This window comes from Oncorhynchus mykiss, chromosome 3 (genome assembly GCF_057628025.1).
Source record: "Oncorhynchus mykiss isolate SJ-2025 chromosome 3, ASM5762802v1, whole genome shotgun sequence".
Taxonomy (NCBI): Eukaryota; Metazoa; Chordata; class Actinopteri; order Salmoniformes; family Salmonidae; genus Oncorhynchus; species Oncorhynchus mykiss.
Genome location: NC_143024.1, coordinates 77,228,969 through 77,354,341, shown reverse-complemented (window position 1 = coordinate 77,354,341; position 125,373 = coordinate 77,228,969). Strand labels below are relative to the sequence as shown.

General features: G+C 44.4%; 8 protein-coding genes and 1 pseudogene across 12 annotated transcripts; 6 read left to right on the top strand and 3 right to left on the bottom strand.

The window, feature by feature from the left end:
• The first annotated feature begins 974 nt into the window (after positions 1–974).
• Positions 975–2,981, top strand: hsd3b1 (hydroxy-delta-5-steroid dehydrogenase, 3 beta- and steroid delta-isomerase 1). Its single transcript, XM_021597717.3, has 3 exons — positions 975–1,629; positions 1,744–1,908; positions 2,058–2,981. The coding sequence occupies exons 1-3, from the start codon at positions 1,479–1,481 to the stop codon at positions 2,864–2,866; spliced, it is 1,125 nt and encodes a 374-aa protein (XP_021453392.1). The 5' UTR covers positions 975–1,478; the 3' UTR covers positions 2,867–2,981.
• Positions 2,982–5,069: 2,088 nt separating this feature from the next.
• On the top strand, positions 5,070–9,978 carry pla1a (phospholipase A1 member A). Of its 2 annotated transcripts, none has more exons than XM_021597713.3 (11): positions 5,070–5,478; positions 5,686–5,896; positions 6,036–6,213; positions 6,305–6,413; positions 6,871–6,972; positions 7,150–7,242; positions 7,479–7,634; positions 8,075–8,164; positions 8,337–8,445; positions 8,730–8,885; positions 8,997–9,978. In XM_021597713.3, the coding sequence occupies exons 1-11, from the start codon at positions 5,409–5,411 to the stop codon at positions 9,085–9,087; spliced, it is 1,365 nt and encodes a 454-aa protein (XP_021453388.2). In that variant the 5' UTR covers positions 5,070–5,408; the 3' UTR covers positions 9,088–9,978. The 2 variants fall into 2 exon arrangements, 1 of the variants encoding a protein (XP_021453388.2); XR_002472975.3 differs by having other exon boundaries at positions 5,159–5,478; positions 8,734–8,885.
• popdc2 (popeye domain cAMP effector 2) lies at positions 9,761–22,689 on the bottom strand. The gene is made up of 4 exons (XM_021597715.3): positions 20,525–22,689; positions 19,264–19,372; positions 18,547–19,155; positions 9,761–10,643 (listed from the first exon to the last, which is right to left on the bottom strand). The coding sequence occupies exons 1-3, from the start codon at positions 21,019–21,021 to the stop codon at positions 18,595–18,597; spliced, it is 1,167 nt and encodes a 388-aa protein (XP_021453390.1). The 5' UTR covers positions 21,022–22,689; the 3' UTR covers positions 9,761–10,643; positions 18,547–18,594.
• Positions 22,477–23,710, bottom strand: LOC110520411 (cytochrome c oxidase copper chaperone). The gene is made up of 3 exons (XM_021597716.3): positions 23,590–23,710; positions 23,368–23,477; positions 22,477–22,689 (listed from the first exon to the last, which is right to left on the bottom strand). Exons 1-2 carry the CDS (start codon positions 23,700–23,702, stop codon positions 23,393–23,395), a joined length of 198 nt encoding a protein of 65 aa, XP_021453391.1. The 5' UTR covers positions 23,703–23,710; the 3' UTR covers positions 22,477–22,689; positions 23,368–23,392.
• Positions 23,711–28,731: 5,021 nt separating this feature from the next.
• On the top strand, positions 28,732–33,404 carry hcn5 (hyperpolarization activated cyclic nucleotide-gated potassium channel 5). 2 transcript variants are annotated; one of them, XM_021597709.3, is made up of 10 exons: positions 28,732–29,134; positions 29,389–29,575; positions 30,286–30,390; positions 30,505–30,648; positions 30,862–31,023; positions 31,112–31,205; positions 31,376–31,503; positions 31,656–31,802; positions 32,095–32,332; positions 32,655–33,404. In XM_021597709.3, the coding sequence occupies exons 1-10, from the start codon at positions 28,950–28,952 to the stop codon at positions 32,828–32,830; spliced, it is 1,566 nt and encodes a 521-aa protein (XP_021453384.1). In that variant the 5' UTR covers positions 28,732–28,949; the 3' UTR covers positions 32,831–33,404. The 2 variants fall into 2 exon arrangements, with proteins under 2 accessions (XP_021453384.1, XP_090086313.1); XM_090230187.1 differs by lacking the exon at positions 29,389–29,575 and having other exon boundaries at positions 28,843–29,134.
• Positions 33,405–33,487: 83 nt separating this feature from the next.
• Positions 33,488–35,605, bottom strand: LOC149984683 (uncharacterized; annotated as a pseudogene).
• Positions 35,606–37,044: 1,439 nt separating this feature from the next.
• Positions 37,045–41,263, top strand: ska3 (spindle and kinetochore associated complex subunit 3). The gene is made up of 10 exons (XM_021597708.3): positions 37,045–37,301; positions 37,415–37,479; positions 37,595–37,766; positions 38,391–38,835; positions 39,009–39,300; positions 39,423–39,605; positions 39,729–39,914; positions 40,105–40,196; positions 40,341–40,471; positions 40,677–41,263. The coding sequence occupies exons 1-10, from the start codon at positions 37,196–37,198 to the stop codon at positions 40,847–40,849; spliced, it is 1,845 nt and encodes a 614-aa protein (XP_021453383.3). The 5' UTR covers positions 37,045–37,195; the 3' UTR covers positions 40,850–41,263.
• A 13,375-nt stretch (positions 41,264–54,638) lies between these two features.
• Positions 54,639–78,474, top strand: LOC110520406 (serine/threonine-protein kinase LATS2). Of its 2 annotated transcripts, XM_021597706.3 has the most exons (10): positions 54,648–54,886; positions 59,267–59,425; positions 59,536–59,909; positions 69,180–69,312; positions 69,935–71,457; positions 71,838–72,080; positions 72,212–72,551; positions 72,664–72,846; positions 72,952–73,058; positions 73,183–78,474. In XM_021597706.3, the coding sequence occupies exons 3-10, from the start codon at positions 59,553–59,555 to the stop codon at positions 73,702–73,704; spliced, it is 3,408 nt and encodes a 1,135-aa protein (XP_021453381.2). In that variant the 5' UTR covers positions 54,648–54,886; positions 59,267–59,425; positions 59,536–59,552; the 3' UTR covers positions 73,705–78,474. The 2 variants fall into 2 exon arrangements, with proteins under 2 accessions (XP_021453380.2, XP_021453381.2); XM_021597705.3 differs by having other exon boundaries at positions 54,639–54,886; positions 59,267–59,909.
• Positions 78,475–81,438: 2,964 nt separating this feature from the next.
• On the top strand, positions 81,439–125,032 carry xpo4 (exportin 4). Of its 2 annotated transcripts, XM_036974950.2 has the most exons (22): positions 81,439–81,542; positions 83,130–83,235; positions 83,761–83,902; positions 84,023–84,161; positions 102,071–102,187; positions 102,336–102,489; positions 105,435–105,547; positions 108,687–108,844; positions 109,617–109,791; positions 109,917–110,093; positions 110,846–110,988; positions 111,070–111,215; positions 111,856–112,033; positions 117,451–117,610; positions 118,166–118,335; positions 119,741–119,915; positions 120,545–120,838; positions 121,240–121,420; positions 121,537–121,658; positions 121,781–122,029; positions 122,141–122,233; positions 122,335–125,032. In XM_036974950.2, the coding sequence occupies exons 1-22, from the start codon at positions 81,477–81,479 to the stop codon at positions 122,530–122,532; spliced, it is 3,456 nt and encodes a 1,151-aa protein (XP_036830845.1). In that variant the 5' UTR covers positions 81,439–81,476; the 3' UTR covers positions 122,533–125,032. The 2 variants fall into 2 exon arrangements, with proteins under 2 accessions (XP_036830845.1, XP_090086305.1); XM_090230179.1 differs by lacking the exons at positions 81,439–81,542; positions 83,130–83,235; positions 83,761–83,902; ... (2 more) ...; positions 102,336–102,489; positions 105,435–105,547 and adding an exon at positions 107,139–108,268.
• Positions 125,033–125,373: the final 341 nt, after the last annotated feature.

The following is a 125,373-nucleotide window of genomic DNA, read 5'->3' as shown; positions in this document are numbered from 1 at the left end:
AAGAGGCCCATGATCACTCTGGATGAACTGCAGAGATCTACAGCTGAGGTGGGAGACTCTGTCCATAGGACAACAATCAGTCGTATATTGCACAAATCTGGCCTTTATGGAAGAGTGGCAAGAAGAAAGCCATTTCTTAAAGATATCCATAAAAAGTGTTGTTTAAAGTTTGCCACAAGCCACCTGGGAGACACACCAAACATGTGGAAGAAGGTGCTCTGGTCAGATGAAACCAAAATTGAACTTTTTGGCAACAATGCAAAACGTTATGTTTGGCGTAAAAGCAACACAGCCGAACACACCATCCCCACTGTCAAACATGGTGGTGGCAGCATCATGGTTTGGGCCTGCTTTTCTTCAGCAGGGACAGGGAAGATGGTTAAAATTGATGGGAAGATGGATGGAGCCAAATACAGGACCATTCTGGAAGAAAACCTGATGGAGTCTGCAAAAGACCTGAGACTGGGACGGAGATTTGTCTTCCAACAAGACAATGATCCAAAACATAAAGCAAAATCTACAATGGAATGGTTCAAAAATAAACATATCCAGGTGTTAGAATGGCCAAGTCAAAGTCCAGACCTGAATCCAATCGAGAATCTGTGGAAAGAACTGAAAACTGCTGTTCACAAATGCTCTCCATCCAACCTCACTGAGCTCGAGCTGTTTTGCAAGGAGGAATGGGAAAACATTTCAGTCTCTCGATGTGCAAAACTGATAGAGACATACCCCAAGCGACTTACAGCTGTAATCGCAGCAAAAGGTGGCGCTACAAAGTATTAACTTAAGGGGGCTGAATAATTTTGAACGCCCAATTTTTCAGTTTTTGATTTGTTAAAAAGGTTTGAAATATCCAATAACTGTCGTTCCACTTCATGATTGTGTCCCACTTGTTGTTGATTCTTTACAAAAAATACAGTTTTATATCTTTATGTTTGAAGCCTGAAATGTGGCAAAAGGTCGCAAAGTTCAAGGGGGCCGAATACTTTCGCAAGGCACTGTATATAGATGTTTTATAGAGCATGTAGAGAATCAGTGGCCAAGCCTGTCAAAATAAACCAGCCAGAGCCACTAAATCTGATGACAAAAACAAATTGTTAGTCAGACGTCGCCTTGACATTCAAGTCTTCTGTTTTCCATGGCTGGTCTGTGACCTGTAGCCTTGGCAGCCGTCCTTGGCAGATACTGGGAAATAAAACATCCCTGTCCTCCCTCCCTCTCTTGCGTATGCCTGCCTGTAGACCTTGCCTCACTTCTCACCCCAGAGTGGCAGTTACCGGCACTTCTAGCACATTCCCTCAGGCTAGAAAAAGGGAGTTTTCAGAGAGGGGAGAGGGGTGTTAAGTTAGTGTCTGCCATGCCCTCGGGATAGCAGAGGAGTTTTAGGACGGGACAAAGTCCGGAGCATTGATCATTCCCAGTGCTTAGGAAAGGGAGTTTTCTGAAAGTGGTAGTAGTTTCAGATTTTGGACTGGGCCATGTCTCTGCAAGGTGATGTGTGTGTGGTGACAGGAGCCTGTGGGTTCCTGGGAGAGAGGCTGGTACGGCTGCTGCTGGAGGAAGACAAGCTCACAGAGATTCGTATGCTGGACATAAATGTCCGACCACAACTCATACAGTGTCTGGAAGGTAAATACTATACCAGCTCTCCTTTTTTTCTCTCTCACTACTAGGGTTAGTGTAAATATTGATATTTTACAACTTTTCTTCGGTTTGTTTCTTCTCTGATTGGTTTGTTGTCAGAGATCAGAGGGGACACGCTGGTAAGTGTATTTGAGGGGGACATTAGTGATAGTGAGCTGCTGAGGAGAGCGTGCAAGGGAGCATCGCTGGTCTTCCACACTGCGTCCCTCATTGACGTCACCGGGAAGGTGTTATACAGTGAGCTTCACAGGGTCAACGTCAAAGGTATGATCAGATTTTTACTGAAGCTTTGGGTTGGGATTGGCAGCAGACCTGAGTGAAATACACATGTCCAATACTTTCAAATACTTGACCTGCTCTTGAAAACAGAATTGACCCTGCTGATGTACTCATTCATCTGACATCTTTCTCAGGAACCCAGCTCCTTCTGGAGACGTGCGTCCAGGAGAATGTGGTGTCCTTCATCTACACCAGCAGCATCGAGGTCGCCGGCCCCAACGCCAACGGAGACCCCATCATCAACGGTGATGAGAACACACCCTACACATGCTCCCTAAAGTTCCCCTACAGCAAGACCAAGAAGGAGGCCGAGCAGGTCACCCTGCAAGCCCAGGGTGAGGTGCTCCAGAATGGGGGCCGGCTGGCCACCTGCGCCCTCCGACCCATGTACATCTATGGAGAGGGCTGCCGTTTCCTGCTGGGCCATATGGGAGACGGGATTCGGAACGGGGATATGTTGTACCGGACCTCCCGCCCGGAGGCCCAGGTGAACCCTGTATACGTGGGGAATGCGGCCCTGGCCCACCTCCAGGCCGCCCGTGCCCTGCGAGACCCCCAGCGGAGAGCCGCCATCGGAGGGAACTTCTACTACATCTCAGATGACACGCCGCCTGTCAGCTACTCTGACTTCAACCATGCTGTGTTGTCGCCGCTGGGCTTCAGCATCCAGGAGAAGCCTATCCTGCCCATCCCAGTCCTCTACCTCCTCTGTTTCCTCATGGAGATGCTGCAGATACTGCTCTGCCCCTTCAAGCGCTTCACACCGCCCATAAACCGGCAGCTCCTCACCATGCTGAACACACCCTTCAGCTTTTCCTATCGGAGGGCTCAGAGGGACATGGGGTACGCTCCACGGTACAGCTGGGAGGAGGCACGCAAGCGGACCATGGATTGGGTGGCTTCCCAGTTACCCAAGGAGAGAGAGAGAATAAAGGTTAAATAATTGCCCCACGATCTGCTAATAACACATAACATATAGCTCACCATCCCCAGTCCAAGTGTCTAATCCTCATTACTGCACTCTGTAAAAGTTGATATTAAAGTTGTGTGAAAAACAATCTCTGAACATGTTCTTTCCCGGTCTGTTCTCACTTATGACCACTCAGCCTGACCCATTTGATTTCATCAGAAAGATATGGAGACTGACACTGTATTCTCAATCCCAGACACAATAGGCCTACATGTCCTTGACCTTGTTCTCCAGAGAGGAGGATTATTTTCTTAAATAAAAGCTGAACTACTACAGTCTGATTAAAGTTGCAGGTCCATCTATATAGTCACATGGATGAGTATAAGGGTAGACTAGTCTGAATCCAAAACTGAAATGAACTCACCATGCGACACAGTGAGAATGTCACCCTCAGACAGCCAGAGTTTAGTATTAAAACAAACAGGTATTGATCACCAGTGAGGTCATGGATTCACAACCCCCCATATAGACTAAGCACTGGGTCCTAAACAACACACTGGCGAACGACTGGAGCAGGAGAGGTACAGTGCCTTGCGAAAGTATTCGGCCCCCTTGAACTTTGCAACCTTTTGCCACATTTCAGGCTTCAAACATAAAGATATAAAACTGTATTTTTTTGTGAAGAATCAACAACAAGTAGGACAAAATCATGAAGTGGAACGACATTTATTGGATATTTCAAACTTTTTTAACAAATCAAAAACTGAAAAATTGGGCGTGCAAAATTATTCAGCCCCCTTAAGTTAATACTTTGTAGCGCCACCTTTTGCTGCGATTACAGCTGTAAGTCGCTTGGGGTATGTCTCTATCAGTTTTGCACATCGAGAGACTGAATTTTTTTCCCATTCCTCCTTGCAAAACAGCTCGAGCTCAGTGAGGTTGGATGGAGAGCATTTGTGAACAGCAGTTTTCAGTTCTTTCCACAGATTCTCGATTGGATTCAGTTCTGGACTTTGACTTGGCCATTCTAACACCTGGATATGTTTATTTTTGAACCATTTCATTGTGGATTTTGCTTTATGTTTTGGATCATTGTCTTGTTGGAAGACAAATCTCCGTCCCAGTCTCAGGTCTTTTGCAGACTCCATCAGGTTTTCTTCCAGAATGGTCCTGTATTTGGCTCCATCCATCTTCCCATCAATTTTAACCATCTTCCCTGTCCCTGCTGAAGAAAAGCAGGCCCAAACCATGATGCTGCCACCACCATGTTTGACAGTGGGGATGGTGTGTTCAGCTGTGTTGCTTTTACGCCAAACAATGTTTTGCATTGTTGCCAAAAAGTTCAATTTTGGTTTCATCTGACCAGAGCACCTTCTTCCACATGTTTGGTGTGTCTCTCAGGTGGCTTGTGGCAAACTTTAAACGACACTTTTTATGGATATCTTTAAGAAATGGCTTTCTTCTTGCCACTCTTCCATAAAAGCCAGATTTGTGCAATATATGACTGATTGTTGTCCTATGGACAGAGTCTCCCACCTCAGCTGTAGATCTCTGCAGTTCATCCAGAGTGATCATGGGCCTCTTGACTGCATCTCTGATCAGTCTTCTCCTTGTATGAGCTGAAAGTTTAGAGGGACGGCCAGGTCTTGGTAGATTTGCAGTGGTCTGATACTCCTTCCATTTCAATATTATCGCTTGCACAGTGCTCCTTGGGATGTTTAAAGCTTGGGAAATCTTTTTGTATCCAAATCCGGCTTTAAACTTCTTCACAACAGTATCTCGGACCTGCCTGGTGTGTTCCTTGTTCTTCATGATGCTCTCTGCGCTTTTAACGGACCTCTGAGACTATCACAGTGCAGGTGCATTTATACGGAGACTTGATTACACACAGGTGGATTGTATTTATCATCATTAGTCATTTAGGTCAACATTGGATCATTCAGAGATCCTCACTGAACTTCTGGAGAGTTTGCTGCACTGAAAGTAAAGGGGCTGAATAATTTTGCACGCCCAATTTTTAAGTTTTTGATTTGTTAAAAAAGTTTGAAATATCCAATAAATGTCGTTCCACTTCATGATTGTGTCCCACTTGTTGTTGATTCTTCACAAAAAAATACAGTTTTATATCTTTGTGTTTGAAGCCTGAAATGTGGCAAAAGGTCGCAAAGTTCAAGGGGGCCGAATACTTTCGCAAGGCACTGTATGTGGGTACGTTTTCATAAGGCTAGTTTACTGTACCAGCTGAGCTTTGCGAGAAAGCAGGGAAGGAAATTCTCCCAACCCCCCATCTCTGTTACTGTGTAACTAACTATTTCAATGCCAGACATTGTGAAATAACGTTGTGTTCAACTTCATTCTCTTAAGTAGATTCCTGCCCTTTTGTGGCCACTGTTGACCAGTAGAGGGTTGAATGACATTTCTAGAACCAAAGTGAATTATTGCATAGCTACAAGGACTGCTGAGAGGGAAAAGAAAGTTTCCAAAGCTAAGGATCCGAGGCACAGTTCACCAACACATTTCACCAACCTATCTGGTAAAGCCAAGTTACCATTCTTGATACTCTTCTTTCAAGACAATGGGCTGGAAACTGAAAACAGTGCAAACTATTCTCAGTATTCTAGCCTTCTACATTACATTTGCAGTCGGTAAGTACAACTCATCTCTATTGCAGAAGCTTCTTCCTAATACTATTCAATTAATACACTAACCTTCCTCTAAGCACATTTATTATAGCATATGCCATGTCACTGTAGATGTAAAGAAGATTTTATTTTGTGCAAATGGTGCATTTGTTGTTGTTGTTGGTGTTGTTCTCCAGGTTCTTTATGGACATTTCTCCTCTGAACCTGCAGGGGAAGATGAGGAGCCCAGATCAGAATGTGCTGACTTCAACAACACGACCTGGCTGGAGTACCATCAGCAGGGCAGCAAGCTACAGGTGCAGTACCTGCTCTTGACACGCAAGAATACAGACTGTGCCAGCCTCTTCGGTCAGGACTTCCTCAGCAACAACACCTACTTCAACTCCTCCCAACCCACCAAGATAATTGTCCATGGATACAGGTAAGGAATAAGGGAGGGAGGTCAAAAACTTGGCAAGGTATATCTATATTCTACACATAAAACGTATAAGTTATCTCGCCCTCCCTCCCTCCCTCCCTCCCTCCCAACCTCCACCTCCCCTTTCCTCCCTCCCTCCCAGAGCTCTGGGCAGTAAGCCATCCTGGGTGAAGCAGCTGGCCCAGGCTCTGCTGCGGGTGCAGGATGCCAACGTGGTGGTGGTGGACTGGATCTATGGGGCCTCACTCGCCTACAACATGGTGGTGGAGAACTACAAGGAGGTGGCCATCCAGATCTCTGTCCTCATCAACCAGCTCCAGGTCAGGGCCTCCTCATTTGTTTATGTTTACACTGACAGCAAATTAAGTTAAAAGTAATGAAAATAAAGGAGGTCTGATGTCTGTCCCACAGAACCATGGATGCAAACTGGAGTCATTTCACTTCATTGGGGTTAGTCTTGGGGCACATGTGTCTGGATTCGTGGGGACCCTGTTCAAGGGCAAGATAGGAAGAATTACAGGTGAGCTCCATCTGTGTCTGACCCATTAACAGTTCCACAGGGCACCTTCTGTCTGCAGAACAGGGCTCAACCGGGCCAGACAGAGACTGGTCACCACAAAGCAGGCCAGTCAATCACATACCCTCTCATCTCTGCCAATCTGACTGAATTAAGCTTTCAAAGAGAGAGAGATAGCTCTGGAAAACAACAACAGCTGATATTGAAAGGCAGTTAGCTGAATTTGTTACCCTTCTGAAGTCACACAACGACACAATAATACATATGATTGTCTGTCTGTACACTATCGCTGATGTTTTTGTCTCAGTAGAGGCCTTCAGCGCTGTGATATGAAGTAGCCTGAATGCTTTAGAGCAGTAGTTCACAGGCGCTCTGTGTGTGTATATTTGTGTTTGTCATCACTGTCGCTGATGCAGTGCTCTATCTATCCCCCACTGACCTCTGTATCTCCCTGCTGTAGGTCTGGACCCGGCTGGACCCATGTTTAAAAGAGCCGACACGTTTGACCGTCTTGACCCCTCAGATGCACTGTTTGTGGAGGCCATCCACACTGACTCCGACTGTGAGAGAATAGGCTACACACAAATATTCATTGTTATTGCAAAGAGATTTCTGCTACCATTCCATCTTTTCCTCGTAGGCCTACTCTATTTCAAAAGTCTCACTGTTCACTGGAATGACAATATGACAATGTCCTGGTGTCAGCCATTCGACATCAATTATCATCCTTTTCTCTCAGATTTCGGCATCTCCATCTCTGTCGGCCATGCAGACTTCTTCCTAAACGGCGGGATGGACCAAGCAGGTTGCTCGCGCTCCAGGTTTACGTCAAGTAAGTACGTGTTTTTGCCGCCAAAATGCTTCATTGGCAAAGAGGCCTAACCTAAGTGTGTATGAATTTCAATATAAACTTCAGACATGTCTTTCAACTTAAACAGCTGTAGATGTTTTTGATTATTCCCTAACTAAACAGTAAGCACTATGTTTACTAGCCTATAGGCTATTTAGTGGTAAGCTTCTGGCTACCTGAGAATCTTCGTTTGTGATCAGTTCTTGTCTACTTTCCAGTGTATAGCTATGTGATATGTGACCACATGAGGGCGCTCCACATCTACATAAGCGCACTGAACGGGACCTGCCCACTGACTGGCATCCCTTGTTCCAGCTATGAGGACTTCCTCAAGGGGCGCTGTTTAGGCTGCCCAGGCAGATGTCCACGAATAGGTAAGGACATCATGAACATTAAACTATTTCCCCAGATATTATACCAACCTGCTGTCTGTGAGTAGGTTGGTCATACGAATGTAAATATTAGAAATAGCCACCTTTTACATGTAGCCTAGAGTAGACTATGCACAAACGATTTTGATCACGTGAAACATGTTTACATGGGGTATTTTGGTAATATTCAAACTTCCCAGCACACTTTCCATGTTTACTTTAGTCAGGTTTCACTCAGTGAGAGATAGGGCAACTGTCTGACCTAGCTAGTGTCATGTCTGGTCTGGGCACACTGGCGCTGCTGATGCAGTGACAGACTGATACAGATAAAGCAGTAAATGTACTCTGGAGGCCTTTCATCTGTCATAACTGTGATAGGAATGGCTATTTTACATCTTACTCTCTCTGTCTTTTGTATGTGCATGTGTCCTTGTGTGTTTCAGGGTTATTGGAGAACAGTGGTTTAACAGTCTTTCCTCTTCCTCAACCAAAGAAGCTTTTCCTCCTGACAACCTCTGCACCTCCCTTCTGTGGTGAGTAGCCAACATTTACCTCTATGTAAAAACACAGACTGGCTGTCCATCAGACAATTGTTGGATGTTCATTATGCCCACTACTTTGACCCCACAGTTGAATGGTTAAATACAGCAATATCTCATGTGATGATGATCAAGTTACATCCTGTCCCCTCCTCCTCTTCCCCAGCCCATCACATCCTGGTGCAGCTGGAGGTGTTCCTCCTGGACAAGAGCGCCGAGGTGCAGGTGATCCTGAGGACTGGGGGACATCCTGAAACAGAGCAGAGACTCAGGCTGTAGGTACAACCACTAACCCTCACTGTTAAGAGACAAAAACATGTATACACAGCATGATTCACAGCTGTTCACAGTATGATACGTAAACATGGATTATATTCTCAATAACAGGCATGCTGTGTGTGTGTGTGTGTGTGTGTGTGTGTGTGTGTGTGTGTGTGTGTGTGTGTGTGTGTGTGTGTGTGTGTGTGTGTGTGTGTGTGTGTGTGTGTGTGTGTGTGTGTGTGTGTGTGTGTGTGTGTGTGTGTGTGTGTGTGTGTGTGTGTGTGTGTGTTTGTTTCAGACAGACAGACGGCACCATGTACAGGAGGGTGATAGCCCACCCAGTGCCACTGTGTGAGATAGACTCCATCCAGCTGAAGAACACTGGAGCGCACTTCTACAGGCAGGGAGACATCCACGTTGTGTCTGTCTGCATATCAGAATTCCCCTCTGTCGGGTATAAGTCCTTTCATCTATTTAAGACACATACTTTCACACACTTACCTACACCACACACAACATTCCTGTGCATGCATATGACACTGTAACTCATGTGTTTCTCTTTCAGAGAAGTGGAGCCATTGTGCGTGAAGAAGATAAACGTAAGGCGAGGATCTCCATGGAACCATGATTTCGTACAGCTGTGTGAGAATTACTGATGTAGTAAACACACACATATCCTATAAACCAGCATGTTTCTTTCTCTCTAGCAACCTCCCAATAGTCTGAAACGGTCCTTTCCTCATCTCCTTTCCTTCATCATCAATGATGTGGAATGCTTTGATGGGTCTAAGCAGTAAGGAGGAAGCCTATCCTTATAGTTATCATTGGGAATGAAGGAAAGGAAATTAGAAGAGTTTTACTGGGACTAGCTCACGCAGAAACACACACATGCAGCTAATAGCTCCCATTGCAAACAGCTACACACAAACTTTGCCATCCTATAACCCTAGTCATATGTTACTGATGGACCACCTACAGCCAAACAGATTCCAGAACAGTTCCAAACTACTTCTTTACATTTCTTTAGTATATTCTAACAGCATTAGTATTGATGTACATAATCATTCCAACGCAGCTGAATGTTACTTTATTCAGAGCTTCTGTTGAAGCAAAACAATAAAAGGGTAACTCTGGAATGTGCGAATTTTGTCTGTACTCAAGGGCTTAACTCTCTGAGTTCTGATAAGCAGGGGTGAGCAACATATTCAGCAACAAATGTGCAACTGATAACTGATTTTGAGTGCCTCGTGATGATAAACTTGGAGACAATATTATTTCTGACAGAGGATGAAGGAGAGAGGAGACAGACAAAAAAATGACAGGAATGCATTTTCACCAAGAGCTTTATCAAGAAACATTGGCCCCATGAAAATATATGTATATGTAGTCCCATTTTTATTTACAAAAACATAACACTCTTGTTCTATGTTAATGACTAAATAAATGTACAATGTGTGAGACATCTCACATTCACATAAACAAATGCCTGTTAAATTTGGAATCGTGTTTTGGAAAATGTGAGTATGAAGATAAATCCCTTTCTAGCATGCTGTCTGTCAAACTTTATTCTCTCAGATTATGTCTGCACAAACAAACACGATTAACGTGCCCCTAGCCTAGCCAACCCAACCACGGTTGTTAAAAAATAAAATACACATGATTGCTTTAATGTTGAATCATAATCCTATCTAACACAATATCCACATCAAAAGGCTTTCCATCCAGATGAATGGGAGACATGTGAGTGAAATAATAAAAAGAGGTCTGTGACCTTAACTAATAAATTCAGATTTATAACATAATTCTGTCCAGTGTCCAGGGGTTCACTCCTTCCTATATTGTCACGCACAGATGACACCAGAGGAAGTGAGGTAAGGTGAGAGAGTGGGATTTGGTGTTGGGGAGGTCTGATTCCACCCAGGGCAGTGATGGTTGTGTTCCAGGGCATCTTTTTTGCAGTCGCACTGCTCATCTCAGAAGAATGCTAAATTATATTAATGTGGTTCCTGAGATGTTAAACACTTTGCCAGGTGTTGTGACATCTGATAATCTGCATAGCCTGACTGTAAAAAAAAATCCTGGAACGTGTCCACTGTTTCCAATCCGGTTGAAACCATCACAGCATAGAGGTGTCCGGTAGGGGCCAAGGGAGCTCTCCCTCTCTGGTATCGCAATGGTAGACTCCCAGTGGTTTCCTCTCCTGTGGAATCAACTGAGAACACCGGTCATTGACAACTGGTCAGTCTATCATGAACTGTCAAGAAACACAAGCTGAACTGTTACTACGGCAACATACCTAATGGCAGGTAGTTCATATTCACCTTGTCCAAGTATAGAGAGTGTTTAATCTTCACCTAAATGTTATGTACACGCCTTACAGCTCAAATACAGTATAGTGTCGGGTTGCAAGATGATCTCACAACGAAAGCTCCCATTGGTCGAATTACATTGGCATAGTCTTCACATTCCTGACACCCGAACTGGTTAACAGTGAGAGATGAGGGATATATTGACCTGTGATGTGACACTTACCTGGTTTCCATCCAACCATTTAATGCGAATGAATTACTTGACGCATGAAAAAAGTCACAACCGGGCTGATGGAAATAGGAAATGCCGATACAATTTTATAAATGTCGACAGAATTTGTTCGTTTGACATGGTGGGATCTTTTTGTGTAAGTAAAATTAATTATGCGAGAAATGGCTACAGATTAAATCAGTTATGTATTTCACAGCCAACTGGGCACAGACATCAGTTCAAAGTCTAGTTATGATTTACATTTGGTTGAGTTGTCAACTAACGTGAATTCAACATGAAATCAACAAAAAATATCACCATGTCATTGGATTAAGGTTAAAAATTGGGTGAAAAAAAATATGAAATGTCCTCGTGTTGATGACTTTTTGCAAATCAGATCAGTTTTCCATGTTGATTTAACCTTTTTTTTATTTAAATCACTTGGAAACAATGTTGATTCAACCATTTTTTGCCCAGTGGGAGGATGGTTAAAGTGCACGGTGATGAGCTTGCTGCTCCTTTCCAATAAATATCGAGGGTCTTATTCTGGTGACATAATGATCATGCTTGGCTGTCATTTGACAAAAAAAAATGATCTCGCTATTATCCATAATAATCTCATCATGTAAGTAGCCTGACCGCACTTCATCTGCGAGCTGCTGGATAGAGCACATGTGTCAAGATCAGAGTGGGCATATTTGCTATATAACACAACAGTTTTTGTGACAAAACCATCAGCAGAGATAAAAATACAATAGAAACCCATTTAACTTGCATTTTTATTTATTTAATACGCACAGCCTTTTATCCACAATAAGTTTGTTTGATGGAAACATCTCTGGTGGGAGAATCTTTTATGCAGATTTTAGGATATTCGCATGAAAATCTGTCGCCAATTGGATGGAAACCTAGCTAATGATAGTGGAGTGATGGGCTGTTCTCTAAGCGTGTCTGGTCTCTGCTTTCACATGATCCACATCCCTCTCCCCTCTTTCATACCTCACCCCTCTCGGAACCTCACCCCTCTGCTTGCCGTAGCCACTGGCTAACTGACCATAGACTGTACATGAAGGTCAGCAGCTATTACAATGACAGCAGAGCCAGAGCCCTCCACCCTCTACCCAGCAACTATCCTGGAATCCAACCCCCCTCTCCGCCCGAAACACGATCTGACCCGCGATTGGGTCAGGGAGGATTTTGGGATAGCTAGGGAGGGGGCAGTGGGTAGGCACGTGGATTAAGTGCATGGCACTGGATCTCTGGCTGCCAGGATATCCCAAAAGTTTCCAGCAGGCTCTAATCCTTGTCAGACAAAAACACACAGCTGACTGCCAGCATCACACCCCCACCCTGCTGTCTCCCCTTCCTGTTCCAAACTACAAACCTCCAACATACATACAGATGGTACCCCATCTGTTTGAACCAACATAAGCTATCAGAGTCACTGTGAGGTAAACGGCTTTGTAAACGGTTTCATAAACTGTAGCACAAAAGTATCTTTCCTCTGGCCTGAATCCAGGCAGAAAAGGGCAGTCTAACCTAGGTAAACGAACACAATCCAAACACACACACTCTCCACCCATCCTCAGCAGGACGTTAGCTACTAAGAGGGCAGGCCACACACTGGGAGAGGAGTGAGGGAGAAGCTGCAATATACACTCCCCTACATATTTATTTGGACAGTGAAGCTCAAACTTTAAATTTGGCTCTATATTCCAGCATTTTGGATTTGAGATCAAATGTTTTCTACAGTGCATTCAGAAAGTATTCAGATCCCTTGATGTTTTCCACATTTTGTAACGTTACAGCCTTATTCTAAAATGAATTACATTGTTTTTTCCCCCTCATCAATCTACACACAATACCCCATTATGACGACAAAAAAAAAAGATTGTTTGATTTTTTTTGGCAAATGTATTAATAATAAAAACTGAAATAATACATTTACATAAGTATTCAGACCCTTTACTCAGTACTTTGTTGAAACACCTTTGGCAGCAACTACCACCTCGAGTCTTCTTGGGTATGATGCTACAAGCTTGGCACACCTGTATTTGGAGAGTTTCTCACATTCTTCTCTGCAGATCCTCTCAAGCTCTGTCAGGTTGGATGGGGAGCGTCGCTGCACAGCTATTTTCAGGTCTCTCCAGAGATGTTCGATCGGGTTCAACTCGGGGCTCTGGCAGGGCCACTCAAGGACATTCAGAGACTCGTCCCAAATCCACTCCTGTGTTGTCTTGGTTGTGTGCTTAGTGTTGTTGTCCTATTAAGAGGTGAGCCTTCGCCACAGTCTGAGGTCCTGAGAGCTCTGGAGAAGGTTTTCATTAAGGATCTCTCTCTACTTTGCTCAGTTCATCTTTCCCTCAATCCTGACTGGTCTCCCAGTCCTTGCCGGTGAAAAACATCCCCAGAGGATGATGCTGCCACCACTATGCTTCACTGCAGGGACGGTGCCAGGTTTCCTCCAGACGTAACGCTTGGCATTCAGGCCAAAAATAGTTCAATCTTGGTTTCATCAGACCAGAGAATCATATTTCTCATGGTCTGAGAGTCCTTTAGGTGCCTTTTGGCAAACTCCAAGTGGGCTGTTATGTGCCTTTTACTGAGAATTGGCTTCCGCCTGGCCACTCTACCATAAAGGCCGATTGATGGAGTGCTACAGAGATGGTTGTCCTTCTGGAAGGTTCTCCCATCTCCACAGAGGAGCTCTGTCAGAGTGACCATCGGGTTCTTGATCACCTCCCTGACCAAGATCCTTCTCCCCCGATTGCTCAGTTTGGCCGGGCGGCCAGCTCTAGGAAGATTCTTTGTGGTTGCAAACTTCTTGGGGACCTTCAATGCTGCAGAAATTTTTTTGTGCCCTTCCCCAAATCTGTTCCTCGACACAATCCTGTCTCAGGGCTCCATGGACAATTCCTTCGACCTAATGGGTTGAGTTTTGCTCTGACAACTGTGGGAATTATATAGACAGGTGTGTGGCTTTCCAAATCATGTTCAATCCATTTAATTTACCTCAGGTGAACTCCAAGTAGAAACATAAAGGATGATCAATGGTGGCCTGCCAAGTGGCGCAACAGTCTAAGGCGTTATTACAGACCCGGGTTCGATACCGACCTGTGACGCAACCGGGAGAATGGAAACCGGCTCTAACCAGAATGGAAAGAGGAGTGGGAGGCCCCGGTGCACAACTGAGCAAGAGGACAAGTACATTAGAGTGTCTAGTTTGCTGCCTAGAAGGCCAGCATCCCGGAGTCGCCTCTTCACCGTTGACATTGAGACTGGTGTTTTGCGGGTACTATTTAATGAAGCTACCAGTTGAGGACTTGTGAGGTGTCTGTTTCTCAAACTAGACACTCTAATGTACTTGTCCACTTGCTCAGTTGTGCACCTGAGCCTCCCACTCCTCTTTCTATTCTGGTTAGGGCCAGTTTGCGCTGTTCCGTGAAGGGAGGAGTACATAGCGTTGTATGAGATATTCAGTTTCTTAGCAACTTCTCGCATAGAATAGCTTTAATTTTGAGCCTGTAATCAAATCCACAAATGCTGACCAGCCCGGACACGTCGCGTGAGCGAGCGTCGCAAAATAAATTTAGAAATCCATGTTATTCAATTATTGCACCCACACTGCTCGCGGACGAAAGTCTGCATTGCCAAGGGCTAAAATAGAGCTCATTCCTATTTCTGACGCAGATCGCGCTGCAAGTCCTGCCTCTCCCATCTCCTCATTGGTTTATAGAAGCAGGTACCTGCGTGCCATCTCCTCATTGGTTATACCCACGTGGGTGACTGAAAGACTAACTGTTTTGCCGGTAGTCGTGGTAATACAATGAAAGTTTAGATGCGATCACTATATAAATTAAACAATGAAAAAGCCTGGAAGGACGAGAGATGACTAGAAACGATTCGGCTGGCCGTTTTATGTGTGGATTAATTGTCGGAGTAGAGGTCCTTGTGCATTTCAGGTAAAATAACAACTCAATGTTTATATCCCAGGACAAATTAGCTACCAACAGCAAGTTAGCTAAATAGGACAAATTAACGTTAGCTAGCAAGTGCAAGCTAACTAGCTAAATTGCCATAGATGTTTAATGCTTTTCGACTTGTCCCCAAATTAATGTCATTGGTTCAGAGTTTGTTTTGATATTTGAACCTGCGTTTCATGATCGCGTTTGGTGTGGGGGGGGGGGAAATAAATGTATGCACAATGGCGCACGCACGCAGCCGGTTTGGGTTCCGTGTGATGCTCCAGATACTCAACTAGTCTATAGAAGGCCAGTTTTATTGCTTCTTTAATCAGAACAACAGTTTTCAGCTGTGCTAACATATTTGCAAAAGGGCTTTCTAATGATCAATTAGCCATTTAAAATGATAAACTTGGATTAGCTAACACAACGTGCCATTGGAACACAGGAGTGATGGTTGCTGATAATGGACCTCTGTGTGCCTATGTAGATATTCCATTCAAAATCAGCCATTTCCAGCTACAATAGTCATTTACAACATTACCAATGTCTACACTGTATTTCTGATCAATTTGATGTTATTTTAAATGGACAAAAAAATTGCTTTTCTTTCAAAAACAATGACATTTCTAAGTGAACGGTAGTGTATGTAAATAAGGTATTTCTGTTTTTGTTTTTTTATATAAATTTGCAGACATTTCTAAAAACCTGTTTTCACTTTGTCATTATGGGGTATTGTGTGTAGATTGATGAGGAAAAACAATTATTTTATACATTTTATAATAAGCCTGTAATGTAATAAAATGTGGAAAAAGTCAATTGGTATGAATAGTTTCATAATGCACTGTATGAGGAGACAGTACAGAATGTCACCATTTATTGGAGGGTATTTTCATATGTATCTGTTTTACCGTTTAGAAATTACAGCACTTTATGAATCTGTCCCCCCCATTTGAAGGTGTCATAAGTATTTGGACACATTCACTTATAGTGTATTAAATTTAGTCAAAAGTTTGGTATTTGGTTCATATTCTGAGCACACAATGAATACATCAAGCTTGTGTCTCTACAAACTTGGATGCATTTGCAGTTTGTTTTGGTTGTGTTCGGATTATGTTGTGCCTAATAGTAATGAATGGTAATAATGTATTTTTTCACTTTTATTGAAGCAAAACATGCTAACCTCTCATGGTTACCAATAACAGGGTCAGTTAGCATTTTGGGGGATTATATAGATTGTTTTCAGCCATCTACACACAATAGCCCATAATAACAAAGTGAAAACAGGTTTTTAGAAATGTTTGAAGAAAATGTATTGAAAATGAAATACAGAAATATCTTATTTACATACGTATGCACACCCCTTTGCTATAACGCTCCAAATTGAGCTCAGGTGCATCAAATTTCTTTTGATCATCCTTGAGATGTCGCTACAACTTGATTGGAGTCCACCTGTGGCCAATTCAATTGTTTGGACAAGATTTAGAAAGAAACACACCTGTCTATATAAGGTCCCACAGTTGATAGTGCATGTCAGAACAGAAACTATACCATGAAGTACAATGTCTGTACCTCTCCGAGATAGAATTGTGATGAGGCATAAATCTGGGGAAGAATATAAAACCATTTCTAGAGTCCTGAAAGGTTCCAAGAGCCCAGTGGTCTCCTTCATTGGGAAATTTAACAACATAAAAATGGAACTATCCAGACTCTGGTTTGAGTTGGCCGTACGACCAAACTGAGCATCTGGGCAAGAAGTACCTTGCTCCTTGGATGAGATGGGAGAATCTGCCAGAAGGACAACAGTCTCTACAGTAATCTGGGCTTTACAGGAGTGGACAGATGGAAGCCACTCCTTAGAAAAAGGCATGTGAAAGCCTCGGAGCATAAGGCAAAAGTTTCTGTGGTCTGATGAGACAACTGAACTATTTGGCCTGAATGCAAAGCGCTATGTTTGGAGAAAACCAAGCACAGTTCATCACCCGTCTAACACCATCCCTACCGTGAAGCATAGTGGTGGCAGCATCATGCGATGGGGATGATTTTCAGCAGCAGGAACTGGGACACTGGTAAGGATAGAGCAATGAATGGAGGGAAATATAGGCAAATCCTTGATGAGAACCTGCTTCAGAATGCAAATAACAGACTGGGGCAAGGATTTACCTTCCAACAGGACAAGGACCCCAAGTTTACAGCCCAAGCAATGCTGGAATGGCTTCAGAACAAGAATGTGAAAGTCCTTGAGTGGCCCAGCCAAAGCTCAGACTTAAATCCCATTGAAAATCTATGGAAAGACTAAGATTGCTGTTCAGCGCCACTCCCCAACTATTTTAAGAGCTTGAGAAAATCTGCAAGGAAGAATGGGAGAAAATCTCAAAATCAAGATGTGGAAAGCTGATAGACACCAAAGACAACTCAAAACTGTAATCGCCGCCAAAGGTGCTTCTACAAAGTATTGACTCAGGGGTGTGAATGCATATGTAAATAAGATATTTCTGTCATTCATTTTCAATATATTTGTAAACATTTCTTAAAACATGTTTTCACTTTGTCATTATGAGGCATTGTGTATAGATGGGTAAGGGGAAAAAATCTAACCCATTTTGAATTCAGGCTGTAACAAAATGTGGAACAAATCAAGGGGTATGAATACTTTCTGAATGCAATCCACTAACTTTCTCACAATTCATTTATGATTATCCGTAATCATGGTAGCATCCACATTAATGTAGAGGTGTTCAGAAACATATTCTATTCTTATTTACACTAAAAGTGACTCAAATTACAACATTATTTACCATTAATTTCTATTGGGCACAACATAATCCAAAAACACAACCAAAACAAATTGCAAATGCAGCCAACAAGTTTGTAGGGTCATGAGCTGATGTAGTCATTGTGTGCTAGGAATATGGGACCAAATGTAATACACTATAAGTGGATTTGTCCAAATACGTATGACACCTTCGAATGGGGGGACTAGAAACACAAAGTACTTTCATTTCTAAACGGTAAAACAGATATGTATGAAAATAGCCTCAAATAAAAGGTGACATTCTGTACTGTCACCTCATAAAACATTTGATCTCAAATCCAAAATGCTGGAGTATAGAGCCAAATTAAAAGTTTGCGCTTCACTGTCCAAATAAATACGTAGGGGAGTGTACATGTAAAGAATTAGAACAGCTAAAGTTTTGGGGGTGGAGAGTTTGAGGCTTCAGATCTACATTGAGATGGAGTGAAGGTAAACTTTAGAAACAAGAGACAGAGGCCTTTGGGGTTGGGTGGGTACTCAAGAGGCAAGGTGTCCCAGTTCTGCCAACTCTTTGATCAATCCAATGTTCTTCCTCTCAGGCTCATTAATTTTTACCAAAAAATGTATCGATTTTACTAACTCACTCTCTAAACTTTCATATAATTTTAGAAGGCGAAAGAGCAAGCAGTGCATAGCCTCTGTATAAGATAGATTGAATATGTAAGATAAAAAACAGAAAATCATTGCAAAGTTGAAATGAGGTTCTTTACCAAATGGCATGGCCAGTTCAAAGCTGGATTAGTGAGTGGACACAGCAAGTAAAACACACACGCAACCCCTGCCCAGCCCACCCTCTCACTGCACACAGGTGTACTTACATGTATCTTAAGTAGTGGCCCAGTGTGTTAGCTCCAGCAACCTGCCATCTACCTCAAATAATCCCTCTCACTCCCATAATCCATTAAGGACCCGGTCATATCCGCAAAGTCTTCCAGGACCAGGCTGGTAGAGTCCTCACCAGATGGCATCTCCATGTCTGAGGGCTGGCGCTGGGATGGTTGGCAGGGGGTTGGCCGAGATGGGGTGGGGGTCTTCTCTCGGATCTGCAGCCGGGGGGTGGGGGGTGTTGGAGGCTCTGACCTCTGGTAGGCTGGAACCGGGTCCACATCTACCACTGCTGCTTCCTGCTGCTCCACTGGGGCTACCTGGTCCCTGGCACTCCCACTACCACTGCCGCTATAGACCTCACCCTCGCTGCCCAGGGAGGAGGGGGCCAGGACGTGGTAGAGGCTGGGCAAGCGGATGTCGAGGCGCACACCGCTCTTTGCGAAGAGCTTGTCGTTGAGTGAGTAGAGCTTGTCGGCGATGTCGCTGCCCAGCATGATGGAGAAGAGGCGGGCAATGTAGCGCTCCTTGGACAGAAGCATGTAAAGGCGGCACCGACGCCATGAGATGTAGCGGCAGTCCGTCTCCGCTGTCAGGGTCACCTGAGGTTCAGGGTGATAGATGGTCAGGGGTGAGAGTGAAGGGAAAGGCTGAATGTTCATAAATCAATTAATGACTGGATGAATGAATAGCGAGCATTTGTCCAGTACCTGAAAGTTCCCCTCTTCGTTGGGTCGGAGAGACTCCCACTCAGGAGAGTCCAGGAACTTGTGGGGGAAGATGTAATGGAGGAATTGTCCATCCAGAGACACACGGATCCTACCAAGGAGAGCAGGAATGGACAAGGTTAGTAAGAGAGAAGGAGAAGGGAGAAAGCATGGATAGGTGATGATGAGAGAAGTGAGAGAGGGAGAAGATACACATAACTAGACTTGATCCAAAACCTTGAAACAAGTTAACATGAATATCTCTGTCCTTAACCTCAAAACTCAAGGAAAGTGATCCAAGAGAGAAAAACATCTATTCTTGGTTTACAAGTCACAGACATTCCCTCAGTGCTCTTTCAGGTATGACTTCATGTTTATGGCATTCATTTGAAGTCAGTGAAACCTGGAATTATTAGTCATAAAAATGGCATAAACAGACGTCATCTTATAACAACAAATGTTATTTGCGAACAACAGTTAGCTATCCCGGTGTATGAACATTTAATTTTAGAGGTCGTATAGGAGTTCAACCTCAGGAGAGCACCAAATATAAAGCTATCACAACAACTTAGCAGCAGCCACCAGACCTGGGTGAAATACATTATATTGTTTAAATGACTTGAACAGCGCTTCATTTAATTTGCCTGGTACAATGGAACCAATGGTTTAGTCCCAAATGAGCTAAATCAGGTACACCTCAAATACTTGAAAGTAAAGTATTTGACCCAGCTCTGGCACCATGCCACTAAGGGGAGCAAGTACACTACAGTGAGTCAGTGACACAAATACTCTGTATTTTACAAACGTCTGGGGCTGGGATAATATAACCACACCTTCCCAAACCCAACATACCCACATTAAATTCAATCTTAGCCAACAAGCAACGGAGTCACTCCTTAGGACACATGACCTCTTGAAAGTGTTCCATGTTTAATTATATCGTTGGTAAGTAATATCCCTCTCTCAGGTTTCCATGAGCCCTAGTTTGGGTCATTGTTGTTGTTTGACAGACAGATCAAGAGATAAAGCACTATGCGGGGAATAGAACACTAACCACACTCAGAACATTAACTAGGAACACTCACAACAACATGACAATTGCAATCTGACATCAGCAATTTAACTCCAACTACAATTTACTGTTACTCCAGCAACTTAACTAAAACAAGACTCCAGTCTTTCCCATATCTACAGTAGCATACTACCAAGAATGAACACTGGAATTGGGACTTGACACTGGAATGTACACCTTTCCCTCACTCACCTCCCAGACAGCAGAAAGGAGAGCTGGTCGATGGGCGTCTTGCCCTCCACCGCATACGTCTCCTCTACCCCTAGTGCTAGCACTTTGTTCTCACAGGCCCCCACAATATCTTTGAACACCTGTACGGGAACGTCCAGGGGCTGGTAGACGGCTGAGTAGAGGGCCAACAGCTCCTCGCTGGCCAGGCCATCCTGTTGCAGCCTGTATACGAGGTGGCAGATCTGGAGCACACAGGCCACCAGCAGTAGCAAGTTCCAGGTGAACACATCCACCCCACACATGGTCATCCAGCCCCACAGGGCCAGGCAGGTGAAGGCAATCGTCAGGAAACCAAATATGAACAGGCAGCCATAGGCGCCGCTGCCTCCCATGTACCCAAGAAACAAGACGGTGTTGCCCAGGTGGTAGAAGGCCCCCTCAGTGTTGTTGGTCCAGCCATCGCATGGTGGATGGCCGTAGAGAACCGCCTCCAACAGGGTAGAGTTGTCTGCACACATGGTAAGGGAGGCGGTTATTCCAAACCAAACATCTAGTTGTTCAATAAGTTAAAAAAATGTGTTATATTCCAAAGTTTACAAAAGATACCAGAGGTCAAAGCTGGTAGAAAAAGGTTGTCCTCCACTAAATCTTGAAGTTTTTGTTGCTTTATCAGTGAGACTGAACAATTGTCACTGGAGTTGGTCTATTTTGCAAAAGTTCAGTCAAAACTGAGAAAACGTTGAAAAAAATTGTTCCCTTTTCCCTTACATACAGCTGGAGTACACAGTGTCTTTATTCGGTTATTACACCATAAACACAATTGGAATGGATTTCTCACATTGTGTGTCTCTCCCTCCCTCTCGTCCCTTCAATGATTTGTCTGTCTATAGATTTTCTATTTCTCCTCACCCATTTGTTTGCTCTGGAGTGCTCACAGTTGGCAGCAGAGAGAGAGAGAGAGAGAGGAGAAAGACCCCTAGAAAGATAACCATGTTTGGAATTGAAACCCAAGGAGTACAGCCACAGACAGAAAGCAGACCAGCTACTTAACATAACACTGCTGGAGAGAGGGAGGAGTGAGAAGTGACAGAGTTTATTAGTCACATGTGCAGAGCAGCAGATGTAATTGCAGGGTACAGTGAACACTTTATGCTCCGGAATCTCCTGGGTGCATATAGAGCGGCTCTGGTCATGCCTCCAGGTAAGTCACACCAAGAAGAACTCTCCCTTCGGCCAGACCTAAACAATGTTTTTACCAGAATCACGATTTGCCCCTAAACCTCACTGGGCTAGAGGGGCTCTGTTGGGTACATATTTAGAGATTCTGAAATAGGTAGAATTACAGAGTAGATCAGGTTTACATAATGAACCCCCTTCCCCCATAGTTGACAACCATGCCCAGTCAGAGGACTAGTCCAAGTGTCACTGGAATAGGGGTCGGGTGAAGTGAGTGTCTTTGATCATACCCCTTGGGATATCGAGACACAAAAAGTTGTCAGACTAGAACATGCCTTCACACCACATAAGAAGCATCCATTTGCTCTGACCTCTGCTGTTAAAAAAATAATACATTCAAAGGTAAAGAATATTCCAGAGTGGACCTTTCCTTTATTTAAATATATGGCTTTTGGAATCCAGCACCCCAATACTTTCTACCACAAACATTTGAGCAATCCAATTCCTTTTAAGAATTCAGATGTGCCAAGTTTTGGCTGGAGCAGAAGTTATTATAAGCCAAAGTGCATACCAGAGCAGTTGTCACCAGTCAGCAGAACAGCAAAGGACCGTCATACCAGGACGTTTTTGCAGGGTGACAGGAAGTATAGCCGGCCTTTTTGTAGTTATGTATAATCATGTATAGTTATGTCTATGGTTTAGCATAAAATTAGGATAATATTGCACCCCTAACACTTCTTACCTGTACAATTAATTCAATTGCGTTTCATCCTGCCATATAAAATCAAGTACTCGAGTCAAATTGCATAGGATATTTATGTCACTCAAATCAGCAGAACAACATTCACATAATTCTGAAATTCAGAGCATTAAAAAACATCACTCAGTGGAACATATCTTCCATCATGACCATCTGTGCAGCGATCACATCTTCCTTTCATGTTGAGGTATAAATAAAAACACGAGGAATATCCCAGGTCCCTTTATAAGACAGCCAGCCAGCAACAACACTGCAAGAGGAGAACATTAGTGTCAACTTTAACAGAAATAAAAATGAATACTGATCAGAATATTGAAAAACAATGGTAATATACACACGCCTGTCCCCAATCCTGATGCAAGCATCATTTATATAATTTACATTTAAGTCATTTAGCAGACGCTAAGAGCGTCATACAGTAGTGAGTGCATACATTCACACTTTTTCCCCCTTCCATATTGGTCCCTGTGGGAATCGAACCCACAACCCTGGTGTTGCAAGCACCATGCTCCAACAACAGCTTCACGGGACCTCCTTCAAGTCAATCCCAGAGAAACAAGTACTGCACCAACACCAAAAGTTCTTTGCTGCCATCCATAAATAATAAACACAACAGCAGTTGTTCACATCAGCAGTTTGATCAACTTTAGCAGAAAAGACAAAGGGTAACATACACCCTACAGAGGACAGTGAAAAACATGCAAAAGACAGGTCTGTGGTCGTTGAGTCACTGCAAAGCTGAACTGCAGCATACAAGTAAAACCACTGGAGGATCCATGATAAACCAGACAAGCAAATTCAATACATACCTCCCTCTAGTGCCACACCCACTCCTATTGCAATGAGCTGCATCTAGGACATAATGTTCTTATCACAACACAAGAGGCTAAATTAATATGAGAGTTCTGCTCCAGGGCATGACACTTACCAATGACTCATTATATAAAGTTATATTAAATCTTGAATCCAAGCGCCCTCATACAATCCTTATGTGCCTCGATGAGATCTGTGCAACTTTCTTCGCCCTTCTCAATGATGCTGAAACATAGGAAATGGTCATCAGCAACTGCATACTCCAAAAACAAAGAGTCCACGAAATACGTTCACTTTACAAGAATGCAATTCAAGTTCAAAGAAATTGTAAACATACCACGCATCCCTAACTTTCTTCGTCTCTGGGCACGCACAACAGGGTTTCATTGGTTTCTTCTCCGTGCCCTCAATTGCAACGGGCTCGACGCTGGCAGCAGATACGGTGGACATTTTTCTGGCTGTAACAAAGTGAAAATTGGGGACAATAAACGGGGAAACAACGTAGCGTGTCTCTTTGCACGAGGGGATACTGATACATGCATTATTAACATTCCTAAATATATTATAGTAGCTCCGAATTTGATGGCAACATTGTAGCTAGCTATTAACTCAATACTAACACTTTCCTATAGTAGCTGTCAGTTTGTGTTAGATTAACTAGCTAACTAGAATATCACGTTGAAGTTAAAATGCCAAAATCATAGCCAACTAAGTTAGCTCTTTGCTAGGAAACCCCAAACCATCCAACCTGTGAAAGAATGGGCTCTGGCTTATAAAACACACGTCCGGGATGCTAGCTATAGCCGACCAGCTAACAACTACTGTTAGCTAGATGTTGGAAAAATATCACTCATACTGAAAACTCTTACAGTTCTCCCACTACGTTTATTAACGAACAGCACACTAGTGGAAATAATACTTTATGTAACATACTTAACTAGCTGGTAAGCCCTCTTGCACAGCGACTCCGATTCACGTATGTCCTACTCTGTCCTTCCTTATACAACATGGTTGAACCAGGCATGTCTTTAAATGGCTGCGCTACGTTTCTGGGACATGTAGTTTTAATTTCCAAGCTGCAACAAATTGAATTGACAAGTGTAGGCCATTCTACACATTCCCTGTATAAATATCCCAAATGGAATTCCATTATGTGGTGTTGACGTTTTCTCATGCACAAATATTGTGGAAAGGTTTAGACTTGATTTTCCAATGAGGAAATGTCATTTAATTTAGGCCTATGTAACAGTGTAGACTTTGCGTCCGTACCCTCGCCCCGACCTGGGCGCGAACCAAGGACGAACCTCTGCACACGTCAACAGTCACCCTCGAAGCATCGTTACCCATCGCTACTTCAAGGTCTCAGAACAAGTGACGTCACCGATTGAAACGCCACTAGCTCGCCACACCGCTAACTAGCTAGCAATTTCACATCGGCTACACATACATGCTTTACCTGGATCGCGTTCAGCAGGACGCAACATTTTGTTAAATTCAGATATAAATATGCTATGTAGAGTAAGGAATCACGTCCATAGCATTTATATCTGCAATGGCTGTGTTGGAAAGCGTCAAAACTGTATAGAGCAGCACAGTGGAGGGGTCTTAATACCCATAAAACCTAGCGGTCAAACAGGGAAATGGTTCCAATCGTTTATACACCATTAATTTTTCCCATTGGCGTTTTTAGTAGTACTTAAAATAAGGTCTGTGTTTTGTGTAGGCTTACCATGGCGTGACGTTCTGATAACCATGTAAATCTCTCCCAGACAAGGTAACTTTTATCAATATATTCAGCTTCTATTTACTCTCATATTTGAAAATGATACTTGGCATTGAAGTAGAAATGCAAGACTACAAATCCCTGCAAGCTCCTGCATGTCATCTCTTGCTGAGACCTTTGCTAAACAGGTATTGTGTCAATTTAAAACTGGCATAAGACAGTTAACAGAATTGTCAAAGACATTTTGTCAATTTATTAATTATTACTTTTAGCTAGCATTAGATTGTTAATCCAGAGATTCTAACCTTTGCGTCGCTTCAGCAGTCTCGTCCAGATCACCATGGTATTTGGAGTTCTTTATGATAGCCACATTACCAGCTAAATAGCATAATTATTGGGGGGGTAAATACAGCCGAATATATTGATAAAAGTCACCTCGCCCTAGAGAGATTTACACGATTATCAAAACGTCACGGCAGGGTAAGCCTACACAAAACACAGCCCTTATTTGAAGTGTTTCTAAAATCCCCTTTGGGAAAAATGAAAGCTGGAAAAACTATTCGAACCATTTCCCTGTTTGACTGGTAGGTATTATGACCCTATTATAAACTGGGTGGTTCGAGCCCTGAGTCTTGATTGGCTGACAGACGTGTTATATCAGACGGGTATGACAAAACATGACAAAACATATCATACCACAGGTATGACAAATAATATGATCTACAAATAAAAATGAGGAGTTATTTACGGTGCATGGTGATTTGTAGCTCAGTCAGTTGGCAGTTGCCTGCACTATCGGCTGCAATGTCGAACAAGCCGTGTGTGAACTTTTCAAAGTTCTTGACCTTCATGTCTTAAAGTAATGATGGACTGTTGTTTCTCTTTGCTTATTTGAACTGTTCTTGCCATAATATGGACTTGGTCTTTTACCAACTAGGGATATCTTCTGTTACCCACCCCTACCTTATCAGCTTCATGAGGTAGTAAACTGGAATGGATTTCAATTAACAGGTGTGCCTTGTTAAAAGTTAATTTGTGGACAATCAGTTGTGTTGTGATTGTTCACAAATTAACTTTTAACAAGGCACACCTGTTAATTGAAATGCATTCCAGTTTACTACCTCATGAAGCTGGTTGAGAGAATGCCAAGAGTGTGCAAAGCTGTCATCAAGGCAAACGCGGCTACTTTGAAGAATCTCAAATATAAAATATATTTTGATTTGTTGAACACTTTTTTGGTTACTATATGATTCCATATGTGTTATTTCATAGTTTTGATGTCTTCACTATTATTCTACAATGTAAAAAATAGTACAAATAAAGAACAACCCTGGAATGAGTAGGTGTGTCCAAACTTTTGTCTGGTACTGTATATAAGTATAAAATCATTTCTGGGTAATAATTAAGTATCTTACTGTAATAGTTTCCCATTAAAATTGACATAAATAGTTTTATCAATAAAGAATTTTGCTAGGACTGACTGGGAGTGTTCTCAGTGGGGAGAGAAAACGGAAAACTAGCTGTTATTGCCAGATAGTTTTGGAACACTCTTTGTTATTGGTCTATTAACCAATTTACCACCTGGTGCCAAAACTCCTGCCCATGCAAACATGCTGATTAGAAGGTCCTGTGTAGATTGTATTTTCAACCAGCAGATATCAGGGAATAACACTGATTTAAAAAAAAAAATAATCAGCTGTTGTACAATATAATATTTAAATAATGATGGAAAGTCATTGTGACGTTGTAAAGCTAATTGGCTTTTCTTGTTGTTTTGTGTTATCCAGGAGATCCTGACAGTGATGTGTGCAGCCTTGATGAAAACACGCTCATGTTGAAGAACCGAGACGTCAACTTCCTGAACACCGTTCTCACCCAGCTGCAATTCGTGGTCTTCCAGGAGGCTGACATCATCATCAGGCAGAACACGTCCAGAGACCGCATGTTCTTCATCGAGCACCGCCAGTTCCTGGTGAAGACCGACTTTTTCCAGAAGGAGCTTATTGACAGAGACTACTTTGGAGGTGGGCTGAGAAAAAGATCCCTGGACATGTGTGTCTGTCTCTAGAGTTCAATTTTCTTCATAGAGGAAGACCATGATTAGCTGAACCAGGGCTGGAACAAAAGCCTGCACACTGTAGCTCTCCAGGTCTAAAGTTGGTACAGCTGCTTTGAAATGTAAGTCTGGTCTGACTGCAGCGACTCACTGCTTTGTCTGTCTCTGTCCCACAAAGATCTGCCTCCTGACCAAAGGAAGCGTTTGGCAACAGTGTGAGCTATGACCATTTGCCAGCTCTTATCCCTGCACGCAGACAGCTTCCAGCAGGTCCTACAGGCCTTCCCTAACGTCAGGAAAGATCTGGAGATGACTGCCCAATAGCGCCAAGAGGACCTAAAGAGTGAGAACCTTTTATCTTCATTAAAGCCCCTCTTCTACTGCTTTATGTCTCAACAAATGTAACACTCACTCTTCATTCAAAGAATATATACCTTTCTTCTTTTCAGAGGCACAACAACAGAGTGAATCCAAACCTAAAGATATGCAGAGGGAAAACTGAGGAGATAACTGAGTGAAGGGGCCTCGCACAACACCATTCACTAACACTTAGTTTAAAAAACAATGTAGAACCAAACAATGTTACACATTTTTTGTAAATAAAATGAACAGATACTGGTATGCTGTATATTGTAAACTGTGGATTCATTTCTTACATTTAGAATTTTTTTGACAATATAATAAAAACAATATTAAGAAGAAAATGCTATATCCATTCATATTGTTATGGAAGATTAAAACAAGACTGCATGTGAAAAAAAAATCCAACATTCTTCTTGTATACTAAAATAACTTTTTCATAAAGGCAAACCAACACGAGAAAATTCAGTGTAACTTTGGATGTGGCATGTCTTGAAATACATTTTTGATGTACTCAGCAGTGGAGGCTGCTGAGGGGAGGACGGCTCATAGTAATGTCTGGAACGGAGTAAGGGAATGGCATCAAACACATGGAAACCATGTGTTTGATGTATTTGATACCATTCCACCAATTACGCACCAGCCATTACCACGAGCCAGTCCTCCCCTATTAAGGTGCCACCAACCTCCTGTGGTACTCAGGTTGCATCAAAAATAGAATGCATAAAAATACATTAGGCCAGTCGATTGATATCGACCATGTTATTTGGAATGAGTGTAATTTTGTCTTGTGTGACCTTTACTTAAATCGGATTGGCAGGAGTTCATTCCTTTTACCGGTTACACTAGTAAGCTTTCATTTCTGACAACACTGTGACCTCATCTGACCCTCATCAAGCATTTACTGGGAGCTTAGCCAGAAGAAATAGCATTGTAATGTAATATACAGACATACACAGATCCCATGAGATAGCATCCCAGATAAGTATGTGTGCACAAAATATGTTAAAATACCAAAACCAATAAAAAACAAGAAAGTTGTTAGCCTATAATTTATAACAAATTTGCTGTTATAGTTTTAACATGTAACTATTGTCCTGGTTAAATTACTATTTTAATTATTCAATAGTCTACTGTTACCATTACTAAACCTCACCCTGTGCCCTGCTAGTTGTGTAGTTCAGATGACAATAATTGTGATATTCAAAACCACCCATTGTATTCAGTATTAATGTGATCCAGCCTTGTCTTTTAACTGGGCTTGATTCATGCTTGCATGAAGCGGAGATACTGAATAGTTGATGAGCCGGGAGGGAGAAAGAGAGAAAGGATGAGGGAGCGAGACAGAGAGAGAGAGGGGGAGAGGAAAGTCTGGCAGCCGCTCTCCTCCCACCACACCGCCTCAATAAGCCCCGTCCACAGGAGCTGTGATGGAAAATTACCCTGTGACCAAAAAGACAGGTCAGTTTAGAGCAAAGTTAGACTCGACTCTTCAGCAGCCCAGAGAAGGATGGCCAGCGCAGTCAGCTGAACAGAATAACCGTGTGCTCCTTCTGGCATGGAAAACTCCCAAGCCCCTGTCGGCAGGCGCACAGCCAGCACCTGTGGTTGGAAAGCTGTATTTCTGCCTCAGCTGAACAGGCAGTCTCTATCTGTGTACGGCAGCGAGATAGCTGTGGAGAAGGAATGTATACGCCAGCTGCAGAGTGGAGTCTGGGTCATCCACCCATTCAGCCCCATAAGGTATTCTTCTCCAGCTACTGTTTTTGCTGCCTTGGCATTTTGTCTGTCCTAGAACAACACAACAAAGTTAGACCTAAGGGAGGTCTTGGCATTTTTGTCTATCAAAGAACAACACAGCAAAGTTAGCAAAAACGGCAAAGACCTTAGGTATATGCCAAAGAAAACACTAAAGGGTGTTTCTAACAGTGATTCTAAGAAATGCGTGTGTGCATGACTTTAATCATGTACATACCCTTTGTTATTGTGTCTTGTAGGAGTTACTACATCATGTGTATGGTTGCCATCACATTCCTGAATTTGATTGGGATCCCCATGGAGATAGCTTTCTTAGACGGGTACAGTGGAGTGGGCTGGGAAGGTTTCAATGTCTTCTCAGACACTCTGTTTCTGATGGATGTGGCTCTGAATTTTCGCATGGGTATCATCTCTGAGGACAGTGAGGTAATGAGGCGCTGACTTTACTCTATTTTCAGACCAGACCCAATCTGCGATAGTTGTATAATCCCTTTCCACAAGCATGCAAACCCAATCTGCCCTTTCTGTATTCGTTTCAGTGCATGTGAAGGGACAGCTTAATTGAAACCCTGGCCCGTGTGCTAAACCTGCAGCTGTTATTTGCAGGAGCGAATATCATTTTTTTAAAGATAACGATTCAGAGATAACTATTTATACAGATTAGGGTTGCTTTTGTGTTATATTCTCACATGAAAATAACAGGCGCAAACTTTACTGGGGAGCAAGATGCTTAGTAAATATGTTCTGAAGTGCACTGTGCACAGATGATGAAACGTGATGAAACATGACTGTGGACACTTTTTATTTCATAAGAAGAAAATACGCATGTAAAGAGTCTGATCAAGCACCAGGTTGTGTCTTATTCTGTTTCAATTTCATGCCAAACTGGTGTAAAATATTAATCTGAAAGTTTGGCCAATTGACGACCCTGTCAAATTTATAGTAATGCACTTCTCTATTAGTAGCTTCTGACGTACATTCTGGATGGCATCACTGTCTCGTTTCATTTTGGCCAGAATCCCCAAACATTTAGCTTCAGTTGCATTGTTGAAGTATTCATTCATTTGTCTGAGGAATGCTGCCAAGCACTAATAACAATCAACTGAAAATCTACTGTCTGTTTTTCAATTCCGTAGGTGGCTATACTGGATATCAAAAAGATCCGTGTGATTTACCTAAAGAGTTGGTTCATACCAGATGTGATTGCAGCATTCCCAATTGGCTACATACTATTAATTGCGGTAATGATAAATTATGATAAATCCATCATCACGCTGTTATACATTAGTTCCAGTCTATTGTAAGATCAATACATTTTTTTAATATTTTTTTATTTCTGTATTTTATTGTGACAGGAGTTACAATCCCACAGTGACACCTCCACCTCAGGTTCCAAAGCCAGTAGAATGGTGCGGATCCTCATGTTTGTCCGAATCATCAGCCTCGTCAGGCTCCTCAGAGTCTCCAGGCTTGTCCGCTTCTTCAATGAAGTTGAAAAGGTAAGTTCTGGTATGCTACCATCTCCCAATGCTGAAAATACCACAAAGTCAAACCTTGTACTACAAATACATTTGGCTAAAAATGAATACAAACAAGGACAGGAGAATAACTTTTGATTGGTGTACACATTACTTATAGATTATCTTTGCAGTCCAATTAGTTCATTTTTATTTCCATATTTTAATTGAGTGCCTTTGTTTCTTTCTCCATAGGTTTCAAATGCCAACTTGGAGTATGTTCAGCTGTTCTTCCGCATACTGTCTTTGTTTATGATGATGTTTCTGCTGTGCCACTGGAACGGCTGTATCCAGTACTTTGTCCCGATGCTGGAGGAGTTCCCATCTGACTGCTGGGTCAGACAAGAGAAGCTGATGGTAAGCCCCACACCTACTGAGACGTGTAAGGTTTTGGCTGCATTTAAAGGGTTAGTTCACCCTATATAAACAATGTGATATTTTCCAGAATGCCACGGTCGGTGAGAAGTATTCCTTTGGAGTGTTTCGTGCTCTCTCTCATATGATCCAAATTTCCTATGGCTCCAACGAGTCACCAACAAGTAAGGACTGCTGATAACCTGTTGATATTCTGTTGACACAATAAAGCATGTCTTTCATATATACTTATACAGTATATTAGACCCGTGCTATTCCAAGACTGTAGTGCCCGGAGTTCAATAGCCAAGTTTTACACTGTATTTATGTGTGTACCGGGTGTTTTGCTCCCTAGATGAGGTGGAGCTGTGGGTGGTCATGACCAGTATGCTGTCTGGGGCTCTAATGTACACTGTACTGGTGGCCAACGCTGCTGCCATCATAACCAACGTAGACCAAGCAGCAAAGGCCTACAAAGACAAGGTATACTACGTATAATAGAAATGTAAAGCCTTGGCTTTAACACCGACGACTCGGCTTCAAACTCGATAACATAAGCAAGGAACTCTATTAATATGTCACTTTTGATTGTAATGGCATATCATTCAAAGTCCACCACGTCTGATAATCCACAGATGAATCATCTAGACGACTACATGACCTTCTTGAAGCTTCCTAACGACCTTCGACTTCGAATCCAGAAGTACTACGGGGCCCGATATGGGGGGAGATGGTTTGACGAAAAGAACTTTCTAATTTCAGTCTCCTCAGCTTTGAGAGAGGTACTTGAGTCGATCATATTCTATTCTATTTTATTCTATACAATTTAGGTCCTACTGTACATTACACAGACCTTATACAATAGTTACATAATTGTACCACTATAAGTATAAGTACGTAACTACATGAAGTACGTAACTACATTCTACTTACCTATGGTTTCCTTTGGTTATCACACCTTTGTTTAGTAGTGGGACCTGCCCGTCTATTTGTGGAACTTCTGTTTGTCAATGTTCTATTTGTGGAACTTTATTATGAAACGATCTGAAAAAAAGCTCTGTGTGTGTGATACAGGAGATTCTGACAGTGATGTGTTTGAGCCTGCTGAACAACGTACCCATGTTCCAGAACCGAGACGTCAACTTCCTGAACACCGTTCTCCTCCAGTTTCAGCATGAAGTCTTCCAAGAGGATGATGTCATCTTCCAACAGAATGCACCCGGAGACCGCATGTTCTTCATCGAGCACGGCCAGGTCCTGGTGGAGACAGACTCCTTCTCGCAGGAACTGGCTGATGGAGACTACTTTGGAGGTCAGACTCAGATCCGAGTAGCTCAATCCAGCATCATTCATTTATTCCTTCATTCATTTGTTCAGACTATCATTCTATTCATCACACAAGAGATTGGGTAATCTAGAAATTCTGATTGTCAAACCTCATCCCCCATCCGTTTTCTTACATAATTGAAAAATACCCAACCCCCCACAGTTGTTATTCTTATTCTCCTGTTCTACATTGTTTTGCTGATTTCATCTCTTGGGACTATGCAGGATATGACAAGGAACAGTGGGCTTAGTTGATATGCTGTGTAATAAATTTATATTGTGTTGTTCTATGCCGTACTGGTTTACAGAGACCTGCCTCATGACCAAAGGAAAGCGTTTGGCCACGGTTCAAGCTCTGACCACCTGCCAGCTCTTCTCCCTGTCCTCAGAACGCTTCCAGATGGTTCTACAGGGCTTCCCTGATATCAGGAGAGACATGGAAAAGTTTTCACAGCAGGACAAGGAATATGTGCGACATCTCTAGTACAGTGCGGCCATTTATCAACAGTAGTGGTCACTAAGCCTGGTTCTGCAGAGGTACAGGATGTGCAGGCTTATGTTCCAGCCCAGCACTAACACATCTTATTCTGTTCGTAGAATTAGGTGTTTTAGTCCTGTGCAGCCTGGAGCTCTCCATGACCAGGATTTGTGACCACTTATGTATTGTGTAGCTCAGACTTGGTATTGTGTAGACTGGTCTAAAATTGTATTATACTTTATATATATAAAGATTTCCTTGTTATTTATTTGTTAAACTGTGCATCATACAACCCTTAGTCTGGATTACTAATAGTTATACTCTAGATCCTCTCTGGGTGGATCCAAAACAGTATATGATATTGTTGCTTTAAGGAAGAGTGTATTTCGGGACATGTAATGCTAAAAAAAAAAAGGGTTTTGAAAATGTATTTATTGTGAAGAAATAGTATTAGAACTGTTTTTTGTTTTTCAAATTTCCTTTATTGTGAAGAAATGTCAATGACATAATACAAGGGCAATTTGGTTATGAAACTACCAGTATGAAACAGCAGAAATAAAGAGGAAAACATGGTTTCAGTTGACTGTGAACATCTGGAGTTTTTTAAAGTAGTGCATTCATGTGTGTCCAGCCTCAGCAGATGTAGCACTGCAGCAGCTGAGCCTCAGCCCGCAGGCCTAGCCAGACCCCCTTTCTCTTATCCAAACACACACACGGTGCCCGAGGCCAGCCTGTGTTTGTGCCCGTACAGGTAGTAGGATGCTTGGGGGAAGTTACACTTCATCTCCATATTGTCTGGCACCACAGGGATGTCCACCGCGGAGCACAGACCCTCCTGCAGCTTCTTCAGCATGCGAGAGGCCATGTACCATCGGGCCTTCCCCGGGTCCTCCTCGATAGAGGCGTACACATCTGGAGGCGGGTTGGGGATTTTTCACTCCAGGTCCATGATCAGCTGGTGGATGCGGCTCTTATCCAGCGAGCTGGGCATGTCACGGTAGCAGGCCACCACATGAGGGCAGGGTGCCTCAGACAACAAGGACAGGAAGTGATTGGGCTGTAGAGTGGTCCCCCGGACCTACCCCTGTCCTCATCCAAGGGCCCCACGGCAGAGTGCACCATGACAGCCCAGCGCAGCCAGTCGTAGTTGTTCTCCAGGATCTTAAAGATGCCAGCTGCTGCCTCCTCGAGGGCTGAACGCCTCTGCATGACCTCCTGCAGCTGCTGACGCACATCTTTCTCCGCCTGCTGCAGGAAGTAGCCTGAACAGCGCCCCCTATCAGTCTTCATCTTCCCGTAGAGGGCGCCAATGTGATCAGACCAGGTCTTCATCAGCAGGGCCTGGTCTCAGCCTGTCAGCAAGGCCTGGGTGAAGAGGCACAGCAGACCCGTGCCCAGGACAAAGTTCACCTGCAAGGAAAGGGAAGAGAGGCTGATAGAACAAAACCCAAGTTCTATGCTGTGACTATATGACTCATGTTCAGTAGATTCAAAAAATGGTAGAGTGTTGGCCCACTTGGATGATTGGTGCGCTACTATACTGAACAGACGGCATTTTGTAGAATCAGCATTTGGAGAAGCATAGCACAAAGCTATTTATGATTTGAAAAATCTGCTGCAACAGCAGTGGCTGGGATGATTCTTCAAGATCATAGAGTGCCTAAAATAGCAGGTATTTAATCAGTATCAAGCATCATACATTTTGCTGCTATGTTTGTGCCAGATAAGTTATCCAAGGTTAACATAACAGATGCGGTTGTATTTTTACCAAGGTGAAATAAGGTTTTCTCTCTACACACATTTTCTGCTCGCTTAGGAGAGGAATGCAAACAGACATCTGACCTAATTTTGCGGTGTGATGTACCAAGTGTTGGACTAGATAGGGGTGAGCTTTGGATATGCAACTGCATTACAATTATCGCAAAATATTTTGAATAACAACACAACCTGTAACTATTTTAGGGTAAAACATTTAGGGTTAAAATCATTAGCCTGAGTACCAGTCTGTTTGTGCTATCATGCCAAAAATGTTTGGCTTGACAATGACAGCAATGGAGTTGGCAAGAGCACAAACATATTTGGGACCAGGCTAGAAAATCATTAACTTCATGTCTATTTTACAAACTATTTTAGTCTGACAGTTGGACAAAGCATGGCTCCCAGGCAAACAATTTTGTTCTTTGAACTTCATGTCTAATTTTGTTAAACTCCATACACTGTGTGCAAATGATTTACACATTCAATGGTTAGAGATATTGAGAGTTGAACATAATGATAACTGTTGCCTGTTGGGCATTGTGTGCTGATGGCTGACCACGCCCTGACCCCCACTGACCTGGACACAGAACTCCCTCATCTCCCAGCGGTTGGACTTGTGGCTCTGGACCAGCTCCTCCAGCAGGATTGGCTGGTCCGTCAGTGCCGACACCCCCATCAGCCTGCTGTGGAGCATTGTCAACTGCCTCGCCAGCCGGTGCTCCAGGACGTACTGGAGGACACCTCTGTCTCCCGCTTGGTGAACTCCGACTGTGCCCTGACGGCCACGCCCAGCTGGTAGTAGACCGCGGCCAGGTCGTCCTCCAGGAGATGGACCTCTTGGCCAGTCAGAAGACCCTGCCCTACAGCACCCAGCTCCTGGTCTATGTAGTCCAGATTATTCATGGCCAGGTCTGTCTCGTCAGCTAAGGCACTGCCACCCAGGTAGGTACAGATGCCCTCCACAAGGGTCCTCATGGTCTGCATGTAGCCCGCCGGCTCCAGCACCTTGCCAAACATTGCCATGGCTAGAACTAGATGGATTTACTTAATAAATATATGTTCATTGTGAAACAGCCAACTGATTCTGGTGCTGAGGAAAGAAGAGGCATACAAATTATAGGCCAATACTCCACTGTAGTTGATACAGTAGGCCAATATCTACTAACTAACCATAATATCAGCTTACCATATCCACTGTACATACCTTTGATATTCAGAATAACTTGTAAACTTGCTGTGCTCCATTACTGTGCTCCATTACTCATCTGTCAGAAGGTCCCTCCACCTCCCAGCTCTAACCTTCCTCTGCACTCATCCCCATATTGTTTTTATTTACTGTTATGCTCTTTTGCACACCAGTATTTCTACTTGCACATCATCATCTGAACATCTATCACTCCAGTGTTAATTTGCTAAATTGTAATTACTTGCTACTATGGCCTATTTATTGCCTTACCTCCTCACGCCATTTGCACACACTGTATATAGACTTTCTTTTTTTCTATTGTGTTATTGACTGTACACTTGTTAAATTCCATGTGTAACTCTGTGTTGTTGTTTGTGTCACACTGCTTTGCTTTATCTTGGCCAGGTCACAGTTGTAAATCAGAACTTGTTCTCAACTAGCCTACCTGGTTAAACAAAGGGGAAATAAAACATAACAAAATAAGCAAAGGAAGTGAGTCTAAAGTAAATTTAAAGAGGTATAGAAAAAATGTTACTCATGGATGTTACAAATGTAACCTAAAATATGTGGACATCTATAAGTACCTAGGTGTCTGGCTAGACTGTAAACTCTCCTTCCAGACTCATATCAAACATCTCCAATCTAAAATCAAATCTAGAGTCGGCTTTCTATTTCTATCTGAGCAGCTAACCGAATGCTGCAGCTGAACATAGTCTATCGGTAAATAGCCCACCCAATTTTACCTACCTCATCCCCATACTGTTTGTATTTATTTACTTCTCTGCTCTTTTGCACACCAATACCTGTACATGACCATCTGATCATTTATCACTCCAGCGTTAATCTGCAAAATTGAAATTATTCGCCTACCTCCTCATGCCTTTTGCACACAATGTATACAGACTCTCTTTTTTTTCTACTGTGTTATTGACTTGTTAATTGTTTACTCCATGTGTAACTCTGTGTTGTCTGTTCACACTGCTATGCTTTATCTTGGCCAGGTCGCAGTTGCAAATGAGAACTGGTTCTCAACTAGCCTACCTGGTTAAATAAAGGTGAAATAAAAAATTAAAATAAATTAATGTTCCTTTGGAAGTGTATTACAAACTCTTGGCTTTGAAGTTTGCTTATTGATTATTTTGTGAGTCCACCACACAATTATTCTAAAATGATCTCTTGACCATATCGTTAACAAAAGATACTGTATATATCGAAGTCGTCAAGGACGGCAGGTGGCAGAATTGCATTTAGCTCGAGATGCTTTCTCTTCTTCGGTCTTGAGAGTCCTGAATAAACCTACTTCCGTTAGGTTCCGGATGTGGCGCCAAATTTGAAAAATATTCCTGTTTCAATTTATATGAACGTAAACAGACAGCGAAAATTGACGTTGAAGATAATACTACTTTTAGAAACATATCTGCAAACAAATGGACTCGTCGGCACGTTTTTTCACTAAGTTGCGAAACCTAGCCGTGAATTTGGAGACCGAAACTGCCAGTCTTCAACAGGCACACCAGAACTACGACGATGAAGGTAACGTTATGAAACAGACTTCCACGCAAATTTTATTTCGGCTAATGTGTCTAGTCAGTCAATGCACCACCAGTGACTAGTGTATTCTTGTATACTGTAAAATCGTGTTTCAGATCATAGCACTGAGGGTGCAGTGGGAGTTCTGCAAGAGCTGCACTCCGAGGTCAGGGGACTCAAGGTAACTGTCAATTTAGCACCTGCTGAGCTGTTTGAACAGCTCTGTGTAGCTTATATAGCTATGTGATTCATTAGTATACAGATATTTACATAACTGGCTTGTTTTGCATGCCCAGGGCCAGGTGAAGGAGCAGCTGGTGCGCCAGCAGGCAGGGGAGAATGATTTGAGGAGCTTTATAAAGATGTGTATGGTGCTGAAGCAGAGGACCACAGAGGACATCCAGAGACTGATGAGACACTATGAAAAATATGGCTACAGAGCGCCTAAGAGCACACAGAAACAGTCAGGTAGGAAAGTATCTCTATTTAACACTTCACGTAGTATGTCAATCATTCAGTGTTTGGTTTGGTTTACTTGATATGCACTCAGTGTACAAAACATTATGGACACCTGCTCTTTCTATGACATAGCTTCAACCTGGTTAGTCTATGATCCCTTATTGATGTCACCTGTTAAAGCCACTTCAATCAGTGTAGATGAAGGGGAAGAGAGGTTAAATAAGGATTTTTAAGCCTTGAGATTGTGTATGTGTGCCATTCAGAGGGTGGATGGGCAAGTCAACATGGGCCAGCATTCCAATGGAACGCTTTCGACACGTTGTAGTCTATGCCTGACTAATTGAGGCTGTTCAATGCAAAAGGACTTGTAACAATTTCAACAGAAGATTTGACAAAAACAAATTTACTTGAACAGTGCAGATGCAAAGTTTGGTAACAGAATGACGGCACAAATTAGTCCTTATGCGTAGTTGTATGATTTTTAACTTTGCAATCATTGGTTTTTGTTTGACATTTTAATGTGTAAAATCTGAGTTTCAGCATCAATCTGTTACTGTGGAATTGCCCATTTCTATCTGAATGTTCTCCTCCTGACCTGTTGGTTTATCTAGATATCTTGTCTCTCTCCCACAGAGTCGAGCGGCCAGGAGGCAGAAGCTTCAGAGAAAGAGGACGAGGGTGAGACCGAGGGAGGAGAGGAGGACCAGGAGAAAGGAGAGGGATACCTCACCTCAGTGACCCCTCTGAAGATGCCCCCTCCGCCCTTCATTGACCCCTTGCGCACCCCCCAGCTCTCTGACTTCGGCCTGTCGGAGATCCACCTGAAGAGGGTGTTGGGTGGCACAGTGTTTTCCAGCGCTGAGGCCCCCATGCCCATGATGACCCTCCCTCTGCCGTCTCTAGTCCTAGCCATGCAGCCACCCATGCCCAAAACGCCCAAGTGCACCTTGCGTATGGACGAAGATGACGACCTCCTGACCCCCCGCATGGTCGACTTTGGCCTCACGGAACACACTGTGTGTCTCAACAATGACTTCACCATGGACCTGCAGCGCAAGAAGCCCACAAAGCCTCTCAGGTGTGTAGTATAATACTGTTCTGTCTGTCTCTGATTGACTTTCAAATCCACTACTTGGCTGGTTAACAGCTTCCAAAGTTTCACCCAAGTTCCTACAAAAATTAATAAGTCAGCCTTCTTAAGTAGAATGTCCTGTGCTCTTAGTCTTATGAATCGTGCTGTTTTGTTAACAGCTCAGCAGTGTCCTTGGGCTTGGGAGTAATGTCACAGAGACCGGCACATGTCCTCTCCACTCCACCATCAAACTCCATGATGTACAGCCTGGCTACCATGGAGTCCCCCGAGCCGCCTGTATTTTGCACCCCAGGTCTGAAGATAACAAAGTCTCAGCGACACGCTCTGTCCCCTCCTCTGCAGGGAGAGATTGACCCAGAGTCCCCCTGTCGCCTTGGCAACCACCAAGCCACCCCTGAGGTCCCAGCATTTGAGACACCATACATCAACAGACTCCTTAGCACCAGAAAGGTGTGTGTTACTGTCAGTTGGTCAACGTGTCTTTGTTTATGCATTTATCTATTTATGGAGACCATAGACCATAAACTACAAATTTCACTCAAATATAGTGAGTAACTGTCATGTTGTTACAGGGTGAGAGAAACACACAGGCAGATGAAGACCAAGATCACTCAGAACTTCCAACCTCCAATAGAGGCTCCAGTCAAGCCTGGTCATATAATGTGTCAGAGATATCAATCATTGGATGTACAGAGGAAAAACTTACACCAGAGATGCCAAGCCTAGAGTCTTTTCTGGGCAGCTCTCTACCCTATGTAAGCTGAAACTGCTATAAAGGCCCTTGAGTGCTTACTTTTCCCCTGTTGCTGATGATGTTGGTATAGTTAAGTTTGAGTGTATATATTTTGCCTCACTGTCTCTCATCTCTCTGACTGTAGAGGGGTGGCGGTGGAACCAGTGGAGAGCAGACTATGGGGTCAGGAGAGCCCCCTCTCTCTTTCCTGGATCAGGATGGTCCCACCCAGACATTCAACCTGGGGACCCCACGGGTCAGAGGGGACTACCCCGAGCCATCCACCCCTGAGATGCCGGACCTAAGCTCTGTCACACAGGACATCTTTAAGGTGAGTGGACTGGAGACTTGTGGGATTCAGAGTATGGAGTAGATATGGGAACTGTGCCTTCCCTGTCCAGACAGTGGAGAAAAATGCTTTGTCTGTATTACTAAGTGTGAATGTTTGAAACTTTTAGATAGCGTTGTAATTATAACTACTGTGCTGACTGGTTCTGATGGGTTTTTCTTTCATCTTGCAGCTTATTTCCCAGAGCAAGAAGCTCCCCACAGCAGTAGTTCAGCCACACCTCAAGCCTTCAACCCTCCACACTGCAACAGGGAAAGAGAACAGGTAAAATCTTACGGTGTCAACAAAGAATGTAGAATATGGTTATTATTAGCTTATCTTCAAAAGCTAAACTGTCCCCAATATCAATAGATTACTTGACTTAAAATTACTAGTCATACCTCTGCTCTCTCTGTGTTGTTCCTCCAGGGCTCAGAGTCTGGCTGTGGTGTCCGAGAGGGAGTTCCTCAGTCTTCCAAGCTATCTGAGACAGATTCCACTGTCCAGCCTCAACCAGGCCATTCAGAAGATCAACGGTGCCAAAGAGGAGCGAGGCCACAGTTAGTCACGGCTTACTGCTTTTGTAAACTATTAAAACTTAACTCACTGAAATTATGTTTTCATATCTCAGGTGGAGACACACAACTATGCCCACTCGGGGTGCCGTTTACATTTTTTTTCATTGCATTCCATGCCACTCTCAGGAACTTAAGTGACTGTCCTTCTGAAATTCATCTTATTGTGACGCTGTTGCTCCTCCTTCAGGTGGTGATGCGGGCCCTGCATGGTTTCTGATGGAGGAGCTGAAGAGGATCACTGGGGTGGGCACCAAGGCCCCCATGTACTTCCTGTGTCTGACTGAGTTAAAGAGGCTGGAGCATGTGCAGGGAGTAGGAACCAGCGCCATGTACAAGGTCCTGTCAAAGACACGTACCTGATCTGAAGTACAATGACATTCCCTGCCTTCTTAAACCTCCCAAAGGGCTCAACACTACTGAGTGAGGTCCTATGTATTGACTCCCCTCCTGAATAGGCCTGGGTGCCAGTCTGTTTAGCTATCATTCACTCCTTGCCACTGCTGTCATGCTAAACATTGGCATATGACAGAGTACAAGGAGTGAAATGTTAGCGAAACAGCCCGGCACTCAGGCTAGAATAGGCCCAAAATTGATTCATTATTTTATTTTCACCTTTGAGAACTGTACATATGTTTTGTCTTGGTCTTTTTAATTGTGTAGGTCCTTCTGTTCAAAATGCATGAATACTCAGTCGATTTAGCATTTTCGTAGTTTTCTATGTGTATAATTGGTCTGTGTGTAATCTCACTAATAAATACATAATTATGAACATGATGGCTTAGTTCAGGATTGAGTGATCTTTTTAACAATATAGCAATCAATTATAACAAGTGAGACAATTGAGCATTATAAAATGCATACACAAACTACAAAAAATCCCAAAGGAAGACATGGTAGTATGGTTAATTTCTACATAACAATTTGATGATTAAAAAAACGTCAGTAAAAAAATAACACTGATCTCCTACTTCTATGCAATTGGGGGACATGTTGAACCCCAGGCAGGCCTTCTGGTATCAATAGGGTCTCGTGCCCCAGGAGAAGGGGTTGCTCTGTTAGGAGGGGTGACGGTGATGTCCAGGTAGTCTCCAATCTGAAATCGCTGGGACTGTAAGGTCATGGCATCATCTGGACCCTTCCATCCGGGCAGTGCGTTGCCTATATCCTTCAACCTGAAACAAATCAATAGTAACAATATTTACAGTGTTGTCTGTGGCTGTTCATTGATATTACAGGGCAGCTCTGAATGTCAATCATCAGTTACCTGTAACCTTGTCGTTTTAGGTTCTGTGTAGACTATAGCAAAGGCTAAATATGCTCTGGGTTTTTTTGCATCAGGGTTAGACCTTTCACAAGACTTTCAGTGTGGCGTCCAACCTGAATTAAATGAAATAGTTTCATAAGCATACAAGGGAGGGACAGATTCTGAATGTAATTTAAGGTATTCTGACTGACCTTTTCTAGTGTCTATTCCATACAGCTGGGGTGTATTCATTCTGCCAGTTGCAACTAAAATGTGTTTCTATTGGACATTCAGGTAGGTCCCTCTGTTTCATTCTGCTTGCTTAAGAAATGTTTTGCAACAGAATTGGCTGAATGAATACAGCCCTGGCGATAGTTATACTTACCAGGTGTAAATCTGGAGCTCACTCGAAGGAATGTTCCCATATGGCGGATGGCGTTGAAGAGGTTGTCCAGGGAGAAATGTTTGGAGAACGGGAGCGATTTGGAGAAGATGGAGGATAAGGAAAAAAGTGGGGCATATTATGAGTAAACATGGAGTTTGGGATTACACAGGCCTTCTGAAAGATCTGGTGAAGGAGAAGATAATGGACAAGGGAAAAAAGGACACTGGAAATGGTTGAGGGAATATGGAATGAGGGATTTTACAGAACTTGTGGTAGAACTTGAGGAAATGGAGAGTGAGGATGAATTAGTGGCAGGTGCAGTGATAACTGTTGAGTTTAGAGGGAAGCAGTGTGTAGAGGAAGGTTGGCGTCAAGTGCAAAAAGAGGGATACGTGTTCCTGTAGCTCAGTGATGAAACCTGACAAGAGAGTGGATGAAGTTCCTGCAGTGAGAACCACTGAGGTCGGGCCTTGGTCCGAGGATGTAAAGGATGATTCTGGCCTTGTGGGAGTACAATTTGTGGAGAGAATGGATCCTTGCATTTTGGCTGATCCATATGTGGTGGTTGGGTGGAGAAGAGGTTGGGAACTGTTGAGTTGGTGAAGGTAACTAGGAGTGGACTAGTGATGATTTGTCTTTCTTCAGCCCAGAGGGAGCGGCGCTCCAGATCACGTAATTAGGGACAAGAAATGTGACTTATTTTGCTCTCCAGAGCTGGACACCGTTGAAAGGAGTGATAACGTAGGTGCCATTAAATGTTGAGGAAGATCAGTTGAAAGTGAAGATTCCCGGTGTCTGTGACGATTCCCAGTGTACTGAGCGTAGGTGTTGGCAATGTTCTCTAGTTGTGCTGTGATTGGCTCAGTGTTCTGTCCAGTGGCAATTTAAGAATGCTAATCTTGGTGGGGCAAACAAAACAAAAATGTGGGATGCATGTCAGCAAAGCCACTACACAACACTAAACAATACATTAATTGCACTATAATGGTGACAAACGGTGCCCACAAACTGTTTGGGCCTTCAGTCCCAACAGCAGTCCCAACACCTTACCACTGCTACACCTGGCTATCAGCAGAGCCTTGTCTGGCAGCGAAACAGTTCATTCAGCCTCATTTACTGCCTTTAAAAAAAACATAGCTGATATGGCTGACTTGCAAATGTGGTTTCTACTGACAATTGAGATGTACAAACTATGGCATAAGGGAACGACACGTGGATAAGAGGCAATCCGTAATTTCGATTAAGACATTAATGAGCGAGCTAGGATGGACATATTCATTACAACTATTTGTTCAGAACTTTTGAAATGTACAGCGACAGAATTCAGAACATGGGCCGTTCTTACAGTGTTCTCCCTGTACACCAGGTCAGAACCGTAGGATAATTAAAGGGGGCATTTAAGCAGACAATGAAAGCTCTTACAATATTCACTGATTACATTTCTCAAAAACAGGTTATAGGCTACATGTGCACCACCAAGTCAGAACAGTAGGTGAAATTAAGAGGTGAAAATAGACCAAATTATTAGGGTGAGGCACATTAACAGCTTACTACGCTATTAACAGCCTACTACACAACATACACTTAGTATTACTTTCTTAGCTACAGTACACATATCTCCCTGGCATATTACGTAATTTATGCAGCAGCATACAATACATTTTTGGACTCACCTTGTTGTGCTGTGCTCACAGCTGGCGTGGCGGTACTTCGTGGGCAAATTTTGTCATCAAAATCTGCCGTTCTCTGGATTTATGGTGCTTTCAAGACAGCAGGGAACTCTAAAAAAAAAAATCACGTTATGTTGTAGCTCTAGAATGAGGCCAATTGTGCACCGCCCCATGGGTCTCCCGGTCGTGGCCTCCAGAAACAGATCCTGGACTCAAACCAAGATCTCTAGTAGCACAGCTAGCACTGCAATGCAGTGCCTTAGACCACTGCGCCACTCGGGAGGTCCCTGTCATTATTTAAGCCCAGCAACAATTGCTTTTTGCGGGACAATAAAGATGATTGAATTGACTTGAACCAGCAAGGGGTGTCGGTGGGGAGCAACACTCTGAAGTACTTGATAGGCAGGGTTGGGGAGTAACAAGTTACATGTAATCCGTTACATGTAAGGGATTACAGAACTGTTTTGCAACTGTTTTTACCAACACAAATATTTTAATCAGATTACAGATACTTTTGAAAAACTAGATAATTACTTTGAGGATTACTTTTAAATTCAGAGAGGACATTTTCGAAAAAATTATTTGACACTTTTTGTGCATCCCGGAGTTGCCAGCATACCGGAGTTGCCTCTTCACTGTTGATGTTGAGCTTGGTGTTTTGCGTGTACTATTTAATTAAGCTGCCAGTTGAGGACTTGTGGGGTGTCTGTTAATCCAACTAGACACTCTAATGTACTTGTCCTCTTGCACAGTTGTGCACCGGCCCTCCCACTTCCCTTCCTATTCTGATAAGAGCCAGATTGCGCTGTTCTGTGAAGGGAGTAGTACACAGCGTTGTACGAGATCTTCAGTTTCTTGCAATTTCTCGCATCGCCTTCATTTCTCAGAACGAGAATACTGAGAAGTTTCAGGAGAAAGTTATTTGCTTCTGGCCATTTTGAGCCTGTAATCGAACCCACAAATGCTGATGCTCCAGATACTCAAAGGAAAAAAGGCAAGTTTTATTGCTTCTTTAATCAGAACAACAGTTTCCAGCTGTGCTAACATATTTGCAAAGGGGTTTTCTAATGATCAATTATCCTTTTAAAATGATCAACTTGGATTAGCTAACACAGGAGTGATGGTTGCAGATAATGGGCCTCTGTATGCCTATGTAGATATTCCATTCAAAATTATTTTTTTATTTTTTTATTTCACCTTTATTTAACCAGGTAAGCTAGTTGAGAACAAGTTCTCATTTGCAACTGCGACCTGGCCAAGATAAAGCATAGCAGTGTGAACAGACAACACAGAGTTACACATGGAGTAAACAATTAACAAGTCAATAACACAGTAGAAAAAAAAGAGTCTATATCAGCCGTTTCCAACTACAATGGTCATTTACAACATTTTACAATGTCTACACTGTATTTCTGATCAATTTGATGTTATTTTAATGGACAAAAAAATTGCCTCCCTGGTGGCGCAGTGGTGTAGGGCACTGCATCGCAGCGCTAGCTTGTCCACCAGAGACTCTGGGTTCGCGCTCTGTCGCAGAGCCCAGGCTCTGTCGCAGACGGCCGCGACCGGGAGGTCCGTGGGGCGACGCACAATTGGCCTAGCGTCGTCCGGGTTAGGGATGGCTTGGCCAGTAGGGATATCCTTGTCTCATCGCGCACCAGCGACTCCTGTGGCGGGCCGGGTGCAGTGCGCGCTAACCAAGGTCACCAGGTGCTTCCCCCGACACATTGGTGTGGCTGGCCTCCGGGTTGGATGCACGCTGTGTTAAGAAGCAGTGCGGCTTGGTTGGGTTGTGTTTCGGAAGACACATGGCTTTCGACCTTCGTCTCTCCCGAGCCCGTACGGAGTTGTAGAGATGAGACAAGATAGTAATTACTAACAATTGGACACCACGAAATTGGGGAGAAAAGGGGGTAAAAAAATGTATATAAAATAAACATGTTTTATATTTGAGAGTAGCGATGATGGCAGCTTTGCACACTCAACCAGCTTCACCTGGAATGCTTTTCCAACAGTCTTGAAGGAGTTCCCACATATGCTGAGCACTTTTTGGCTGCTTTTCCACTCTGTGGTCCAACTCATCCCATGGGTTGATTGTGAAAGCCAGATCATCTGATGCAACACTCCATCACTCTCCTTCTTGGTCAAATAGCCCTTACACAGCCTGGAGGTGTGTTGGATCATTGTCCTGTTGAAAAACAAATGATAGTCCTACTAAGCGCAAACCAGGTGGGATGTCGTATCGCTGCAGAATGCTGTGGAAGCCTTGCTGCTTAAGTGTGCCTTGAATTCTAAATAAGTCACTGACAGTGCCACCAGCAAAGCACAAACACACCATCACAGCTCCTCCTCCATGCTTCACAGTGGGAATCACACATGCGGAGATCATCCGTTCACCTACTCTGCATCTCACAAAGACATGGCGGTTGGAACCAAAAATCTTAAGATTTCCACCAGTCTAATGTCTATTGCTCGTGTTTCTTGGCCCAAGCAAGTCTCTTTTCTTATTGGTGTTCTTTTCTTAATAGTGGTTTGTTTGCAGCAATTCGACCATGAAGGCCTGATTCACGCAGTCTCCTCTGAACAGTTGATGTTGATCTTGATCTTGAATGAGTAGGCGTGTCCAAACTTTTGACTGGTACTTTATATATATATATATACACAGTGTATTCGGAAAGTATTCAGACTCCTTTACTTTTCCATATTTTGTTACATTATAGCCTCATTCTGAAATTGATTAATTTCCATTTTTATTTACATAAGTATTCAGACCCTTTGAGATTTGACTCGAAATTGAGCTCAGGTTTCTACAAGTTGATTTGCGTCCATCTGTGGTAAATTCAATTGATTGGACATGATTTGGAAAGACACACACCTGTCTATATAAGGTCCCACAGTTGACAGTGCATATCAGAGCAACAACCAAGCGATGAGGTTGAAGGAATTGTCCGTAGAGCTCCGAGACAGGATTGTGTCGAGGTACAGATCTGAGGAAGGGTACCAAAACATTTCTGCAGCATTGAAGGTCCCCAAGAACACAGTGGCCTCCATCGATCTTAAATGGAAGAAGTTTGGAACCACCAAGACTCTTCCTGGAGCTGGCTGCCCGGCCAAACTAAACAATCGGGGGTGAAGGAGACAATACCTCTCTCATCGTCGCTCAATGCCTAGGTTTACCTCCACTGTTTTCACATCCTACCATACCTTTGTCTGTACATTATGCATTGAATCTATTCTACCGCGTCCAGAAACCTGCTCCTTTTACTCCTTTTACTCTATATGCCTAGGTGTCTGGTTAGACTGTAAACTCTCCTTCCAGACTCATATTAAGCATCTCCAATCCAAAATTAAATCTAGAATCGACTTCGTATTTCGCAACAAAGCATCCTTCACTCATGTTGTCAAACATACCCTTGTAAAACTAACTATCCTACCGATCATTGACTTCGGCGATGTCATTTACAAAATATCCTCGAACACTCTACTCAGCAAATTGGATGCAGTCTATCACAGTGCCATCCGTTTTGTCACCAAAGCCCCACATACTACCCACCACTGCGACCTGTATGCTCTCGTTGGCTGGCCCTCGCTTCATACTCGTCCAAACCCCACTGGCTCCAGGTCATCTATAAGTCTTTGCTAGGTAAAGCCCCGCCTTATCTCAGCTCACTGGTCACCATAGCAGCACCCACCCGTTGCACGCGCTCCAGCAGGTATATTTCACTGGTCACCCCCAAAGCCAATTACTCCTTTGGCCGCCTTTCCTTCCAGTTCTCTGCTGCCAGTGACTGGAACGAATTGCAAAACTGAAGCTGGAGACTCATATCTCCCTCACTAACTTAAGCAGCAGCTGTCAGAGCAGCTCACAGATCACTGCACCTGTACATAGCCCATCTGTAAATAGCCCATCCAACTACCTCATCCCCATACTGTTATTTTGTTTTTGCTCCTTTGCACCCCAGTATCTCTACTTCCACATTCATATTCTGCACATCTATCAATCCAGTGTTTAATTGCTAAATTGTAATTATTTCTCCACTATGGCCTATTTATTGCCTTACCTCCCTTATCTTACCTCATTTGCACACACTGCATATATACTTTTTCTATTGTGTTATTGACTGTATGTTTGTTTATTCCATGTGTAGCTCTGTGTTGTTGTTTGTGTCACACTGCTTTGCTTTATCTTGGCCAGGTCGCAGTTGTAAAGGAGAACTTGACCTCAACTAGCCTACCTGGTTAAATAAAGGTGAAATAAATAAAACATGTAAATTAAAAAAGGGCCTCTGTGGAGATGGGAGAACCTTCCAGAAGGACAACCATCTCTGCAGCACTCCACTAGTCAGGACTTTATGGTGGAGTGGCGAGACGGAAGCCACTCCTCAGTAAAAGGCACATGACTGTTTGGAGTTTGCCAAAAGGCACCTAAAGGACTCTCAGACCATGAGAAACATGATTCTCTGGTCTGATGAAACCAAGATTGAACTATTTGGCCTGAATGCCAAGCATCACGTCTGGAAGAAACTTAGCACCATCCCTACGGTGAAGAATGGTGGTGGCAGCCTCATGCTTTTTTCAGCGGCACGGACTGGGAGAGGATAGAGGGAAAATTAACGGAACAAAGTACAGAGAGATCCTTGATAAAAACATGTTCCTATCAGGTATGAAGTTAAGACCCAGATGCAGACGTCGTCTGCCTGGGCTCATACCTGTTTTAAAAAATATATATATTTAACCTTTAGTTAACTAGGCAAGTCAGTTAAGAACAAATTCTTATTTTCAATGACGGCCTAGGAACAGTGGGTTAACTGCCTGTTCAGGGGCAGAATGACAGATTTGTACCTTGTCAGCTCGGGGATTTGAACTTGCAACCTTTTGGTTACTAGTCCAACACTCTAACCACTAGGCTACCCACCCGGGGTGCCGGCGGTGGAAGTTGGCAATGAGGGCTGGGTCCAGTATGTCTCTAGCGGGGACCCAGCACATCCCCACCAGGCCATAACCCTTCCAGCCAACCAGGTACTAGAAACCCCTCGTGATCCAACACTCAGGAGGCATTTCACCGTGTATGCTGGATAGCCATCGATGACACGTGGAGGAGGGGTGGGCCTGCAAACAGAAAACGAAGGGCTGTGAGACACGGACTTAATCCTAGACACATGGAAAGTAGGGTGAATACGGAGGGTATGGGGTAACAAAAGATAAACAGCAGTGGGGCTAATGACTCTAGAGATGGGGAATGGGCTGATGAAACAGTGGGAAACTTTACGGGACTCCACCCGGAGGGGCAAGTCCCAGGTAGCGAGCCATACCCTCTGCCCGAACCGATAGCATGGAGCAGGGTGTCCGGTGACGATCCGCTTGTTGCCTATACCTGGAAGTAGTCTTCAACAGAGAGCCCTGGGCTCTCTGCCAGGTACGGCGACAGCGGGGGATGAAAATCTGGGCAGAGGGATCGCTGACTTCCTCCTCTTGCTCGAGGAAGAGCGGAGGCTGATATCCCAAGGAACACTCAAAGGGCGAGAGACCTGTGGCAGAGCACGGAAGGGTGGTGCGAGCGTACTCAACCCATACCAGTTGCTGACTCCAGGTGGTAATGTAGCGAAGAGTCGTCTCTAAGTCCTGGTTGGCTCGCTCCGACTGGCTGTTGGACTGCGGGTGGAATCCAGGGGGACAGGCTAGTCGACGACCCAATGAGCGTGCAGGACGCCTTCCAGAACCGGGACGAGAACTGTTGACCCCGGTTGGAGACCATATCCACCGGGAGTCCGTGGATCTGGAAGATGTGCTGCACCATAAGCTGGGCCGTCTCCTTGGCCGAGGGTAGTTTGGGGAGAGGAATGAAGTTGGCGGCTTTGGAAAATCAGTCGACCACAGTCAGGATGGCAGTGTTGCCCGCAGACGGGGGAAGACCCGTGGGCGAAATCCAGGGATATATGGGACGGTGGATATGAGGACGGTGAGGGACAGGCAGTGGTTGGAGAAGACCAGCCCGAGACTGCCAAGGAGTCTTGTTCTGTGCGCAGACCGTGCAGGTGGTGACAAACACGGCAACATCCGGAAGCATAGTAGGCCACCAAAACAGTTGTCGCACGAAGGCCAGGGTCCGACGAGAGCCCGGGTGACAGGCAAGCCTGGAGGAATGAGCCCACTCCAGGACCGCAGAGCGGACAGTGTAAGGCACAAACATCCAGTTATCTGGGCCCCCCCCTGGGTTCGGCTGGGACCGCTGCGCCTCCCGGACCAATTTCCCTTTTCCCCAGCAGAGTGCTGTTGCCAGGCACGAGGTGGGAAGGATGGTCTCAGAAGGATGGTCTCACATCCGAAGCATCGGCCTCCACCACAAACTGACGGGAAGGGGTGCGAGTAAGGGAAGCAGAAAAGTTCTCCATATGGCCCACCAGAGTACTTGCTCCTACCGGTGAGCCTGGTCTTTTACCGGGAAAGAGGACACAAAATGACCAAAAGCCCCCAATACAGACAGCTCCTTGTGTTGATCCTGTGTTACCGTTCCGCTGGCGACAGGCCAACTCTGCATAGTTGTATAGACTAGGGAAACAGTGCCTCTGCCGTCTTCGGTGACTCTCGATGAAGGTCGGGAAACCTTGGGTGCTCTTGGCAACAGGACTGTCTGGGACTTCCGAGATGACTCAGAGGCGAGGTGGAATCCCTGGACGTGCAAACAAAATTTAAATTCCTCTCCATCCATCATTCCCACAATCGCCCATCGATGCAGATGGTCAAAGCGATGAGGGAGTCAAGATCCGTGGGTAACTCCTGAGCTGCAAGTTCGTCCTTAACCTTCTCCGAGACGCTGTGCAGGAAGATGTCGAATAGTGTTTCCTGGTTCCACGCACTCTCCGCTCCCAACGTGTGGTAAACCACAACATAGTCGGCCACTCTGCGGGCGTCCTGCCGGAGCTGGATTAGCTTCCTGGCAGCTTCTTTCCTGGAGAACGGGGCATCAAAAACCTTCCTCAACTCTCCCACAAACCCCTCCAGACTCACTCACATGGCCGGCTGTTGTTCCCATACGGCGGAAGCCCAGGTGAGAGGACTCCCAGACATCAGCATGATGAGGTAGGCTATCTTGGAGCGATCCGAGGGGAAAGAGGAGGGCTGAAGCTCGAAATTGAGGGCACACTGAGCTAAAAATGCCTGACAGGTGCTCGGCTCTCCATTAAAGCGTTTCCGGGGGAGGTAACCAGGGCTCACGGGAAAGTGGAGTGGCCAGTGGAGCGGCACTGCTAACTGCCGAGTTATTGAGGGGAGGTGGGGTTACCACCGTGGCAGGCTGCCCCACAGAAAACCCACGAAATTGCTCCAGCAGCATGTCCAACACCCAGTCATTGCGTTCAGCCATGTTTGGACCCCCTCCATAAGACCACGAAGCAATTCCTCGTGCCTACCAATTGAGGCTCCTTGGGAGGAAATGGCGTTACGCAGCTGGCCCGGGTCTGCTTGGTCAGTCATGGCCAGTTCGTACTATCAGGTATGAAGGTCAGACCCAGATGCAGACAACGTCGAATTAACAATGGTTTAATCATCTAATAGGGCCAGGCAATAGACAGGTCAAGGCAGGCAGGGGTCAGTAAACCAGAGGTGGAGCAAAGGTACCAGACAGCAGGCAGAGTGGTCAGGCATGCAGGCTCAGAGTCAGGACAGGCAAGGGTCAAAACCCTTGGGCGAGAAAAAGAGAGACTGGAAAAAGCAGGAGCTGAGACACAAAACGCTGGTTGACTTGACAAACAAGATGAACTGGCAACAGACAAACAGAGAACACCAGTATAAATACACAGGAGATAATGTGGAAGATGCGTGACAACTGGAGGGGGGTGGAGACAATCACAAAGACAGGTGAAACAGATCAGGATGTGACAGCTCCAGAGCGCTCAGAACCTCAGACTGGGGCGAATGTTCACCTTCCAACAAGACAACGACCCTAAGCACACAGTCAAGACAACGCAGGAGTGGCTTTGGAACAAGTCTCTGAATGTCATTTAGTGGCCCAGCCAAAGCCCGGACTTGAACACGATCAAACATCTCTGGAGAGGCCTGAAAACAGCTGTGCAGCGATGCTCCCCATCCAACCTGACAGAGCTTGAGAGTATCTGCAGAGAAGAATGGGAGAAACTCCTCAGATGCAAGTGTGCCAAGCTTGTAGCGTCATACCCAAGAAGACTCGAGGATGTAATCACTGCCAAAAGCTCTTCAACAAAGTACTGAGTAAAGGGTCTGAATGGTTACGTAAATGTGATTAAAAAAAGGTTTAATGACTCCAACCTAAGTGTATGTAACCTTCCGACTTCAACTGTATATATATATATATATATATATATATATATATATATATATATATATATATACAGTATATACAGTGGGGAGAATAAGTATTTGATACACTGCCGATTTTGCAGGTGTTCCTACTTACAAAGCATGTAGAGGTCTGTACTTTTTATCATAGGTACACTTCAACTGTGAGAGACGGAATCTAAAACAAAAATCCAGAAAATCACATTGTATGATTTTTAAGTAATTAATTTGCATTTTATTGCGTGACATAAGTATTTGATACATCAGAAAAGCAGAACTTAATATTCGGTACAGAAACCTTTGTTTGCAATTACAGAGATCATACGTTTCCTGTAGTTCTTGACCAGGTTTGCACACACTGCAGCACGGATTTTGGCCCACTCCTCCATACAGACCTTCTCCAGATCCTTCAGGTTTCGGAGCTGTTGCTGGGCAATACGGACTTTCAGCTCCCTCCAAAGATGTTCTATTGGGTTCAGGTCTGGAGACTGGCTAGGCCACTCCAGGACCTTGAGATGCTACTTACGGAGCCACTCCTTAGTTGCCCTGGCTGTGTGTTTCGGGTCGTTGTCATGGTGGAAGACCCAGCCACGACCCATCTTCAATGCTCTTACTGAGGGAAGGAGGTTGTTGGCCAAGATCTCACGATACATGGCCCCATCCATCCTCCCCTTAATACGGTGCAGTCGTCCTGTCCCCTTTGCAGAAAAGCATTCCCAAAGAATTATGTTTCCACCTCCATGCTTCACGGTTGGGATGGTGTTCTTGGGGTTGTACTCATTCTTCTTCTTCCTCCAAACACGGCGAGTGGAGTTTAGACCAAAAAGCTATATTTTTGTCTCATCAGACCACATTCTCCCATTCCTTCTCTGGATCATCCAGATGGTCATTGGCAAACTTCAGACGGGCCTGGACATGCGCTGGCTTGAGCAGGGGGACCTTGCGGGCACTGCAGGATTTTATTCCATGATGGCGTAGTATGTTACTAATGGTTTTCTTTGGTACTGTGGTCCCAGCTCTCTTCAGGTCATTGACCAGGTCCTGCCGTGTAGTTCTGGGCTGATCCCTCACCTTCCTCATGATCATTGATGCCCCACGAGGTGAGATCTTGTACGGAGCCCCAGACCGAGGGTGATTGACCGTCATCTTGAACTTCTTCTATTTTCTAATAATTGCGCCAACAGTTGTTGCCTTCTTACCAAGCTGCTTGCCTATTGTCCTGTAGCCCATCCCAGCCTTGTGCAGGTCTACAATTTTACCCCTGATGTCCTTACACAGCTCTCTGGTCTTGGCCATTGTGGAGAGGTTGGAGTCTGTTTGATTGAGTGTGTGGACAGGTGTCTTTTATACAGGTAAACGAGTTCAAACAGGTGCAGTTAATACAGGTAATGAGTGGAGAACAGGAGGGCTTCTTAAAGAAAAACTAACAGGTCTGTGAGAGACCGAATTCTTACTGATTGGTAGGTGATCAAATACTTATGTCATGCAATAAAATGCAAATTAATTACTTAAAAATCATACAATGTGATTTTCTGGATTTTTGTCTTTTTTCCGTCTCTCACAGTTGAAGTGTACCTATGATAAAAATTACAGACCTCTACATGCTTTGTAAGTCGGAAAACCTGCGAAACCGGCAGTGTATCAAATACTTGTTCTCCCCACTGTATATATATATATATATATATATATATATATATATATATATATATATATATACATTTTTGTTGTTTGACATAAGACTATAAAATTACCAGGTACTTAGTGATTTTAATTGAGGAAATCTGTTCCCAAGAGGGATATGTGAACGTGTCCCAATTTAATAACGTTTTTTTCAACTACTATATCTGTTTTTTGGGCTTCTTGCGGTCAATTTGCAGTGTAGGCCTACAAATGATTTATAATTATGTTCCGGCCTGACCATCCTCTCAAGAAAAAATTATGGACACTTGCCCTAGAGGCACAAATTCCTCCAATTTTAAAGTGCATTGGACATTCCATACATAACCTGCAAAAAAAACAAAAAGCAGATCTACCCAACTCCGATTGAAGGGATCTCTAGAGTTAGCCATTTCTGAGACCAGGTCTGGTACATCTAAATTGAAACTCTGAAACAGCCTGGTCGACTTTGGGGGCAATAGCACACACAATGTTTTGTAGATAGACCAACATTGTTTATATACACAGTAAAATGTACAGGACCTAAAAGCGACCCCTGTGGGACACCTTTCACCTCGTCCATATCGATTGCAGACAATCTTTGAATCAATAAAAAGTGATTAACAGTATCGACAGGCAAACTGTCAGCATCCTGGCCTTTGATGTCAAGGGTTATTGGTTGTGTTTATTTGCCTATGAAAATAAAATATATACATTGAATAGTTTTGAATGTTCGGATTCTGCTTAAAAATGTACACATTTTGTTTTACAGTGGTTTTGCCATAGACATCAAAACCAGGGTTTTTGCTGGATGCAAGAATCAATGCCAAGTTTTATTAGGAAGCCCCGCCTAGAATATGTGCGGTGCTGACGTGCATTGGTCCCTCACGTGACTCCAGGAATGTTAACAATGCAGTAAGTGTCCAACTTTGTACTGCATTCTAATTCTGCCTGTAGTTGGGGGAAAATGGAGTCTCTTCTCAGGATATTTACCCGGGCCTACCGTTGAGAAAGTTCGATACATTATCGTATGGATTGTGCAACAAAGGATTGGATATAAAGTTTTCCCGAAAAGCGTATTTGGTTGGATTCTTTCTCGGATTAAAGCCGAATGATACTTCTATCACATGGTAAGTTCAAGTCTTCATCATATTTTGGGAAAGCCTAACTATTTTGATGAAAACACAAAGATAAATGTTCTTTTCAGTACTGACATTTATGTAAATTGAAGATAAAGCCTCGGATTTCTTCCAACGCGACTAGCTTTTGGCCAGAGGAAGAGACTGCTGGGACTGAAATTCTCCCTACATTGGAATGTCGGGCTGCTCCAGGCTGCAGAGTTGCGCTCTGATCCACCGATAGATCATACAACTTCCAGCGCAAAGTTGAGAAGGCCCCACAATATTTTTCAGTCTCGAAATGTTCTAATTAATCACAACCTCGACAAGAAAACCCATAACGTGATCAATATGTTTAGGATATTGAAACAAATGTCATTTTACAATGGTTTTGTTTTCACTAAAGCCTAGGATGGGAGGGGGTCTTAAGCGTGGCAAAATAATATTTAAATGACGTGTTAAAAGTGTTATAATGTACCTTTGAAACACGAATGTGTCTTTAAAATGTTTATTTGAGATGAATATGGATTCTTAGGATGTTTCTGGTTGCATTAAATGTTTGGTGAATTATTTAATTCCATAATGGTCTCTCATTCTGTAAACGGGCTGCAAATAGTCAACTGTCTTTTTGTGGGATGTGCACCATTGTTCTTAATGTCCAGATTTTTTTATGATGCTGTTTGATAAACTTTTGAATAACAGAAACTTCTCACTGATTGTTTATTAAGTTTGGACATTTTATTTCTGTAACTTAAAATAACTGCCACAATTTAACTGTTTAAGAGTAGTTTGCGTAGTGTATGCCAAATTATCAGTCTAGTATAGCAGGCTAATAGATTGACACTGATGCAACCATGCGTTTCATTCAGGTGTGCAATAACACACGAGGTTCAAGGTATGAACCTTGTTCTAGCTCTACCTTTAAACAACATAACAGGCGCACAATGTTACAAAAATGTTAATATAGGCTAGATAATAAAAAATTACTATTATGCAGGTATTACAATGAATAGCCCATTCGTTTAATTGTGACTGTAGCATACATTTTAAAAGTCATATTCTAACCGGATCAGATGTTCTCTATTGATATAAGCCTGTGAGTATTGATTGAATTGATAATACTGGTATGTGTCACTGTCTGGGAATCTGACTTCAATAGAATTAATGTGTAACATTCATTGCAAACCTACATCTCGCATCAGGAGATCAGATATTAGCCGACTGTATTTGTTTACATGATTGACTTCTTGATTTAAAATAACTTGAATCAAAGTAATCTAGTCAAAATAAATATACTTTCATTCCAACCTAAATCTAGGTTGGATCTACAGCAACAGCTTCTAAGTGATGAATGGTAGCATTCAAGTTAACGTGTTTATATTTTACATGTTTGAAAGGATCTCTGTACTTTTCTGTTACCGTTGTGTGACTTGTGTCTCCACATGTAATCAAATATTGGATCCCAACCACAACCACTCAGACATTATTATCAGGCATTGCAGACCGAGGACCTCATTGGTAAAGACAGGCCAGGGCATTTCTATCTAAAAGGACCTGTGAGCACCAACGTGACGTTCATAGGAGCATGTCCAATTGGGTGTCAAATGAAAGCTAAGAGTATATTTTTGATTAATTAAATTATATTTACATTTTTCAACCATGTTCCATCCCAAACATTAGGAAAAGGCAAAGGCTTTGATTTCTGGTAAAACAGGTGTAAAGGGGGTCTTAGACAACATCTACCAGAAATAGTCTTAAAAGGTATCATACATACATCAACACACAATAATGTTGAAGTAAAAGACCCCTGTCAACGAATATCAACTCTTATATTTAGTTTTGGAGAAATTATTTGCCTCCTGTAAGTTTAAGAAACATTGCTTTGTGCCTTGTAATTTTGTCACAAAACCCCGCATCTTTAAGATAGTTTCTAATTTCTCTCCCTCATGAGAGGGAGGATAATGACATTTTACGGAAGTAACAATTAAAGGTAGGCCTACCAATTTGTTAGTGTTTTATTTACAGTACTAGTCAAAAGTTTGTACACACCCTACTCATTCAAAGGTTTTTCTTTATTTTTTTTAACTATTTTCTACATTGTAGAATAATAGTGAAGACATCAAAACTATGAAATAACACATATGGAATCATGTAGTAACCAATTAAAAAAAAAAAAAAAAAATCAAAATATATTTTATATTTGAGATTCTTCAAAGTAGCCACCCTTTGCCTTGATGACAGCTTTGCACGCGCTTGGCATTCTCTCAACCAGCTTCATGAGGAATGCTTTTGCAACAGTCTTGAAGGAGTTCCCACATATGCTGAGCACATGTTGGCTGCTTTTCCTTCAATCTAAGGTCGAACTCATCCCAAACCATCTCAATTGGGTTGAGGTCCGGTGATTGTGGAGGCCAGGTCATCTGATTGATGCAGCACTCCATCACTCTCCTTCTTGGTCAAATAGCCCTTACACAGCCTGGAGGTGTGTTGGGTCATTGTCCTGTTGAAAAACAAATGATAGTCCCACTAAGCGCAAACCAGATGGGATGGCTTATCGCTACAGAATGCTGTGGTAGCCATGCTGGTTAAGTGTGCCTTGAATTCTAAATAAATCACTGACAGTGTCACCAACAAAGCACCATCACACACCTCCTTGTCCATGTTTTACGGTGGGAACTACACATACAGAGATCACCCGTTCATCTACTCCGCATCTCACAAAGACATGGCGGTTGGAACCAAGAATATCAAATTTGGACTCATTAGACCAAAGGAGAGATTTCCACTGGTCTAATGTCCATTGCTCGTGTTTCTTGGGCCAATCAAGTCTCTTCTTCTTATTGGTGTCCCTTAGTAGTGGTTTCTTTCCAGAAATTTGACCATGAAGGCCTGATTCACACCATCTCCTCTGAACAGTTGAAGTTGAGATGTGTCTTTTTCTACAAATGGACTGTCCGGACTATCCAAATAAAGTGTTACTGAGTACTGTATAATGTACTGTACTGATCATATCTACTTTCTGCAAATATATTTGAATCCTAGTCAGTGGTCAGAGTCAGTCTCTGTCCAGACGGTTCAGAAACAGAACCCAAACCTTAAGAAATTGGTGGTCCTAAAAACATATTTTCCAAGTTAATGGTGTTAATAATTTCTGCTAGCCATCTACTGAAGCAAGGGGAGGTGGGTGACTTCCATTCTGTGAGGATCATGCTTTTTTGCAGCCACTATTCCAAACATCAGAGCCAGCTGTTTCTCATAGGAGATCCTGTGTGATTAACAGTACAGGTGTCTCTAATCAGTCAGATAAAATAAGAAATTCATTTTATTATCCTTGCAAGCAAATTTAGTTTGTGGCACTGTAAAAACACATAATCAAGCATAGAGGATGACATATATAGGTAGAGAAGTGCAGTTCATAAGTGATCAATGATTCAGCTGTACACAATATACACTGTACACATCAGTACTATGTCAACTACCATTCCAACTGCTGGCCAGAAGCTGCTCCTACTAGTGTTTTTTAAACATTCAGGAGACAGTGTCTCTACCCTCCTCTGTCTGTTGTTCTTTAGGGGAAATCCATGTTTCTGTTGTTTATTTTGGTCCTCTCTGCCCCGTGATGGAATGATATGAGCTTTCTTGTCGTTACTTGTGGAATGGAATGCTCTATGGGTGGACGTGGCCCTCAAAGCATCACAAGAATGGGAACTGAGGCTAAAGATTCTGGAGATTGGGCAACTTGTTGTGGAGCTTGGCACTACCGTCCCAAATATGTGTTTGTTTTTCAGATAACTAGACTCACAGTGAGTGCTGTGATTGTATCAGAAAACGCCTCAAACATCCAAACCCCAAAAATGCCTTTTTCAACCCATGATGAGAGAGGGAGAGAGAGAGTGTGTGTGAGAGTAGTGTCCTGATTTAGATGGACCAAGAGGATGCCACTGTTCAATGCTATCCCAGGCCTCAAGGCCTACCAAGCATACTGGTCTGGTGGTCTCTCAGTCCAAGCTAAACAACTGTATTTTAGTCACTGTCATAATTGAAAATGTGTAATACGGTGTTTTACACCACAAAAGCTGTTACACGATTACACAGTGATAATACATTGTTGTTGCCGCTTATTCTACATGAGTGTGCACAGAGACATACTTCATTCATACCTCCTATATTCTGCCACGGACAGTAGCACTGCCACGATAGAATGTAGAAAATGTTTTGAAGATAAAACCGTAAAGGGGTGTTAATATTGGATCACACAGCATTTCACACACAGTGGATGAGACATTTGTAACTAATATGACCCTATGCCACCATGACCACAACCCGACCACACACACCGTACCCTTACAGTGACCGTTCAGTAACATTTTCTGTTCTGATCTTGTTCCACAGGCGCAGATGGGAGCCAGAACGGTTTGGGGCAAGGGTACCCTTGTCACCCCTCACAAGACTTGGAATAAGGAGGAGTGTGACCCCTAAAACACAAACACCATGGCACGCCAGTGGGATTTCTATCAGTAGGAGCCAGCCACACAGAGACAAACAAAAACAGTAATACAGAGCGAGAAAGAGAAATCTCAATCTCACATATTTTTGCACAGCTTAGGAGTGTGTGTGTGTGTGTCAGATTTTGGGTTAGAATTTGAGTGTGTGTTCCTTAGACTTAAACGGGAGTGTCATGAGGCCCAAGACGTTCCCCGCTGCTCCGTACATGGGCAACACGCGCCAGCGCCTCCAGGAGATCAAGGAGGGGCTAAAGCAGCCGGCCAAGCTGATGAGCCAGGCCCTCCACGGGGGCAGCTCCCGGGGTGAGGGGGGCCGCGGGGCCGAAAGCAAGAGCAAAGACCCCGGCAGTCGCCAGCAGCAGCACCGGCCCCCTCAGAAGTTCAACAATTACCAGAATGCTCTGAGGGAGATCCGCAAGTCCCTCAGGCCGTTTGAATACAATACTGGACCCTCTTCTGGCTCTGCCCACCCTGCTGGAGGTGTCAACCGACAGATGCTGCAGGAGCTGGTCAATACTGGCTGTGACCAGGTGAGGACTGGGGAGTGTGTGTGTGTGGGCTTGCTCTCAAGTGGAAGAAACTGCTCTGGTCTGTATTAATGTCTCTGCTTGATTGCTGGCTCTATAGTCACGTATGTTAGTGGTTAACATACTAATGTGGCGGTAGAAAGCCCCATTCACTGTCATAATAATTCAATGATACACTACAACCTTTCTCTGCCAAGAGTACAGTACAGTGGTTACATAATAGAGGTCTACCGATTAATCGGAATGGCTGATTAATTAGGGCCGATTTCGAGTTTTCATAACAATCGGTAATCTGCATTTTTGGACACCGATCATGGCCGACGATCGCTAATAGCGTTTCAAACGTCACTCGCTCTGAGACTTGGAGTAGTTGTTCCGTAGTTGTTCCCCTTGCTCTGCAAGGGCCACGGCTTTCGTGGTGCGATGGGGAACGATGCTTCGAGGGTGGCTGTTGTCGATGTGTTCCTGGTTCGAGCCCAGGTAGGGGCGAGGAGAGGGACGGAAGCTATACTGTTACGCTGGCAATACTAAAGTGCCTATAAGAACATTCAATAGTCAAAGGTATATGAAATACAAATGGTATAGAGAGAAATATTCCTATAATTCTTATAATAACCTCAACCTAAAACTTCTTACCTGGGAATATTGAAGACCCATGTTAAAAGGAACCACCAGCTTTCATTTGTTCTCAGGTTCTGAGCAAGGAGCTTAAACGTTATCTTTTTTACATGGCACATATTGCACTTTTACTTTCTTCTCCAACAGTTTGTTTTTGCATTATTTAAACCAAATTGAACATGTTTCATTATTTATTTGAGGCTAAATTTATTTGATTGATGTATTATATTAAGTTAAAATAAAATTGTTAATTTAGTATTGTTGTAATTGTCATTATTACAAATAAATAAATAAAATAATTTTCAAAAAAATCGGCAGATTAATCGGTATCTGCTTTTTTTGGTCCTGCAATAATCGGTATCGCCGTTGAAAAAATCATAGTCGGTCGACCTCTATTACATAATTCGGAGAGCAGATATACAGTCGGGCAAAAAAGTATTTAGTCAGCCAACAATTGTGCAAGTTCTCCCACTTGAAAAGATGAGAGAGGCCTGTAATTTTCATCATAGGTACACTTCAACTATGACCGACAAAATGAGAAAAAAAATCCAGTAAATCACATTCTAGGATTTTTAATGAATGTATGTGCAAATTATTGTGGAAAATAAGTATTTGGTCAATAACAAAAGTTTATCTCAATACTTTGTTATATACAAATCAAATGTATTTATATAGCCCTTTGTACATCAGCTGATATCTCAAAGTGCTGTACAGAAACCCAGCCTAAAACCGCAAACAGCAAGCAATGCAGGTGTAGAAGCACGGTGGCTAGGAAAAACTCCCTAGAAAGGCCAGGTGGACTGGGGACAGCAAGGAGTCATCATGTCAGGTAGTCATGAGGCATGGTCCTAGGGCTCAGGTCCTCCGAGAGAGAGAGAGAAAGAGAGAATTAGAGAGGGCATACTTAAATTCACACAGGACACCGGATAGGACAGGATAAGTACTCCAGATATAACAAACTGACCCTAGCCACCCGACACAAACTACTGCAGCATAAATACTGGAGGCTGAGACAGGAGGGGTCAGGAGACACTGTGGCCCCATCCGATGACACCCCCGGACAGTGCCAAACAGGAAGGATATAACCCCTTGTTGGCTATGACAGAGGTCAAACGTTTTCTGTAAGTCTTCACAAGGTTTTCACACACTGTTGCTGGTATTTTGGCCCATTCCTCCATGCAGATCTCCTCTAGAGCAGTGATGTTTTGGGGCTGTTGCTGGGCAACACAGACTTTCAACTCCCTCCAAAGATTTTCTATGGGGTTGAGATCTGGAGACTGGCTAGGCCACTCTAGGACCTTGAAATTCTTCTTACGAAGCCACTCCTTCGTTGCCCGGGCGGTGTGTTTGGGATCATTGTCATGCTGAAAGACCCAGCCACTTTTCATCTTCAATGTCCTTGCTGATGGAAGGAGGTTTTCACTCAAAATCTCACGATACATGGCCCCATTCATTCTTTCCTTTACACGGATCAGTCGTCCTGGTCCCTTTGCAGAAAAACAGCCCCAAAGCATGATGTTTTCACCCCCATGCCTCACAGTAGGTATGGTGTTCTTTGGATGCAACTCAGCATTCTTTGTCCTCCAAACACGACGAGTTGAGTTTTTACCAAAAAGTTATATTTTGGTTTCATCTGACCATATGACATTCTCCCAATCTTCTTCTGGATCATCCAAATGCTCTCTAGCAAACTTCAGACGGGCCTGGACATGTACTGGCTTAAGCAGGGGGACACGTCTGGCACTGCAGGATTTGAGTCCCTGGCGGCGTAGTGTGTTACTGATGGTAGGCTTTGTTACTTTGGTCCCAGCTCTCTGCAGGTTATTCGCTAGGTCCCCCCGTGTGGTTCTGGGATTTTTGCTCACCGTTCTTGTGATCATTTTGACCCCACGGGGTGAGATCTTGCGTGGAGCCCCAGATCGAGGGAGATTATCAGTGGTCTTGTATGTCTTCCATTTCCTAATAATTGCTCCCACAGTTGATTTCTTCAAACCAAGCTGCTTACCTATTGCAGATTCAGTCTTCCCAGCCTGGTGCAGGTCTACAATTTAGTTTCTGGTGTCCTTTGACAGCTCTTTGGTCTTGGCCATAGTGGAGTTTGGAGTGTGACTGTTTGAGGTTGTGGACAGGTGTCTTTTATACTGATAACAAGTTCAAACAGGTGCCATTAATACAGGTAACGAGTGGAGGACAGAGGAGCCTCTTAAAGAAGAAGTTACAGGTCTGTGAGAGCCAGAAATCTTGCTTGTTTGTAGTTGACCAAATACTTATTTTCCACCATAATTTGCAAATAAATTCATAAAAAATCCTACAATGTGATTTTCTGGATTTTTTAATTATAATTTTGTCTATCATAGTTGAAGTGTACCTATGATGAAAATTACAGGCCTCTCTCATCTTTTTAAGTGGGAGAACTTGCACAATTGGTGGCTGACTAAATACTTTTTTGCCCCACTATCAGGTCGAATTCAACAATCTGCTTGGCGCTGGTTTCTTTATCCTCTTTCGGAACGAGCGAGTGAACATCTTCACACCTGAGAGAGAATAGGAGAGGAAAAAAGAGAGAGGGAGAGGTTAGGAAATGGAAGAAGAGGACAGGTAGTGTTTCCGCAGGAAATTATGTCAGCTCATACATGCTCACCTTTCACCTAAAGAAATCAAGCCTTTGCTATACTACTATAGTTCAGATATGGAAAGCCTTACTACAGGAAAATAAGCATATTCTATCATTGATATAAATCAGAGTATTTCTGAATAATACGGATCAGACTGTGCAACATAGTTCAATCGCTCTTTAAACACTCATAACTGGCCGAAGATGAGGTCATTTTTAAAGGGCTCAGCTTTGACTCTGTGTTTTAAAGCTCTTGGATTGGCCAGAGACAGGTCACTATAACCAGACTCAGTACTATGTCTTTGTGGTTGCTGGCTTTAGGACAGGCCTGAGTACAGGCCCTGGGATTGCAGCACTCGGCATCTAAAGAATGCTTATCTCAAGCGCGTGCACCAAACTACTGAGAAACCCTCCTCAGACACCAGCACAGTGGAATTATGAGCTGTTACTTCAGAGAGAGAGGGAGAGCGAGAGCGATGCAAGTCACATCAATAAACATATTGATTTGAGTTATTAGAAAGCTGTTGTGTGCTTGCAGGTGTCCTTTGCTACGGCTTGATCTTGATCTTGTTCTTGTTATTACACACACAGATTTTTACTGCTCCTGTAGAACTAGGAATGTGTAGTTAGTTTGTGTATAGTTAGTGTGTAGTTAGCATGTAGTAATAGCGTAGTTAGTGTGTAGTTACAGTGGAGTAAGTGTGGTTTGGCCTCTAGTTCCTCTGAATGGCTCAGACCGGAGAGAGATTGGGAGCACTGTCAATACAAACAGGAAGTGGCGATTCAATGGTAGCAGGGTGGAACAGTTCCATCTGCTCCCATCGTGTCGCCACAGACAATCTGGCCACGTTCTCTCGCTGTCTCTCTCTCTGTCGGTGTGTCTCTGTCTCTCACTTTTTCTTTCGCTACCCCTCTTATCTCTGTCTGTTTCTCTTTCTGTATTCTATATTCCGTTTTTTCTCCTCTCATTAGCTTTACATATTTATTTGTGTTTATAGACACAAGCAGAAGGATAAACTGACAATTAAAATAATTGTACACGTTTATATTTTACAGGCAAAACATTTCTCTCTTTTCCTGCCTACTGATTTTGAAACTGATGGATTATAGGTAATGGTGTCTCAATGAGTGATGTGACAATCACCTGTCACTGTGAGTATGTGTTTGTCCTAGGGCTGTGTCCACTGAGCGGACCACTGAGCGTGGGCCCTTGTTTCCCCAACATTCCACAGCCGTAATGGCCGCCGTAGTGAGTGGCCCATTTGGTCTCAACCCACCTCCACTCCCACGGCCCTCTGGCCTGATTCTTACCAGACGCGCCACCTCCTCTCCTCCTCCAGCATGTTTTGGTGGGGAAGCGAGGGGGGACGACCGGAGTGTGGAGGAGCTCTTTCCTCTCCTCTGCCACTTTCCTTCCTTCATGTGTACAGCGGCTCCAGTATTACTGTATTATGGGCCGGACCGACCCGCGCGAAATGGAATGGAGACGGGAATCTTATGCACGCTAAGCGTATTAAACCACCAACGTATAAAACGACGTGGCTGCTGTGTTTATTTAACAATGAGGTTAACAGTGTGTGTGTGTGTGTGTGTGTGTGGCGCGAGATTAATAGAAGGAGAAGATGGCGGAGCGCTATCTGTTGTTCCACAGGCCTATTGATGTCACTCTCTCTCGGCCTGTCCATCCAGACTCCGCTCTCTAAAGGTCTCCCATATGGGTTTAATTTCCCATAGTGGAATGTGTTGCAGAATTAGGTCAAAGTGAAAACGAATATAAAAAAAACAGCTTTGAGTGTGTTGAGTGTGTGTGAGAGTTGAGTGTGTGTGCATACTGTCAGTGCCGTCTGAGATGTTTTGGCATGTGATTGTGTTTGGGATAACTCCTTGGCTTGTGGCTGTAACCATTATGACGGGTGCAAATGTGACGGAGGACATTGTAAGCTGGAAGCCACATAAGAGTCAAGAAGAGCCTCTTCTGATGCTTAGAATTCCATTTGGCCTAAATGGCACCAAAAAATGTATCCCTTTTTATTTTACCACTACAATCTGTTCTTAGGATGAAACTGAAAAATAACACCTTGTGTAGAAAGTAAACATCTGCACCTCGATGGTGCACCTCGATGGTGCCGAGTGTGCTTATGTCTGCATAATGAAACAATGTCTGGTCTAGCGATCAATGACAATGGAGTACGCTGCCGAGCCTTCCATAATTAGAAAGAGGAGATTCTCACGATTAAAATGGTGTCCAATTTGAAAAAAATCTAAATATACACATTGCTAGATATAAAGTGGGGCAAAGAAGTATTTAGTCAGCCACCAATTGTGCAAGTTCTCCTACTTAAAAAGATGAGGCCTGTAATTTTCATCATAGGCACACTTCAACTATGACAGACAAAATGAGAGAGAAAAAATCCAGAAAATCACATTGTAGGATTTTTTATGAATTTATTTGCAAATTATGGTGGAAAATAAGTATTTGGTCACCTACAAACAAGCAAGATTTCTGGCTCTCACAGACCTGTAACTTCTTCTTTAAGAGGCTCCTCTGTCCTCCACTCGTTACCTGTATTAATGGCACCTGTTTGAACTTGTTATCAGTATAAAAGACACCTGTCCACAACCTCAAACAGTCACACTCCAAACTCCACTATGGCCAAGACCAAAGAGCTGTCAAAGGACACCAGAAACTAAATTGTAGACCTGCACCAGGCTGGGAAGACTGAATCTGCAATAGGTAAGCAGCTTGGTTTGAAGAAATCAACTGTGGGAGCAATTATTAGGAAATGGAAGACATACAAGACCACTGATAATCTCCCTCGATCTGGGGCTCCACGCAAGATCTCACCCCGTGGGGTCAAAATGATCACAAGAACGGTGAGCAAAAATCCCAGAACCACACGGGGGGACCTAGCGAATAACCTGCAGAGAGCTGGGACCAAAGTAACAAAGCCTACCATCAGTAACACACTACGCTGCCAAGGACTCAAATCCTGCAGTGCCAGACGTGTCCCCCTGCTTAAGCCAGTACATGTCCAGGCCCGTCTGAAGTTTGCTAGAGAGCATTTGGATGATCCAGAAGAAGATTGGGAGAATGTCATATGGTCAGATGAAACCAAAATATAACTTTTTGGTAAAAACTCAACTCGTCGTGTTTGGAGGACAAAGAATGCTGAGTTGCATCCAAAGAACACCATACCTACTGTGAGGCATGGGGGTGAAAACATCATGCTTTGGGGCTGTTTTTCTGCATAGGGACCAGGACGACTGATCCGTGTAAAGGAAAGAATGAATGGGGCCATGTATCGTGAGATTTTGAGTGAAAACCTCCTTCCATCAGCAAGGGCATTGAAGATGAAAAGTGGCTGGGTCTTTCAGCATGACAATGATTCCAAACACACACCCGGGCAACGAAGGAGTGGCTTCGTAAAAAGCATTTCAAGGTCCTGGAGTGGCCTAGCCAGTCTCCAGATCTCAACCCCATAGAAAATCTTTGGAGGGAGCTGAAAGTCCGTGTTGCCCAGCAACAGCCCCAAAACATCACTGCTCTAGAGGAGATCTGCATGGAGGAATGGGCCAAAATACCAGCAACAGTGAGTGAAAACCTTGTGAAGACTTACAGAAAACATTTGACCTCTGTCATTGCCAACAAAGGGTATATAACAAAGTATTGAGAGAAACTTTTGTTATTGACCAAATACTTATTTTCCGTCATAATTTGCAAATAAATTCATAAAAAATCCTACAATGTGATTTTCTGGATTTTTTTTCTTTCTTCTCATTTTGTCTGTCATTGTTGAAGTGTACTATGCTGGAAATTACAGGCCTCATCTTTTTTTTAAACTTTTTTAGTTGGTGGCTGACTAAATACTTTTTTGCCCCACTGTACCTATATTTCCCTATAGGAAACAATGGGAAGATCTCAGTTCCAGGAGTCATTTTTTGTTGTTGTTTACATTTGAACTACCAGCAACTTGGGCAGGTCTCATTGCCAACAATAACAAGCAGGCATTGCGACGTAGAACAATAAGCTGGGAATAGAACGTTTGGAAGGTGAGTTGGTGCCACGGTGCTCAATAGAACTAATAGTAGCTGGCAGGGTGAAAAATGCCCTAAAATGAGGCCTGTTTTTCATGATTACTTCAAAACTACGGCAAGCAGCTGGGACATATGGTAATATTATATTACTCATTTTTATCCAAAAAAAGCATTGTTGAAAATGTAATGTGTCCAGCCTAGAAATGGAAAGTCAGACACCGAAAAATACATATTTCCAAATATCTGGGGTTCTTTGCTTCCTGGCTTGTGGAATGTTGGTAACATCTGTCACCATGACATTGGAGGTCAGAGTTGGAACGCAACGCACCACCAGCAGCCAGCCTCCACCCAGTTTCAGTCTCGGCACAGAGCAGAGGGAGAGGGGGGGGGGGCGAGAAAAGCAATAGACAGAGAGGAATGGCGAGAAAGTGAGCAAGAGAGAAATTAACTTAGGAAAGGATAAGGGGGAGCGAAAAGAGTGATTGAGGTTTCTGAGGGACTGAAGTCTCCACATTAGCATGGAAACCAGGCAGCTAGTCAGCACTCTCCTTTAGCTATGGTGGAATCCAACACACAGGCCCAGGCCAGTCACCATAGAGTGACCATAAACATACATGAGTGTGTGTGTGTGTGTGTGTGCAGCGCTAATAGGGGTGTGCAAATGTGTGTGTCTTATGAGGGAGGGAGGGAAAGAGTGTATTTTGGTTCAGTCGTATGGGCAGGCCCACTCTCAGATGGACACACATACTCACTCACTCACACACACACACAAACACACAGAATGTGTAGAATATCTGTGGCTCCGGCGTTTCCTGGCTCTGAGAGCTGAATGTGCCCACTGTTGCTATGCAGCCCTGTTTTTAAACACATTTATGTTTGACTAAGTTTCCTCCCTGCAAATGAAAGCACCCGGTCGGCCTCAAAATCTGTGGACACGGAATGGCTGCATTACACCGTTTAAACTAGTATAAAGTCCACTTCAGTCCACTTTTGAAAATGGCCTTAGTTTATTTCCTTGATTAATGTAAATGTTTTAAACAACAACCTTAAGGAGCCATTTCAGATGAGCAGAAGTATTTGGTTGGAGTTCTCTAACTGACCAGTGGAGGCGGTGTGGGCTGAATGCCTGTCTTGACTGAGGGTCATTTCCAGTGACGTCTTATGCTATTCAGGGATATTTCCTCATGTAGGTGTCTGTCGCCTAGTTAAAGAACGGTCACAGCTTGTGTCATGTTTATTTTCACATCTCACTCACTGATGTTGAATGGCTGTTGTTGTTTGTACTCTGCCTATCAGCCAGTGTGAAAATATCAGGATAACCTGCTTGACCGTTATAGAAAAACTAAAATAACTACTGGAGTATGGTGCTGAACTATCACTGTAGAGGTCCTTGTCATAAAAATAGCCTACTATTGGAATGTTGAAAGAATGTTAAAGGTTGTATGTTCTCAGCTCTCTGTGTTCTTTGTTGTTGTGTGTGTGTGTGTGTGTGTGAGGCAGGCTCAGGAAGTGGCTGGTGCATGACCCCAGGAGAAGAGGATGCAGGTGCAAGGCCTGCTGGGGGGCTGTTTTTATCGTCACCTGATGTGTGCGTGGGTTACAGTAGAAGAGACAATGACAATAGAAGACACTAAACACTGTTTAGCTCTAAAATAATAGAGACAATGCACTCTGTTCCCCAAAATGAGATGGACTAGCTTCATCAGTCACATTGATTTACTTAATTAAGCAATAAGGCCCGAGGGGGTGTGGTATATGGCCAATATACCATGGCTAAGGGCTGTTCTTCAGATACAGCCCTTAGTCGTGGTATATTGGCCATATACCACAAATCCCTGAGGTGCCTTATTGCTATTATAAACTGGTAATTAGTAAAAATAAATATTTTGTCATAACCGTGGTATACCCGTGATATACCACGTCTGTCAGCCAATCAGCATTCAGGGCTCGAACCACCTAGTTTATAATGTCCGTTAGACACCATTTATTTGTTGTTTTGACACCAGGAAATGGCGGTGCGGGCTCTGAAGCAGACGGGTAGCAGAAACATTGAGGCTGCTCTGGAGTACATCAGTAAGATGGGATACCTGGACCCACGCAATGAACTCATCGTCCGGATTATCAAGCAGACCTCGCCAGGTAACATAACCCATGCACACATATTCTAAATATATGCACAGATAGTTTAAATTGCAATAAGCATATGAACTCAAATCAAATTGTATTGGTCACATACACATGGTTAGCAGATGTTATTGTGAGTGTAGCGAAATGCTTCTGCTTCTAGATCCGACAGTGCAGCAGTATCTAACAGGTAATGTCTAACAATTCCACAACAAAACCTAATACACACAATCTAGTAAAGGAATGGGATGAGAATATATAAGTATAACATATATAGATGCGCAGTGACAGAGCGGCTAAGATGCAATAGATAGTAAAGAATAGATAGTTCCATTTATTAAAGTGGCCAACGATTTCAAGTCTGTAGGTAGGCAGCTGTTTAACAATCTGATGGCCGCATTGGGAAAGTGGTATTCCTGGTCGTAGTGCTGGTTAGTTGACGTCTCTCTGATATCTAATAGTTCTTCCTGGCTGTATGTAATAACAAGGAGTACCCACCAAGGTTTATCTGGGCTAACAATGTAAGAAATAATACATAAAAAAACAACAGTTTCATAAGGACTTCAAGCGAAGTTGCCATCTCTATCGGCGCCATCTTGCCAGACAACTCACTCACCACTATAATTTCTGTCCACAGGCAAAGGGGGCATGCCAAACTCAATTGACCACAGACCACCATTGGAGGGAACAAGTGAGGGTGCCATGCCTCCCTACCACCAGATGGGGGCATCGATGTATGAGGGTGCTGGCTATGGGCCAGAGGGGCCCTACATGGGTGCCCCTCCTGTCATGAACTACATGATCCCCCCCTCGGGCACAGCACAGGGCCCTGCCATGGTTAACCCCATGGGACGCCCGCCCAGTATTGGAGCCTACCCTCCATCCATGGCCGCCCAGAACAATCCAGGGAACCCCATGTACCCCCCAGGTGCCCCGCAAAAGGCCTACCCAGGCAGCATGGAACAGGCCATGATTGGCTACAGTGTCCCTGGCCAGCCCCTGCAGCCCCAGGCACCAGGAGGCCCCATCCCCGTACCCCACTACGACTACGGCCACGGCCGGCCTCACATGATGGAGCCCTCGGGCTACGGCATCAAGAGGAGCGCATCCTTCCAGAACAAGATGCCACCGCTGGCGCCCGACAACTACGTCAACATGCAGGTTAAAGGGGCCATGGGCCAGAACGGGGGAGGGTACCCCCCTAACCTGTACCTACCGCCCCATTCACACCCTCGGCAGTCCAGCCCCACCTCACACCAGGTCCACATGATGTCCCGCTCGCCCGGTGGAGCTGCCGCCGCCATGGGGCCAGATTTCTCTGACCTCCCCCAGGGCCTGCTCACGCCTTCCAGAGCCAGTCTCAACCTGGACCTGTATGAGCAGCACCAACACCACTGGGCCGGGCCCCAGGGGCCTGAGGGGGCCCCTCCAGCCAGGCAACCCCAGCCTCAGGGTCCCTTCCGGGGAGAGGTGCGAGTCCCCAGCAGGACCAACTCCTTTAACAACCGCTCAGCGCCCCCCAACAACGTCCGGCCCACTTTGGTACCTCCAGCTCCCGGCAAGCAGGACCCGTCCCTGGGTCCACCCAACACCATCACGGCGGTGACGTCGCCCCCCATCCAGCAGCCGGTGAAGAGCATCCGGGTGATGAGGCCCGAGCCGAAGACTGCTGTGGGGCCGTGTCACCCTGGCTGGTTGGCCGCTCAGGAAGCATCTGAGCCCCTCGCCTACATGCCTGAAGAGGCCTACGCTCTGGAGCCTGCCCAGGAGCCCCGCTGTCCACCACCTCCCTACCCCAAAACCCTGCTCATATCTGGGGCTTCTTCAGAGGCAGGGCCCCTGGAGGCCTCAGACCTCAACACCCCTGCTAGGCCACACGGTAGCAGTGGAGGAGGAGGGGGAAAGGCAGAAGAGAGCCAGGTGAAAGAAAAGACCAAGTCTGGAAAAGGAGAGAAGGCAGTGAAGGACAAGAAGCAGATCCAGACATCGCCGGTGCCGGTGAGGAAGAACGGGCGTGATCAGGAGAAGAGGGAATCACGCATTAAAAGTTACTCACCCTTCGCCTTCAAGTTCTACATGGAGCAGCATGTGGAGAATGTGATGAAGACCCACCAGGAAAAACTGAACCGCAGGCTCCAGCTGGAGCAGGAGATGTCCAAGGTGAGACAGGGAGAGACCTAAAGATTATGAATCTAAAGGATTATCCCTGAGGACCTGTGTTGTAGACAACAGCTAGTTTGTCCTAAATACCTAGAACAGTCCAAAACATTGTCCAAAACATTTAGAAAAACATTTACTCAGGGTTCAGTCCTTTTGACCCCCTTTTGAGACTGTTATGAAATACACAAAAAATAAAGCATTTTATTAGTGAGGTAATATATTAATGAGTTGTTATCTTATATTAACAGTTAATGGAGACATTCAAAACATAAAACACTTCAAGATATATAAAATATAATATCATTGTAATAAGGCACATATACAGGATATTACCAGGGTGACGTATCCTCTTTATTTCTACATTCTTCCCCTTCCTCCAGGCTGGCCTATCAGAGGCCGAGCAGGAGCAGATGAGGAAGATGCTGAACCAGAAGGAGTCCAACTACAACCGTCTGCGCCGTGCCAAAATGGACAAGGCCATGTTTGTCAAGATCAAGACACTGGGCATCGGGGCCTTCGGCGAGGTGTGCCTGACACGCAAGGTGGACACGGGAGCCCTGTACGCCATGAAGACGCTGCGCAAGAAGGACGTGCTCAATCGCAACCAGGTGGCCCATGTCAAGGTAAAGATGAATGATCATGCTGAGGAGATGCTACTAATGATGTTTCCATGTTATTTCAATGTTATTGTTACACCAAAGGCACATTTCTACATGTTGTGTAGACTGGACAGTGAAGTGTTTCTATCCCTAAGGCTGAGCGTGACATCCTGGCGGAGGCAGACAACGAGTGGGTGGTGCGTCTGTACTACTCGTTCCAGGACCGAGACAGCCTCTACTTCGTCATGGACTACATCCCCGGAGGAGACATGATGAGCCTGCTGATCCGCATGGGCGTCTTCCCTGAGCCGCTGGCATGCTTCTACGTGGCTGAGCTGACGCTGGCCATCGAGAGTGTCCACAAGATGGGCTTCATCCACCGCGACATCAAGCCGGACAACATCCTCATCGACCTGGACGGACACATCAAGTTGACCGACTTTGGCCTCTGCACTGGCTTCCGCTGGACGCACAACTCCAAGTACTATCAGAAAGGTGAGCAGGGGAAAGACAAAGGACACGTTTTTGCACTGTGTATATGCTGTTTTATAGACAGCTTTTACTTGATATGATTCGATCGATATGTAATGTCCTCTCTTTTCTCCAGGGAGCCACATCAGGCAGGACAGCATGGAGCCCAGTGACTTTTGGGATGACGTGTCCAACTGTCGTTGTGGCGACCGGCTGCAGACCCTGGAGCAGCGGGCAACAAGGCAACACCAGCGCTGCCTGGCACACTCCCTGGTGGGCACTCCCAACTACATCGCCCCTGAGGTGCTGCTGCGCAAAGGTGAGGGCAATACTGGACATGAAGGAATGGAGTGGTCATATATTTGATAAATAAAGAAGCACATTGTGGTCTTGTTAGTGAGCGGCTGTGGTCTTGTCCCTGCAGGGTACACCCAGCTGTGTGACTGGTGGAGTGTGGGAGTGATCCTCTTTGAGATGCTGGTGGGTCATCCACCCTTCCTGGCCCCGACACCCACCGAGACACAGATAAAGGTTAGTAGTCTGTCGACTCACGGCTCAGCTGAACTACAGAATGTGGAAATGTGATATAACTAATCAATTGTAGCTCTGAAACATACTGTTTCCTCACAGTCTCCCCCTTCCCTTTCTTCTTCAGGTGATAAACTGGGAGAGCACACTGCAGGTGCCCCCGCAGGTTAAGCTCAGCCCAGAGGCTGTCGACATCATCGGCCGTCTCTGCTGCTCCCCTGAGGAGCGTCTTGGGAGCAATGGCGCCGGCGAGATCAAGACTCACCCCTTCTTCGACCAGATGGACTTCTCCAGCAATCTGCGCACCCAGCCCGCCCCCTACCGGCCCAAGATAGCCCACCCCATGGACACATCCAACTTCGACCCGGTGGAGGAGGAGGGGGGTCCCGGGGCATGGAGTGACAGCGGGGACAGCACACGGGCCTGGGAGACCCTCTGCACACCACACGGGAAACACCCGGAGCACGCTTTCTACGAGTTCACCTTTCGCAGGTTTTTTGACGACAACGGCTGCCCCTTCCGCTACCCCAAGCCCCCTGAGATCAGCCACAGCCAGGGGCCTCCCACCAGTAGCAGAGCCAGCAGCATGGGCCCTGAGGAGGAAGAGGAAGAGGTGGAGGAAGAGCAGGGGGAGCCTGTGTATGTGTAGAAGAGCCCAGACTGTTGGCTTTCTGAACTATGACCCCCCCCCCCCCCCCCTCTTCTCTCTCTCTCTCTCCAACAATCAACACTTAGCACCTGGGGCCCCGGCTGCCAACTTTCTATCTACCGCTGTTCTTCTCAGAGGGTGTGTGCGTGTGCGTGCGTGCGTCTATATTTGTGTGTGTTTGAGAGACTGAATAGGACGACCTGACATCTGTTTAACAATTCAGACACTACTGTGTGGAATCTTCAGCGTGAGCAAAGACTACAATAAGAATCCCTGATCTGGGACCAAGAACAACTAACTGTACAAGGGCTAGGGATTGGATAATGAAGCCAGAGGACTGTTCGGAAAGCAAATGAATCAGAACAGGAACAGATAGGTCTTCTATAGAAATGAAAGTATCCGCTGCGCTGTGGAAGTTTACAAAAGTGTTCAGATAAGAGTTTGACACTAGGACCGTTACTATGGGTGATCCTAGTGCTCTATCCCATTCCTTCGCCTTGGGTCTTAGAGATCTCTTCTTCCAGGTTCGCCTTACCCCAGGAAGTTAACACAAACACTTCCTGGACGTCAAGTTGGTCTGGACTGAATTAGCTGGTGGTAGAGGGGAAGAATGCAACACTTCTCACACAGCTGTGACAAAATAAGTTACCAAAATACAAATTCACATGCGCACATGAACACTTTAAAGGATGGTTGAACTACACAATTTAGCAGGAAGCAATGGGGTTGTCCTCTGCAGCTAACCCACCTAAAGCCTTGAGCATACCGATTGTGTAAAACTGTATGCGTTCCGACAGAAGTCCATTAATTTCAGTGGAAGGCAATTTTCACCTCTGGGACTCATCTGCCAGACTCGGTTGCGATGCTTGTCGCTGCGTGTAGTGTGTTGCATGCATGTGTTGGATTTTTCCAACTTGTGCTGTTGCTTTGCCATACGGTATCGGGAACGAAAGTAGATAGTCAACCGAAGAAGTAGCTAATGTGTAGCATGATTATTTTTGTTATGATGCGGTGCATGGATTGCGAAGACTACGTCAAATTTACCGTACGGCAATGTAATAATGCAACCTGTGTGCACACGGTGTAAGTCGCGGCATTTTTCAAAGTTAGTCTGACATGTAAGTCTAGGCATTCCCCAGCTGTGACTCCTACCTTTAGCTTCACACTAACTTTTTTTCCAAATAGGAGATGTGGGATAAAGCCCACTTGTGTTGTTCCCACTCACCCCTAAACATCTTCAGGATTCTGTTTTGAGTATCAGACCTAGGGGAATGGTTGTGACGGGTAAGTACTCGTAGCAACAACAACAAATTCCTTTGTTTTATTGAGCTCATTTTGCAGAGTTCTGAGGAAGGTGGACTGCAAGTGTGTAATCATTGCTTTGTTACAGATATGAATCTCATGATTACATACATATTTGCTAAGCAGTCACGGCTGTCCATATCTCCACACAACACATACATTACACCTGCTCTAAGACTGTCATGAACAGTGACATTACTGGCGCCAAGAGCAGTGCATTTTAGCCTCCTTGACAAAAGCCCTACCTGCTAATCCACCACTTACAAACACACGCTCAGTATTATACAGTTAACACATTGGAGTGTCCACACAGTCTCCTCGGTCCATATGGAGACAGATGTGAAAACTCAATGTCAGAAACACATGTAATAGTATGACTATGTGCAATACAGAAAATACGATATATAGTTTTCTAAACACTTACAATTACCATTTTGACCTTGTAATACTGAAACACGCTATGTACAAATATACATTATATTGGTTTATATATTTTCCTTATAGTTACATGACCCAATGCTGCTTATTATTGTGATTTAATATTATTATTATTTACATTATTTCATTTATACGTACTTCTTTCCTTTTATGCAAGTGTGGGTTTGATTGCCAGTGTGTTTGGTTTGGAAAGTGACGAACTGTGTGCCTTCTAGAGGAATGTTGGTACATATCTATCCACCGCAAGATGATGATGATGAGGATGATGATGATCAGTGTTTGTGCAGAATAACGACAGCAGCTTTCCTACTCTGCAACCAGGCTGGTCCTGTGTGTAGGAGAGTAGTGCGGAAGAGACAGACATAGTGATAGAGAAAGAAAGATGCGTTTCAGAGACAAAACAAAAGCAAGGCAGGATTGGCTATAAAATGAAAAATAAATGAATGAATAGCTTTCTCTATGTTACAAGAACAGGTGGCAAATGACCAAAACGTACACTATCAGTCAAAAGTTTGGACACACCTACTCTTCTTTATTTGGCTATTTTCTATATTGTAGAATAATAGTGAAGATATCAAAACTATTAAATAACTACTTTGAAGAGCCATCTAGTAACCAAAAAAGTGTTAAAAAAATCTAAATATATTTCAGATTTTCAAAGTAGCCACCTTTTGCCTTGATGACAGCTTTGCACATGCTTGGCATTCTCTCAACCAGCTTCACCTGGAATGCTTTTCCAACAGTCATGAAGGAGTGCCCTCATATGCTGAGCACTTGTTGGCTGCTTATCCTTCACTCTGCGGTCCAACTCATCTCAAACCATGTCAATTGGGTTGAGGTCGGGGGATTGTGGAGGCCAGGTCATGTGATGCAGCACTCCATCACTCTCCTTATTGGTCAAATAGCCCTTACACAGCCTGGAGGTGTGTCCCACTAAGCGCAAACCAGATGGGATGGCGTATCGCTGCAGAATGCTTAAGTGAATTCTAAACACATCACTGACAGTGTCAACAGCAAGCACCATCACACCTCCTCCTCCATACTTCAGGGTGGGAACCACATATTCAGAGATCATCCGTTCACCTACTCTGCATCTCACAAGACATTGCGGTTAGAACCAAATTTGAACTCATCAGACCAAAGGACAGATTTCCACCGGTCTAATGTCCATTGCTCGTGTTTCTTGGCCTAAGCAAGTCTCTTCTTATTATTTGTGTCCTTTAGTAGTGGTTTCTTTGCAGTAATTCGACCATGCCTAGTTAAATAAAGGTTCAATAAAATTAAATAAATGAAGGCCTGATTCACGAAGTCTCCGCTGAACAGTTGATGTGTCTGTTACTTGAACTCTCTGAAGAATTTATTTGGGCTGCAATTCCTGAGGATGTTAACTTAAATTAACTCATCCTCTGCAGCAGAGATAACTCTGGGTCTTCCTTTCCTGTGGCGGTCCTCTTGAGAGCCAGTTTCATCATAGCGCTTGATGGTTTTTGCGACTGCACTTGAAGAAACTTTATAAGTTCTTGAAATGTTCCGTATTGACTGACCTTCGTGTCTTAAAGTAATAATGAACTGTCATTTCACTTTGCTTGTTTGAGCTGTTCTTGCCGTAATATGGACTTGGTCTTTTACCAAATAGGGCTATCTTCTGTATACCACCCCTACCTTGTCACAACCTAACTGATTGGCTCAAATGCATTAAGAAGGAAAGAAATTCCACAAATTAACTTTTAACAAGGCACACCTGTTAATTGAAATACATTCCAGGTGACTACCTCATGAAGCTGGTTGAGAGAATGCCAAGAGTGTGCAAAGCTGTCATCAAGGCAAGGGTGGCTACTTTGAAGAATCTCAAATATAAAATATATTTACATTTGTTTAACACTTTTTGGTTACTACATGATTCCCATATGTGTCATTTCATAGTTTTGATGTCTGCACTATTATTATAAATGTAGAAAATAGTACAAATAAAGAAAAACCCTTGATTGAAATGTGTGTCCAAACTTTTGACTGGTACTGTATGTATTATTGGTACATTTTAATGCCTCCTAATGACCATGTGTTCATTTGACCATTTGATATTATGCTTGTGTTACTTAATTGTGTTGTGTTATGCAGTGGAGCACTGCTCAATGCAGGAAATGCTTTATTTTCTCCAATATCTCTAAACTATATGCTTTTTGACAATCAGCTATTGATGCAGTCTTGTGTGTCCAACTGAATAACTGTACAACAGTATTCCATATTTGATTGTTGTACTGACTAGGAAGGATTAGGAAGTTGCAAGTTCTGCCTAATGTCAATTCCTATACATGGAGTGCACTCATATCTCAAAGATCAAATTTGTGACAAAATGTAAGAGGGGAATATTTTAAACAATTACAATTGTTGTTTAAATGTGTCAATAGTTTTTTTGCTCACCTGCATGACAAAATTAATTGAAATTGACATTTTTAGAACGTGCCTCATGTCTTTAGGATTGGGCTGCAAATTCACTTCATTTGATCATCGTTGTCAGCGCAAGTAGGATTGTCAATCCACGTTCACCGGGATGGACTACTCAGTGAAATAGCTTTATAGAGACTGTGCTCACCAAGTCAGTTTTCTAGTGTTTGAGTGTTTGTGTGTGAGTGTGTTTTCCCTGTAACTAAGTTTTGAAAGTGATGACTGACAATCTTTGACTGATTTGAGATCTAATGTGGTGACTCATGATGTAACTTACTTGTACCTTTTTGTATTTTTACCCTTGGGAGTTTCTCATGTCTTCGATTCTCCTTAATGTATAATACAATTCTGTTACTCTTGAATATATATATATTTATACAGATATACATACTTTAAAAAAATCTTTATTCTTTTGAATTTCCTCTGAGCTAATGTTCAAACATCCTTGTCTGCAGTATTATAGACAGTATAATTTGGACAACATATATATCTCCTTTTTTACATATGTATGAATTGAGAATTTGTAAAAATGCTTTCACTGTCCTCACCTGTAAAATATATGTATAAATTAAATTAACCAGTTTCTATTTGTGTTGTAATTTCTAAGCCAACAATGTTATGTCTAAATGTATAATACGATTGATTCTTGTTGGCTTTGAATATTAGGCTTAAACCATTTTTGCAGAAAATGTAGATGTGGTTATTACACTGTACAGAACATTAGGAACACCTGCTCTTTTCATGACATAGACTGACCAGGTGAATCCAGGTGAAAGCAATGATTTCTTATTGATGTCACCTGTTAAATCCACTTCAATCAGAGTAGATGAATGGGAGGAGACAGGTTAAAGGTTAAAGACAGGTTATTTTTAAGCCTTGAGACAATTGAGACATGGATTGTGCATGTGTGCCACTCAAAAGGGTGAATGGGCAAGAAAAAAGGACATCCAGCCAACTTGACAAACTGTGGGACGCATTGGAGTCAAAATGGTCCAGCATCCATGTGGAATGCTTTCGACACCTTTTAGAGTCCATGCCCCGACAAATTGAAGCTCTTCTGAGGGTGTTCCTAATGTTTTGTACACTCAGTGTATGTGTTGATTTGAGAAAAGTGAAACACTGATCAGTTCATTTATTTTTTTACTTTTACAGGAATTTGTCTTTTATTCAAGAGCACTGAGATTAAACAACAGAGCTATATACACAAACAAGCTGTGGGTTTACAGTAGTTATAGCACATACAGTACATGATAAATTCTGTGCAAAGTCACAATGTCCACATTACTCTTCTTTCAGTCCCAGGCTACTTTAAAGTGCCGATTGCATATTGTGCAGTTTACTGCTCCTAGGGATAAAAGGGCTCAGAGTCGTTTGTCCTAGCCATGGGGATACGGACACTAGGACTAGTTCTTCATTGGCTTTGCAGTTCTGCATTGGGGTCTACGTGAGCGGGGTGTGTGTGTGGAGTGTGACAGGGTAGAGTTCAGAAAATAGAACAATATTCAGGGTAGAGTTTAGTGTTGTTTTGGGTAGTTTGGGGTTCTTTTGGGTTTTGTAGAAGCTTGGTTGCTTGAAAAAGCACAGCCCCCTTCAATATCGACCCTTTGTGCCTACAACATCAAGGAGCCTTTCCAGACTCTGAAGTCAGGAAAACTGAGTTTGGTGTCAGCCAGACTAGTTCCGTAGGGTTGTTTGATGTAGCTGTTTTGGGTAGTTGTGCATTTTGGGGTATTTGGGTGGTAATTATGTGTTGTTTTGGGTAGTTGTTGTTGTTTTGGGTGGTAATTTTGTTTTTTGGAGGAGCATTGTGGGTAGTTGTGGGTTGTTTTGGGTAGTTTGTGTTGTTTTGGATCATTAGAATGACCCCTGAGAGTTTGAATTGGGACAGGAACATGTATACAGGGAGCTATACAAATACTGTATCAATATTCTCTCTGTCCAATATTATTTATTATTATTTTTCATACGTTGAATGTGTTGGAATTGGAATTGGTGCCAAACATTAATATCCACAGAGAACAATGAGTTGATAGGATGTATTTTTCAACTACTGATCATACTGTTCATTTCCAGCAGATAGAGACATAGACTGTGACATGCATTTTTTTCTCACCATAATATTTATTTAGAAAATACAAATGATACATTGACGAGAGTGTTCAAATATAGACCTGAGCATTATTTTATTCAGTATCAAATTATAATGAAATGCAACAAGATATTTTCACACAGAGAACACATCGAAAGTGGTATGGTATCAGTTGTAATTTTGTAATTCCATTGTGTGGGCTACCTCTCTGAAGGTGTTATAAAGGTTGAGCAATATTTTTTGATGAAACATGGTTTCCATTTAATCAATGGTAAGATGAGCAATACAGTCAAATATTCAAATGGGTGTTGATTACAATTTAAATCTATGCAGATTATTCATCTTGGTTGAAAAAGGTTTATGTGTGGTAGTATGATAAAAATTCAGATAAATGTAATTGCAACTTTTTACCAGCAGAGGAAGTCCAGCACACAGCCTGTTCTACGCCACACAGGCATTATATTCAGGGAGAACTAGTTATCACCAACAATAATTATGTAAGAATTGATGACAATGTCAAAAATAAATATATTTAGCCTACTATGAGGTATCAAATACTTATTTTACAGAAGGAAACAATGAGATAGAACAATCAGAAGTCATACAACAGATAACAGGCTGAAATCAAATGGCAACAGATGATGTTGTGTGCTCAGATTAGGACATGCACACTCCATTTTGGACATGGGTTTATAACTGTCACACAGTTAAATAAATATGTGGTATTTGAACATAAGCCTATTGCTGTCACATGGTTGTAAAAAACGTGGCCACATATTTTCTAATAACTTACATATCTCATTGAAATAATTTACATCATAATTTGAAGCTATAAAATCACATGTAACACAATAGATTTTCTATGATAGGCTAGTGGGGCAAGGAATGACATTTCCATAAGGGCAACATGACTTTTTTTCCATAAGCATATCGTTTGTCTCCTATGCTATGACAAACATAACATAAACAACAGATCAGGTCCTCTGGGTTTATGATCAAACATCCAATAATTGATCATAGACCCAGAGGACCTATAATTTATGATAAGGTGAATGTATTAACATAGATCTCTGGTAAGTAATTTATACATTCTTAATAAATAGACATAATGGGATATAGTTTAGTAGTTAAAGTTACCACCTTTATCAATATTGTACAAATAATTTTCAAGTCAAAAGTTAAGTAAAAAGCTTTCAATCAGACATTTTGAGATGAGGATTCAGATGATTTGTGTTACGTTTTTTGGTGAGATCTATGGTGGTAGGAATAGTCACTAAAAATGTAGGTATCACATCATATCACGTTTGCAAGCGTTGGCTTGTAAAAACGAAGACCCTTACGCTCAATTTTTATGGCTATCTATTTCGATTACATAACCTCCAAATAGGCACGCACCATCCTAAAACACCCTGACAAGAGAGTCTGTCCATGAACTCATTGGCTCCGAGTACCGCTTAATCCCACAATGCAGCGCATGGCGCGTCATTGAAGAGGGACCATGATGGCGGCGGTCGGTTCACCAGAAGTGATTTCACAGCTGGAAAGCGCTGCCAAAGTTTTAATGGTGAGAAATATAATCTCATTTTTCTGTGTTTTTTGGTATATGCTTTGTTCAGGGGTTTACTGAGAGTTATGAGACGGCGAGAGATTTAGCGGGCACAGTTATTTATCTGAGAAAGGATCGCGATGCGTGGCGCAGTGATGTCTCCATCCCGCAAAAAATATAGGATAGCCATCATCCCCCAAAAGCCACAAGCGATGTGTGACAGTGTCTTGTGACGATTTTTTTCCTAAAAACTTAACTAGTAGAACACACATGTTTACAGGGACCCACACACTTGTTTAGTTAGTTTGATACAATATGTAGTTGTATTTCTTCCACAATTGACAGTTCGGTGAGCATTCCCATTGCACGGCGTCGACACTTGATTCACCATGTTCCATAGCTAGTAGTTACTGACTTTACCCTCGATTTGTGGCCAACGTGATGCATCAGTCAATTAGGGCGCTGTTTCAACTCCCTGAATAAATCATAAAGCCCAGTTTTAGTCAAATATAAGTCATATATTGGAAACAATTAGCTAACCATGTGTTGGCTAAAAGTTATTGGATCACACACTTGGTCAAGTACCATGCTTGGGGGTGGGTATAATTCCAACAGGAACGTTCCAACCGAAATCTGTTCTAAAAACGTAAATAACAAGGGTGCCAACAAACAACGCATACAACGTTGTATAGCGGCCGAATAAGATACTGGGTAGGGAGTGGGCTGTTTCATTAAGTTTTCACTTCACCACGTTTATTCGGGAAAAAATCTCTGGTAGCCTATGGACAAACATTTAAGAATAAGCAACGTGGTGAGTTGATGCCTATTCGGCAGCTAGTTAGGTGAATTGATCTTGCTACTTTGTATGCGTTGTTTGTTGGCAACATTGTACTTTACGAAGTTTTTGGAACAGATTCCTGATGGAACGTTCCACAAATAATACCCACCCCCAAGCTTGGTGACGGAAGTGCTCTGGGGAGCTCGTGCCGGTTACCTTGATTCCCTCTCATTCGAAGAAATCATAACTATTTGCCCAAGTTAATTATATTCGATACGTATTTATTTATTACTACTATTATAATCAGGTCTCACTAATAGTGTTTTGTTATGTTTCTGCTCTCCGGAAATAGGCTGATGTTTATTAGACATGAGTTAATGACAAAGTGCATTGAACTCCAGTCTTTTACCCGTATGCACCTTTAAGGTGCGCTCAACTATTCCCTTATTACACCTTCCAGGTTATAATGGGTTAAAATTGAGTTTCTAAACAAATGTCAGCTCTAGTGTGTGTGTGTGTGGTAGGGGGAAGGGTTGGGCATGGGAAGGAGGGTTGGGGGAAGGAAGGCCCTGTCGTGCTTGTGGTCAGGACAGATAAAGGGTCTTTTTCTCCTGCTGGCTGCTGAGTCCGAGCTGCTTTTACTGCAATTAGGCTTTACCTGGAATGTGAATTTCCTGCAGAGCTGAATTTTAGCCACACTCCTTGCTGACTGCTTGTGTATGCTTAGCAGTCCATCTGTGGAAATAATTTTAATGTGGTGTGTGTGAGACTTACTGTACGTGGTGTAATAATTGACTGTACACTAATGGTGTGTGTGTGTGTTTTAGGCACCGCCGTCCATGGTCAATGCAGAGCAGAGGCAGCATGCAGAGCACATATTCCTCTCCTTCAGGAAGTCTAAATCACCCTTCGCTGTCTGCAAGCACATCTTAGGTAAGAATCACTATACAAATGCTTCAAAACACTCAATGTTTGTTTGTGTGTTACTTAATGTTTGTGTTATCTGCTGTATCTCCTGAGATTAGTTAGTAGTTTCTGTTTTTTGTTTTGTGAACTCAGTAACTTATGTTTGAGTGTGCTGTGTTTTCCCACAGATACATGTGACACTGTGTGTGTGCTATGTGCATGTGTGTCCAGAGACCTGTAATTCTGTCTCTGTGATTAATTTCTCTCCCTCCACAGAGACCTGTAATTCTGTCTCTGTGATTCATTTATCTTCCTCCACAGAGACCTGTAATTCTGTCTCTGTGATTCATTTCTCTCCCTCCACAGAGACCTGTAATTCTGTCTCTGTGATTCATTTCTCTCCCTCCACAGAGACCTGTAATTCTGTCTCTGTGATTCATTTCTCTCCCTCCACAGATACCTGTAATTCTGTCTCTCTCTCTGTGATTAATCTTTCCCTTCACAGAGATCAGTCATTCTGTCTGTCTCTGATTCATTTCTCTCCCTCCACAGAGACCAGTAAGGTAGACTATGTGCTGTTCCAGGCAGCCACAGCCGTCATGGAGGCGGTGGTACGGGAGTGGATCCTGCTGGAGAAGGCCAGCATCGAGTCGCTCCGAACATTCCTCCTCACCTACGTCTTACAGAGACCCAAGTAGGCCTGTGTGTGTGTGTGTAAGGGGGGTGTATGAGTCAGTGTAGCGGCAGCATTAATTTGATTCTCAAGTATGACGCAATCTCACCTCATGCAGTCTCTCCTCTCTCCCTCCCCCAGTCTGCAGAAGTATGTCCGGGAGCAGATCCTGCTGGCTGTAGCTGTCATAGTAAAGAGAGGTTCTCTGGACAAGTCGATCAACTGTAAAGGCATCTTCCACGAAGTCAGCCAACTCATCAGCAGCGGCAACCCCACAGTGGTAAGAAACACAGGCCTGATTCGTAAACTCATACCCGACGCAAGCGAGACATGTATTCTTGACTCCACTATGATTATCGAAGTCCTATCACGTAATATGTCAAACATAGAAAATATAATATCCGGTATTGTGATAAGTTAGTCAGTTGAAGGTGAGCCGTTTGGCATTCCATTTCTTTAATAAAATATGCCTCTTAAATAGGAAAGAACTCAACTCTAAAGTCAAGAAATAACTGAAACGTTATATTGGTAACTGCATGTTATGGAAAATACTATATAGAGACAAACAGCGAAACAACGCAACCATGGACCAAGTAGCTGACAACTCGACTAAAGTGAGTTTAGAGGCAATACTAACAGACATTTGCACTGCCAAAGACCAACTGTCTAAGCAGATTAAGAAAATATCCGATGTAAAAAAAATCTAAACTGTTATGACTGGGCAAACACGGAGGAGACGGGATTTTAATTATTTATTTCACCTTTATTTAACCAGGTAGGCAAAATAAATAAATATAAATCAGTTTAACCCAGGAGAAAATCGCACAAGAAAAGCTCCAGAAAACCGTGGATGAACAAAAATATATTATTACGAGGCTTACTGAAAGATTAAACGGGATGGAGGACTTCAGTCGCAGTTCAAATCTTAGTTTTGTAAATTTCCCAGAAAGCTGTGGAACAACCGGAATGGAAAAATTCCCGGAAAAGGTAAAACCACAGCTACTGGGCAAGGAGAACTTCACATGGGCTCCCACAATCAAACAGGAGAACTTCACATGGGCTCCCACAATCAAACAAGAGAACTTCACATGGGCTCCCACAATCAAACAAGAGAACTTCACATGGGCTCCCACAATCAAACAAGAGAACTTCACATGGGCTCCCACAATCAAACAAGAGAACTTCACATGGGCTCCCACAATCAAACAAGATAACTTCACATGGGCTCCCACAATCAAACAAGAGAACTTCACATGGGCTCCCACAATCAAACAAGAGAACTTCACATGGGCTCCCACAATCAAACAAGAGAACTTCACATGGGCTCCCACAATCAAACAAGCACATCGAACAGGCGGGCCGAGAGGGGACATGAGCAGCAAACAAAGGGCCATCATTGCAAAGTTCCTTAAATATAGGAACAAAGAAAGTTCTGACTGTCAGGAGTCGGACCTTTGATGAATGAGGGCTATCGGATCAACGTCGACATGAGCGGAGACCTCTACATGAAATGCAGAAAATTCAACCTTTTAAAGAAAAAGCCATGAGAAAAACTAATCACTTTCTTTCTGGTGTACCCCACTCATCTATGGGTCAAATGGAAGAAAATAAACATCACATGGAAATTAGTGAAAGAAGCTACCCGATTCCTGGATAACCTGGACAAGGAGAACGGTGGAAATGTCAATGAATGAACTCAAATTGTATTTTTCACATGCGCCGAGTACAACCGTACCGTGAAATGCTTACTTACAAGCCCTTAACCAACAATGCAGTTGAAGAAATAGTACAACAAAAAAACTAAAGTGAATCATTCAAAAAGTAACACGAAAATTACATAACAGAAACGTGACTATATACAGGGGATACCGAGTCAATGTGCGAGGGTACAGGTTAGTCGAGGAAATGTATAAAGTGACTATGCATAGATAATAAACAGCGAATGGCAGCGATGTAAATAGTCCGGATGGCCATTTGATTAGTTGTTCAGCAGTCTTATGGCTTGGGGGTAGAAGCTGTTAAGGAACCTTTTTGTCCTAAACTTGGCACTCCGGTACCGCTTGCCGTGTAGTAGTAGAGAGAACAGTCTATGACTTGGGTGACTGGAGTCTTTGGCAATCTTCCTCTGCCACCGCCTACTATATAGGTCCTGGATGTCAGGAAGTTTGGCCCCAGTGATGTGCTGGGCCGTACACATTACCTTCTGCAGCGCCTTGCGGTCAGATGCTGAGCAGTTGCCATACCAGGCGGTGATGCAACCGGTCAGGATGCTCTCAATGGTGCAGCTGTAGAACTTTCTGGGGACCCATGCCAAATCTTAAAATCTAATTTTATTGGTCACATACACATGGTTAACAGATGTTAATGCGAGTGTAGCGAAATACCTGTGAGTGTAGAGAAATCTTTTCAGTCTCCTGAGGAGGAAAGGGTGTTGTCGTGCCCTCTTTACAACTGTCTTGATGTGTTTGGACCATGGTAGTTCATTAGTGATGTGGACACCAAGGAACTTGAAACTCTCGACCCGCTCTACTTCAACCCCGTTGATGTTAATGGGAGCCTGTTCGGCCCGCCTTTGCCTATAGTCCACGATCTCCTCCTTTGTCTTGCCAACATTGAGGGAGAGGTTGTTGTCCTGGCACCATACTGCCAGTCTCTGACCTGCTCCCTATATGCTGTCTCATCGTTGTCGGTGGTCAGGCCTAAGATCAGTTGTCGTCAGCAAACATGATGATGGTGTTGGAGTCGTGCTTGGCCACAGCAGTCGTGGGCGAACAGGGAGTTACGGAGGGGACTAAGCACGCAACCCTGAGAGGCCCCAGTGTTGAGGATCAGTGTGGCAGATGTGTTGTTGCCTACCCATACCACTGTATAGACTAAAGGACAGCTTCCCAACAGACAATGTATGACAGATAGGGCACTGGACTATTGCCTAATGCCTTCACTCACACCTATTGAAAAGACAATCACAGCACCAGTCAAGCGATCTGTCTAAATGAATAACACTTTAATGACGGTTGGCTATTGAGTCTAAATGACAACCCATTCATTGGTAGGCTATAGCCACAATCTATTTGTTTATTAATTATTGTTATTAATGTGGGCAACATGATATCTTGTTGATTATATTTTTATTCTCCCATAGAAAGTACAATGAATAATGGTCATGAATTAGTTCAAGTGAACTGACAGCGTTTTAACTACTTTGCAGATATGAAACAGACAATTATAATATCAGTAAAAAAATAAATAAAATCCTTTGATGTTTTAAAAATAGGTTCAATGTGACTCAACATTCCATGACGTACACTAAGGCATTGTTGGCAGAATAGATGGATGCAGTTCAATGCATGACTAATACAATTCACCATTACATTTCTTAGCAGTCCAAAATAATATTGATTTCAGGTTGTAAACCACACCTGGTCGTTTACATTGTTAACTGCCTCCACCCATTCGAGATGCAATGTTTCAGTTACAATGAACAAATATTTTGAACAAAAACGGACAACTGTAACTAAGGCTGGGAATGTAAATACAATCAAACTAGCAAGGGCAAGCATCACAAGTCAGTCATAACGAGGCTAATAGGCTAGCGCACATGTGTCAAGGCCCGTGGGCCGAATAGGACACACAAGCGAGTATAAATGAGTCAACAGTTGATCCTTTATGAAATTACAGTCTGTGCTCGCATCGGTGAATTCAACTTCAATTACGTTACTTTTGTGTGTCCTGTTTACAGCGAGCAGGCGAGCAGCGGAGGGAACGTGTACAGACACATTCCACATTCCTAGCCAGGCTACTAAAATGTTGCAGTCTAGCTTCGGTTTGCAAAGCTTGACAATTACTAACAGCATATTATGCACATATGCAAGCATAGCAGCAAAGACCGGACAAGTATTATTTATGTTTTAATATGTTAAAATGTTATACAGCATTTACTAGTGGACATTTATAAAGGGACATATTTTTTTCTAAAAAACAATGGCCAGTTTGGGTCCCAGTTATGCTTTTTTTAATGTATAAACAAATAGGCTATGTCTGGCCTATAAGACAGATGGTTACCTAACGCGAACGTTTAGCAACCAAAGGTTGCGAGTTTGAATCTCATCACAGACTTGAGCATTTTAGCTAATTAGCAACTTTTAAATTGACTTCTTTTTAGCTAGTTTGCAACTACTTAGAATGTTAGCTAAATCTTCCCCTAACCTTAACCCAAACTGCTAACTCATGCTAAGGTTAGCAAATTCGTGACATTGAACGCTTTGCGAATTCCAAACAAATAATACGAATTGTAATTCGTAACATCATACGAAATGGGTGATGGACATCCACAACATAATGTAACGACCCTGGGTTTATTGTTTCATTACAATAACATATCATACTAAATGTAGTGTCCTGGATTTATGTACAGAATAATACAAAAGGCTGAGAGGCGGTTGGAGTGAATTTGAATGACTGTTATCAACAATTATCGTATTTTTTGTAGTTGTCAATCCAATGTATTTGGCATCGATCAAATGGGCGGGCAGGCAAGTTTCCATTCAGTTGTCAAAACTTGGGTTGGGACAAGCATGCATTGGCAAACTGCATAAGGATGAGCAGGTTACTATTCCCCATTGTTTATCAGTACAATTTTGAAGGCCAACTAGCTGAAAAAGTTTGAGAGTGTTTATCTAACGTTCCCTCATTAGATTTTTAGCTCATCTTGCTCTGCCTAATATAGGTTGTTGATCTTGTTGATGTGCATAATAGGCAGCTGTGCAAGTACTGGGCAAGACAGATGGTTTTATTTACTGCAGTGTCTTAATTGTCCAAACGCAAGGCTGGTTTCCCACTCTATATTATTATAGAATTTTCACAAATGCCTTACTATACGTAATTCCCAAACATTCTATGAATTTATGAAAATGTGAAAATAACCATACCTAAGTGTTCGCCTTTCAGATTTTTTTATTTTTATAAGTGTCCTTCTTCCTGGGGGTGTATATGAACAGATTTTAATACGATTTAATGTTGCTAAATCGCTGTCAGTTCCACTTTAAAGGAATGTTGAAGAAACATGGGCAATTGCCGAGTTTATAAACGAGACAGTTTATATGCGCGAAGCCCACAATTATACACCTTATTATTTCCAGCTCTTTGTTGAACAATTACAGTATGCATACCCATTAACTTATTCATATTTTGTTGTTATAGCCGGAATGCAAATGGATTAAATGAAAAATAATTCTCACTCATACAGTGGGGCAAAAAATTATTTAGTCAGCCACCAATTGTGCAAGTTCTCCCACTTAAAAAGATGAGGCCTGTAATTTTCATCATAGGTACACTTCAACTATGACAGACAAAATGAGGAAAAGGATTTGCAAATTATGGTGGAAAATTTGTATTTGGTCAATAACAAAAGTTTTTCTCAATACTTTGTTATATACCCCAGAGGTCAAACGTTTTCTGTAAGTCTTCAAGGTTTTCACACACTGTTGCTGGTATTTTGGCCCATTCCTCCATGCAGATCTCCTCTAGAGCAGTGATGTTTTGGGGCTGTTGCTGGGCAACACAGACTTTCAACTCCCTCCAAAGATTTTCTATGGGGTTGAGATCTGGAGACTGGCTAGGCCACTCCAGGACCTTGAAATGCTTCTTACGAAGCCACTCCTTCGTTGCCCGGGCGGTGTGTTTGGAATCATTGTCATGCTGAAAGACCCTGCCATGTTTCATCTTCAATGCCCTTGCTGGTGGAAGGAGGTTTTCACTCAAAATCTCACGATACATGGCCCCATTCATTCTTTCCTTTACGCGAATCAGTCGTCCTGGTCCCTTTGCAGAAAAACAGCCCCAAAGCATGATGTTTCCACCCCCATGCTTCACAGTAGGTATGGTGTTCTTTGGATGCAACTCAGCATTCTTTGTCCTCCAAACACGACAAGTTGAGTTTTTACCAAAAAGTTATATTTTGGTTTCATCTGACCATATGACATTCTCCCAATCTTCTTCTGGATCATCCAAATGCTCTCTAGCAAACTTCAGACGGGCCTGGACATGTACTGGCACTGCAGGATTTGAGTCCCTGGCGGCGTAGTGTGTTACTGATGGTAGGCTTTGTTACTTTGGTCCCAGCTCTCTGCAGGTCATTCACTAGGTCCCCCTGTGTGGTTCTGGGATTTTTGCTCACAGTTCTTGTGATCATTTTGACCCCACGGGGTGAGATCTTGCGTGGAGCCACAAATCGCGGGAGATTATCAGTGGTCTTGTATGTCTTCCATTTCCTAATAATTGCTCCCGCAGTTGATTTCTTCAAACCAAGCTGCTTACCTATTGCAGATTCAGTCTTCCCAGCCTGGTGCAGGTCTACAATTTAGTTTCTGGTGTCCTTTGACAGCTCTTTGGTCTTGGCCATAGTGGAGTTTGGAGTGTGACTGTTTGAGGTTGTGGACAGGTGTCTTTTATACTGATAACAAGTTCAAACAGGTGCCATTAATACAGGTAACGAGTGGAGGACAGAGGAGCCTCTTAAAGAAGAAGTTACAGGTCTGTGAGAGCCAGAAATCTTGCTTGTTTGTAGGTGACCAAATACTTATTTTCCACCATAATTTGCAAATAAATTCATAAAAAATCCTACAATGTGATTTTCTGGATTTTTTTTCTCTCATTTTGTCTGTCATAGTTGAAGTGTACCTATGATGAAAATTACAGGCCTCATCTTTTTAAGTGGGGGAACTTGCACAATTGGTGGCTGACTAAATACTTTTTTGCCCCACTGTATACACACAATACCTTATAATTGTCAATTCACAAAGTGAAAACATGTTTTTAGAAATGTTGGCTAATTTATTGAAAATTTAAATGCAGAAATATCTATTTTAAAGAAGTATTCACACCCCTGAGCTGTGAGTGTTTCTGGTTAAGTCTAAGTGCTTTCCACACTTGGATTGTACAATATTTGCCCATAATTATTTTCAAAATTCTTCAAGCTCTGTGAAATTGGTTGTTGATAATTTCTCGACAAGCATTTTCAGGTCTTTCCATAGCTTTTCAAGTAGATTTAAGTAAACATTTTAACTTGGCCACTCAGGAACGTTCACTCTCTTCTTGGTAGCAATTCCAGTGTATATTTGGCCTTGTGTTTTAGGATATTGTCCTGCTAAAAGGTGACTTTGTCCCCCTGTGCCTATTGGAAAGCAGACTGAACCAGGTTTTGCTCAAGGATTTTGCCTGTACTTATCTCTATTCTGCATATTATTATTATCCTAAAAAACGAAAATAAGAAGAGTGATACTCAGTGATGTGTTGTGTTGGATTTGCCCCAAACATTACACTTTGTATTCAGGACATGATGTTAATTTCTTTGCCACACTTTTTTTGTTGAAGTTTTACTTTAGTACCTTATTGCAAACAGGATGTTGTGGAACATTTTTATTCTGTACATACTTCCTTTTTTTCACTCTGTCATTTAGGTTAGTATTGTGGAGTAAGTACAATGTTGATCCATCCTCAGTTTTCTCCTATCACAGCAAATTAAACTCTTAACTGTTTAAAAGTCACAATTGGCCTTGTGAAATCCCTGAGTGGTTTCCTTCCTCTCCGGCAACTGAGTTAAGGAAGATGCCTTTTTTTGTAGTGATAGGAATATTCAATGCCTCCTTTTTGTATTTTTACCCATCTACCAATAGCTGCCCTTTGCGGTTGAATCTGTGTTTGAAATTCACTGCTCGATTGAGGGACCTTACAATTATATGTATGTGTGGGGTACAGAGATGAGGTAGTCATTCAAAAATCATGTTAAACACTATTACTGCACACGGAGTGAGTCCATGCAACTTATTATGTGACTTGTTAAGCACATTTTTACTCCTGAACTTAATTAGATTTCCCATAACAATAGGTTTGAATACTTACTGACTCAATACATTTCAGCTTTTCATTTGTAATTGATTTGTAAACTTTTTGAAAAACATAATTCTACTTTGACATTATGGGATCTGTATGTGTGGGGTACAGAGAAGGGGTAGTCATAAAAACATGTTAAACACTTATTGCACACAGTGAGTCCATGCAACTTATTTTTTACTTGTTAAGCACATTTTTACACCTGAATGTATTTATTCTTGCCATAAGAAAGGGGTTGACTACTTATTGACTCAAGACAGTTCAGCTTTACATTTTTTATTAATTTGTAAAATTTTGAAATACATCATTCTACTTTGACATTTATGGGGTGGTGTGTGTGTGTGTGTGTAGGCCAGTGATAAAACATCTAAATGTAATTCGTTTTAAATTCCGGTTGAATACTTATGTAAATGTGATCAGTTTTAATAAAATGTGCAAAAAACAAAGTTGCAACTATTTTTGATTTGTCATAATGGGTTTGAGTGTAGATTGATGAAGGGGGAAAAATACATTTTAAAATACAGCTGTAATGTAACAAAATGTGGAAAAAGTCAAGGGGTGTGAATACTTTTTGAAGGCACTGTACTATACAGCCCAACACACATAACATGCACACATATGCATACTGATGCCACACACACCACATATGCTGCTACTGGTCACTTTACCCCTACCTATACAGTGTGTTTGGAAAGTATTCAGATCCCTTGACTTTTCCACATTTTGTTACATGACAGCCTTATTCTAAAATTGATTCAATTGTTTTCCCCCCTCAATCTACACTCAACCCTATTATGACATATCAAACTGTTTTATTAAAACTGATCACATTTACATAAGTATTCAGATCCTTTCCTCAATACTTTGTTGAAGCACCTTTGGCAGCGATTACAGCCTTGGGTCTTCTTGGGTATGACACTACAAGCTTGGCACACCTGTATTTGGGGAGTTTCTCCCATTCTGCTCTGCAGATCCTCTCAACCTCTGTCAGGTTGGATGGGGAGCGTCACTGCACAGCTATTTTCAGGTCTCTTCAAGGATGTTCAGTTGGGTTCAATACTGGGCTCTGGCTGGGCCACTCAAGGACGTTCAGAGACTTCTCTCGAAGCCACTCCTGCGTTGTCTTGGCTGTGTGCTTAGGGTTGTTGTCCTGTTGGAAGTTTAACCTTTGTCCCAGGCTGAGGCCCTGAGCGCTCTGGAGCAGATTTTTATCAAGGATCTCTCTGTACTTTGCTCTGTTCATCTTTCCCTCGATATTTACTAGTCTCTGCCACTGAAAAACAACCCCGCAGCATGGTGCCGCCACCACCATGCTTCACCATCGGGATGGTGCCAGGTTTCCTCCATACGTGACGCTTGGAATTCAGGCCAAAGAGTTCTATCTTGGTTTCATCAGACCAGATAATCATGTTTCTCATGGTCTTTAGGTGCCTTTTGGCAAACTCAGTGGGCTGTCATGTGCTTTTTACTGAGGGGTGGCTTCTGTCTCACCACTGTACCATAAAGGCCTGATTGGTGGAGTGCTGCAGAGATGGTTGTCCTTCTGTAAGGTTCTCCCATCTCCACAGAGGAACTCTGGAGCCCTGTCAGAGTGACCATCAGGTTCTTGGTCACCTCCCTGACCAAGGCGCTTCTCCCCCGATTGCTCAGTTTGGCCGGGCGTCCAGCTCTAGGAAGAGTCTTGGTGGTTCCAAACCTTTTCCATTTAAGAATGTAGGCTACTGTGTTCTTGGGGACCTTGAATGCTGTAGACATTTTTTTTGGTACCCTTCCCCAGATCTGTGCCTCGACACAATCCTGTCTCGGCGCTCTACGGACAATTCCTTCGGTCTCATGGCTTGTTTTTTTTCTCTGACATGCACTGTCAACTGTGGGACCTTATAGATGTGTGCCTTTCCAAATCATGTCCAATCAATTGAATTTACCACAAGTGATCTCCAAGTTGTAGAAACATCTCAAGGATGATCAATGAAAATAGGATGCACCTGAGCTCAATTTTGAGTCTCTTAGCAAAGGGTCTGAGTACTTATATTTCACATTTTTTTTCTTCAATAAATTTGTAAAAATGTCTAAACCTATTTTTGTATCATTATGTGGTGTGAATACTTTCTGAATGCACTACATGTACAGTACATAGTGACCTCAATTACCTCATACCCCTGCACATCGACTCTGTACTGGTCTGCCTGTATATGGCCATATTATTTTTACTCCCTAAATAGCCATGTTTTATTTACCTGTTATTTCTATTTGTTATTCACTGTGCCAATATTTCTATATTTCGCTGTTGTCTACGAAGCATGTGACAAATAAAATTTGATGGCAAGTGTTTTTTTTTTTTTCTCTCCCCAATTTCCTGATTACAATCTTGTCTCATCGCTGCAACTCCCCAATGGGCTCAGGAGAGGCGAAGGCCGAGTAATGTGTCCTCCGAAACATGACTCGCCAAGCTGTGCTTCTTAACACCCGCTCGCTTAACCCGGAAGCCAGTTGCATCAATATGTTGGAGGAAACACTATTCAAGACACGCCCGAAGTCCGCCTCCAGGCGCCCGGCCCGCCACAAGTAATCACTAGGATTAGGTCAATCCCTAACCCGCACAATGCTGGCCCAATTGTACTCCGTCCTATGGGACGGCTGGTTGTGTAACAGTCTGGAATCGAACCCCTGGCTGTAGTGACGCCGCAACACTGCGATGCAGTGCCTTTGACCGCTGGGCCACTCGGGGGGGCCGGCAAGTGCTTTTTTATATTGTTTTTCTCTCGTTGTTGACCCTGAGGGGATGACCTATCACGCTGGCCAGGACTAATTATCAATATATACTTTAGAAGTGTCTCATCTATCTCAAAAGGCAGAACCAGCCCAAGCCAGGGCACCTTAATAATAATCACTATATTTACTTTACAAACAGTAATTATCCTAGTTGACTGCACATAGCATGGACACATAGTACGAGTAAAATCTAACTGAAGTATATTCCCAATATGAGCAAAACTGGCAGTGAATAAAAAAAAAAAAATTATCCTCTTGGTCTTTTCATTCAAAATATTCACAAAAATCAAACCTTTTAATTAAAGTAAAATAGTTGAAAGAAAAAATACATTCTCATCATAAAACAAATATTTTTCTCATGTGTGCCACAGTTATTGGCACCCCTTCATTCAATACTTTGTGCAACCTCCCTTTGCCAAGATAACAGCTATGAGTCTTCTCTTATAATGCATAATGAGGTTGGCGAACACATGGCAAGGGATCTGAGACCATTCCTCCATACAAAATCTCTCTAGATCCTTCAGATTCCGAGGTCCACACTTGTGGGATGAGCTGAAGATGAGAATCCACATGTTTTCTATGGGGTTTAGGTCAGGGGACTTTGACGGCCATGGCAAAACCATGATTCTGTAGTCAGTGAACCATTTTTGTGTTGATTTTGAGGTGTGCTTTAGAGCATTGTCCTGCTGGAAGATCCAACCATGGCCCAGTTTAAGCTTCCTAGCAGAGGCAGTCAGGTTTTGATTTAATATCTGCTGGTGGAGCCCATGATGGAGCCAATGATGCCACATGTCCTAACAGCCCCACAACATCAAAGATCCACCACCATACTTCACAGTGGGGGATGAGGTACTTTTCTTTATGGCTATCTTTCGGTTTATGCCAAACCCACCTCTGGTGTGTTTTTCTCTCCAAAAAGCTCTATTTTGGTCTCATCTGACCATAGAACCCGGTCCTATTGAAAGTTCCAGTAACGTTTGGCAAACTGTAGGTGCTTGAGTTTGTCTTTTGATGACAGCAAAGGCTTTTTTATGGCAACCCTCCCACACAACTTGGGGTTATGTAGGTGGCATCTGATCAGAGTTTTGGAGACGTTCTGACCCCAAGACCCAACAAACGTCTGCAATTCTCCAGCTGTGATCCTTGGAGATTTTTTTGCCACTCTAACCATCTTCCTCACGGTGCGTGGGGTCAAAATAGACAGACGTCCTCTTTTTGTCGCACATCACCACTGTGTTCTTGGGTCATCCATGACATCCTGTGTGTCACCTCATACCCCAGTGAAACAGGAAGCCATGGCTTAACACTCAAGTGTTCCTAATCACTCAGGTGACCTTAACTTAAAATATGAATGGGAATATACTTCAGTTAGATTTTACTCAATAATTTATATGGGTGCCAATAATTGTGGCACATGTTTCGGAGAAAAATATTTATTTCAGTAATTTTACTTCAAATAAAGGTTTGATTTTCGGTGAATATTTTGAATGAAAGACCTAGAGAATAAACAGCAAATCTTTTTTTTTCACAGCCTGTTTTGCTCATATTTACCAAAGGTGCCAATATTAGAGGGCACTAAACAATTTATTTTAAAGATCCATCTCAATTTCACGTGTTGTGGGTAATACTTAAGAAATGAATACATTAAATGGATACTTAGGGATTTTGGCAATGCTAGCAGATACCCATAGATTTCCAGTCATTGCGTTAACGCTAGTTAGCATTGGCTCTCTAAAATTCATATGTGACACAGAGACATAAAAGTGGTATCTCATTTTCAAGAATTTACTTTTACTTTTGTATCGTAACATTTTATTTTAATTGACCGTGTTTCTGCATGTAAATACCTATCTAGAATAATTACGGACGACAGCCTATTTAAGCTTTAAGCTCAAACTTCCTTTGACAAAGACATGGCGATTCAACACAATGTTACTTGGGACCCTGGAACTGTAAGCTAAGAACACTGACTGAACACCTCCCTCTGCAGCTGATTCCTGGACTGGCTGCCCCCAAGTGGTGAGTGTAGGCAACACGGGGGCCCCTCGGGGGTGCGTGCTTAGTCCCCTCCTGTACTCCCTGTTCACCCATGACTGTGTGGTAGTACACAACTCCATCACCATTTTTTACATGTTTTTATAAACCTTTATTTAACTAGGCAAGTCAGTTAAGAACAAATTCTTATTTTCAATGACTGCCTAGGAACAGTGGGTTTAACTGCCTCATCCCCCTCAGGAGGCTGAAAAGATTTGGTATGGGCCCACAGATCCTCAAAGTGATACAGCTACATCATTGAGAGCATCTTGACTGGCTGCATCACCGCATGCTATGGTAACTGCTTGGAATCCGACCGGAAGGCATTACAGAAGGTAGTGCATACAGGTCGAGCTCCCTGCCGTCCAGGACCTCTATACCAGGCGACGTCAGCGGAAGGCCCTAAAGATTGTCAAAGACTCCAGCCATCAAAATCTCAGGCTGTTTCTCTACCACACGGCAAGCAGTACCGGAGCGCGAAGTCTGGGGACCAAATGGCTCCTGAACAGCTTCCACACCCAAGCCATAAGACTGCTGAACAGTTAATCAATTGGCAGCCCTGACTATTTGCATTGACACACTTTTTATTTGCAATGGCTCTATGCACACTCACTGGACTCTACCTACAGTTGAAGTCGGAAGTTTACATACATCTTAGCCAAATACATTTTAAACTCAGTTTTCACTATTCCTGACATTTAATCCTAGTAAAAATTCCCTGTCTTAGGTCAGTTAGGATCACCACTTTATTTTAAGAATGTGAAATGTCAGAATAATAGTGGAGAGATTTATTTCAGCTTACATTTTTTTCATCACATTCCCAGTGGGTAAGAAGTTTACATAAACACTCAATGAGTATTTGGTAGCTTTGCCTTTAAATTGTTTAACTAGGGTCAAATGTTTCTGGTAGCCTTCCACAAGCTTCCCACAATAAGTTGGGTGAATGTTGGCCCATTCCTCCTGACAGAGCTGGTGTAACTGAGTCAGGTTTGTAGGCCTCCTTGCTCGCACACACTTTTTTAGTTCTGCCCACAATTAGTTTCTATAGGATTGAGGTCAGGGCTTTGTGATGACCACTCCAATAGCTTGACTTTGTTGTCCTTAAGCCATTTTGCCACAACTTTGGAAGTATGTTTGGGGTCATTGTCCATTTGGAAGACCCATTTGCGTCCAAGCTTTAACTTCTTGACTGATGTTTTGAGATGTTGCTTCAATATATCCATATAATTTTCCTCCTCATGATGCCATCTATTTTGTGAAGTGCACCAGTCCCTCCTGCAGCAAAGCACCCCCACCACATGATGCTGCCACCCCCATGCTTCACGGTTGGGATGGTGTTCTTCGGCTTGCAAGCATCCCCCTTTTTCTTCCAAACATAACGATGGTCATTATGGCCAAAGAGTTCTATTTTTGTTTCATCAGACCAAAGGACATTTCTCCAAAAAGTACGATCTTTGTCCCCATGTGCAGTTGCAAACCGTAGTCTGGCTTTTTTTATGGCGGTTTTGGAGCAGTGGCTTCTTTCTTGCTGAGCGGCCTTTCAGGTTTTGTCGATATAGGACTCGATTTACTGTGGATATAGATACTTTTGTACCGGTTTCCTCCAGCATCTTCACAATGTCCTTTACTGTTGTTCTGGGATTGATTTGCACTTTTCACACCAAAGAACGCGTCTCATTCCTGAGTGGTATGACAGCTGCGTGGTCCCAAGATGTTTATATTTGCGCACTATTGTTTGTACAGATGAACGTGGTACCTTCATGCGTTTGGAAATTGTTCCCAGACTTCTGGAGGTCTACAATTTTTTTCCGATTTTCCCATGATGTCAAGCAAAGAGGCACTGAGTTTAAAGGTAGGCCTTGAAATACATCCACAGATAAACCTCCAATTGACTCAAATGATGTCAATTAGCCTATCAGAAGCTTCTAAAGCAATGACATAATTTTCTGGAATTTCCCAAGCTGTTTAAAGGCACAGTCAATTTAGTGTATGTTAACTTCTGACCCACTAGAATTGATACAGTGAATTATAAGTGAAATAATCTGTCTGTAAAATATTACTTGTGTCATGCACAAAGTAGATGTCCTAACCGACTTGCCAAAACAATATGTTTGTTAACTAGAAATGTGTGGAGTGGTTTAATGACTCCCATCTAAGTGTATGTAAACTTCCGACTTCAAATGTACATTCTCACACACTACACTGACACTCTAACGCACAGACGACATTCACTCACACATTCACACACACACACACACACACACAGACACATTCTTCACATACGCTGCTACTACGCTGTTTATTTTCTATCCTGATTGCCTAGTCACTTTTACTTCTACCTACATGTACCTCAACTACATTGTCACCCTGCACATTGACTACCGGTACTCCTTGTAAATAGTCTCGTTATTGTTTTTTGGTTGATCTTTTTCTTAATTTTGTAACTCTGCATTGCGAAAGGGCTCGCAAGTAAGCATTTCAGTGAATTCTACACCGAGTTTACCTCGTCTCTGTGTATTGAGATATGTTTTGGAAATAAATAAAATAGATAATAAATGTAGATAATAAAGTAATAATCAAGATAATAAAGTATGCACAACTTGTCTGGGAAGCTCTTAAAGCATATTTGAAAGGATGTATTATGTCTTACTCTTCATATAAGATAAAGAACCAATACAAAATGTGAAATACTAGAACAGAAAATCAACGCCTTAGATAGAAAACACAGCTTAGACATGTTGACACCCATCAACAGTTGAACACTTGAAGCTTGAATATAATTGAATCAACACCTGCTCTGCAGAGACTGCTGCCCTGAAATCCAAACAATATGTTGAGCAAGGTGAATGTGCAGGGAAAAAGCTTGGTCACAGATATGTGAACATTTTCATATTTGATCCTAAGACCTTAGAAATAAATGATTGCAACTAAAGATAATCCATAGTATTTACTACATTCCTGTCAGAATGCATGTAATGCACCCAGAAATGTCATATCTCTGTTGGAGATCTAAAAAAACCCAAAAAGGAACCCTATTACATATGCTGTGGACCTGTGACAAACTGGCGCCATTTTGGGTTAATGTCTGTGCTATCACATCATTGTGTTTAAGAATGTATATCCATCCATCTCCACGACTATGTCTGTTGGGAAAGGTAAATATTGGTGACCAATATCAAATAAACTTTTGTAACCTCGGTCTAATTGCTGCCCCCAAAAATTATAGCTACAGTGCATTCAGAAAGTATTCAGACCCCCTTCCCTTTTTCCACATTTAGTTTCATTACAGCCTTATTCTAAAATGTATGAAGTGGTTAATTTAATCCATATGCACAATACCCCATAATGACAAAGCAAAAACAGGTTTAGACATTTTTGCAAATGTCAAAAAAAACCTGATAGCTTATTTACTTAAGTATTCAGACCCTTTTGCTATGAGATTCGTATTGAGCTCCGGTGCATCCTGTTTCCATCGATAATCCTTCAGATGTTTCTACAACTTGATTGGAGTACACCTGTGGTAATTCAATTCAATTGATTGGACCTTATTTGGAAAGGCACACACCTGTCTCAATAAGGTCCCACAGTTGACAGTGCATGTCAGAGCAAAAACCAAGCCATGAGGTCGAAGTAATTATCTGTAGAGCTCAGAGACAGGATTGTGTCGAGGCACAGATCTGAGGAAGGGTACCAAAAAATGTCTGCAGCATTGAAAGTCCCCAAGAACACAGTGGACCCCAAGACTTTTCCTAGAGCTGGCACCATGGCCGAACTGAGCAATCGGGGGAGAAGCGCCAGAGTTCCTCTGTGGAGATAGGAAAACCATTCCAGATGGACAATCATCTCTGCAGCACTCCACCAATCAGGCCTTTATGGTAGAGTGGCGAGATGGAAGCCACTCCTCAGTAAAAGGCACATGACAGCCTGCTTGGAGTTTGCCAAAAGGCACATAAAGGACTCTCAGACGATGAGAAGCTAGATTATTTGGTCTGATGAAACCAAGATTGAACTCTTTGGCCTGAATGCCAAGCATCACGTCTTGAGGAAACCTGGCATCATCCCTTCGGGGGAAGCATGGTGGTGGCAGCATCATGCTTTGTGGATGTTTTTCAGCGGCAGGGACTGGGAGACTAGTAAGGATCGAGGGAAAGATGAATTGAGCAAAGTGCAGAGATCCTTAATGAAAACCTGCTTCAGAGCACTCAGGACCTCAGACTAGGGCAAATGTTCACCTTCCAACAGGACAATGACCCTAAGCACACAGCCAAGACGATGCAGGAGTGGCTTTGGGAGAAGTCTCTGAATGACCTTGAGTGGCCCAGCCAGAGCCCGGACTTGAGCCCGATGGAACATCTCTGGAGAGACCTGAAAATAGCCAACCTGACAGAACTTGAGAGGATCTGCAGAGCAGAATGGGAGAAACTCCCCAAATACAGGTGTGCCAAGCGTGTAACAATATGTTAAAAAAGTCAAGGGGTCTGAATACTTTCTGTGTGTGTGTGTGGTGAACAAGTCCACTCCCTCAAATCCAATAGTGATAGTAGATTTTCACTGTGCTTCTGGCTTTAAAGAGCAACTGCCCCTAAAATCCATAGACCATTTTCTAAATGTGAATATGAGTCAAACATTTATTCTGTCAAAATTGACTTCAAAGTGTAAATAGGATCATTTTGATCATAAAGTCAGTCTTGTCCAAAACAAAGTTTTGTGAGACTGCATCAAAATGTAAATGAAGGTTGGGTTAGTTTCAATCCTGTCCACATGCTGGCAGCACTTAAGTAATCATGAATTTGGAGTGCAGCTAGTGCAACCCAATCGTAATACCCATGGTCAATTCGGATGGGCTTTGGATATCCCTATGGGGCTAGGTTGGGGACCATAAGTAAATTACATAATGTACATGACAATATGTTACAATTCTAATAGCTCCAGATTTCAATGACTTAAAATCCTCAAACCAACTATAAATTGTAGAAATTCATATACAAATATTGAAAGCATTTAATGAGAACTAAAAGGTGTGCAACAAGGAAAGTGTCATTTTACATTTTTATTTATTGACAGTCCCTAACCAGCCCGGAGATATGCTATCCAAAGTAAAAATCAACTTTGCCACGGTTGCAGAAGCTTATTGGCAAAAATAATTTGGCAAACTTTTCCCATCTGTGCGCACACTAGACAGCCACATAAACGAGGCCAAATCAGGAAGTGCGGTTGCCCTTTAAAGATCCATGCTGTTTCCCACTTTTCCTTTGTGATTTCTGGTCTCACCAACCTGAGAGCTCTACTACTGGGAGAGTTCATCTGTCTCCACTAGATGGCAGTCTGTGTCTTCAGGAGGCCAGGTAGGGTTTCAGGAGGCCAGGGAGGGGTTCAAAGCCTGGCTCTCTTTTAGATCAGGCCTCTGTAGTAAGCTGGCTGCTATTCTGTCAGCTACCCTCATTATGAAATACGGTGTGTGTGACCTGTGTGTGTATGTTTGTGCACCTGCAGCAGACGCTGGCCTGCTCCATCCTGACGGCCCTCATCAGTGAGTTCTCCAGCTCCAGTAAGACCAGTAACATCGGCCTCAACATGGAGTTCCATGGCAGCTGCAAACGTATTTTTCAGGTCAGGCCTCTTCTCTTCCTCCTGCTCCTTCTCCTCTATCCTCTGTTCCTTTCTAAGTGAACACTATGTTATCTCTGACTTGGCAGGAGTGTGTTTGTTTGCTTGCAATGACAGTTTTGTGTATTTTTGTCCTAATGTGTGTGTTCAGGAGGATGACCTTCATCAGATCTTCATGTTGACCATGGAGGTGCTGCAGGAGTTCAGTCGCAGAGAGAACCTCAACGCTCAGATGTCCTCAGTGTTCCAGAGATACCTGGCCCTGGCCAATCAGGTCCTCAGCTGGAACTTCTTGCCGCCCAATCATATCCTTTATCTAGTCTGCAGTGTTTCCCATTGGTGGGTTAGGACCTGTGTTAACCCAGAACGGAAGTCTTACATAATTGGTCAGTTACTCAATTAAGTTCTGGGTCCATATGAATTAAGAGAAGAGATCCTAGAACAAGGAACGAAAACGGCACTAGGAGCGGAATCGTCTCTTTGCAAGTTTGGGGCCGAATGTCCCACCGGAGGGTAGTAGTTTGGACAGAAATGTTGGTTTTGTTTGTTTTTGTCATAGGAACATTCGGGGGTCTTGGGTTCAGTGCAAAAGGTTTGGGGTGTGATATATGGTCGTACCATTGTTTTCATTTGTTGCTCTCATATTTGGCTGTGTTTGTGTTGGTGTGTTCTAAGTCTTGTGTGTGTGTGCGTGCATGTGGGCGCATATGTGTGTCATTGGCGCGTTAATCCTACTCAGACTGGCAGCCTCTCTCTCTCCCGCCTCTCTCAGTATTTAAATGGATCTGAGGTGGCGTCGCTGCCAACCAGGGTTATGTATCACTTTCAAAGAGGCCTTGTGTGTCTGTGTCTGCCCATACCAGATAGCAGCCCAATAACCAGGCCTCTTTAAGGGGGGGCGGGCAAGGGGGTCAAGGGCCGCCAGCCTCTTTAAACCCCACTGCTTGTTGGGTGTCCGTCTGAAATACCAGACACCCTCGTGTGTCTCTTTGTGTGTGTGTGTGTTTCAAGTGGCAGTTAGTCAGTGTGGGTGCTGTCTGAATGATTGTTGGAACAGAGAACAGATTTATGAAGACTCCTGGGAAGGTAAAGTGGTGTGGCTTTCTGTCCACGTGAATCAGACATGTCTCTGTGTTTTGAATGTGAGTGTGCATGTGTGTCAAGGGGCTGCTCCTTAATTGCATGCTTGACAGCCGTAGCCTGGCTCGATCCTTCACAAACTAACCCGCGGCATGTGTGGCATCTGTCCGCGCCGCACTCCCCCTCTGGGCCATGGCGTGTGTCACCTCAGAGCCAGTCCCTAACCAGCTCCCTGTGCGTTAGTACGACAGCGCGTCTCCACACTGACATTAACCCTGAGGTCGGGTTGGGGTCTTGCTCAGGCTTCAGGCCTGCCCCTCGCCTTGACCCACTGGAGACCTTGACACACATACACCCAAAAACAGTGAGTTATGCTGTCTTGGGGGCGGCTGTCCTAACTCGGGAAGGAGAGGGGGGAATTATGGAGAGCAGGGTCGAGGGAGGGGGTGTGGGGCATTCCTCCAGTGTTATTTCACATGACAGGGCTGCAAGCGAGACTTAGTGGAGGATGTATCACTTAAACCCCCCCCCAACTCCTTAACATAGCTTTGTACTCTTAACACGTCCACTGCCAATGTACTGTATCTACAATGGCCAAAAAGTCATCTGGACAGAAAATACCTAGATGAGTTAAATATAAACTTAGAGGAGTATTTCTGTAGGGAAAAACTCATTCTGATTTTCTCTTGGCTGCGCCCATGCTCAGTCATGTGAAATCCATAGATTAGGGCCTTATGAATTTTTAAATGTACTGATTTCCTTATTAACTAACTCTCAGCAAAATCTTTGAAATTGTTGCATGTTTTATTTATATTTTTGTTCAGTATAGAATTATATAACAAAGTCAAAAACATTTAGCTGTTAGCGACTCAAGTTGCTGTATTTTCTTTAGGTTAAAAACAACTAAGTCGTTTTGTGGTTGGAATTGAGGTAGGCATTTAGTTTGAGAAATTTGACATGAGCTAGCAACTTTTGACAGATTGGTTTCGTCTGAACAAATGGTTTCGTCTGGACAAACTGTTGCTAGTAACCAAATGAATACCAATGTGTTCTGTGGAGGACAAAAAGTGATAGAGTTCCAGTATTTGCATAACCTTTTTATTTATTTTTTATTTATTTTATTTATTTATTTTTACCCCTTTTTTTCTCCCCAATTTCGTGGTATCCAATTGTTTTTTAGTAGCTACTATCTTGTCTCATCGCTACAACTCCAGTACGGGCTTGGGAGAGACGAAGGTTGAAAGTCAATTTGCATAACCTTTTGATTTGATTATAGCTTGAAGGGTTATTGAATCTGGATCAAAAACCTCTTCTGCTGATTAATGAATGTTCATATTTGAAGATTGATGGCCAGGCTGTTTAGCGTGACATGGAGTGGTAAGAAGTTGCATGATAGCTAAACATACTGGTAACCAGATGAAAATCTGCTTCAGTATATACCCCAAAATCTTTGTTTTGTATTTGGTACATGCATGGTTGTCAGTAAGGTAAATCTCTCACACATATGAACTCCAGTGGTTGGTCCCCGGAGTTAATACCCCGTCTCCAACACTTCCCAAGAGGCTTTTCACACTCTTTTTCTCTCCCTCTACCTCTCTCTCTCTTCAGGTTCACTCAGAGTTCTGGTGGACCAGGGCTTTTTATAGAAGGTCATAAAGCCAAGGCTGCTGGAGGGAGTGCGGAGAGGGACACACACACACTCAAGCACAAAGCTGGCACCTGTCTCGTGTGTGTGTCTGTGTGTGTGTGTGGGGCTGTGTGTGTGTGTGTGTGTGGGGCTGTGGGTCCGACCCAGTGGAATGCTTGGCCTGTGATGGGGACTGGCTTTGATCTGGCATTCCTGTGGGAGTTTCTTCACTGGGCCTCAGCATAGAGCGAGGGAGAGAAAAAGACACAGTGAAGGAAAGAGAGAGCATTGAGTGTGAGAGAGAGGGCAACAGAGTCAGGGAGGAGAGTGGCAGACTTGATGAGAGAGAGCTAGTGGGTGAGTAACCACAAGTTTCCACGCCACTCAGACCGCAGAGAGGGAGAGCATCGCAGGCAGAGCGAGAGGGAGACAGACCAGATTCCACTGTGACTGACAGACAGGGCTCTAGTGACAGGGGCTTTTGTGTGTGTGTGTGAGCCAGAGAGTCAGCATTCCCCATGTTGGCCTTAACTTGGGGGTCACTGGGGCGCCACTACATCGCCATGTTTGAGTCCACCCAGAACGTGATGCTGAAGCCCACAGAGACCTGGAGAGAAGCCCTGCTCGACACCTGTGTCATGGACCTCTTCTTCACCGTGAGTATTTCTCTCATCTCTCTATGTAGCTAGAACATCCTTCTGTCCTGCTTGACTGATCCTTGACCATTGTCTCCTCTTTTGGTTCTTACTACGGAGAGGGAGGGTTTGAGCCGTATTTTATAATGAGGCATGTGAAACGTGACATTTTATAGTGAAGCATTTATTACAAATAATCATGATATTGCAATGTAGTATTTTTCTTAGGTGACGTTTAGATATGGCAGTGAAACGTGTGTGTGTGTGTGTGTGTGTGAAGCTGCCGTTCTGGCTTAGTGTTGTGAGCGAGATTAAGTGTGGAAGAAATTCGTCAGCTCTCCCTCAACATCCAGGCTCTCTGTGTGCCTCTGCCGGATACTGCTCCACTCTACTCTCACCTGTGTGTTTTCAAGTCCCAGTCTCCTGCCATATACTGCTCCCTTCTCCTCCAGCCCACATCACATCACTGGAGACTTCTCTCTATTCTGCATCGCTCAGTTTCTACAACTGGCATGAGATATAATTTTGGATGAGTGAGGTTGAGAAGCCCATAGATGTTTTGAGCTGTTTGGAACCTTAATATATATTTTGTATTGTAGAATTTTTCATTTGGATGTGTGTAAACCCCTCTCCTTGCATTGAGTGGTTTGGGACCAGAACATCTCTCTTATATTGTGTCTGACCACTGAGCAGCCTAACAAGAGTTGTGGTGTTTCTTACCTCAACAATGTGGTATTTATGGTGAGTGAGATGTTTGTTAATGTAAGAGTGTGGTCTGTCTGTGTGTGCAACAGTTTGTTTTGTCCGTTCGTCTGTGTGTGTGTCTGTGTGTGCAACAGTTTGTTTTGTCTGTCTGTGTGTGTGTGCAACTGTTTTGGGGTGCTCAGCTGCTGCTTCTCAATCCTCAGCTGTGAGGGTGACGGCCCAGGGAGGGGGACGTCCAGGCACGCGCTGCCAGGGTCAGAGTTCAAAGAGAGCGATGGCAGGATTACACCCTAACCCTGGGATTAGGGGGCCCCGTTAACAGTACACCCCCCCCCCCCCCCCCCCCCCCCACACACACACACACACACACCCTCTTAAGGACCCTAAGGGGGTCCATCTCCCTCCTCTGTGGGTGTCAGTCTTCCTTTAAACAACTTCACTCTGGAGGCTAAGTGGTCTAAGGAATGTTGAAGGTCAGAAGTCTCCCTCCAAGTACATACATCCACTCCTTTACATTATGAAGTTGAAGCTTCCAGTTAAGTGACTGAAGGAAACAGAAACAGATCTGAAAGAAATCCATGTTGGAGGTAGACTGTGAGAGCGTTCTCAGTTACACTCTGAGACAGTGGTCTAGGCCAGGGAGGATAACTTGGCTAGGGGCAGAAGATCAGGGAAATATGCCACTCTGTTCTTTTGACACCTAGTGAAATGAGTGATAAGATAACATTTTCCCTACCAGCTGTAATTTTGCCTTCTGCTGTTTTTGTTTGTGCTTTGCTTTGGTTTTGGCTTGTATTGGGTTTGGACTGATGAGAGGGTGGCTTTAATTTGTGATTCTGTTAGTGTGTCTGTGTGCACTGCTTCTCTTGCTCAGGGTTGCGTCTGCTTTAAGTCAGAACGTCTCAGCGTCTAGTACACTAGAGCTCTGTTTGCCCAGTAAACACAATCAGGGCTGCGTCTGGAGCGCTGGACCTGATGTTTTGACGATGGCTGATTCCACCCTGGGCGGCAGTAACTGGATCTGAATGAACGAGAGAGCGAGAAGGAGAGAGACAATCCGACGGAAGCGCTCAGTTGATGGAAAAAAAAACAGAAAGGCCTCCAATCCCCTGAGGAAACAGACACCAGGCTTTGTCTCCTGCTATAAATAGGAGAATCATTCTCTCTCCCTCATTCTCTCTGCGCAGAGGAGTGCCCAGTCTTGTTTTGATTTACCCTCTACCCCCTGCCTGTCTCTAACTATAGTCGGACTCAAGGCGATTGGCATAGCTAGCGTTGTGCGGATGTTCGTTGGTGCAGCTGTTTTTAGAGCGCGTGCGGCACACAATCTTTGGCCTTGCACTAGCTTTCTCTCCTTCTCCTCCCTCACTCTCTCCTCCCCTTCACTTCTCTCCTCCAGAGAATGACTTCACACTCTGGAGAGGGAAGCAGCAGCACTACCCAGCAGCAGTGAGGTGTTTCGGCTGCGCTTCGCTACGTTAGCATCAGAGTCCTCGGATCACCGTGGCTGACAACCAGCCACTACAGCTGGAGAAGAGGGAGAGCGAGAACAAAAGGGAGGTTGAGAGAGGGTCTCTGAGGAAGAAGGGAGAGTGGTGGGGAGAGTTCTGGAGCTGTTGGGTGGCATGCAAACGGTTGCGTTGGACTTGTGGGGCTAGCAGGGACAATAACAATAAAAGAAACCAAGAAAAAGCAGACTGAGAGAATAGACAGTTCAGAGACAAGCGTCCACATTGCGCTGCTTGTCAGTGAAAACACATGTTGCTCCACAGTAGAGCTGAAGCCTGCTCACCACTCGGTGTCTACGCAGCCAATTCACCATGCAACCTCTGTGACAGAGAATAACAAGTCTACTCTGACTACCAATCAGTTTCTGAGAAGATCCACTCTGGGTTTGGTTGAGACTGCCTCGGAGAGATTCAGACGGGCTCTGTTATCGATTGGAATTGTTTGTGGTGACATCCAGGGTTACTGTGTCTGGGTTCGGGGACCAGCGTTTTCAGCATTGATTCTCTGTTCTTATCGCTTCAAAAGACGGTGAGTCTGTCACTTCAATTGGTCTTAAAATTCTGTCTATAGTTCTGGTCATCAGTGGCAGTCCTCAGACCCCGGTGTGATTTGACTCCCAAGTAGCTGGGAAAAGTGTCCGGGTTAACGTGAACTGAATGGAAACCGAGAGCTGTGACTGTCCTTTGTGTTCTGGTCAGGTGTTATGGGGCATGATTGGCACTGGTCAGGTTGGTTTGTTGCTTTGTCGGAGATGCACAATACATTATTTCAATATTTCAACACAGTTTCTGCTCATTTTACCTTCATGGTCTCACAACCAGCATCATTATTGTCATCATCATTAGGAAAAACTCTTCTGAGGAGATAGCTGTATGTCATCACTTGCTTAAAAACAACTATTTAACACAACCCTCTCCTCTTCTCCCCTCTCTACTTGTCTCCTCAGGTGCACAGAAAGATCCGTGAGGACTCAGACATGGCCCAGGACTCCCTGCAGTGCCTGGCCCAGCTGGCCTCCATGCACGGCCCCATCTTCCCTGATGAGACCGCTCAGGTCTCCTACCTGGCCCACCTGGTGGAGGGGCTTCTCAGCATGATCAATGGGTGAGTCTGGCAGGACCTTAGACTAACTGGTTGGTTTCAATAGACCCAATCCAGGGCTAGAAACACTGCTGCCCTCTGTGTGTTCAAGAAGCTCTAAAATAGTTTTGAACTTGGGCAGTTGTTTTAAGATGACACGTAGATTAATCTGTACTGCATGTTGATCATTATGGGCTGTGTGTGATTGTAAGTGATTATTTGGACTGGAGGCTGGTAGAGTAATGAGTAATGTGATTTTGTGTGTAATCGACTCGTCTGTCCGTTAAAGTAGTTCTTATCTGAATCAAGAGGACTCGGCTCTAATGTATAAATAAAACACATACACACTTGTGTGCTCGGAACTCGTGACTTGCTAGGCGGAGTGAGTAAGGGTCTCTCTCTCCCTTCTCCGTAATCACCTATTCCTGGAGCTTTTTTCCAGTTGCATCATCGGAAAACCATGCGGGCAGGATGGCCAATCTGCAGTGATTGAACAGCTCTGCTTGCAATTTAAATCCATCTGATGGGGGTTAGCGAGCCGCACGGTGCTAGGCAGTAGGCTAGCTACAGCAGGCAGGCCTCCAGACAGTGCTCTAACTGGGGCTGTGGAAACATGGCCCTAACCCCAAGGCAACAGGTACTGCTCAGGGCTCACACACTGGGCAGCAGAGCACAGTGTCTGGTTTAGTACCATACCTGGTTCAAAAACATTTGTGAAATACTTTCACAAACTATGTCTCATTTGGAATCAAATTGGCCAACATTCCTCTAAGGTTGTGTTTTGTTTGTGTCCCAGGATAGAGATCGAGGACTCTGAGGCAGTAGGTATCTCTAACATCATCTCCAACCTGATCAGCACGTTCCCCCGTGTCATCCTGACTGCCCTGCCCAGCGAGCTCTTCACCTCCTTCATCAACTGTCTCACCCTCCTCACCTGCTCCTTCGGACGCAGCGCCGCCCTGGAGGAAGTGGTCAGCATTACACCTCGAACATTACTGCAAGGAACATAGTTGATCCATGGAGAAAATGTTTCACGTATTGTTGTTGCATTGAAAAGGCCTATTCAATGAGTCTCTGCCTCTCTCCCCCTGCCCAGCTGGATAAGGATGACATGGTATACATGGAGGCGTATGACAAGCTGTTAGAGTCATGGCTGACCCTGGTTCAGGATGATGAACATTTCCCCCGCGGTTGCTTCGTCCAACCCGCCGTTCAGGTCTTCAACTCCTACATCCAGTGTCACCTGGCCGCCCCCGACGGCACCCGCAATCTGGTGAGAGACACACACACACCTGTCAACCTACCCTACATTACTCATCTCATATGTTTATACTGTACTCTATACCATCTACTGCATCTTGACTATGCTGCACGGCCATCACTCATCCATATATTTATATGTACATATTCTTATTCATTCCTTTACACTTGTGTGTGTATAAGGTAGTTGTTGTGAAATTGTTCGATTACTTGTTAGATATTGCTGCACGGTCGGAACTAGCAGCACAAACATTTTGCTACACTCGCATTAACATCTGCTAACCATGTGTATGTGACAAATAAAATTTGATTTGACCTAGACTCATATATAATCAGTCAGTCAATTGTTATGGTTCATTGATATGTTAATGCTTGTAAACAGGCGATCCACTGATCCACGTTCTCAAATCAAATGTATTTATATAGCCCTTTTGTACATCAGCTGATATCTTAAAGTGCTGTACAGAAACCCAGCCTAAAACCCTAAACAGCAAGCAATGCAGGTGTAGAAGCACGGTGGCTAGGAAAAACTCCCTAGAAAGGCCAAAACCTAGGAAGAAACCTAGAGAGGAACCAGGCTATGTGGGGTAGCCAGTCCTTTTCTGGCTGTGCCGGGTGGAGATTATAACAGAACATGGCCAAGATGTTCAAATGTTCATAAATGACCAGCATGGTCAGATAATAATAAGACGTTCTCTCACTCCTTTGTCGCATATTCCTTCACGCTCTCTTTTTCTGTTTTTCTTTTTCTCCTGTCCTCCCCAGACAGCAAACGGTGTGGCATCTCATGAGGAGGATGAGATTAACGAGTTACAGGAGGACGACAGAGAGCTGTTCTCAGACCAGCTGGCCAGCATTGGCATGTTAGGACGCATCGCAGCCAACCACTGTATCCCCCTTCTGACCAGGTATATACACACACCTCTTGCTTTTAGATGATCCCCTAGCTCTGTAAGTGACTTTCATGATTCTGACATGTGTGTGGTCAGTCTGTTGGAGGAGCGGGTGACGCGGCTCCACGGCCAGCTCCAGAGGACCCAGCAGCACCTCATGAACTTGTCTAACCCCGGATCAGTGGACCGCAAGGTCCTGGATGACCTCTACGAAGACATCCACTGGCTCATACTGGTCTCAGGTCAGTCAGATATAAGGGATGATTGGCAATCGCCCCATGTTGGATACACGGCTCAATTCCATCAGTGGTCCCTTGTTGTTTTAGGTATGGTTTTATTATGTAACAATTATTTTAGCATTCAGTCAATTATGTTCTGTTAGCATAAAATGAAACCTCTAACTGCATTCTGGGGGGGCGTAGACTTTGTCCTTAGATCTCCTTAGTTGTTTTTAGGGACTAAATTTAGGCAGGGAGGCAGGCTGCGCTGGTGTATCGGTGCATGGCAGGAATGTTGTTTCGGGAAGGGCCAGGCCACCAGTTGTACAACTGCTGCTGTTTAGTACATTTTAGCATTCTCAGTGGCCACAGAATTCCCCTTTGGTGCCTATCTTCATTTGGAGTCATACACCCTTAGTTGGTTCTCTCCGTGTGCTTCGAGTTTTTCTATGGGATCCTAGCGGTGCTTTGCGTAACACTGGTGAAGAATGACATTGGCTGTAATGTACCAGTGGAAAGCTCCACTGTAGGAGTTTTGCTGTGATGGAAAATGTTGTCTTCCAAAAGTACCTCCCTTAATGGATTGTTTCTGGCTAGGCCCAGTCCTAGTTGTCAGTGTGTAGTTGTGAATGTTAAATATTGAATGTGTGTGGGGTGGTTCCAGGCTACGTCCTGACAGATGACCCTCAGGGTGAGACTCCTCTGATCCCAGCGGAGGTGATGGAGTATTCTATCAACCACTCTACTGAGGTGGACATCAACACCACCCTGCAGATACTGGGCTCCCCCGGGGAGAAGGCCTCCTCTATCCCAGGGTGCAACAGGACAGACTCTGTCATCAGGTAAGGGAGGGACTATGATTGGTCAAAAGTCTGTGTACAGTACAGGCTGAATGTCTGCTGATTTGCTGTTTGGCACTTAATTGCAAACACCTGGATTCCCACATCTAAATGAGATGTATGGTTTGAAAGAAATAACTAAAACCAACCGATACTCTGGCTTGTGTCAGTGGACCAGAGTTGTCCGTCGCTGCTATAAATCCATCAACAAATGGGTCTGAAATTAGTGCTGCGCGATTACTGCTTTTTGAGGTCGGTTCGATTATGAAAAATAATCATGGTTTCGGTTTTATTTAAAAAAAGGAAATGCCCTCGCTATGCATTGTGGGATGAATGCTGTAAAAACGCAGAATAAAACGCAGAATAAAAGTCCCATGATGGTAGTCTGATTATCCCGTATTAAACACATACTTTTTACATGACTTTAATCAAATATTTCAGTTGTTGTATAGTACATTTGTTTTATTTGATGACTTTATTATTTCATTCCAAGTCATCTCTATAGCGCTGCTGCCTATGCTGTCTGACAATCACTATTTTAGTAGTTCTTCAACATAAATAAGGCATATTTTTATGACTGCTGAATTCCAACTATCAATCACTTAGATCATGTATTTTCAGGTAGAGATAGCTTGCGATGCAACTGCTCTCTAGCCCTCTCGATCACACATTCTTCTCTCTTACGTAGCAGGCGTAAAAGAAACAGACCGGACAAGCAGGCGCGCAATGGATTATGATCATTGTAGTTAATCACCACGTTTTCTGCGCTAAACTATGTAGACTATTGGCCTGTTGGAAACTACAACTCCCTACGACATAAATCAGATCAAGCCCGAACTGTGCTATATCTAGAGAAGCTGCACATTGTGTGCATTGAGCCCACAGAAGAAGGAAACAACTAAAACAATTGAACCAACGTCGGTCAATTGGTTGTTTCAAAACCAAAAAATAACAGACATTTCGATCAATCTCTTAGCACTATCTAAAATGCACCGTCTCAGTCACTGATCTAATGGACAGTCTACCCTCACTGTATGCCTCTGATCTAATGGAAAGTCTACCCTCACTGTCTGTCTCTGATCTAATGGACAGTCTACCCTCACTGTCTGTCTCTGATCTAATGGACAGCTTGGACAGTCTCTCCACACTGTCTACAGCAGCTGAGCTTTAAGCTGTGGACTTGTTCACTAAGCCCTGGTTGTAGAGCTCTGTCACGTTCACACCAGTGCTCTGTCTGTCTGGAGTGTGTCTCATAAAACCCTCTGCCCCGTGGCATGGCATCGCGGCAGCCTTTCCCTTAGATTATTTTCCAGGCAGGGCACAACGGCCCACATAACACTACACAGGCCATCTGGCATGGAAACTGTCCATAGAAACCAATTGAAGCCAAATTTTTTTTTAGATCTAGGTAGGGGGTCCTCGCCCCTACATTACAGTACAATGTTAGGGGAAATATTACGTACAGTGCGAGGCCAATGATCCACCCGTGTGTGTGTGTGTGTGTGTTTAATCACTCTGGTCCCCAGCGATGCGGGTGTGGCTCCCTGGGGGTGTGGTGCCAGTGCCGCAGAGGGGGAATGCCCTGGCACAGACCCAGCCATGCCAGCTGCTAACACACACACAGGCCGTGGGAGACACACACACAGGCCGTGGGAGACATGATGGCGTAGCGACCTAGCCAGCCTTAGAGCAGACCCCGGCGCCAGCCCTCCCGGACCAGACCACCACTCCCTAACATGTTATTCAATTAGGGCAGGGCCAGGTGCTGCAAAGACTAGGAGGGGGCTGGGGTCATAAGTGTGTGGGCTTGGGGGGTACATGCAATCATATAGGGAATTTTGGAGGTGGTTGGGGTTGTGGAAAGGGCCTCTGGATTGTTCTCTGTGGGGGTGAGGAGGCACAGGGACAGATGACTGTTCTGTGAGGGGGCACAGGGACAGAGGATTGTTCTGTGAGGGGGCACGGGGACAGCGGATGGTTCTGCGAGGGGGCACGGGGACAGAGGATGGTTCTGCGAGGTGGCACGGGGACAGTGGATGGTTCTGCGAGGGGGCACGGGGACAGAGGATTGTTCTGCGAGGGGGCACAGGGACAGGATTGTTCTGTGAGGGGGCACATGGACAGAGGATTGTTCTGCGAGGGGGCACAGGGACAGGATTGTTCTGTGAGGGGGCACATGGACAGAGGATTGTTCTGCAAGGGGGCACAGGGACAGAGGATTGTTCTGCAAGGGGGCACAGGGACAGAGGATTGTTCTGCGAGGGGGCACAGGGACAGAGGATTGTTCTGCGAGGGGGCACAGGGACAGAGGATTGTTCTGCGAGGGCGCATGGCATTGTTCTGTGGGGGTGAAGGTGCACAGGGACAGAGGATTGTTCTCTGTGGGGGTGAAGGAGAATGGACAGAGGATTGGAAAAACAGAGGCAGCATCAGGTTTCCTAATAACACTGTGCGACCCCGACGCTGTTAATGTCAATGGGCTTTTGTTTTTGCAAACAATGTGAAACAGTGCACTGTGGTGCTGCGTGGGCATGTACTGAGGCCCATCTCTCACATACAGAACACTAAGATGCACTAAGCCGTATGTCTCTCTGGCCTTTAGCAGAGGTGCGTGTGTCAACGTGGTCATTTGTTGTCTGAGTGACTGATTTAAACAGACACTGAATTCCCACCTTTTTGTTCTTCCCCTCATCCTGGCCATGGCTTCTTATCACTTCCCTTGTTATCGCTCTCTCCTCTTCCTCTATCTCCCTCTGTCCATCTTCCTCTTTTTCCATTTTTTTTTCTTTTACCTTTCACTTCTCTCTCCCTCCTTCCCTCCCTCCCACCCTCCCACCCACCCACCCTCTGTCCCTCCGACCCTCTCTCCCTCCCACCCACCCTCCCACCCACCCACCCACCCTCCCACCCACCCACCCTCTCACCCACCCACCCACCCTCCCTCCCTCCCACCCACCCTCTCTCCCTCCCACCCACCCTCTCTCCCTCCCACCCACCCTCTCTCCCTCCCACCCACCCTCCCTCTCTCCCTCCCACCCACCCACCCACCCTCTCTCCCACCCACCCACCCTCTCTCCCTCCCACCCACCCACCCTCTCTCCCTCCCACCCACCCACCCTCTCTCCCTCCCACCCACCCACCCTCTCTCCCTCCCACCCACCCACCCTCTCTCCCTCCCACCCACCCTCTCTCTCCCACCCACCCACCTACCCTCTCTCTCCCACCCACCCACCCTCTCTCTCCCACCCACCCACCCACCCTCTCTCTCTCCCACCCACTCACCCACCCTCTCTCTCTCCCACCCACCCTCTCTCTCTCCCACCCACCCTCTCTCTCTCCCACCCACCCTCTCTCTCTCCCACCCACCCTCTCTCTCTCCCACCCACCCTCTCTCTCTCCCACCCACCCTCTCTCTCTCCCACCCACCCTCTCTCTCTCCCACCCACCCTCTCTCTCTCCCACCCACCCACCCTCTCTCTCCCACCCACCCACCCTCTCTCTCCCACCCACCCACCCTCTCTCTCCCACCCACCCACCCTCTCTCTCCCACCCACCCACCCTCTCTCTCCCACCCACCCACCCTCTCTCTCCCACCCACCCACCCTCTCTCTCCCACCCACCCACCCTCTCTCTCCCACCCACCCACCCTCTCTCTCCCACCCACCCACCCTCTCTCCCACCCACCCACCCTCTCTCTCTCTCTCTCCCACCCACCCACCCTCTCTCTCCCTCCCACCCACCCACCCTCTCTCTCTCCCACCCACCCACCCTCTCTCTCTCCCACCCACCCACCCTCTCTCTCTCTCACCCACCCACCCTCTCTCTCTCTCCCACCCACCCACCCTCTCTCTCCCACCCACCCACCCTCTCTCTCTCTCCCACCCACCCACCCTCTCTCTCCCACCCACCCACCCTCTCTCTCTCCCACCCACCCACCCTCTCTCTCTCCCACCCACCCACCCTCTCTCTCTCCCACCCACCCACCCTCTCTCTCTCCCACCCACCCACCCTCTCTCTCTCCCACCCACCCACCCTCTCTCTCTCCCACCCATCCACCCTCTCTCTCTCCCACCCACCCACCCTCTCTCTCTCCCACCCACCCACCCTCTCTCTCACCCACCCACCCACCCTCTCTCTCTCCCACCCACCCTCTCTCCCCACCCACCCACCCTCTCCCACCCACCCACCCTCTCTCTCTCCCACCCACCCACCCTCTCTCTCTCCCACCCACCCACCCTCTCTCTCTCTCCCACCCACCCACCCTCTCTCTCTCCCACCCACCCACCCTCTCTCTCTCACCCACCCACCCTCTCTCTCTCTCCCACCCACCCACCCTCTCTCTCTCCCACCCACCCACCCTCTCTCTCACCCACCCACCCTCTCTCTCACCCACCCACCCTCTCTCTCTCTCTCCCACCCACCCACCCTCTCTCTCTCTCCCACCCACCCACCCTCTCTCCCACCCACCCACCCTCTCTCTCTCCCACCCACCCACCCTCTCTCTCTCCCACCCACCCACCCTCTCTCTCTCCCACCCACCCACCCTCTCTCCCACCCACCCACCCTCTCTCTCTCCCACCCACCCTCTCTCTCTCCCACCCACCCACCCTCTCTCTCTCCCACCCACCCACCCTCTCTCTCTCCCACCCACCCACCCTCTCTCTCTCCCACCCACCCACCCTCTCTCTCTCCCACCCACCCACCCTCTCTCTCTCCCACCCACCTTCCCTCCCCTCTCTCCCTCTCTCCCTCTCTCCCTCTCTCCCTCTCCCTCCCACCCTCCCTCTCTCCCTCTCCCTCCCACCCTCCCTCTCTCCCTCTCCCTCCCTCCCACCCTCCCTCTCTCCCTCCCACCCACCCTCCCTCTCTCCCTCCCACCCACCCTCCCTCTCTCCCTCCCACCCACCCTCCCTCTCTCCCTCCCACCCACCCTCCCTCTCTCCCTCCCTCCCACCCTCCCTCCCTCTCTCCCTCCCACCCTCCCTCTCTCCCTCCCTCCCACCCACCCTCCCTCTCTCCCTCCCACCCACCCTCCCTCTCTCCCTCCCACCCTCCCTCTCTCCCTCCGACCCACCCTCCCTCTCTCCCTCCCACCCACCCTCTCTCCCTCCCACCCACCCTCTCTCCCTCCCACCCACCCTCTCTCCCTCCCACCCACCCTCTCTCCCTCCCACCCACCCTCTCTCCCTCCCACCCACCCACCCTCTCTCCCTCCCACCCACCCACCCTCTCTCCCACCCACCCTCTCTCCCTCCCTCCCACCCACCCTCTCTCCCTCCCACCCACCCACCCTCTCTCCCACCCACCCTCTCTCCCTCCCTCCCACCCACCCTCTCTCCCTCTCTCTCTCTCTCTCTCTCTCTCTCTCTCTCTCTCTCTCTCTCCTTCCCTCCCTCCCTCCCTCCCACCCTCTCTGCCAGGTTGTTGTCAGCGGTGTTGAGGACATCAGAGGTGGAGTCCAGGGCTACGAGGGCCAGTCTGACAGAACTGCTCAGCCCTCAGATGGGGAAGGACATTGTGTGGTTTCTCAAACGCTGGGCCAAGACTTACCTACTGGTGGACGAGAAACTCTACGAACAGGTACAACTAACACCAGACACCACTGTCTGATTTGTCTTAAAATGGCCGTCCATCATACAAAACTTCTCACTATACAACCCTCTCTAAGTTCCTAAGGCCCACAGAACACTGGCATGGTAATGTCTCGGGCTTGGATTTGACAGATGACTTCATAAATAGTCTTTGTGATAGTCACTGAACCCTACTGTACACTTGAGGTAACGAGGTGGCGGATACTGTACACTTGAGGTGATGAGGTGGCGGATACTGTACACTTGAGGTGACGAAGAGGTGGCTACTGGACACTTGAGGTGGTGAAAATGCTAGGGATGGTCTTCCAACACTTTCATGTTTACAACACCCGTGCTCTGTCACATTGACACCAGTGTACTCTCTGGAAGTGTGTTGTAGAAGCTGGTTCCCTGTGGATTATGGCATTGTGAGGAGGAGTGCAGTATATCACTGGACTGGACAATGGCTATTTATGACATCTGATCTTTTAAAGTGTTGCAGTGATTTTCATCTATCCCTCCACCATTTCACACCACTTTCTCACTATTTTCATCCCTCCTTTAGATCAGTATCCCCCTGAGCATGGCATTCGGGGCGGACACGGAGGGGGCCCAGTGGATTGTGGGATACCTCCTGGAGAAGGTGATCAACAACCTGTCTGTGTGGAGCTCTGAACCTGAACTGGCCAACGACACGGTGGAGCTACTGGTCTGTCTGGTGGAGAAGAGGGAGAGGTGAGACACTGACTGACTGGCTGAGTGACTGGTCAGGTGGAGCTACTAGTCTGTCTGGTGGAGAAGAGGGAGAGGTGAGACACTGACTGACTGGCTGAGTGACTGGTCAGGTGGAGCTACTAGTCTGTCTGGTGGAGAAGAGGGAGAGGTGAGACACTGACTGACTGGCTGAGTGACTGGTCAGGTGGAGCTACTAGTCTGTCTGGTGGAGAAGAGGGAGAGGTGAGACACTGACTGACTGGCTGAGTGACTGGTCAGGTGGAGCTACTAGTCTGTCTGGTGGAGAAGAGGGAGAGGTGAGACACTGACTGACTGGCTGAGTGACTGGTCAGGTGGAGCTACTAGTCTGTCTGGTGGAGAAGAGGGAGAGGTGAGACACTGACTGACTGGCTGAGTGACTGGTCAGGTGGAGCTACTAGTCTGTCTGGTGGAGAAGAGGGAGAGGTGAGACACTGACTGACTGGCTGAGTGACTGGTCAGGTGGAGCTACTAGTCTGTCTGGTGGAGAAGAGGGAGAGGTGAGACACTGACTGACTGGCTGAGTGACTGGTCAGGTGGAGCTACTAGTCTGTCTGGTGGAGAAGAGGGAGAGGTGAGACACTGACTGACTGGCTGAGTGACTGGTCAGGTGGAGCTACTAGTCTGTCTGGTGGAGAAGAGGGAGAGGTGAGACACTGACTGACTGGCTGAGTGACTGGTCAGGTGGAGCTACTAGTCTGTCTGGTGGAGAAGAGGGAGAGGTGAGACACTGACTGACTGGTCAGGTGGAGCTACTAGTTATTCTGTCTGGTGGAGAAGAGGGAGAGGTGAGACACTGACTGACTGGTCAGGTGGAGCTACTAGTCTGTATGGTGGAGAAGAGGGAGAGGTGAGACACTGGCTGACTGGCTGACCGACTGGTCAGGTGGAGAAGAGGGAGAGGTGAGACACTGGCTGACTGACTGGCTGACCGACTGGTCAGGTGGAGAAGAGGGAGAGGTGAGACACTGGCTGACTGGCTGACCGACTGGTCAGGTGGAGAAGAGGGAGAGATGAGACACTGGCTGACTGGCTGACCGACTGGTCAGGTGGAGAAGAGGGAGAGGTGAGACACTGGCTGACTGGCTGACCGACTGGTCAGGTGGAGAAGAGGGAGAGGTGAGACACTGGCTGACTGACTGACTTGCTGACTGATCAGGTGGAGCTACTGGTCTGTCTGGTGGAGAAGAGGGAGAGGTGAGACACTGACTCAATTCTGTATCCTGACTTGAAATATGCACACACAAAAATATAGATAGGATATGAGCCTAAGCGTTGGTGCTTGAAACAACGCCCCCTTGTGGTGGAATGATAGTTTTTTAGTTTTTCATTATCTCGCCAATGATATCAAATGCCAACAAACCTTTCTCCATCCCTCCTTTCTCAGGGCCAACATTGTGGTACAGTGTGAGAACTGGTGGAACTTGGCAAAGCAGTTTGCCAGCCGCAGTCCTCCCCTAGACCTGCTGTCCAGCTCAGTACAGAGGTCCCTGATGAAGGCCCTGGTTCTGGGGGGCTTTGCACACATGGACTCAGACACCAAACAGCAGTACTGGACAGAGGTGGGGAACCCTATAGAAGCCAGAGACAACACACACACGGAATCCACCACTCTGAATCCCTGAATGGAACTAACTCACACACGTCCCTCAAAGGACAATACCTGACAGCTCTCAAGTGTCATCTCCCTTCAGATTTCCTTTATATAGGCTCTCTTTCCAAATGGACTTCAGCTGGTAGCACATTGTGAGATCTCAATAGTTTTTTCCCTGTAACTTCCCTACTGTGGTGATTCTGTTAAACCACTCTCCACATAGACTTCAGTAGTAACAAACGGTGAAGCCAAATGATTTAACCAAAACCATTAGATTTCCCTAGAGTCTATCGTGTGATAATGATCCTCATAATGATCTTGAAGGCCTTTCTATAGTAATGCAAGATGACTCCAAAGCCATTGGGAGAGATTTAAGAATGAGATGGCAGCTGTCTTGACTTCCAGCTGCTCTGACTGTAGAGGGTGTACAGTAGACCATTAGAGAAGAGTTGGGAATGAAAATAGCCCGATCTTTCTCTCTTCATCCCTTCTCTCCTTTGGGGGTTGGAGCCACGTTACTGTGAAGCACTTTGTGACAAATGTTGTTGATTGATTGGATGTGATTGATTGATCACCTCTCTGATCCTCTCCCTCCAGGTGCTGCACCCCCTCCAGCAGCGCTTCCTCAACCTGATCAACCAGGAGAACTTTCCTCAGATCTGTCAGGAGGAGAGTGTGAAGCGGGAGATCGTTGCCACCCTGGAGGCCCTGTGTGGCATCGCCGAGGCAACGCAGATCGACAACGTGGCGTCTCTCTTCAGCTTCCTCATGGACTTCCTGTCCAGCTGCATCGGCCTGATGGAGGTGTACCGCAACACACCAGAGACGGTCAACCTCATCATCGAGGTGTTCGTGGAGGTCGCCCACAAACAGATTTGCTACCTGGGAGAGGTGAGGATCACTTTAATAATAATCACACACTTTATTACAAATCCCTCGACTTGTATTCTGCGTAAAGTAATTTAATCGGATAGGTTTCAAGTTTTATTAGTCGTATGTACAGGATACACATGGTGTATTCTAGACAATAAGGAATAATAAAATATAAGAATATGAATAAGGTAAGTAGCTCAGTAGAATAGAATAAACATTTTATCATAAGTATAATATAGGAAGGCACCGTTTATAGTCCAATATTTACACGTGAATAAGAGAAAGGGGGAATTGGGGGGCAAGTGTTTAAATTGTGCAGTATTAGCCATTGTAAATAAGAGTCTGGTAGCTGTGTGTGTGGGAGATTTCACTGGGAAGACGAGTCAACAGCTACCTCTTTTCCCTCTCCGCCCCCCCAGTCGAAGTCTATGAAGCTGTACGAGGTGTGCCTGACTCTGCTGCAGGTCTACTCTAAGAACAACCTGGGCAGGAAGAGGGCTGATGTGGCTGCTGAGGAGGACCAGTACCAGGACCTGCTGCTCATCATGGAGCTGCTCACCAACCTGCTCTCTAAGGAGTTCATTGACTTCTCAGACACAGGTGTGTGTCTTCATCTCCAAAATCAGTCAACGTTTATGTATGATATTTTAGGTTCCTAGTTAATTGTCGATACTTACCAAGTCCTCTCTTGTGTTTGCGTGTTGATGTTGGAATAGATGAGGTGTTCCGGGGGCAGGAGCAGGGTTCGGGAGCGACAGGTCGGTCGGTGTCGGCTGCAGACGTAGTTCTGTTTGGGGTCAACATCATTCTGCCACTCATGTCTCAGGACCTGCTCAAGGTAAGACCCAGGGCCAATTCATGTACAATGCTCCCTTCCTTGAAGTAGTTTTGAAGTAGTGATCTACATAGTCACTGTACTACAAACGGTTGTATAACTGGTTTGTCGCTGTGTGCTTCCAGTTCCCATCTCTGTGTAACCAGTACTACAAGCTCATCACGTTCATCTGTGAGATTTTTCCTGAGAAGATCCCCCAGCTACCAGAGGAGCTGTTCAAGAGTCTCATGTACTCCCTAGAGCTGGGCATGACATCCATGAGTTCAGAGGTCAGCCAGCTGTGTCTGGAGGCTCTGTCCCCCCTGGCTGAGCAGTGTGCCAAGACCCAGGAGAAAGACACGCCCCTCTTCATTGCTACACGCCACTTCCTCAAGGTGAGGCACCCCCCTAAGGGGATTTTCTCCTAACTGCAGGGTCTGCCTCATTTAATTGTGCTCAAAAAGAGGAAATGTTTTGTAATGGAACATTTCTCTCTCCCTCTCTAGTTGGTGTTTGACATGCTGGTACTGCAGAAACACAACACAGAGATCACAGTGGCAGCGGGAGAAGCTCTCTATACACTAGTGTGCCTGCATCAAGTGAGTATACCACGCACATGTATCTTAGATCACCATAGCCAATCAAGACTATGTGGACGTTGTGCCTCATATGATGACGTAATTCCCTATCCTCTCTCCAGGCGGAGTACAAGGAGCTGGTGGAGTCTCTGCTCGCCACCCAGCGAGATGCCGTCATCTACCAGCGACTGGCTGACGCCTTTAACAAGCTGACAGCCAGCAGCACGCCCCCGAGCATGGACCGCAAGCAGAAGGTGGACTTCCTCAAGAGCCTAGAGGAGTTTGTGTCCAACGTAGGTGGGCTGCTCTGTGTCAAATAACCACTAGCCCCCAAACTCCCCTCCTCCCTAGCACCTATTTCTATGTCCAACCCGCTCACAGACTATCTACCTTGACCACGCCAAACCATGAAACAGAGACTGACAGAGCTGAGGAGCTGCACTGTTAGACTGTGACATAAAGGGGGAAGGTTGAGACACTGAAGGGAGCAGGGGTGTGGACTGGACTATAGTGTCGTTTGGGCAGGTTTCCACGCCTGCTCCTCCCCCTTTTCATCAGAGGCCCCCGGCGCACACATACAGTGGGGGAGGGGGGATCAGAGAGGGATGGACTCGTCCCCTCAGCCAATCATTTTTTTGAGTTTGCCAGTGGGAGGGTTGGGATGAACACAACAGGAGTAGGTGCCAATCTGTTCTGAGAACGCTATGCCTCTCCCTCTCTCCCTGCCTCTACACCCTCGCCCTCCCCCCCCTCCCCAGAGTGCCTTTGTTTTCTTGTTTGTGTCGTGTGTCGACTCCTGTGTGTCCATGTGGCCAAGCTGAGACGTGTCTTACGTACAGCAACGACTGTGCCTGTCACATACCAAGAACACGGTGGAAGCACACACACACAGATCTCCATGACACCGAGAGGCTCGATCCCGCCACCTTCGGGCTGCTGAATCTGTTAAATGGGAGAGCTGATGATAAAAAAAAAGAATAATAATCACTTCATGTTCATCAAGGGTGTATATATGTTTTCAAAAAAAGTATATGCTTAAAACAATGACTGAAAAGTTTTATAAGATGGCAGAGAAGCTGAATTTGTATGGTTATGATGAGTTCACTTTAAGAAAGAGGGCGAATTTGAAAACATTTTATTAGATTTCTTTATCATTCTGGATTGTAGTTCTATTCTCTGCCACCCTCTGTCTCCCTAGAACCATTTCAGTCCTGACTGCCCACAGCCAAGACAGACAATTATTGGAAGCCTTAGGCCCTTAGGAAGGTTGGGCCCCTGAAGTTTAGCATACTCTCTCTAGTTATATTTTTCTATGTCACAGCCACTCTTTCCACTTCAAAACACACTGGATGGAAGTTCAAGTCCCTATAACTGAAGCAATAATGACCCAAAAAAAGGAACATATAGTGCCTTCAGAAAGTCTTCAGACCCCTTGACTTTTTCCACGTTTTGTTACATTACAGCCTTATTTTAAAATGGATAAAACAATTTCCTCAGCAATTGACACACAATACCTCATAATGACAAAGCGAAAACAGTTTGGTAATTTATTAAAATCTGTAAACAGAAATACCTTATTTACATAAGTATTCAGACCCTTTGCTATGAGACTCGAAATGGAGCTCAGGTGCATCCTGTTTCCATTGATCATCCTTGATGTTTACAACTTGATTAGAGTCCACCTGTGGTAAATTCAATTGATTGGACATGATTTGGAAAGGAAACACACCTGTCTGTATAAGGTCCCACAGTTGACAGTGCATGTCAGAAAAGGCCGCACGGCCAAACTGAGCAATCGGGGATGAAGGGCATTGGTCAGGGAGGTGAACAAGAACCCAATGGTCACTGACAGAGCTTTAGAGTTCCTCTGTGGAGATGGGAGAACCTTCCACTTGGAGTTTGCCAAAAGGCACCTAAAGACTCTGACCATGAGAAACCAGATTCTCTGGTCTGATGAAACCAAGATTGAACTATTTGGACTGAATGCCAAGCGTACGTCTGGAGGAAACCTGGCACCATCCCTACAGTGAAGCATAGGTGGTGGCAGCATCATGCTGTGGGGATGTTTTTCAGCGGCGGAGACTGGTCATGATCGAGGCAAAGATGAACAGAAAATATTGAGGGATCCTTGATGAAAACCTTTTCCAGAGTGCTCAGGACCTCAGACTGGGGCGATGGTCGACCCTAAGCACACAGCCAAGACAACCCCGGAGTGGCTTCGGGACAAGTCTCTGAATGTCATTGAGTGGCCCAGCCAGAGCCTGGACTTGAACCCGATCAAACATCTCTTGAGAGACCTGAAAATAGCTGTGCAGCAACGCTCCCCATCCAACCTGACAGAGCTTGAGAAGATCTGCAGAGAAGAATGGGAGATACTCCCCAAATGCAGGTGTGCCAAGCTTGTAGCGTCATACCCAAGAAGACTTGAAGCTGTAATCGCTGCCAAAGGTGCTTCAACAAAGTACTTTATTAAAGGGTCTGAAAACTAATGTAAATGTGATAAACTTTTTTTTTTTTTTGTAAATGAGAAAAAAAAATCTATATACCAGTTTTTGCTTTGTCATTATGGGGTATTGTGTGTCAATTTATGGGGGAGACAATTTTAATCCATTTTAGAATAAGGCTGTAATTTAACAAAATGTGGAAAAAGTCAAGGGGTCTGAATACTTTCCGAAGGCACTGTAACCACTTGTTTTAACCATGCATTTGAGACTGACTCACTGCCCTTCCTCTGTTTAGAGCACAACCCTGGTTATTTTGGAATGCCTGAATGAATTGTATTGAAATGTAAAAGTGTACATAAACGTATTATGTAAAATACTTCGTTTTTCCTTTTCTGTTTACATTGTTTTCATTTTTGTCCATCTCAATTTCCTGTTATACAGAATATGGAAAAAGTTCCATATCCCGTTTTGATCGTGGTTGTTGAAAACAAAATCCCAAATAAAAATGGTTGAAGTTAATGTAGAAATTATTTTAATGTATTTAATTAAACAAATAATTTTGACTGTGTCATTCATGCACAGTAGTGATGGGAAGTGAGGCTTTTTTTTTATGAATCTTTCATTTCGTTAATCGGCGAACGATGAACTGAACTCGAGCCATGATTCTATGGGAGCTTTCATTTTTTACAGACGCGTAAACGTGTGCTTTAAACTATG

Coding starts and splice junctions, on each gene's coding strand:
- popdc2 (XM_021597715.3), bottom strand. CDS start 21,021: ATGTGTGCAGACAACTCTACCCTGTTGGAGGCGGTTCTCTACGGCCAT. Junction 19,373..20,524: donor TCCTTTCTGCTGTCTGGGAG/GTGAGTGAGGGA, acceptor TCTCCTTGGTAG/GATCCGTGTGTCTCTGGATG. Junction 19,156..19,263: donor ACGAAGAGGGGAACTTTCAG/GTACTGGACAAA, acceptor CCTGAACCTCAG/GTGACCCTGACAGCGGAGAC.
- ska3 (XM_021597708.3), top strand. CDS start 37,196: ATGGACTCGTCGGCACGTTTTTTCACTAAGTTGCGAAACCTAGCCGTG. Junction 38,836..39,008: donor AAGCCCACAAAGCCTCTCAG/GTGTGTAGTATA, acceptor TTTTGTTAACAG/CTCAGCAGTGTCCTTGGGCT. Junction 40,197..40,340: donor GCAACAGGGAAAGAGAACAG/GTAAAATCTTAC, acceptor TTGTTCCTCCAG/GGCTCAGAGTCTGGCTGTGG.
- LOC110520406 (XM_021597705.3), top strand. CDS start 59,553: ATGAGGCCCAAGACGTTCCCCGCTGCTCCGTACATGGGCAACACGCGC. Junction 59,910..69,179: donor TCAATACTGGCTGTGACCAG/GTGAGGACTGGG, acceptor TTTTGACACCAG/GAAATGGCGGTGCGGGCTCT. Junction 72,847..72,951: donor TGAGGTGCTGCTGCGCAAAG/GTGAGGGCAATA, acceptor TTGTCCCTGCAG/GGTACACCCAGCTGTGTGAC.
- pla1a (XM_021597713.3), top strand. CDS start 5,409: ATGGGCTGGAAACTGAAAACAGTGCAAACTATTCTCAGTATTCTAGCC. Junction 7,243..7,478: donor GCGCTCCAGGTTTACGTCAA/GTAAGTACGTGT, acceptor TCTACTTTCCAG/TGTATAGCTATGTGATATGT. Junction 7,635..8,074: donor AGGCAGATGTCCACGAATAG/GTAAGGACATCA, acceptor TGTGTGTTTCAG/GGTTATTGGAGAACAGTGGT.
- hcn5 (XM_021597709.3), top strand. CDS start 28,950: ATGGAAAACTCCCAAGCCCCTGTCGGCAGGCGCACAGCCAGCACCTGT. Junction 30,649..30,861: donor TCTTCAATGAAGTTGAAAAG/GTAAGTTCTGGT, acceptor CTTTCTCCATAG/GTTTCAAATGCCAACTTGGA. Junction 31,504..31,655: donor CAAAGGCCTACAAAGACAAG/GTATACTACGTA, acceptor GATAATCCACAG/ATGAATCATCTAGACGACTA.
- xpo4 (XM_036974950.2), top strand. CDS start 81,477: ATGATGGCGGCGGTCGGTTCACCAGAAGTGATTTCACAGCTGGAAAGC. Junction 81,543..83,129: donor GCGCTGCCAAAGTTTTAATG/GTGAGAAATATA, acceptor TGTGTGTTTTAG/GCACCGCCGTCCATGGTCAA. Junction 110,989..111,069: donor TGTATCCCCCTTCTGACCAG/GTATATACACAC, acceptor GTGTGTGGTCAG/TCTGTTGGAGGAGCGGGTGA.
- hsd3b1 (XM_021597717.3), top strand. CDS start 1,479: ATGTCTCTGCAAGGTGATGTGTGTGTGGTGACAGGAGCCTGTGGGTTC. Junction 1,630..1,743: donor ACTCATACAGTGTCTGGAAG/GTAAATACTATA, acceptor GTTTGTTGTCAG/AGATCAGAGGGGACACGCTG. Junction 1,909..2,057: donor TCACAGGGTCAACGTCAAAG/GTATGATCAGAT, acceptor CATCTTTCTCAG/GAACCCAGCTCCTTCTGGAG.
- LOC110520411 (XM_021597716.3), bottom strand. CDS start 23,702: ATGTCCACCGTATCTGCTGCCAGCGTCGAGCCCGTTGCAATTGAGGGC. Junction 23,478..23,589: donor AAGAAAGTTAGGGATGCGTG/GTATGTTTACAA, acceptor CCTATGTTTCAG/CATCATTGAGAAGGGCGAAG.